The 143,654-nt window shown below is 51.1% G+C and overlaps 1 long non-coding RNA gene across 2 annotated transcripts; it reads left to right on the top strand.

Annotated features, from left to right (window-relative positions):
• The first annotated feature begins 47,400 nt into the window (after window positions 1-47,400).
• Window positions 47,401-130,081, top strand: LOC136793648 (uncharacterized). Of its 2 annotated transcripts, XR_010839275.1 has the most exons (5): window positions 47,407-47,739; window positions 109,963-110,029; window positions 124,004-124,258; window positions 126,696-128,792; window positions 129,024-130,070. It is a non-coding gene; the product is annotated as an uncharacterized lncRNA (long non-coding RNA). The 2 variants fall into 2 exon arrangements; XR_010839274.1 differs by lacking the exon at window positions 124,004-124,258 and having other exon boundaries at window positions 47,401-47,739; window positions 129,024-130,081.
• Window positions 130,082-143,654: the final 13,573 nt, after the last annotated feature.

Here is a 143,654-nt window from a genome sequence, read left to right as displayed (position 1 = left end):
CTCCCATGGGAGGCCTGGCCCCAGCCCAAGCCTGTGTATCCCATGACTTGTTTGCAAAGCAGTATGATGATTTGAACTGAGATAAGCTCCAGCCAGGCCTCAGCCTACAGGCATTGCTGCAGGATTCACATAAGCAGGCCCCCGAGGTGCTGATGCAGACCCCACTCGGAAGGGTGGGCACCCAAATACTGCCGTCTCCCACTCCTGATTGAGGAAGAGGAGACGGAGCCAGGGGCTCTGACTGCCAGGCCTCCACTGGGGAGAGACACAGACCTTGAGTGCTTGAGGGATGGAATTTCAACTCTGTGTTCAGGGTTTTCTTATGAGAGGTTCTGGGCCAGGAAGGCAAGGCTGGTGTGAGCCTGGGCCAGACGTGAGTGGGGTCCCATGGACGGTAGTGGGATGGGGCTCCAGGCTCACCTTTACAAGAGTGGGGGTCCCTCGAAGCCAGGACCAGCCAGACCTCGAGACAGGATGGGACCAGAGTGCGTCCTCCTCTTTGCTCTGGATGACCCCAATCTCTGAGCCAAATTCCACCTACCGCTTAGCACTTGAAGGGCTTTATTGTTTGCTCCTGGGCTAATCTCATGTTTTCTACAGTTACTTTCCATTCTTCCCCGTTGCACTGTAGGTGTATTGATAAGCTCTTCTCATTTTTTCAGGGGTGAATTATTTTCCTATTTGTGCCTTACTGTGTTCATCCGACTGAGGTTTTCTGTGTTTTATTTGTTAAGAGTGTACAATTCAGTGGTTTTTAGTATATTCACAGGTAAACACAACCAAACCACAGTAAACTTGAGAACATTTCATCACTCCCCAAAGAAACCCCAAACCCTTTAGCCATCATCCTCATTATCCTCCCAGATAATCTACTTTCTGTCTGTACACATTTGCTTATTCTGGACATTTCTTTTGGGGGTGGCTTCTTTCACTTAGCACAATGTCGTAGAAGGTATCAGAACTACTTTCCTTTTTGTGGCCAAATAATATTCCACTGTATGGATGGACCACATTTTGTTTATCCATCATCAGTTGATACAGTTTTGCATTCTTTTCCCCCCTCTAAATACTATGAATAGCCAATATGAGCGTTCAAGTACAAGTTTTTGCGTGGATGTATGTTTTCATTTCCCTCGATTATTTGCCTAAGGGTGGAATTGCTGCATCATATGGTAATTCTATATTTAACTGTTTGTGGAAATAAATGCCAGACGTTTTTCTAAAGTGGCTACACCATTTTCATCTCCCCCCAGCACAAAGGCCAAAGGAAACTGTGCATAAAGTCCACAATTTCTCCTCATCCTCACCAGCACTGGCATTCCTTTACAATCCTTTTTTTTTGGGCCAAACCGCGCAGCATGTGTGATCTTAGTTCCCTGATCTGGGATGGAACACGCACCCCCTGATTGGAAGCATGGAATCCTAACCACTGCACTGCCCGGGAAGTCCCCCTTTTTATTTTTGTAAGATTGGTTGTAATGACCCCTCTTTTTCAGTTCTGAGTCTAGTAGTTTGAGTCTCCTCTCTTTTTTTCTTGATCAGTCTGGCTAACGGCTTGTTATTTTTGTTAACCTTTTTAAGGAACCCAGTTTTGGTTGCGTTGATTTTTCTCTGTTGCTTTTCTAGTCTCTATTTCATTTCTTTCCAGACTAATTAATATTTTTTCCTTCCCTCTGCTTCCTTTACATTTAATATGCTTTCTTTTTCCAGTGTCTTAATATGGAAGGTTAGAAAGATTGGGGATGTTTCTTCTTTTTTGATATAATCACTTACAGCACTGCATTTCCTTCTAAGCCCTGCTTCAGCTGCACCCGGTAAGTTTTGCTGTGTCGTGTCTTCCTTATCGTTTATCTCAAAACATTTCGAAATGTCCTTTTGATTTCTTCTTTGACCTATTTAATTCCCACATATTTGCAAGTTTCCCAATCTTCTTTCTGCTGTTGACTTCCATTGCGTCATGGTCACAGAATATAATATGATTTCTGTCCTGTTACATTCACTGAGGTTTATTTATGGCCAAGCATATGCTCTCTCTTGGAGAGTGTTCCATGTGCCTCCAAGAAGCAGGTATGTCTTGCAGCTGTTGGGTGTGGTGTTCTACGCAGCTCTGTCCCCATGTGCTTTAAATCGTCTGTTTCCTTCTTGGTTGTCCCCACCGTTGACAGTGGGGGGATGGAAGTCTCCAGCTCTTATTGTTGAAGCGCCTGTTTCATTCTTCACTTCTGTCAGTTTTTGCTTCATGAATTGTAGTGGTCTGTTGTGAGGTGCATATGTAATTGTTATCTCTTCCTGATGGATTGACCCTTTTCTTGTTATAAAGTGTCACTGTTTATCCCTTGTCGTATTTTGGTTTCCAGTTCTATTTTGTTTGTTAGTAAAGTGGCCACTCCAGCCTTCTTGTGACGGCTTTTTGCGAGCTGAATCTTTCCATCGTTTTACTTTCAATCCGTGTGCATCTTTGATGTAAAGCGTGTCTCCTGAGGAGAGCATACACCGAGTACCTCGTACCCTGAGGCAGGTGTATTATCATCCCCATGCACAGGAGAGGGTCACTGGGGCTTGGAGAGAGAGTCGCCTGCCTGGACCCCGGCCCTGCCACTTGGGTGGCCTTGCTTCGTGCTCCCAGTCCACACAGTCTGAAAGTTTCTCTTTTCACACGCGAGTTTTGCTAACCGTGGAGGGCAGTATTTGTAAGCCCGGGCTCCCTGGCAGGCGTTCCTCACTTGGATTTCACACTGCTCTCTGGACTAGGTGTTGCTGCCTTGCTTTGACAGGCACGAGGTGTAACTCACGGTGAAGAGGTGCTTTGCTTGAGGTTATGCAGCCAGTGGGAGGCAAGTGGATGCAGATCAGGGCCGGGCTCATCTGACCCCTGGGCCACCAGCTCATCGCCGACCTGGGTGCCGCCCAGCTGAGCCAGGCTCACGCCACTGCAACAAGTTGCATTAGGATAGAGGTTGAGTCACAGGCACACAGAGTCCATGGCTGGTGGAGTCGCCCCTCCCAGGCCCCGTCTCTGCACAGAGGCTCAGCATGGCCCCTCATCTTTGGCGTCTCCTCCCCTTCCTGGAAAGGGTGACCGTCATGGCAGCAGGGGGCCGCGAGAGTGGTGACCCCCCCAGAGTCACAGGTGCCTCTTCTTGCCGTGGCCCAGCGGCCAGAGCTGTTGACACAACAGTGCTGCCTGCAGGGGGCTGGGGCTTCAGTCTCAGCCGAGCACTGGCTGTGGCCACCGCACCTGGGCTCTGGGCACCATCCCCCCAGCCACCTGAGTCCGGATGCAGCGACTCTGAATCTGTTTTCTTCCTATTTGCTGGTGAGGCGAGGTTCCTTCCTCTCGATTACCTCTGCTTATGATGGGCCGCGCTCCTGGATGCTGAGTTCAGCGGGGTGGAGGGTGCCGTCTGCTCCGTGGCTGGTAAATGCTTCTCTTTGCACGGTGGTGGGTTTTCACAGCCTGGCTGGGCAGCTGGTGGACAAACATGTTCGAAATCTTCTTGGAAAATCTTTTTCAAGACAGCACACCCCTCTCGGTCCTGATGTCCTCCCCGAGGCTTCCAACCTGCAACATCCGCTGAGGCTGACCTCCTGCAGAGCCTCTGCCTGGTCCCCAGCGTGGCCAGTGCCTCCGGTGGGAGGGATCACCTGAGCTCCAGGTACAGAGCTGGGGCCGTGTGCCCAGTGGGAGGTGGGGGGGCCCAAGCTCCCAGGCAGACGGGCTGTCCAGGCGCCCTGAGTGGGGGACATGGCAGCTGGAGGACGCCCGTCTCACCTCAACACCCCAGTTGGTCCAGAGCTGCACCACCCAGCAGAAGCTGGAGGCCTGGAAACTGAGGGTCAGTTGTCTTCTGGTCAGTGGAGAACCTAGAACCCACTTGATTAAGAAGGTGACCCGTTCCATGGGCCTTGTGTGGACCCAAAGACTTGTAGATTTCCTTTCTTTTCCAATTATGAAGATTTTCACACACAGACTCTAGTCTGTGTGCCCACCACCCAGATCAACCATCCACTCTGTGATGGGTGACAGATGGACTGTCCCCCCCCCCAGCTGGATTTAGGGCCCTCCAGGGCAGGCTTTGGGTGGGACATCGGGCTGCCCCATATCGGGTCGCAGGAACCCAGCCCCGTGTGCTTCCCGCCTCTCGGTCCGAGGCTTCAGTGAGAAACCCCCAGTGCCTGTGTCCCCCTTGTTTCTGCCCTTTGCTGCAGCAGCTGGACTTTTAGGGAGCCATGTTGGCCTGTGATCCAGGAAATTCGCTCTGGGAGGGAAGCACTTATTCACACAGGGGCTGGATTTAGGGAAATCAGATTCCTCTTGGCTGTGATTAGCGGAGATCAGCGGCCCAGGAGCAGCTAAATTTCACAGGGATCTCAGCCCCCGCTTCTGCTGTCCGCCCTCAGCCACAGGCAGACGGCGGTGTGGGTTTCCCCTGGCTGGGGCCCAGATAACCTCAAGAGGTGGAAAACAACCCCCAGAAATCGGAAAAATGTTGAACAAGGAAAGAAAATGTTCAATCCACCAAAACAAACAGAGATACCATCTCACCCCTGTGGGGTTTTGCGCCGCTGGGTCTAGGGGGACAGTCCAAGAGATTGCAGGAGGAAACGTGCGTTAAAAACACACGGCCTGTGAAGACAGAGGCCGAGTGCATCACCCACAGAATCCAGCCCCAAGGGACCCCAGACCCCCCAGGGCAGGCCCCCCGGTGGGAGTGGGCGGGGCTTTCTGGGGCTCCACTTGCCCAGACCAGGGAGCGCCCTCAGTTGGGGGTGCCAACACTAGGAGATTCCTGGTGAAATGGAACACCTCTCTGCTTTTCCCCGTTTACCTGCTTCTCCTTCATTGATATTTCAATAATTTTTGCATTTTGAAAATGCATTCATTCATTCTGTCATTTACTCCGCAAGGATGCTCTGTGCCGGGCAGGGGCCAGGACTCGGGGTCCCCTGGGATGCGGGTGACCCAGAAGAGGCAAGATGGTGCGGGAGCCTGGCTGGGAGAGGGGTTGGCACTGCTCTCTGGGACCCTGGAGAGCAGGGCCCGTGACCCCGAGCTGTGTTAGGGGGCTCTGCTGGCATGCAGCCCTATAAGGTGCATTTGTGGTGGGTTCAGCTTCTGGTTGGAAGCGGGGGGTCCCTGGGAAATCACCAGACCCACCCTTTTGGCCCTTCTGGCTCTGATCTCAGGGTGCATGAAACCCTTTGTTTTTTTAATTAATGAATGAATTAATTTTATTTTGGCTGCGTTGGGTCTTCCTTTCTGTGCGAGGCCTTTCTCTAGTTGCGGCGAGCGGGGGCCGCTCTTCATCGCGATGCACGGGCCTCTCACTATCGCAGCCTCTCTTGTTCTGGAGCACAGGCTCCGGACGCGCAGGCTCAGTAGTTGTGGCTCACGGGCCTAGTCGCTCCGCAGCATGCGGGACCCTCCCAGACCAGGGCTCGAACCCGCATCCTCTGCATTAGCAGGCAGATTCTCAACCCCTGCGCCACCAGGGAAGCCCCATGAAACCCTATGAATGCCGCCAAGTGCTCTTGCAAACAAGGGGCTCCGATTTTATGAAGCATTGCCCCTGAATTAGCTGTGTCCACCCAGAGTCCATACTGAAGAGCTGGAGGGGCGTGGGCACTGGCCCAGCAGTGGGCAGCAGGGAGGACAGTGTGGCCATGACCAGTCACCTCCCTTCCCAAGCCACTCGTGGTGGGTCACGTGACCTGGGTCCCTCTCCCTGGGGGCCTTCAGGGCTCTGCTGGCGTGCACCCTAGGCGGGCTTGGAGGAGGACACTCTGAGGAAGTGCCCTTTGCTAGTCGGGAGGGAACCGCCCTTCCGTGTGTGCCCAGCGGAGCTGTGTCACTTTCCTAACAAAAGGGACCATGGTGAAGTTGCCACCCCGCCAAGGCGCTGAAGGGGGCCGGCTTTGGTAGGATTGGGGTTTTGAGGGTCCAGGGCAAGGCCTGAAAACTCTACTGTTTCTCCAAGACCCTGTGGCTATCCCAGGGGCTTGAGGCTAGATGGGGGTTGGTGTCTGACCGGGTGGATGACCTAAGCCCGAGAGGCCCCCAGGCACGGGCTGGAGCGGCAGGATCCGTGAACGCTGAGCAGGACAGAGAGGACTTTGCAGCTGCGATTCAGATCACCAGTCAGTGGGCTTGGGTTAATCAAAGGGGAGATTGCTGGGGTGGGCTGGCCTAGTCAGTGGGGTCTTTTAGTTCTGAGTATAGAGGCCAGAGACACAGAAGATGCATGGAGAAAGTCCGTCACGCCTGCCTGAGGGTCCACAAGGAGGGAGCTGCAGTAGCCTCCCAAGGCCAAGAGCAGCCCCAGCTGCAGCTAAAGGACGTGGGACCTCAGTCACACAGAGGCAAGGGCACAGGACCTCAGTCACATAGAGGAAAGGACACAAGACGTCAGTCACACAGAGGCAAGGACACAGTTCCTCAGTCACATAGAGGCAAGGGCATGGGACCTCAGTCACACAGATTCAAGCAACGTCCCACATGTGCTAGGTGAGTGTTCTTTGGCAGAATCTCCAAAAGGGGACACTGCCCTGCCTCATGTTGGTTGGTGTTTACGAGACCCCGAGCAGAGAACCCCGTCTCACCATGCCGAATTCTGCCCCAAGGAACTGTGGGCCGATAAAACGAGTGTTGACTAAGCTGCTCACTTGTGATCATTTGTTATGTGGCAGCAGATAACTATGACAAAAAAGCAGTGCGAATCCCTGGTACTAAAATCAGCAAATCCAGATGCCAAATGAAGAAAATATAAACCACTGATAATGGGTCCATCTAGACATGACTACAGTGGACATTCTGCTGAATGGCCTTCCAAATATTTTCTATTCTCTCTTTCTCTCTCTCTCTCAAACATATGAATATACAGACATGTATATATATACATGTATATATGTATATATATGCAAATATATACATGTATATAAATATATTCAACAACTTAATTGACCTATAATTGACCTACAATAAACTGTGTATATTGTACTGCACAGTTTGATAAGTTTGACGTGAATTTGCAACCATGAAACCTCCATCGCAATCCGGATACTGAAATATCCGTCGCCCCCAAATATTCCTCTTGCTCCTTTGAGGTCCCTTCCTCCCTCCCTGATGGTCCACACCACCCCTAGTCGTATGGTGACACCTGTGACTATCCAAGAATTTTGTGTCAATGGATTCGTGCAGTACGTACTTCTCTCTTTGCTTGTTTTTTGGTCTTTTAAAATTTCTGTGTTTCATTTTGGATGGTTTCCACCACTGTCTTCAAGTCCAGTCATCTTTTCATCTGCAGTATCAAACCATCCATCAGTCCCTCCAACACTGTGGTTTTCATCTCTATGACTCAGGTTTGGGTACTTCTAACACCTTCACTGCTCTGTTTAACCAGTGTGTCTGCTTCTGGCTCCTTGAACACAGGGGGTGAAGTTGTAACAACTTCCTCGATGTCCTGTCTACGAGTGCCGCCATCCGGTCACAGCACTGTCAGTTTCCCTTGACTTTCCTTGTTATAATGGGTCACATTTCCCTCCTTCTTGGCAGGCTTGGTGATTTTCAGTTGGATCCAGACACGGTGGACTTAACTCGTTGGGTGCTAGGTGTTTTTGCATTCACATAAACATCGGTTTTCTCAGATGCATGCCCTGATCAGTACTCTACGGAACGCTCCAGGGAGGATGCCCTCTGTAGAACCCGGTGCTTTATCTCTGTGCTGAGCCCTCCTCTCCTGAACTCCAGCCCCTGAACATCCCCAGACTTCAAGCTGGGAGGTCCCATGGGCCCCACCTGTGTCCTCTTCACCATCTACACTCTCTCCGGGTGGTGAGCGGGGCGGTGCTGGGGCTCAGCTGGTCTTTGTTTCCGTTGCTCAAGTATAATGTCATTTCCGCATGTCCAGAGTCTCAAAAAGAGTCCTTTCCTGTCCTGTGCCCAGTCTTTAGTTGGTTCAGACAGAAGGGTAACTCTAGTTCCTACTATTCCATCTCAGCCAGAAGCAGAAACACTGATTATATATTTTGAGAAAGGTAGAGTCATGCCAGATTTAGTGTTTTGAAACCTGATCACCATGCCTGGGAATTGAACTTTCAATCCTAAAAGGGTTGTAAGATCAAGTCGACGATCCCGTGGTGCCCACAAAGCCCTGCACATCAGCAGGGGCCAGGAATGAGGCAGGGGTGGGCCCACACTGCAGGGGAGACCCCAGGTGGTATACCAGATGGCTGAGTGAGTCTCTCAGGAGAGGCTCGGAGGGCTGATGTGAAGGGAACACGCCCTGAGTCCCGGCTGTTGTTACAGCAGAGGGGCACCTGCTGGATTTTATTTCCAATACTGCCTTAGCTGTCCTCTCACAGTTATTCCTAGAGCTGAGCTGTAAGGTGTTTTCCAACTTCCAGAAAGAATCTCCTGGGGTTCCGGTCGGAATTGTGTGTGACAGTGACATCCTCCTCTTCCTTCGTATTCACACTGAGACCAAAATGCCCCTCCACCCTCTTCCTCACATCCTCAGAGCCGCCCTTGCTGTCAGGCACTCCGCACCACTGAGGCCCTCCCAACCTGCACCCGCCAATGTTCACATCTGCCCCTTCAAGGGCGACCAGAGCCTTCAAAGCTGCCCCCGCCTACCCCCGCTGACACTGATCCCTACACGCTGGGGACCCTGCTTCTGAATGAGCGATACCATTGCCCTTCTGGGAAGGTCCTGTGCTCTGAACATTGTGAAGCAACCCGCACAGCAAACCCTGGTGAGCCCACATACCCGCGGTGGGTGCCAGACGCAGGAGAGCTGGGCGCCCACGACGGTCAAGGCCCACAGTGGCCCTCCCTGACCCGACGGCAGTGGTGAAGGGGGGCTGAGCGAGCAGGGTCCACGGTGCCTGAGGTCAAGCCATGCGGGGGGGGGGGGGCTCAGTGGGTCTGTGTCTCTGGGCCCTGCCCACAGCCATCGGTTCCAGCTGTCACGGGAGTGGCCAGGCAGAGGCTGAGGTCAAAGGTGGCCAGGGAGGGGGTGAGGGGCTTGACGTCTGAGGTCCTTTCCAAACCCAAGACCAGACTTGCGAGCTGGGGAGGGTAGTCGGGGGTCCTGGAAAATCTCTGTCACCTTTACCTTGCCTGGGGCAGGCCTGGCTGCGGAGTGGCTGCTCTGACCTGTGAACTCTGTTCGGTGCGTCTGGGGCCTTTTCCCCGTAAGGCTAGGGTTGCCTCCGGCCAGGTCCACGCGAGCTCTGTTGACAAATCGCCGTCCTAAGAGTTAGAATCCTGTCCAGCCTCAGTGTGAGAGACTGTGTGATCACTTAGCTACAGCAGTGAAACCAAACGAGAGAAAATCCAAAATTGCTTTATGTGAGAGACCAAATATTGCAGTTCCTGGATCAACAGGAGGCATTCTTTAAACCATGTGACAAAAATATTCTACTTGCACTCCGTGGAAATCAAATGAGAAGTGACAGTTTCATAATGATTCACATTTATATAATATGCATTTATAGAACACTGTCCCCAAAGCCATAATCCTAAGTCTCCATTTGAGATGTTGTGCGATCATTCACATAATAGCAACAAAACCAGAAGAGAAGAAAATTGTATTTATTTTAGAAGACAAGATTCTGGCTATGCTTCTAGGTTATTTTAATAAATTTATTAGCAATAACAAGGTACTATAATTACACTACTTGTAAATAGGATAAAATGTAAGCAACTAACGTAAGAGTGTTTAAACACTGCAGTTATAGAATATTATCTAGAATTTATAAAACGGGAGGACTCCATGTGAGCCACTGATTAATCATTTCACAGTAATAAAACTAAAGAAGAAAAATCAAAATTATTTTAATAGAGAGAAAAGCCTCTCCCTGTGGTTCTGGGTCCTCGGAAGCCGGTGGGGACACCTCGGAGGAGACTCACTTCTGCTTCCAGGCTGCGTGGACGGTGCGGGGTGCAGACGCCCTCCTGGAGGGTGTGCCTGGCAGGGGAGCCCCGGTGGGGAAGACTCCCACGCTTCTTTTCCTGCTGTTCTGGAATCTGGGGGGCGGGGCAGAGTCCTCTTCCCAGGAGCTGCCCCAGGGACCCCTGGAACCTCTGCTCTGGGACGAGGGGCCAAGGCGAAGATGGAGGCCGGGGCCGGCGGCACGCTGTTCCCACGGGTGGGTGGATCCCAAGACCCTGGCCTCCCCCTTCTGACTGTGGTTTCCTGACTGTGGCGAAGCTTTCCCAGGGCAGAGACGGCAGGTGGCCTTTAAGGGCATCGACCGCTTCACCTGCTCCGGTTACTCTCCTGCACACGTGGCGTCTTTTAAACAGGACTTTAACTGAGCCTCGTCCATCGGGGCCCTCGGACCCCCTGCCGCACCTCCCAGGTGGTCTGTGTCTCTGATGGATGTTTTTTCCCTCCAGTCTGAGTGCCCTTCCCATCAGGTCTCCTCACCTCTCCTCGTTGGGCACGTCTGCCTGGGCCTCCTGTGCGCCGGCTCCAGGTTCGTAATGTGCTTCCTGCTGCAGAGCAAGTTTCCTCCCTGCTCCCCGGAATCCTCCCGTGGCTGCGAAAGCAGCTCCAGGCTTCCCTGAAGGTGCTGATATTCTCCTGAACCTCTCGGAGTAGCCTGAAGCCGTCACCGTCTCCTGATGGAACGTCACGGATGCAGGTGGCGGCTACTTGATTTGGGGGGGATGGTCTGATCGCCTCGTCAGACGCATCTTTCTGGGAATGTCTGCCATCGGTGTGAGTTGTTCCAAGTGCTGAGATTTGTCTTCTTTTGTTCCTTTTCGGAAACTGTCTGCTTTGCACCCCAGGAAAGGGTTTCTCTTTCTTGCTCCTTGTTGGTTGCTTTTCCTCTTTCTGAAGCTGGACTCTCTGATCCGGCTTCCACGGAAGGTGACTCTTCCCTGCGGGTTTGTTGCTGACCGGGCTGAGCTTTTAAAAATGTGTCCTTGGGGCTTCCCTGGTGGCGCAGTGGTTGAGAGTCTGCCTGCTGATGCAGGAGACACGGGTTCGTGCCCGGGTCCGGGAAGATCCCACATGCCGCGGAGCGGCTGGGCCCGTGAGCCATGGCCGCTGGGCCTGCGCGTCCGGAGCCTGTGCTCCGCAACGGGAGAGGCCACAGCAGTGAGAGGCCCGCATACCGCAAAAAAAAAAAAAAAAAAAATGTGTCCTTTCCAACCCTCGCAGGCGGGCCGCCACCCTGCGGCCAGTCTGTCTCTGCCTGAACCACGTCAGAGCCCAGCAGTGACTGAGCCAATAAGAACCTTCAGCACCACCCTCTCCAGCCTCTGCGTCACACCACCCAACCGCAAAGCACTGCCACTGCCTGGGACCCCGTGTCCAGGACCAGCGTGACACAGAGCAGCAGGGACACTGCCGGCCCTCCGGCCACCGGCGAGGTCTCAGGCTTCTGGGACCTGCTGACCACAAAAGCTCAGACCGAACACCGAGCGCATTCTGCCTGGAACCAAAGCAGGGCCCACCTGCCCCCAGGTGGACTCCCGGGGAGGTGGGTGATGGCGAGTGGGGGGCAAATGCAGTAAACCCTGTGCAAGGCCCTAAAAAGGCCTTTTCATAACAGAGGCCGCTCGGGTGAGGAGAGCACTTCCTCCATCTTCAGCCGCCCGCCCGTGTGGGGCAGCCGTCATCACAGAGGTGTTTGTGGTCAGAGTTGTGGGCGAATTGACAGTTTCTTCTACGTCTTCCTTCTGACTCTGGGAGCCCCGGTCCCCCTGCTCTTGGGGCCCCATGACCCTCTCGGGGGCTACAGGAGAGCTGGGAACCTGCCGCGGGGTCAGGGAGGACGCAGCCGGCAGGCTAACTTAGCCAGAGCTCCTCGCTTGGAGAAACACCGATGAGAGGCTCAGGTCCGGTCTCTGCAGCCGGACACATGAAGCCCACATACCCCCCGCCAGCCTCGCTGCTTCCCCTCCACACCCGGGCACACGCACCCTTCCAGCCCCTCCGCTCACCCTGTTCCCTCCACTCACGCCGTCGTGGACGCCGTGCGGACGGCAGACGTGCGCCTGGGAGACTGACCCTGCCTCTGCCGGAGCAGGGATGGGGCAGTGGTGAGAATGGGCCACCTACCCGTCCTGTTCCCAGTGCTGTGGGGCGCTGGGGGTGTCCGGGGTGGGGCGAGCAACGTGCCAGACACTCAACGTCAAAGGAATAACTGGAAATGACTTCCGCTGACCCAGCCTCCCCACCCCGTCCCCCCCATCCCAGGAGGAGAACGCGGGAAAGCAGCGGGGAGAAGGGGGAATTGGAGAGGATGGAGCCTGTCCCCGGGCTGGGGGCCACCACCTGGCAGCACCTTGAAGAGGAAGCGGGGGCTGACAGTCCCAGAAGAGGAGGACATGGAGCACAGCTGGCCCGAGTCCGGGAGGGGCGGGGGGCGCCCAGGGGCTGAGGTTAAGGGTCAGTCTGCCCTTCTCACCTTCCAGCACAAACCTCGGCCGACCACCGGGGTGGAGAGATGGGGCAGAGCCAGGTCTGTGGCTCACACGCCTCCCCCACACCCCACTTTGCGCCAGCCTTGAGGAGCAAGAAGACCTGCAGTCCTGCTGAGTCTCCTCTCCGCTCGGCAGGAGGTCGTGTGCAGTTCTCCTCAGGGACACCCCTGGGGCGGGGGTCACACTAACTCAGTGTGCGTGACGACACCACCCAGCCCAGGGACAGAGGCCACCGAGGGGTGGGTTCAGGCCTAGGAGCATTTCAAGCCCCTTTCCAAGTTCGCTTTCGTTTGCTGTTGAGCGAACACTTTTTTACTCTTACTTAAAAACTAAAAGGCTATTTTTTCTCTCCTTTCTCATCTCTGATAATTTTTTTCCAAATGAGATCCATTACCCAAAATGCGTTCCTTCTCCCTCTATTTTCCCCTCCTTCTCCTCTTATTTATTTCACATCAAGAAATTATTATTGAGCTTCTTCTCTCTGCCTGGTGTATAAAGATGATTAAGGTAACGTTTGTGAAGCACACATACTGTCGGGAGACAGGTTAAACCACTCTGAATTAAGGCCTGGTAAATTCCAATAGAATATTTCTGCCCCCAACCCGCTGTCACCCCTGAGGTCTATGTAGCCCTTGGCTGTAGACACATTTGGTGAAGAAGTGAACTGGAGCTTGTTGAGGGCACACTGTGTGCCACGTGCCGTGCCCTGTGGTGTCTGTCCTTTATATTGTTAGGTTCTCACAACCATTCCAAGACAGGTAACCCCAGGCTACAAGGTGCCATGGGAGCGTTGAAAGATGACTACATGGGCACGTCAAGAAGAGCAGCAGAGGGAAGATATTTGACAAGAACTTGAAGAGCTACCAGGTTACACTTGAAGTGTAACCAGGAACGGGGAAGGGATGAGACACCCCAGAGTGCCCTGCAGGGTAAAATGCCCATTCAGTGATGGACGCATCCATTGTTCTATCATTTCCTCTCCCTCCCTCTCCCGGGAGGACTTTTGGGTCATTGATGGGCTGGACCACCAGAGAAAGGACCGGACCTCCTGAGAGTACAAGGGGAGGGCTGAGGTGTCTGGTTAGTTACACCCACATGAAGAATGAAGACCTGGAGGCTTTTTTTTATACCATTTCAGAGGGGTCACCAGCATCAGCATTGAGAGCTGTGTGTTTCTAGAACCTGTGGGGCTTGTACAGACTTGATCTTTCAAACATTCCTCTGTTCCCCTGAAGGTGTTAGGAGCACATTCTCAAAACAAGAAGGGCCCCCAATCCTGTTTCTTCAATAACCAGGCAGGAGGAGGCTGGGGGTGAGAAATGGGGTAGGGGTGCTAAAGAGGCTGAACCTTCTGGACAGTTGGCTAAGTAGAGGGGAGTGGCAGTGAGAAACAGGGCTGGCAGCTGCTCCAGAGAGGAGAGCATCGAAGGTGGCATCTCAGAGCAGGTGGGATTAAGACGTGGAAGAAAGGAAGTTAGTTCTCCCCAAATTGAGATACAGGACCATCTGTGTTATACATTTCTTCTTGAGTAAGCTTTGGTAGTTTGTGTCTTTCAAGGAATTTCCCCATTTCCTCTAAGTTAACAAATGTATTGACATAAAGTTGTTCATAGTATTTAATCTTAACGTCTGTAGGATCTGTAGTGTTGTCCCTCCGTATGTAACATTACTTCTCTCTTTCTTCCAGATAATCTGGATAGATGTTTACCATGTTTATTCATATTTTCATAGAATCAGCTTTTTGATTTATTTTCTCCATTTTTGTTATATTTTCATTGATTGTATTGACTTGGGATTTTATCTTTAGTATTTCCTTCTTTATATTTCCTTGATGATTAATTTTGCTCTTTTTGAAGATCGTTAGAATGGAAGTTTTGATTATTAATTGGGGATCTTTCTTCTTTACTTATATATGCATTTAATACTATAAATTTACCTCTAAGTACGGTTTTTGCTGTACTCCATAAATGTTGATATTTGTATATTTTTATTCAGTTCAAGTTATTTCTAACTTTTCTTGCAATTTTTTTTTTCTTTGGCCCAATGGTTAGTTAAAAGTTTACATTTAGGGCTTCCCTGGTGGCGCAGTGGTTGAGAATCCGCCTGCCGATGCAGGAGACACGGGTTCGTGCCCTGGTCCGGGAAGATCCCACATGCCGCGGAGTGGCTGGGCCCGTGAGCCATGGCCGCTGAGCCTGTGCGTCCGGAGCCTGTGCTCCGCAACGAGAGAGGCCACAACAGTGAGAGGCCCACATACCGCAAAAAAAAAAAAAAAAAAAAAAAAAAAAAAAAAAAAAAAAAAAAAAAAGTTTACATTTAATATCCAAGTATTTGGGGATTTTCCAGGTTTTTAAATTATAGATTTCTGGTATAAGTCTGTTGTGATCAGAAATCATGCTTGCAATGATTTGAATACTTTAAAATTTATTGAAATTTTTAATGGTCTATTTATGTCAACATCTCATATGCAATTAAAAACAATATGTATTCTGCTTTCATTAGGTGGAGTGTTGTATAAATGTCAAATAGATAATATCGGTTTATATATTTATTCAGGTCTTTTTATCCTTACTAATTTTTGATGTGCTTGTTCTATTATTGGGAGAGGAATGTTGAAGTCTGATTAAAAAGGTGGATTTGTCTATTTTGCCTTTTAGCTTGAGCAGTTTTTGTTTTATGCATTTTGAAGCTCTGTTATTAGGCATATCCATATTTAAGATTTCTCTCCTTTTGATGATTTAACTATTATAAAAGGAAATATTTCTTTTGCTCTGGTACTTTGTGCTCTAAAAATCTTCTTTGTGTTATATTAATATAGTCAGTCTAATTTTCTTTGAAATATTATTTATTTGGTATCTTTTTCCTATCCTTTTTAAGATGATCTGTTAGCAAACTTAATTCCTTCTGCAAACAATTCCTCTTTGTTGTGTACACCAGCACGTTGACAAGTTCTGAGGATTAGGATGCAGACATCTTTAGGGGGAATCATTATTCTGTGTATCACAGTCAGTCTTCCTAGAGACTTGCCATATTTTTCATATTTCAAACTAAAATTTTCTTTTATTTGTTTATTTTTCTCTCTTGTTTTTTGGTTTTCCATTTTATTGATTTCTGATTTTCATTATTTTCTTCCATCCGCTTGCTTTGGGTTTATTTTGTTCTCAGTTTTTCTAGGTTTTGAGGCAGGGTGTTGGGTTATTTAGTTGAGACTTTTCCTCTTTTTTAACATATGCATTTTAGTACTATGAATTTCCCTCTCGGCATTGCTTTGTCTGTCCTACAAGTTTTGATCTGCTGTCTTTTCATTTTCATTCAGTTCAATGTATTTTTTTCAAATCTTCATTGAGATTCAGTTTTAGACCCATGAATTATTTTAAAGTGTGCTATTTAGTTTCCAATTGTTTGGAGGATTTTCTGTTATCTTTCTATTTTTGATTGTTGGTTTGATTCCATTTTAGTCAGAGAACACACTCGTATGATCAATTCTTTTACATCTGTTGAGATTAATTTATGGCACAGGACATGGTTTATTTTGCTATATCCTTGGGACTGAAAAGAATACACACTCTGCTGTGGTTGAGTGGGGTGTTCTGTAAGTTGGTTGGTCATGTTGTGAGTTTGTCCGTATCCTTGCTGAGTTTTGTCTAGTTGGTCTATACATAGTTGAGAGAGGTGTTGAAGTCTCCAACTCTAATTGAGGGTTTGTTTACTTTTGTCATGTCTTTCAGTTTTTGTTTCTTATATTTTATAGCTCTGTTTTTGGTGCATACACATTTAGTTAGGATTGCTATGTCCTCTTGATGAATTGACCTTTTATTACAAAATGATGTTCTGTCAGTCTCTGGTATTTTTCTTTGCTTTGAAGTCCACTTTACTATTTGTGTGGCCACTCCCGCTTACCTTCAGTTAATTTTTGGGTGATACATTCTTTTCATGATTTTAATCTCAGCCTTTCTATATCATTATATTGAAGTGAATTTCTTGTGGTGTGCTTATAGTTGAGTCATGGTTTTTTATCCACTCTTTCAACCTCTGTCTTTTAATTGGAGTATTGAGACTATTTGCACTTAATGCAGTCATTGATATGTAAAGGCTATGGTTCCCGTTTTAATTTTTCTTTTCTGCCGGATCTGGTTTTTGTTTCTTTTTCCTGTATTTTTGAGGGTTATTTGACATTTTTTAGCATTCCATCTTGATTTATCTATAGGGTGTAAGTGTATATCTTTGTGTGGCTTTTTTAGTGGTTGTTTTAAGTGTTATATTATACATACATAACTTAGCACAGTCTACCGGTATCTTTAGTTTGCTAATTTCAGTCACTTCTCCTTACATGCCTTTATCTCCCCATTTATAGCATTGTTGTCTTAAATATTTCCTCTGTATACACTTAGAACCATATCAGACAGTTACAACGTTTGCTTGAATCACCAACCATACTTTAAGAAACTCATGAATGAAAGGAAAGTCTGTTGTATTTACCCATTTTTTTCTTACCTGTTCTTTCTGCCTTCCAGATACCCCAAATTTTCTTCCTTTATCTTTTCTTTTCATTTAGTCATTCTTTTATGGTAGATCTGCTGGTGATAAATTCTCTGAGTTTTTCTTCATTTCAGAATGCCTTGATTTCTGATATAGGACTCTGGGTTGACAGTTTTTTTCCTTCAGCATGGGAAAAATGTTTTGCCACATTTATTTTTGTCTGGCCTCCATGGTTTCTGATGAGGAATTCAGTGTCATTTAAATTGTTTCCCCCACCCCTACCCTCTACCACCCTCACAGGTAATGCTTCATTTCTGCCTGGCAGCTTCCAAAATTTTTTCTTTGTCAAGTTTGACTATGATGTTGTCTTTGGACTATTTGTGGTTTGCTCTGTTCGGGGTTTGTTCAGCCTCTTGAATCTATAGGTTTATGTCTTTTGCTAAATTTGGGAAGTTTTGCCATTATTTCTTCAAGTACTTTTTTGGCCCCTCCCTCTTTCTCCTCTCTTTCTGAGGCTCGGATGGCACAAGTCCTAGGTCTTTTGTTAGAGTCCCACCGGTCCCTGAGGTTCTGTTATTTTAATTAAATTTTCTATTATTCAAATTGGGTAATCCCTATACTCTATCTTCTAGTTCACTTATTTTTCCTCTGTCTCCTCCATTCTTCTGGTTGGGCCCATCCACTGGTTTTTTCAAAAAAAATTTTTTTTTAAATTTAGTTATTACATATATTTTAAATTCTAAAATTCCTGTTTGGTTCTTCTACATATCTTCTATTTTATTGTCGGGACTTTCTATTTTGTTTTCTGAAACTTTCTAGTTTTTCATTTATTTCAAGCATATTTTTAATTGCTTATTGAAGTATTTTCATAATGGCTGCTTTGAAATGTTTGCAGATAATTCTGATATCTCTGTTATCCCATTGTTGGCATCTTTTGATTTTCTTGTTTTATTCAGTTTGAGATTTCCTGGCTCTTGGTATGACAAATGATTCTCAATTGATCTGGATACTTTGTGTATTATGTTTTGAAACTCTGGATCTTATTTAAATCATCTGTTTTAGCTGATTCCCTGTGATGCTGCTCTTGCAGGGGAATTGGGAGCACTGCCCCATTACTCCCAGGTGGGAAGAAATCCATGTTCCCTACTTGACCTTCATTGACCCCTGGGGGAAGGGATCCTGATTACTGCAGGGTGGGGATAGGAGTTCTCCAATCCCCAGTAGGTCTCCTGCTGATACCTCCCTGTATCAGCAATAGCACTTGATGTGTAGAAATTTATCTTATAAATGATACATCAGTTAGGATATTTATAGCTGCAAGTAACAGAAAATCCAACAGCATGATTTGAACCATCAGGATATTTGTCATGATGTCAACAAGAATTCTAATAAGTAGTCTCAGGATTAGTCTGGAAGCTCAGTAATGCCACCAGGGATCCAGATTCTTTTTATCTTCCTGCTATGAAATCTTCTCAACCTTATGCCTATGCGACATGGTTGCAAGGTGGCTGCCACTGGCCCAGGAATCATATCTGCATTCCAAGGCAGAACAAAGGGAGAAGAGTAGCACCAGAGAACTCTCCTCTTGCATCTCTAGTTCTTATGAGGAGGGAAAACCTTTCCCAGAAATATCCCAGCAGTTTTTTCTGCTGACATCTTACTCGGCGTAGCTGTGTCATATGCCCATCCCTTGCTGCAAGGGAGGCTGGGAGAATGAACATCTGGAAAATAGGATCAGGGTTTTCAAAATCAGCTAAGAAGCAGGGGAAGAGTGTATGCCCCCTGAGATCTCCCCCTGCCTCCCGACCCAGTGGGGGATCTCTTAGTAGGGAGGAACATGTGGGGTTGGGGCACCTGCTAGGAGGCAGAAAGCCATCTGCACGAGGATCTCTCATTCATTCTCCTTTTGGAGTGATTTCTGTGCCGATGACCTCATCTCAAAAAGTCAAAACCTAGCTGCCTGCCCACCTAACCCTTTCCACACTGTGATGCTGGAACACACAGTGTGTTCACAGGAGCGTACTTGCTCCAGTCATGGAGGTGGGTTCCAGGGGAATGTGTGGATGTAGGTGCAGGGACAGGCACAGAAAGTCCCCTCCTCCCACAGATGGCCCTGACTCTCCTTTCTTGGTCGGTCCGAGGTGCACGACCCCACACAGGTGCACGTGAGCCTCAGCTTGATGACGTTGCTGAGGAGGTAGAAGGACTGGGTTCGCGACATCCCTCCTCGTTTGTGTCCCCACCAAGCGGGACGAGGGCACCCACAGCGTCCAGATGTCTCTGCCATCAGGAATCGGCAAGAGAAGCAGACAAGGGCGCCCTCACCACTCCTGCTGCTGGTACTGAGGCCCGGCCGGCTCTGTGGGCTTGTCTGCTGAGGTCAGGAGACAGGGACTTGCAAGGCAGAGAACGATGGGAACCAGGGGTGCAGAGAGCAAGAAGAGCCCCAGGGAGAGGCTGCGTGTGTGGCAGTGGAGCGCGGGGCGCTGCTGAAGAAGGCGATGGAGAGGCCGCTGAAGTGTCACAGCGGGAGGGGCCGTCCACCTCCTTCCCGCTCAGCAGCTCACAGCACACGCTGTTGCCCGAGGAGAGCAGAGAACGTTCAGAGGCCAGGACGACAGAGCAATTTTATGGTAAGTCAGGGTCCGCTTTAAGAAAAACATGGGAGCATAAGAAAGTTACTAATGTTTGAAGGCAAAGGACATTTTGCCCAAATGTCACAGAATAAAGTATGTGCTCTATGTCATGTGACACCACCCCAGGGAGGCCCCTAGAGGTGATGTCCCCGGAGGTGGTGTTCCCTGGAGGTGACTTGGCATCCTTGTCTCAACCTACCTGCCCACCCAAACACACTCCCTGAGGCCAGGAACTCGCCCATCAAGGCCATGGGGCTCGTGGCTGGGTATGCCCTTCCTTGCCCCTTGTCCCCTTCGCAGTGGCCCCAGGTTTGAAGGCTGTGGGATCTGTGCTCTAGAGCCATGGGACCTTACAGTGAGACCCTCCCCGCCGTCCCTATGTGGTTACTGGACCAAGCAAGAAACTCCTGTTACCATAGCTGTGGCACCCGGTGCAGAACTAAGGAAGGTGGGCTTTATTTTCCTTTTTTCCCCTTAAACCACAGGGTCACGAACAAGGAGACTAGAACCAACCAAAAAGCCTCAGGTCCACACTCGGGCTTCACAGAAGCAGGAAATCTGACCGCCCGGGCTGGGGCCAGTCAGAGGCCGCTGGGTCCCTGACGCCATAGAGTGGGCACTCAGGAATCCGAGGCCAGTGTCCAGGTCACCCGCCTCCCGGCAGACGGGGCCCTGGGTTCCCAGGCCGGACGGGGAGACGAGTAACCCCCAGGGACTCGCCCACAGCCCTGCTCTCGGCCCTCGGACGGCACGCCTCCCACATCCTCACAACCCGCAGCCCTGCAGGCCTAGTTATTACCCCCCCTACAGACCGCCAAGGGGGGAATTGCGGCCCCCCAAGAGAGGTTGGGCTCCTAACCCCAAAGCCTGTGAAGGTGACCTTATTTGGGAACAGGGTCTTTGTAGAGGATCAAGTTAAGCTGGGTCGTTACAGGGGGCCCTGACCCCAGGTGGCCGTGACCTTGAAGGTTCCCTTAGTCACTCAAAGTCCTGTCGGGAACAGGGGGGATGGGCAGTCGTGGATTAGGGTGGAATTATCTGAAGTCAGAAGGCAAAACCGCCATGAAACTTGTCATCTGCAAGGGGAAAATTGGATGAGACAGGCAGGCAGATGTGAATCTAGGTCTGACATAATATTTAGGCCAAGAAGAGCCCAGGTGGAAATCAGAGAAGAAACCACATTGGCTTTGAGAACAAAAAAAAGAAAAAAACTTCTCTGACCAGAATTCTTGGCTGGCGGGCTCTGCTATTGAGACCCCCGTGATGGGTGAGGGAAGGTGTGCCTGGAGGTCAGAGGGCCTGGGGTGGTCCCAGCCCACTCCCGCCGCCTGCGGCCCGGGCTCCTCTCACCTGTGTGATGGCCCAGCAGGGCAGAGGTCCTCAGTTCCCGCCAGGGGGAGCCAGGCCTGGCCGGACCTGTGTGGGAATAGGGGGTAGGGGCTGGTCTCTCGGGCGCTGACCCTCAGAGCTGGAAGCAGCCCAAGCTGGCCACTCACCCCTGCTTGCAGCCAAACCGTGAAGGCATCAGACAGCATCAAAGACCCGCTTAGCGCTTTCATCACTTCTGTCAGCGGGAGTCTCAACTCAATAAGATTTTATTTTTCCAAAGCATTTGGGCCGATGGTTTGACAAACAAGGAATTATCAGAGCTCCGAAGCACAGGGGACGTGAAATCTCTGTGCAAATCCAAACCTCTCTATATCCCAGCAGAAACCAGAGAGTATAATACAAAAACAGGTCGTGTTTGAAACCCCTACAGAAATATGTGCTTAGAAACAGGCCTAAGAATAGCTTTCTGGGCTTCCCTGGTGGCGCAGTGGTTGAGAATCCGCCTGCCGATGCAGGGGACGCGGGTTCGTGCCCCGGTCCGGGAGGATCCCACGTGCCGCGGAGCGGCTGGGCCCGTGAGCCGTGGCCGCTGAGCCTGCGCATCCGGAGCCTGTGCTCCGCAATGGGAGAGGCCACAGCAGTGAGAGGCCCGCGTACCACACACACACACACACACACACACACACAAAAAGCACAAACTGGATAAGATACTACTGATATCCAAGCAAAGATGAATGGCCCAGAATGTACCACGAGACTGCGCCAGTGCCAAAGAGACAGACATACAGCCCAACAGAAAATGGCAAATTTAGGAATAGCAGTCTGCAGAGGAGAAGTACGAGTGACCGGTGAACACACAAACAGGGCTTTCCATCACCGGTAATCAGAGATGCAAACTGAAACAGCTCTTATACAACGCAACGTGGCTGGTGATAGGAAAATGTGCGACAGAGAAGGGTGCGTAAATAAAATGTGGGCACAGCTACTTTGGAAGTAACCTGGCATTGTCTTAAAAGCTGACAGCTTACTTCCAATTCAACTCCTAGCTCTCCAGCCTAGAGAAACTCTCACAGTAAGTGTACTAGGACTCCTACGCGTTAGAACATTGTTTATCTGAAAAGATCAAAACAAAACAGAGAACATCCAAACACCACGGAAGGGAGAAAGAGCTGACCCGTCAGCCTTTTACACCATGGAATGTTCGGTGTCGGTGAAAATCATCAGATGGGCAGCTCCGAGACCCTCGAGGTAAGGCTGGGTAAAGACTGTGCGTCCTGGCGTCTTTATTATAAACCTGGAGACGCCCCACCCAGGGCAGGCCCGGTCCCCCTGGCCAGTGGTCCTCTCCGACCCCTCACTGCCCCCCTCCAGGCGGCCGCCTGCCGTCCTGCCCTCCTGGCCTCGCTGAGAGGCCCGCTCTTCTCATCGGGTCGGGCCTGCAGCTCCGCATCCCCGTTTCCACCGAGGACGCAGCCCAGGGACTTGGGCTCATCACGCTCCCCGGGCGTTTGAGTGAGAGGATTTTCTGATCCACAGCTAAACGGTTTGCTGGTTTGCCTTCACTTTTATTCGTTAGCTTCTGCTTTTTATTTTTTCAAGACTCTTCCTAAATTCAGAGGCAATGTGCCCCCTCTGAGATTCTCAAGCCATTGCCCTCTGGTGCGGTGTGCCGGCAAAGAAAGCCCCGAGCGTCTCCCACGGCTGGTTTCGGCCCATCTGCCAGACTCCGGGGGGCTGAAAGCAGCCCGTTACCCATCTGTCAAAAAGCACAGTGTGATGCCGGCCGGGCAGGAGGGCCGGGGTCTCTGTCTGGGGGCATCCGGGCCGCGCCTGCCGCGTGTCCAGGCGGCATCGTGTTGGGATGTGAACCCCGCGTCCCCTCCTGGGGCTGCATGTCGGGTGTTGCAGCTGCATAACTCGCGTCCTCAGGCCCTGGAGCCAGAGGCGACCTTGACTGTGGCCCAGCAGGAGGGTGACGTTGCGATTCTGCTCTGTGCGCGGCCGGCCGCCGTCTCGGGTGGGGGCCCGCTAACTCCCCCGGACGGGCTCAGCACGGGGAGGGGTTGGATGCGGCCTGTGGGGAGCCCCTCGGTCCCCGGGTCTGCCGACTGCCCACGGCCCCGGCGCACCCGGCCCTCCTGCCCTTCTCGGACAGTCTCACGGAGGGTCCCCAGGTGGAGCGCCCGGAGCTCAGCCCGGTCCCGGGCTGGACCCCCGCCGCCCACGTGTGGGCAGAGCACTTCCGGCTGTCGCTTCCTGGGGACGCCTCCCTGCCTCGCCGGACCGGCCAGACCCGCCCAGCCGCCACGGTGCTCACCGGGCCCTCTGGGCGCTTTCAGAGACCCCCCTGCCCGTGGGGGCACCCGTTTAATGGGTTCTCTCGGGTGCAGCCGACCTCTGGGGGCGCCGGCAACCACAGCTCTGATGCACTCCCCAGATCTCGTTGGTGAGAACTCCCTGGAGTTCTCTGTCAAATTCAGATTCCTGGGCCCCAGTCCAGACTAAGTCCACCCCTTCCTGATTCTTGCTGTTTGCACAGCTCTTCAACCCCCTCCGCCTTCCCCACTAAACGTTACCCAGTTCTGACTTCGCTCAGCCCTGCGTACCAAGGCCTGGCATATCGTCGGTGCCCAGGAGGTGTTTGTTGAATGAATAAATGACCTGCTTGTGACTTTCAGCGGTTACTTCTGCATTCATTTTCTCAGGTTGCAATATGGAGAAACTTCTGCCTCCTTCGTGGGGTAAAGGTGAATCTGCACGTGAAAGGGCACCATGCCCAGAGTCCTTAAGGTTCCACGAAGGGCATCAGCAGCGCCGACGGGCAGCCGGTGACCCTGCAGAGAGCAGCCTCACCGCCGTCACCGGGGGCCTGCAGGGCTGTGGCACGTCCCGCCAGCCGGCGCTGCCATGTCAGCCTCTGCGTGGACGAGATTGCGGAGCCCCCCGTGCTCAGCCCGCCGGCACAAGCACACGGGGCCCCGGGGCTGCTCCGAAGGGGCTGGTGGTGAGGGGTCAGGCCAGGAGACCAGGCCTGGCTGGGGTGTGACCCTCCCCTCCGCCCTCCTAGCCCCAAGACTCAGTGGACCGTTTCCAGTGGCGGGAAAGGAATGTGTCGGGTGAGGATGTGCAGCGGGGAGGGGGTCCTTTATCAGCAGGAGCAGCTGATCTGAGGGGCTAATCGCCCGTTTCCTGTGGGCCATTGATCCTCTAACGGCGTCTCCAGCTTCAGGCCAGCTGTCTGCCTTTCCAGGCGTTCACAGCCTTCGGAAAACTTTTAAGTTTTCATGGTATCAGCAGGAAAATAGGAAATGGCTTGGAAAAGGGGGCTATGTAAAACAATGGTTTAAGGAGGCCCCGCTTTGGATAAACAGTCCTGGTTGCCCTTTGGAATCTATGGATTTAAACACACACTCAGGAATGTGTGTTCTGTGCTGTGAGATAAACAGCCTAGAAACTAACCAGGCCAGCACTTCTGCTCTGGCAGGACTGCTGGTTGACACAGGAGGGGCCGGCAGGCGGCCCCCAGCCGCTGCCCGACGCAGGGACTCAGCCTGGGGCCTCGGCGGCCCATCCGGGCCAGGCCAGCTGCCTGACAGGTGCGGAGCTCACTGGCGCTCAGCGCGAGCTGGAGAGGTGGACGTGCAAGGAGCGGGGCCCTGCGGGGGACTTGCTCTGCTGCTGGGGGAGCGGGGTCTTGCTGCCAGAGGGAGTGTGCCAGGGGCCCGCTTATTTCTCTGGCCCGTCGGCAGGCCAGCAGGCTCCAGGGTTGGTTCGGGGGTCTTTGGAGGAGGCTTCTGTGTTTTTCTACAGGAGAAGGGGAGTTTGGAGTTAGTATTAAAGACACACTTACTGAAAGAGTAAAATACCCTGGAATTGGCCTGTGGGCTCTTTGGCGGTAAAAATCAGGCACGGCTGGCACAGCTCGGGCTGAAGGTGACCCTGAACTAGCAATATGCTTAATGCTCCTGATAATAACTGAGGCGCCTGAGCCCTCATCCTGGGCCGGGGGCTGAGCTCTGCACGCACTGCTGTATCTGACCCTTGGGCCTGCGCACAGGGTGGGGAAGGCATTGCAGCCCCTCGGTTTCTGAGATGCATACGCGGATCGGCCCAGGGAGGGGAGAGGGCCGCCGGGGGGCTCGGCCCCCGAGGGAACGGGGGAGTCTGGCCAACCAGCAGTCCCCCCCCCGCAGCTCCTTTTGTCACCACGCCACCTTTGCCACGTGGTGGGTCCCAGGCTGAGTTCAAGGGGCATCTTGTCCAATCTGAAAGCTGTGATCTGAGCACCGCCCCCATTTAGAACCAGATTGCAGTGCCTGCCTGGCAGGAGACGGGCTGACAGTTCTCGTGGGAGCAGAAGACTTTGCTGACAGTTCCAGGCTCCTTCTCTCCTGAGAGGGCGACACAGCAAGACCTGCCCTCAGCCTGCCCTCCACCGAGCGTGCGCACCTGGTGGCATCAGGTCCCCTGCCTTCCCACGTCACATCCGTGAACATCATGGGGAAATATTTGGTAACGATAACATCCGGGCACTCTTGTTTTTAAGCTCATGGTGGCTTGCAAATAGAGCTTTGTAATATTTCTTGTCTGTCCTAAAGGTAGGTAGGTGGCCTTCAATATCCTCCTTCCTCTCAAATAAGTTTGTTTCTGGTTCTGGTGAAGAAACAAAGTATCAAACGGAAACTGAGGCCTTGCCTGAGCCGAGCCATAACTGGATAAACCCAGCTCTGCAGGCCAGGCCTCAACCTCCTGCTCAGGATGAAGGAGCAACGGTTCACAGATCAGAGAAAAGGACACAGAACAAGACGGATTAAGAAAAGAAAGAGGGATGTGCAGAAAACGATTTTTAAAAAGCAGTAAGATGAGGAGCAATCTTGCTTTGCAGTTTGGGCCCCGGGCTCTCCGTGGCCTAGGGATTCCATCCACACAGCAAGATCCCTGCTTCACCAAGCAGCTGTTCCACCCAGGGAGAATTTTTCCCTGAGACTCAAAATAGCTCTCTGTGCATTTTACCCTCTTCTCCGCTTCCCTTTGGATTCTCAAGTACAGAGTCCAGCTGCGTCAGACTTTCAAATACTTGAAGACGCAAACGCACTTGAGTTTCCTCTTCCAGGATGAGTGTCTTCAGCTCTCTCATCAGGTCCTCACACGGCAGAGCCTCTGGACGTCTTCCCCTGCCCCATCCCAGGTGCTCTGGAAGGCCATAATGGCAGCCCTGCAGCCCCAGCTCACAGCTGGACTACACTGCCCAGCATCCCATGCTATTAGAGACTATACTTCCCAGTAGCCAGTGTTGTTGGGGACTCCAGTTCCCAGCATTCCACCCTGTTTGGGACTACACTTCCCAGCATCCTGTGCTTATAGAGGATGCTGTGTCTTGAGTTCTGGCCAATGGAATGTGGGGGAGCCATTTCGGTTTCTTCCAGGCCTGGCCCAGGAAGACCCCACCTGTGTTCTTCCTCCACGTGCTTCCTTCCTCCCCTCCTGGGATAGACACACCAGGGTGCTCTTGGAAGCCTCGTGCTCCAGATGGCAGCCCCTCCTTGGCTGGATCCCTGGGTGACCACCTGGGGGAGAGCAGCAGCACCCTGCCCACACCTGGAGCCACCCCTGCCGTGACTTCCCTCCGATAGGTTGGTTTGTCTCGTCCCTACTAGTGAACAGGTCCCATAGCCAGGGGGTGGCAGAAAACCAGTTGTCACCCATTCACCAAGACCTCCGGGTTGCTTCCCGATCTCCCCAAGCGATACACCCTAAGGTGCCGCCGGCGATGGTGTCCTCATGGCACTGTTGGATCTTGATGAATCAGCGCCACCCCCACCAGACACTCCGTCCATGTTGGCCTGCAGGCAGGGCTGGCAGGGCTGGGAGGTGACCCTAAGACAGCCTCTTCCACCCAGCACTGCAGCAGTAGCTCCTGCCCCTAGATCGGAACGAGCTGTGGTTGTGCCAGTGGACAGATTACAGTTATTTCTCAGGACCAGCTGAAGGCCGAGCAGCAAACCATGCAGGCTGTGACCCCGAGGAGGAGGCGGTGGGGGGACAGCGTGTCAGGTCAGGCCTCAGGCTCTCAGTGAAGCAGCCCCGCGCTCTCGGCTGCACAGCCTTTTCCTAAACGGACACAGTTCTCACTACTGGGTTTTCTCTGGCGTGAAGAGGAAGAGTTTTAAAAGAAGGAGAAGGTGCCAGTCATTCACCAATCACAGAAAAGTAAGTAACGCAGCCCCCTTCCCTCCCGGTTCACCTCACACGACGCTAGTCCAACGTTAGGGCCGGTGACTTGGGGACACCTTTGATTTCCCATTAAGTGAAAATGAGAATTGTCTTGGGTGATGAATGATGTGGGCAGTCCTGCCGGAAACGCAGTGTGCTCAGGCTCCAAAAGAAACTAAAACACACATGGCATCCTTGAGTGCGGCCTGTCTGCGAGGGCTCGCTTTTCCTGCCTGGGCTGGCTTCCCCGGGTGGACAGAGGATGGGGACAGAGGACCAGGCCTCCTGGAGAGTCCAGCCTGGAGACGGAGACCGGAGGGCCATTCGAGAGCCCCGCGGGTGTGCGCCTGGCTGGGACTGTGTATTTGCGGGGGGAAAGGAGCGCCCGGGACCCGGCTCAGCTTTCCCAGCCTGGCCCTGCCCTTGGCCAAACCTGCAGCCCAGCAGGCAGCGGCACCCTCACCCCCTCTGCTCGCAGGAGCCAAGTCGGGGGGGACAGTGGACCCAGAGCCGGGCAGCGCGATGGGAGGGGGACAAATTCTGGGGCAACGCAGAATGGTGATGTTAGGGGAACCACTGAGAGAAACCGCCCGTCCTGGCCAGGCCTCATAGTAACCGCGTGCATGAGACAGGAGGTCCTGGTAAGGAACTCGGAGCTAACAAGCCACCACTGACGGGAAGAATTCGGGAAAGGTCAAAAGCAGAGGGGACACGCCAGTCCATATGTCCTACCGCCCTCCCAGAGTCCTTCTCGCTGGAGTCCATCTCGGCTGAGCCACGCACACACCACCAGGAAGGACCCTGAGTCAGAACGATTGGCCAGACGACCCGGAAACTCAGCCCATCACCGCAAAGCCCGAGACCGCGAGCCACGCGGCAGAGCCGTCCTCCTGGGCCCCTCACCCCGCCGCTCTCCCCCCGGGCGCCCCTTCCCGGTAGAGTCCCCTGCCGTGCCAGCACGGGTGGCTCCCCGGACGGTTCATTTCCGAGTGTCGGGCACGAGCCCACTCTCGGGCCCTGGGAGGGTCCCCCTTCCTGCAGCAGTGACACTGGTGGTCAGCTTCTAGAAAGGACCTCGGTGAGCCCCAGCTCTCTGTTTCACACACGCAGGGACCATTTCAGAGCCCTGACGGGTTTGTCCAAGGCCGCAGAGCCTGTGGGAGCTGGGGGTCAAAGCCCTGCCCCGGGCAGAGCTGCTCCGGGCGGGCAGGGGCCTGAGCCTGGCTTCCCAGGCTGTGGGGTGAAGGGGCCACACGGGGAGGAACCAGGAACTGCGTCCTTCCAGACCAAAGGGGGCGGGCAGAGCTTTGGGTCTGCCCTATCAGTGAGGGTGTGCAAGGAGGGCATATGGCCACATGGTTTTGAGGACCGTCTCAGGACGGGGCAGCTTTAGTGGCCTCCGGTGGTGGCCCGCGAGAGAGCGAGGGGCTGCGGCGAGGGGACACAGAGCTCACTCACCTGGGTCCTGTCCAGCCGGGCCGGGGCTCCCCTACGCCCCCAACTTCTCTCCCCACCCCACCCCTGCTCCATTCCCTTGTCCCCTTCCCAGCTCGCGGCCCCCACCCCTATGGGCGGCCTCCACTCCTTTGCCATCTCTGCCTCTGGCCCCCTGGGAGCCCAAATCGGGTGGGCGACAGGCTCGACCAAGGGCACTCGCTCATCCCCGCGTCTGTGGATGACAGCGGTGTGTTTCCAAGTTGGGGTTCACAGGATCCCCCCGCACGCGTCTGTCTGGACATCACACTCGTTCTCTCGGGAGGACTCCTTGGCGTGGGATTATGGGCTCCTAGGCGCGCCAGCTTCCCCGGGCAGCGTAGCAGGAGCCGCCAGCCAGTGCCTTACACCACAGAGCGCATTCCCGCGTCGCCTGGAGGCCGGAGGGGCCGCGGGGCGCTTTCCTTCGGAGGCTGCCGGGGAGAATCTGTCCGTGGCGCCCCTCCCGCTTCTGGGGCCTGCTCACACGCTTTGTGCTGCTTGGCTCGCGGCTCCGTCTTCGTTCGCCCGGTGCTCTCCCGGGTGCCCGTCTGGGTTCGAACGCCCTCGTTTTGTAAGAACATCAGTCACGTTGCATTAGAGGCCACCCTGCTCCAGTCTGACCTCATCCTCCCTGATAACATTGACGATGACCCTATTTCCAAATCAGGTCACCTTCTAAGGTGCTGGGGGTTAGGAGTTCAATATACGAATTTTGGCAGGGACACAATTCAGCCCACAGTCACTGAGTCGGTGAACTGAACTTTATAGAATTCTGACAATCAGCCCCATGAAGGAGCTTCCTTGGTTTCGAGCCTCATAACATCTGAGGATGCCGCCCTTGACCCATCCTCCTTGTCACCTACAGACCTCCTGACCAGCCCCTCTCTCGTTCCCCAGGGACTTTGGAGGCTGCCTCACCATCTCTCCACCAATACAGACACCATTCTAGGCGATTCTGAGGCCCTAGCGGGTCACATGGTCACCATCCCAGCCCCGACCCCTCAACTTTCTCAAGATTATCGACCCTCACCGGTAGTCAAGCAGACGTGCTCATGACCTTGAGCCGTACCTTGGCGTCACGCTGAAACTTGCATCTGCAGCCACGTCTGTACTGCAGCCTCCTGCCTTCTGGCTCCCTCGTCGCCTCACGCTCTGACACCCGCTCTGTGACCTGATCCAGAGGTCAGCTCCTATATGCTATCCAGGCTCTTTAGGTTACAGGTCACGGAAACCCAGTGAAAGGGCTGGCTCACCTACCCGGCAAAGCCAGCACCTGAGGGCTGCAGGCGCGGCTGGGGCCCTGGGCTCAGGGGAGGCCATCTGTTCCTCCCATGCCCCCCTCTCCTGCTGCCTTCCCTTCTCTGTCTCAACTTGGACTGACTTTGTTCTTCAAGCAGGTGTCTCCACCCGGCTGCCAAGGTGGCCACCGGAGCCCAAGTCTGGATTCTTACAGCTTGTGATCTAGAAGAAAGAACGAGACTTTCCTTCTGGCAGAGTCCAAGTATTAAATCTCATGGAAGGGCTCTGACAGACTGTGCTCAGCTCACATGTGGTCACTGGATTGGCTGCTGGCCCCAGGGGGCCGGCGTGGCATGACCAACACCCCGCCAGTGCCAAGGGGAAGGCTGGCCCGTCCCTGAGGGTCTCTCAGGTCAGGCTGTTTGGCTTCACCATTTCGACCAGAAGACATTCTCATCCTGAGAAAGTTTCTGACTCTGAGTTCAGGCACCATCACTTAATCAGAATGATACCAGCAGCTGCTGAAGTCTGTCAAGGAAGCATTTTCTGAAGCTAATTCCATTAAGCCAGTTCAGCTCCTGGATCAACTTCTACACAGTGCAGTTAACCAGATTGTTTCCATTTTTATTTTTCAGTGAAGATTTGATTCATCCATTTTTGTGTGTTTTTTTGGTTTTTGTTTTTAAATGATGTCTAATTTCAGGAATTGTATCTTCTGCTAATGAGTATTCTTTTGTGGCTATCACTTCTACAAAGCCACATTTCTTGGGTAATTTGCACAGATCTAAATTTTGTTAAGGGGACTTCCCTGGCGGCCCAGTGGTTGAGACTTTGCCTTCCACTACAGAGGGTGCAGGTTCAAGCCCTGGTCAGGGAATTAAGATCCCACATGCCTTGGGGGCAAAAACCAAAACGTAAAGCAGAAGCAATATTTTAACAAATTCAACAAAGACTTTAAAAGTGGTCCACATTAAAAAAAAAATTAATAATAAATAAATAAATAAATTTTGTTAAGAATTCGTTAAGAGCTCTTCTGTCAATCTAAATCTTAAAAAATGTAACGTGTATTTTTACATACTGTCAGTTTCATTTTCTGTTGATTATTTCTACCAAGGCTTATTTCTTTCTGGTTCAATTTCATACTTTTCAATATTAGCAATGATTTTTGGTTCAATTTTTATCTATAATAACATCTATTGTGTGCAGCCTGTTTTTGTTGGCTTTATTTTGTGTTATTTCTACCAATAACCTTAAATTTGAATTGGAAAAAAGTCCAACACTTCGTATTTCTTAGCCAGTCCTGAAAAGAGTGGCATGTAATTACCCTTGGATAATTGTTCTTGTCCATGACTAAATTGTATGGCTTATTCGGTTCTTTCATGAGCTATGAATAACCATCTCTCATTTGACAGAGCAAAGTGTTTGCCATGATGTCAGAATGTCTCCAGATCAATGTGGCAGAATCAAGAGCCATCTCTCGGTCCTTCCAGAGCCAAGTAGGGCAGGGAGGGGAGAAGCCATTTCCCGAGAGAAGCTGTACGTCGCTCCTACAAGAAAGGTGATGGGGAAAATGCTTGGAAATAAAATGAAAAATTACACGGTCCTGTTCATCCATCTCTCGACCTCTCTCCTCCCCTCAGGCCTTTGCTCTTTCCACCCGGTGGGACCCACTGCGCCCCTCTGTCCTCTAACGTCCCTGGACTGCTTGTCCCCTAGAGTCTTATGAAGGGACTTATTGAAAACGGAGGACTGAACCAACACTGCCCTCTGTACGGTCAACTGAAAAAAAATGCACAACCTTAAAGTTGAGAATCATGCCTTATTCAGCGGACAAAACTGAGACCTTAAGCCCGGGACACAGCATCTCAGATAGCTCTGAGGGACTGCTCCAAAGAGACAAGGGTTGGGGGGAGGATATATAGGAGATTTGGCAACAGAAACTAGGTAGTTTGGACATCAAAAGATTACTGTTAATTAAAGAAAACCAGACATCTCAAGTTAAGGAATTTAGTGCTTTCCTATTATGGGAAGACGCGAGAGTCTGGGCTCACGGAAGTCGTCCCTTGAATATGCACCTCAGCTGTCTGGGGCCAGCAGCCTGTGCTTTCTCATCCCGAGTGTCCTCATGGGACACCGTCGGGCGTGGCTGCAGCAGCTGATGAGTAGTTGGACTTGGCAATGGGCAGCCCATTCGTCTCCGTCCTGAGTTCGCTCAGGGCTCACCATCGGGGTGGCTGTAATGTGATGGCTTGATGGCTGCAACATCCTTTGTTTCCTGATACGGCAGCAACATTTTGCATGCACAAAACCCACTCCCAATGCTGCCCTGTCCACTAGTGCCTGTGTCCCATGCTCGCCTTTGCTACTCACCCGCTCAGGATGCTGAGCACAGCTGGGGAAAATGCAAATGCCACCCCTTGGTGCCCAGTGAGCAGAGGCTCCAATCCCATCTGTGGCCCCAGAGCTGCACAGGATTCTCTGTCCCTGCCTCTGCTGTCTCTCTGCTCAGGCACCTCCTGCCCGCCCCTCCCTCTCCTCAGAGGCCGTGAGCCCACACTTCTCAGAGCAGACAGCTGTCAGGTGGGGTCCCTGCCCACCTTCCTGCAGCCGCACTTCATCTTCTTTTGGGTGAAGATCCATCCCCCCCCCCACCTGTCCTGGATCCCTCCCTCTGGCTCTTTAATGACCACCCGCAGTGATTATCACTTGTTTCTGTTGTGTTCTGTCCCTTGCAGGGGGCTGGCCCTGCCGAGGCTCCTCTGACCCTGTTGTCTCCAGGCTCTGCCTCCTGCCCCCACCCCCCAACTCTCAGTGCCTATCTGACCTCTGTCCTCTCCTCTCTCCCGGACCTGCCACTTTTAAGGATGCTCCTCCTCTTGGACCCGCCCATCCGGATGTGGACCTCCTGCCTCTTTGCTCTAAACCTCTCTGCACCTCCGCCAGCTCCACCCCTTCCCAACTTCAGCCTCGGATCCCAGATTTTCATCTCCGGCAGGACACTTGCTTGCCCAGGAGGGGAGCTCTGTTCCAGAATCTTCCGTTTGTCCCGCATTCCCAGGCCAGAAAGGTAGCCCAGCACGTGGGCACCCAGGGTCTCGCCTGCTCCTGCCTGTGGCTGCTTCCCACTCAGATGATGGCTGGGTCTCCAGGGCTCTCTGCATCCACCTTCCCTCCCCACCCAGGCCGGCCAAGTCCTGAAGCCGAGCACCGCCACTTCCTGGCCCAGCAGAGCCCCTGGCTGGCCTGCCGTCCAGCTCAAAGGAGGAGGAAGGATGATGTGTTCAAGCTCAGCTGGCCTTCCGCCCGCCCGCCAGCCCCTCCTCCTGCCGCTGGGGAAGGTCCGAGGGCGAGCGGCCCTGGCCTCCTCTCCCCTAGAGGACGGTGCTGCCACATTAAGCCTCAGATGAGGGGTGTGGGGTGGGATGGAGCAGGGCGAGGGTTTCTTGACCCTGAGCTTGGGGAGAGAAAGCAGAGGAGGTTGGTCCATCTGTCCCAGCTGCTTAAATGTTAACTGGTTTGTCCCAGGCCCTGACCGTCTGACGGCCCCCCTGGAGCTCCAGGCCTGCCCGACACGCTCTGGTGCGGGCCGGACGGCTGCACAGATCTGCTGCCGTCTCCTTGCGCCCGGAGGTCTCTCCTCTGGGTCGGGACTTGGGCTCCAGAGTCGAGGGCAAACGTTCAGCCTGGTGATGAGCATTGTGTTGTTTCCTGCCTTACGCTGGGGGGAGTGACAGTCCTGACCCCGATTCCTGGGGATGGAGCAAGCGAATGAAATACTGAAATACTTCCCGTAGAAACTGGCACGTGTACAATCCTTCCTGTCACGTTCTGCTGCAATTGTTCCTGTTTCATGGGCCCACCGTTAGAGTCGGGCTTGTGAAGACATTGACGGGGTGTTTTCTTCCTTCTGAGCACAGCGTGCTCTCATGCCCATGCTGCACCTTCACGGTCGAGGCTGAAATCACAGAGGGTGGCGGAGCACAGTCACAGCCTGGTCAGCAGCTGTCTCTCCCGTCCCTGACTCGCCCTGTTCTCGGCCGCCTGGTCCCCGTCCTTGGCTGGGACACCGGCCATTGTGGTGTCCTCCAAACAACGCCCATGGGAGCATCTTGGTCCCTCCCTGAGGCGTCTCTAAGGTGACCTGGCCAGACCCTTCCACTCTCTTCATCCTTTCCTTCCCTGTAGGGGGTTCCCGTCCCTGGAAGCCATCCCTTGCACTTTGGGACACTCGCTGGGGTGCCGTGACCTCGCAGTGATGTGGACTGAGGTCCACGTTGTCACCATCTTTCCCAGCCCCTCGTCCGATCATGGAATCGCCCCCTTCTGGCTACCTGGGAGCGTCTCAGAACGTCCCCCCCTCGCGGTCTGATCATGGATCCAGGCCCACCGAGCCGGAGATGGAGCTACATCCTCAAATTTCGACTCTCAGGGTGTAGCTAATCTAGAAAACTAGAGAATGGTCACAAGGGACAGAGATTCGGCAAAGGTGTAATCAGACCACAGCCAGGACCCCAGTCTGCTGGGAGCTGAGTCTTGGAGGAAGAGTAAACGTGGCCAAGGAAAGGACGGGGGAAGGAGCGTCTTTCTCGGCGGGGGAAAGAGGAGCGTGGAGAGGGGAGGAAGGTCGTGTGGGAGGTCAGGGCACCCGGAGACCAGGTCAGACCCGCTTTGAGTGGCGTTTCTCCTCCAGAAAGAGATAGGAATTCCAAGAGGAGGTGAGGGAGGGTTCAGGAGCTGCACTGGTCACCTCCCAGACTCACGGTGACCATTTTGCGAGCTGCAGAGGGGACCGTGTCCCGCCAGGGTCTCCTGGAGTGAACTCGGGAAGCTCCTCCTAATGTGTTTCCGAGGATGACTCTAAAAGGACACCCTGACACCTGGCCGGTGTCGCTGGTGTAGGACGTGGTCCACAGCTCGGTCTCGTGGTCACTACTGACACCTTCTGTGTCACTTTGGTCAAGGAGGGTGGCCAACTGCAGGGGGCGCTCCTGTGCCCCTTGCACACCTGAGGAAGTTGCTGGTGACGGAGGTGCTGGGCCGCACGCGCACGTGCAGACACACGGCTGGGCGAGTGCACCGGGGGCTTGGCTTTTGCAAGTGGAGATTTGTGACAGATCTTGCTCTCATGCTGGATTTTAAATTAGATTTTTTTATTGTAACTGCAAGTGGAAAATAATACACCCCTGGAACGGTATTAGCCAAACCTTCCACAGTAATAAATCTGTGTGCTAATGGTTTGTTTCTGAGCTGTTTGGTTGTCATGGTGACAGGCTGCATTAACTAATAAGTTTGTTTTGAGAATTTTAACGCTGCGTTGCCAAATGCTCTTTCTGCAGCAAGGGCTTAAGCTTTTATGGTTCTCTGTGGGATTAACTTGGACTCAGTGTCCTTCGAGCTCTGCAAACCAGCCAGAGCCCCGTCCACCAACACGACTCGGAAAGTGTGAGATGCGTCTCTGTAAACATACAGGAAATAACTGCAGTCTGGGGGCGCCGCGGAAACAGGGATAATCAGCAGGGCTGCGACCGTGGTCTCGGCTTCCTGGAGCACAGTTCAGTGCAGGGACGTCTCGGTGACAGACAGGGAGGCCAGGCGTCTCTCCCGGTTGTCTGACGAGAGTGTGAGCCCCTCACCGGGGGCACTGGCGCTCGCTGCACCCACCTCACTTCCAGCCGCTGCCCGGAGAGGCCCCCGGGCCGAGGCAGCGGCCGAGATGGTGGGGCAGGGGCCACGGGGCACCCAGCCGGGGGCTGACGCTCGAGAGGGAGGCGACGCGCGGGCCGGGTCTGCCGTGCGAAGCTGCAAGGGCGGCGCTGCTTCTTCGCCGGACGCGTGGGGCGGTGAGGGAGGCTTGCTGGTCCTTGCCGGCCCGGTTAAAGCCTGCTCTGGGCCCTTGGGGCTTCCCTGGGGCTCCAGCGGCTTAGAATCCGCCTTCCAAAGCAGGGAACGCGGGTTTCCCGGCCGGGGAGCTAAGATCCCAAATGCCACCGAGCAGCTAAGCCCGTGCGCCGCAACTAGAGAGACCTCTCGCCACAGCCAGGAGCCCTCGCAGCTCAACAAAAGGTCCCGGGTGCTGCAACGAACACCTGGCGCGGCCTGAATAAAGAAATCAATAAGGGGGAGAAAACGCTCCCTGGGCCTGAGGATCCCTCCGTAAAGGAGGGGCTTCTTCCTCCCGGAGCGGGTGCCTTGGGGCCCGAGGACACCGGACACGGGCTCCGCCCTCACGGTCTGCCGCCTCCTCCACCGACTCCGTCCGCTGTTTGTTCCCGTTAATCATCCTGCCTGGACGACAGCTGCCAAGTCCTGGCCGGGGGCGGGGGGGGGGGTGCCTGCAAACAGGTCCTCGCCTCCCCCTCCCTGCTCTCCTCTCGGCCCTGCCGGACTCTCACCCCGGAGCCCAGGGATGCCGTCCGGGACCCTCCCCGCGCGCAGTGGGGGGCAAGCGGGCTGCACGCGGCTGGGCCCGCCCCCAGGCTCCTCCTTTCCAGCGGGGGTCCGGCCGGGGACAGCGGCCCTCTCACGTCAAGTCACCGTGCACCCCAGAGCCCTCTTGGCGCCCCGATGGGCCCTGATGCCGAGATGCCACGGACCAGAGCGCCTGCTCCTCGTGAGGGATTGTCCCAGAGGCTGAAGCCTCCGTTCGCCGAGGGTGCTGTCTGTGGCTCTGAGAATTGGGGAATAATTAACTAATTTAAAATACGTGCTTGGCACTGGTCTAGGAGCTGGTAAAGCTGGAGGACGGGGCAGGCCGCGTCCTGCTCCAAGGGAGCCCGGATCCCAGCGACTATGTAACAAGCGAGGGAATGATCGATACAGGATCCCAGGTGACGGTGCCAGGAGGAGGCCAGTTTGGGTGGGGCTGGCGGGTGATGGAGAAGACCTGCTGAAGCGGGCAGACCCAGGGGCCGGGGCGAGGACGCATTTCGAGGGCTCCCTCGGTGCTGGAACGGGAGCACAGAGCGGGTGCTCAGAGAGCAGGGCTGTTGGCAGGTGGGGAGGTGACTCTGCAGGGTGTGGAACCTGCCGCTCAGAAGAGGCAGCGGCTCCTCCAGCAGCTGGCGGAGACGGCCGCCCTGCCTCCCTGTGAAGGGTGACCTTGGCCTCAGCTAACAGGAGAGCAAGGGACATTGCAGATCACCTGGGTGACCCTGTGACATCAGGGTGGGGTAAGGCCCGTCGGCTTCAAGAGTCTGGAGCTCTTCAGATGCATTTGGAAAATCGTTTATCATACTTCATCGACCCTCAAAGACTGTAAAGCCTTGGCCAACTCACTGGAGGCCTCTGCACCTCAGTTCCCTCGACTGTAAAATGGGTTGGTAATAGCCCCTCCCACATAGGAAGATGGTGGCTATTTAAAGAGTGACTTTGCACAGAACACTGAGGGCACTGCCCTGCCCTGGGCAGGGCTCCCGCTGTTTATGGTTTTGCGTCAGTTACCACTCGCAGCGTAACAAATCGCCCCAGGATGGAGTGGCTTAAAATAGCAATCGTTTTACTATCTCCCACCATTCATGTGGGTGAGGAATTTAGGCAAGACACAGCTGGGTGCCTTGTTTCCACTCCACTATATTTGGGGCCCCAGCCCAGAAGACTTGCAGGTCTTCAAGCCGAGCCGCTAGCGGGTAGGACAGTCCTCTGCAGACTCTGCCCTTTGAGAGGGTGTGGGAGGGACACAGCAGCAGCAGCCCCTGGCCCATCCCAGCTCTGAACTCCAGCCAGGCACTTGCCAGGTCCTTGGTTCCACTCAGTCTTGCAGGAAGGAGGGCCAGCCTCCCAGGCTGGGGACTTGGGAGGACACGGAAGGTCACAGCGTGCCACAGGGAAAGGGTTGACCACCGAGGGAGGCTGAGGCCTTCAGGGTTCTCTCTATTCGTTCACCCATTCATTCATTCAACAAAACTGTGGAGATCCCGAGTGGCTGATGAATGGGTGAAAGTCAGGGCCACGAAGGACGAGGTGGTGAAAGGGGAAGCAAAGCCAGGTCACAGGAAGCTTGCGTGTCGGGGGGGCCTTTGGGACCCTGAGGGCATGGGAGCTGCCCAGGGTTTGGGGCCGTGGTCCAGCACTGATTCCTCTTTCAGAAAAGTCCCCCTGCAGCTGGAGGGAGGGGAGACGGATGGGAAAGCAAGGAGCCCTGGAGACCTGGGCCTCCTGGCGTTTGCAAGAGCCCTGACTGGGCATGGGGAGGGGCAGATACTAGGGATGGGAGGACGTGACGCATTGGCATTCGATGGGATACGGGGAGGGGGGGGGGAGGGAGAGGAGTCCTGGAGGCCCTACGTGACCTCGCACGGTGGGACCGTTGGCCAAAAGAGGGTAGGAACGGGAGCGAGAAAGAAGTTGTTTGCAGGGAAAATGGTGATCTCAGGTTTGGACAAGCAAAGCATGGCATCAGAGGGAGAATAGAGGGGGGTGTGGATGTGTCCGTGAGAGTGACTGAAAGACGTAGGAACAGCACTGAGATGTTGAGATTGTCTCAACCAGCAAAAGCCTCCATTATTGCCTACTCTTCTGTCTTCCAGGGTGTGCAAACGGTCATGTAGTAGGATGACGAGTTTAGAAGAAACACTGTAACACGCTTTTGTATATAATTAATTTTGGAATTTTTACAGCGGGGTGTGTGCGTGTGTGGGTGTGCACACGTGTGTGTGCTTGGAATGGAATTTGTTCCTGCTTTCGGTGTCACTTCTAGAAGTGACTTATATGAATGTTTGTAATTATTCCAGACAAGGGAACTGATAACAGTCCAGAAACACTTTATCAGCAAAGAATATCTTTTTCCATTAGCACCACTGTTATGGACTGAATGTTTGTGTCTCCCCCAAATGCATGTGTCAAGGTCCTAGCCCCCAAAGTGGTGGTATTTGGGAGGTGATTGGGGTCAGATGAGATCATGAGGGCGGAGCCTCTGATGGGATCGGTGCCTTTATCAGAAGAGGACGAACGATTTCTCCATCTCTCTTTTTTTCCCCTAAAGCACCACAGAAAGGAGTAAGTCTTTTCAAGGCAATAACATTTGGAAATTGCTTTGTGATTAAAAAACAAAATGCATAGAAACTAAACATAGCAAATGTAAGGACCCCAAGGTCCCTCTAACGTGGGCAAGTTTGGGGTTGACACAAACCCCCCTGCACAGCTGTGCACGTTACATTACACCGACTGCGAAGCTTCAAAACTTATGTTCAAGCTCATGTACTCGGTGAAAGGAAGGACAAAGGCGTCAGCACTGCGTCCGTCCACAAAGTGTAAAGTGTTAGCAGTAAATGGGCTCTGAAAGCATCTGGTCAGGCCCCTTCGTTTTATAGAAAGGCCAGGCTCAGAGAGGACCACCAACTCACCCACCAGTCAGCGGAGCCACGGCCAGCCATGCCCAGCTCCGTCCCATCCCGGGTGGGCAAAGGAGGCTTGGAGGCCCGGGTGGCTCCCCGGGGGGTGCCCGTGACCCCACACGGCTGGGTGGTTCAGGGAAGAAGCCAAGTCCAGACCATTGATCGTGGACCTCGGGCAGCACGGGTGGGGGAGACATACCGCAATTGTGAAATGGAAACTCCTTTCTGTCTAGAGGAGAAAATCCATTTATAGCTCCTTTCTGACCAGATTGTAATATCACTGCCAGCAGATCTGAGAAAAGCCTTTGCTTTTCCAAATTCTAAGGCACTTCACTTTTTCCTAACATCAAAAATTCCTTGATTCCACTTCAAAGCACCTGCAGGTGCCAATTCTACTTAGTGTTAAGCCTCTGACCAGATTTATTTGGCTGGTTTGCAGCTTCTGCGTCTCCTCCAAGGGGATGAGGGTGTATTTCTGCTCAGAGGCCCACAGAGAGTTCAAGGGGTCCCCCTACAGCCAGCAGGCCTTTCCACAGGCCTGGTTTCCCTGGGGGGGGATGCGGGGAAGAGCCTGGAACCACTGTCACGGACAGAAGGGAGAGCAGGGGAGGGCGGCCTGGTCCTGGGGCCCCAGCTGGGCTTTGTTCCCTCTGAGCCAGGCTCAGCTTCCACGGACTGGAGGCAGTGAGGAAAGCGAAGATCCCTTCTCCTCTGGGAAGGGCCTGTCTTGACCGACGCAGGGCAGGGCCGCAGCGGGACCGACGGGAATCTGTCTGCCGCATGGCATTAAGCTCGAGGCCACACGGGGCCTACAGTCACCTTTTAGCATCTGAAGGAGGCGAAGCCCACTGTTGCCGACTTCAAAACTATTTATAACCTCTTGCGTTTTCATAAAGCTCTCTGGGGCTTTCTGTGCGGGAGGTTGGCTGCTCTGGGTGGTGACAAAGATTCCTGGCTCAACCAAAGTTTGGTCAGGCTCCCGAACCTTCTCCTGGGCCCATCTGTGCACTTCCCTGTAAACTCCAGTTTTAATAGGACCCTGCTTGGTCAGTTTCACCAAAACCCCTGCCCCCCATATCTGGTCACCCTCTATATGTGATCGGGGCCCTCGCACCCCACCCCCCCTACCCCCCAGGGAATGTTTGACCTCCCTGGCCTGCAAGAATCCTGTTGGGTTGGTTTAGCCAAACCCCGCTCACCCTTGATGTTTCCTTTTATAATTTTCCATCCACTGACCCTCGCCCCGCTTCTCAGCTATAAATCCTCACGTGTCCGCACCGTATTCCGGATTGGACCCAGGTCTATACCGAGGTCTCTTTTCCCCCATTGGGCTAATTCCTGAAGAACATCTGCTCTTACGGCTTTAACTACTGCCCAGCTCCACTGGGTGTAAGAGCTCAAAGCTTGGGCCCAGCAACTGTCTGTGCCTATGGGGGGGTCAGGCCTGGACCGCAGCCCGGTGTCCCCGACTCCCTGAGCCAGGGGCTTCGGGTGTGGGCGCCGCCTTGGGCAGTGCTTGGGTGATGCGACATCTCAGCTGAGCCATGAGCTGGGGTGGCACCTTGTAGAACGGGAGAGAAGGGAAGGGGAAGCAGAGTCCAGAGCAGAGGGGTGGGAGGTGAGGACAGGAGGCAGGGGCGGGTGGGACTCAGTCAGGGCCAGGGTGGGCTCCTGACGCCCCCCCCAGGCCCTTCCCGGAGACGAGGCCCCCGATCACAGCCCTGTTCTTCGTGTGGACAGACCCTTGCTCCCCCTGCGCGGTCCACGGACGAGCAGAGCATCACCTCACCTGGGAGCTTGCGAGGAATGCAGACACAGGCCCTCACCAACCGCCAGAATCAGGATGCCTTTTTCACAAGGCCCCAGGCACGCTGAGCGCCCTGGCGTCTGCCGAGCTCTGCTCCAGATCCCGCGCCAGAGTGGAGGAGCCTTTGCGGCTCCCAAGGCTGGAGCGCTCTCCGGCGGTCCTGGCTGACTCCTCAGGAGCTAGAATCCCATCAAGGCCCTTAAGTTCATTTGGTCTCTATCTGTGTTTGAAGCATGTTTGCTCTATTCACCTGTTTTATATAATCACACGGGACGCTGATGCAAAGCGACTTGATACGCAACCGGGGAAAAGCTTTCCCGAATGGAATTTGTTTTTGTCCGTTTCCCACAGGCAGCTGTCAGGGCACCAAGCCTCGCATTCCTGACCGTGTCCAAGTTAGATCACCTTACTTTCAAAGGCCGAGGCATCTGGACAAAGATCCAGCCTGTGGAGCTGCAGGAAAAAAGGACTAAACTTGCATCTGACTCATCGCAAGATCACTGGGTTTCAGGGCACTCACACTGTCCCATATACAGGCCTGCAGGTGAGGAGAGGAGACCGACCCTGCCCCACAAAGCTGGTCTGCAGCAACAGCAATTTCCTGGGTTGATTCGAGAGCACATATTGCGAAACAGGGAGACTGTTAATTCCACGTGACAAAGAGAGTCACAGAGGTGCACAGGAAAGAAGTGAGTGTTTGTTGAAACTATTTTCTTCCAAACATCGTGACTTCACATTTGACTTTGACCACATTCAAAATTTTACTATCAGAAAACTCATTCTCGGAAGTCATGCTCCTAAATGTCCGTTTTTCCATCCATCCACCCTCCATCCATCCACCCACCCATCTACCTAACCATCCATTTATCCATCCACACATCCATCCCTCCATCCACCCACCCACCCATCCACCATCCATCCATCCATCCACCCTCCATCCATCAATCCAATATTTTTGACAATGTCTCTGTGGCTTATGGAGACAAAATGGCTACAGGTATTCATTGCTCCTGTCACTCGGGTACAAGAAACATATTTAATTTTTATTTCTAAGGGAAACAATATGTGTTTCAAGAGTCTGCATTCACTAGGTTTGGCGAGGAACCCAATACTGGGTAATTTTTTTCCCAATGCCTTTCCCATTCCTCCCAAAGTTTTACCAGAGCCCCAAGGCTACCGCTGCCAGCATCCTCTGTCCAGGTCTGCTTTTCTTTCAGAGGAAATCAAAGTTACTCTGCTTGCTCAGGGCCAAGCTTTAAATTGGAGCTTTGGTCAGGGCGCCCACGGCCATGACACTTGGTTCCCGGGCACCACAGGCACCTATGAGCCCCATCTGAAGGCTGCTGCCCCAGGTATGCTCCAGGTGCAGGAGAGAGACCCCACCAGCCCCCGCTGTTCCTGTTCCAGACACCCCGGCTAAGGTGTCTGATGGCCGTGTGAAGAAGCAGCCTTCTGGATGGTTACACACCAACAGATAACTGAGCTAAGCGCCAGGCAGGGGACACGGACGAGCAGGTGCCCCCGCCCTGGAGTAGACCTTCCACAGCGAAGGTGGTTCAGGAAACGCCAGAGAGTAAAGAGAGGTGGCAGGTGTGACCACCTATCACTGCTCAGTCCCTCCCCTCGCTCCACGGGCTGAGTGAGGCCCGGACTCCAGGGAGGGGGGGAGGAGTGGGGCTGCCTTTGAAGGCTCTGTACAGACCTGAGACCTGGACGTATGGACCTAGGCCTGGGACACAAGGCCCCAAACTCACGGATATCAGGTGGGACTTAGGTGGGGAGGGATTAGATTAACCGCAAGGGAGATGCCTTACAACAAAAAGACAGACAAAAAGTCACCAGATGGGGCTTCCCTGGTGGCGCAGTGGTTGAGAATCCGCCTGCCGATGCAGGAGACACGGGTTCGTGCCCTGGTCCGGGAAGATCCCACATGCCGCGGAGCAACTAAGCCCGTGAGCCATGGCCGCTAGGACTGAGTGTCCGGAGCCTGTGCTCCGCAACGGGAGAGGCCACAACAGTGAGAGGCCCGCGTACCGCAAAAAAAAAAAAAAAAAAAAAAAAGTCACCAGATGAATGTTTGTTTCAAATGTTTCCATTTGTGGGTTCAGAACAAGAAGGGCCCTTAGAGACTGTCCGTGTCCCCTGATTCCGTGACTCCTGCAGGTTTTACGATGATGCTTCAGGGCTGGTAGCAGGAAGTGGAAAAAGATTACAGGGGACACTGTGTCCTCATGATTTTTTCCTGTATTTATTTATCTCTTTTTCTATTCACCGAGTAAGACGATGCTTATTATAAAAGTCAAAGATTCCTCGCCAAAAATGGAAAAAGAAGGAAAACCATAATCCTCAAAATAATAAGAAAACTTCTCAAATAGAACCATGTCAGAGGAGCTAACCTGTTAGGAATTAAACTGTAATGAAAACTCTTGTCAGTGAATCCAGGTGTGGGTGGTGCAGGGCTGGGTGCACAGAAAGACCTGCTCCACACAGAAAGGTGGATTTCAGACCAAGTGAGAGAGAGATTGGTTTTATTTTTCAATAAAGTCTCTTGGGGCAAATGGTTCAGCACACGGAGAAAGAAGACAGTTTGAGTCCTATGTATTTAAAACTAAATACATCCAAATGCATAGAAGAATTAAATAGCAAAAACCAAAATATGAATGTTTTGGAATCAAATGATGTTGAAAAGGTCTTTTTTGAATGTCCCCAACTCTAGAAATTATAATGGAAAATACTGATAAATGTGACCACAGGAAAATGTGAAACAGCTGGACAAGAAACACTCCCACGAGGTCAACATTTTTCACACACCTACTGATGAAGCTTCATATGTAAGGGTTTTTATGAATAAATCAGGAATCAAGTCATCCCAATGACAGAAATGGCAGCACAGATACACACAAAATAGAAGAAAAAATATGAGATGAAGGTAAATACAATAATAAGATTAAAAACAATTCCTTAAAACACAGACCTACTAGAGCATGGACTTGAGGACATGGGGAGGGGGAAGGTAAGCTGTGACGAAGTGAGAGAGTGGCATGGACATCTATCCACTACCAAACGTAAAACAGGTAGCTAGTGGGAAGCAGCCGCATAGCACAGGGAGATCATCTCGGTGCTTTGTGACCACCTAGAGGGGTGGGATAGGGAGGGTGGGAGGGAGGGAGATGCAAGAGGGAAGAGCTATGGGAACATATGTGTATGTATAGCTGATTTGCTTTGTTATAAAGCAGAAACTAACACACCATCGTAAAGCAATTATACTGCAATAAAGATGTTAAAAAAAAAAAAAAGAATTAGCTTCCTCCCACCCTGAAGTGTTGTCTCCCTTGGGTGTGTTTGGAAAGAAGGGGGTCTCGTGTCTTTTCCCAGATTTTCCTCGTGCGTGTCCCCCTCCCTAACTGTCTGTGGACTTGGCATTGGTGGGGCTTCATTTTCGTTCTAGTTTTATGGAAAGAAGGACGCCAGCCAAGGTCGGCCATGGTTGTGTCCTGGTGGCCGAGCTTGGAGGAGACCTCCTTTCTCTATTTTCTGGATTGTCTGAGTTTTTTTTACGTTGGGTATGTATCATTTCTACAGAAGCAAAGAATAAATGTTCAAAGATAAGCGCAGAGTTGAGTGTGGAGGGCTGAGCATTCGTACCCTTGGCGGCGTTTCTGAAGAAGCCAGAGCATCATCAAGCCGCAGAAGAGCTGAGAGCAGAGCCGCCAGCCCCGGCGTCGTGGGGGCCCCTCCCATCTGCCCCCCAGGCTCTGGCTGTCCAAGCCTTGCGTGGCCGCTATCAGCGTGGGATCCTCAGAGACGCCTGGAGGGCAGTGATGAGGCGGCGTTTCTCAGAGACCAGCAGTGTCTCCAGGAGGGGTGGACTCCGCGTGTGGCCTGGTGTAGGGGGCCGGCATTGGGCCGGCCTGGCCTGGAGGTGGCCGGGGCCTGGTGCCTTTCTGATTCCCGCCCTGGCTGAGGCCTGGCCTCCTTTTATCCCCTCTGATGTGGAGGAATTTGCGTGGCTTCATCCCGTTTTTTTTCTCTGCTGATTTTACACAAGGATCAGGGTGGGCTGAGCGGATGTGAGCACAGCTGGGCCGTCCCTGCCCCTGTGCAGAAGGGCGGGCGGCCCTTAGGCCGGCACCCTCCACCCCGCCTGCCTTCTGGGGCCTGGCCTGTCCCCACACCCACCCTGGCCCGCAGGCGAGAGAGCGCTCCGCACGCCCCATGTGCCTGAGTCCGCTTTGACCCCCCGAACGTACCCTTGAGGGGTCTACCGTGTCACTCACGGAACGCGGTGTCCGAGAATGGACTGGGTCTGCCTCTCCCGTCCTGACGGCCTGTGACACGAGCTTTGTTCGTTTCAGCCTCCCTTTGAGGGACTGAGCTCTGAGTCTCTCTCGACGTCCCTGGAGCGTGGTGTGGAATCAACATCTCCCCAGAACTGAGAAAGAACCCAAGGTGGAGAGCTGCCCTGGTGACTCCCCGACGTTACCCTGCGAGCCCCACGATTCTAGAGGCCAGAGCTCAGCGCTGGCCGCCCGCTCTGCAGGCCGCAGCCCACGTCCCGCAGTCAGAGGCCCTCCTCCTGGCCTGCAGGCGCCCTGGGTGGAACCAGCGGGGCTCAGAGACCCCGTTTCCCCGAGCAGGAGCTGGGAGGGAGGGGACAGCAGGAGAGCCGGCTTCTCGTTAGCAAGTCTGCCACCCCCTCATTAAGCAGAAAGCAGTGACTGATAAAATAAAGGGCTGCCTGGAACTCTGGCGTCCGGCGCTCCAGGGGAGCTGGTGTAAAATGTGCAAAAAGGCATCAAGAAACACGTCCCAGAGTTAACTCGACGCTGCGGTAAGAGTCTCACAGCAACTCGTGAGACCCCAGTAACGGTGCAGCAGCCCCAGGACGTACGCTCAGGCCCCGCCGGAAACTCAGTTGTGTTGCCGTGTATCTCGCCTTGTACAGCCTTTCTTTTTTTTGTTGATTTTTATTTTGTATTGAGTGTGGTTGATTTACAATGTTGTGTTAGCTTCAGGTGTGCAGCAAGGTGGTTCAGCTATACATATACATATAACCAGTCCTTTGCAGATTCTTTTGCCTTACAGGTTAGTACAGAATATTGAGCAGAGTTCCCTGTGCTAAACAGTAGGTCCTTGTTGATTATCTATTTTATATATAGTAGTGTGTATCTGTTCATCTTAACCTTTTAATTTATCCCTCTCTCTCTCACCTTTCCCCCCAGTAACCATAAGTTTGTTTTCTATGTCTGTGAGTCTGTTTCTGTTTTGTAAATAAGTTCATTTGTATCATTTGAGATTCCACATATAAGTGATATCATACGGTATTTGTCTTTTTCTGTCTGACTTACTTCACTTGGTACGATCATCTCCAGGTCCATCCATGTTGCTGCAAATGGCATTATTTTGTTCTTTTTTATGGCCAAGTAGTATTCCATTGTATAGCTGTACCACATCTTCTCTCTACAGCCTTTTCATTTACGTCATGGTGGCCAGCTATGACGTGCCTGCTGTTGGAGTTATTCATTTGTTGTTAAAGGGGGTTCTTGCACTTGAGTGCGTGCAGAGCAGGGTGAGAGTGTTATCTAGGTGGGAGGCGTGTACTCTTCTCCCCGAGGGCCTGCGTACACCCCCTTCCTCCTCTCAGCCTCAAGCAAAGTCAGATCGGCCGTTTCCCCAGGCCTGCAGCCCCCAGACCTCCTCCTCCTCCTGGCACCCCCCTCAAAGCTTGGGTGCTTTGGGCAAAGAGCCAGGCGTTCCCTTTTCATCCTGGTCCTGCCACCACCTTCCAGCAAGACCCAGTGAGACAGGGGTCTCAGCTCCTTCATTTTAAAATCAGGACTGAGCAGAGATGAGCATCGTAGCGTGGAGATTCTGGAAGGCAGCCCTTGTGTTTCGCAGGGAGTGAAACCCAGGCTCGGAGAGGGGAGGGGGGATGCCCAGCCTTGGAGGCTGGTGCGGAGTCGCACCCAGTGTCGCCTGTCATCCTGGCCCCGTGTCCTCGAACAGTGGTTCCTGTTTCCCCTGTGATACCATCTCCCTGCTGTACTGAGCAGATGAAATGCTGGACACGAATGTGCCAGGGCAGACGGAGGTGGACCCCACAAGCTCTGTGGGCCACGTAGAGCTGCAGCTTCCAGGTGTGTCCTTGGGACCACTCCAGGGCTGGCTCTGGGGAGAGGGCGTCACACATGAGGGTGGCCAGGCTATGGCTTGAGGTCTTCTGGCCTTCACAGGCCGTGGTGTCAAGGCAACGGCATATCCACTAGGACACACCTGTCACCTGCACAAGCCACCTTCACTGCCTGGCACTCAAGGTAGTTAATAAGCCCAGGGTCTCTTCCAAACCGACCAGAGCTGGCTGACCGCACTCCGACAGCCTCCAGACAGCGTCTCGCTTCCCGGATGAGCCTGTTCTCATTGGCGTTTACATCTGTCCCTCTCTGGTGACACGTGACCGCAGCTTAGTTCCGTCCTCAGCTGTCTTCAACTTGTTCCCTTCCCTCTGGATGACAGGCCATCTGTCCCCTTTCCCTCAGCACTCCCCGTGTCAACGTTCCCTCTGTCACTTCAGAGATGCTGTTAGCCGTTCCTGCACGGCAGTGGGCTTCAGGGGGCGTCACGGCCAAGGTGTTCTTGGAGAGGACTGACTCCAAGGTGGAGGCCCCAGAAACCGGGCAGTAGCCCGCCAGCTGGAGTCTGGGGTCGCCAGACTTCTTCCTGATCTTATGAAGAACTGTGATGCTTAGAGGCTGTACTGCTCTTCCTGGGCCGCGGCAGCAGAGAGTGAAGGTGGGTGTACAGATGCCCGCTGTGTGTGTGTGTGACTCAGTCCAAAGGAAAAATGCAGACCTGCAACTTCCCACCCTGTGGAATTCAGTGACAATGTTGAGAGGCTGAGCAGGAATAGCCAGTGCCCGGTCCAGGGGAGCGGGGAGAGCCCGCCTCGTGCTGATGACTCCTGGGCTCAGACCCACCATGGGAGTGTGGCGCGCGTGGGGGAGGCCCGGTGGACATCAGGGAGGGCTTCACGGAGGAGGTGTCCTTGGAGGGGGCTGTGGAGGATGAGAAGGAGTTCACCAGGCAGTGGGGACAAGGGTGGTCCTGGGGAAGGTATGAGAACTAGAAATTGCACAGCCAGCCGGCGGGCACTGGGATGGGGGTGGCTCGAGGCGTGGGCTGCTGGAAGTGGGGGGTAATCCAAGGATCATGTGTTTGGTTTGCAGGAGCTGGGGCCCAATTGTGAAGCTCTCTATTTCTAATGCCAAGCGCAATCCACGCGGGTCACAGGGAAGGGAAGGGCTGGGGTGACCGGTAAAGGGCCAGTGCCTTCACGCCAACAGGCCTCTAAGGCAGAGACTGGACACGACTCTCACCAGGTCGGCTCACGGCCGAGTGGTTGAGACGTGTCTGTCCCCTTTCTGTGCCCGCTTCTATATTTTTAAACCCCCGCGAGAGTATGGGACACACGGAGGCATTTGTATCCCTTCGCGGTTTGTCCTCAGACGTGGCGTGACCTTCATGGAAGGCGGGTCAGGCCGCGCTCGGGCTCAGGGCGGCTGTGCAGACCGTCCCGCGTGCCACTCTCCCTTCCACTTTCTCGGGGAGTGACCACCCTCGGGGGGGTGTCCTGTAGCTTTCACGCCACCGTCTTCTCCATCGCGGTGCCTTTTATCTCATCTTTGTCCTTTTGCTCTGCATCCCGACATGAGTTCCGTGGTTTGCCCCTTCTGCCCCCTGGGGTCCCCCTCCTCGTCTGCTGGTGCAGCTCTGCTTTCCTTCCTGTCTGCTGGGTGAGCCCTGCCTGCCTCCCGGCCAACTGCATTTTCATTTTAGTCTGTCACTTCACCATCTCCCTCCTCATCTCTTCCCAGAGAGTTCCTTGAATTTAACTGAGAACACAGAGCAGATGCTTTCTAAAAATTGCCTTCATCCTGTTGTGAACAGTGACTCAATACTATATATATTCATACACACACACGCGCGCGCGCACACACATCCGTGTGTGTATATATACGTGGTGGTTTTAAGCAAGCTCTTCCTCTGCATCTTGAGGTCATGTCCTCACTGTGGATGCTGCAGAACCCTTTGTTCGTGCAGACGGGTCCTTGAAGGGAAACTGCTCTCCCAGGCGTGGTGAGTGGCTCCCCTGGCCCGCTTGCTGCGCCCCGGCCGCCCTGATAATCTCCCCTTGCGGCTCATCTGTGGAAGGTGTTTACCTGCCCCAGCGGAAGACCAGGGTCTGTAGCAGATAAAGGGCCGTCCTGCCCCCAGGCAGCCCCGCGCCCCCACCCCTCAGCCGTCTCACAGGAAGAATGGAATTTACTCCCAGGTAACTGGAAGGTTTATAGTTCTCTTTTGCTGGAAAGGCTGAATAAAGTCCTAGAAGCCCCAGACTGTTTCCAGGCTCTGGCCCTTCCTCGGGCCCGCTGCCCGGTCCAGGGCGGCATCTCCACCCACCCGGGGTTCCCGCCCCTCCCAGCCCGGAGGTGAGACAGAGAACAGTCCCTGCAGGAGTGTAGACACGAGAAGGTTGGCGTGGCCCGGAGAGCGGCTCTCACACCTCCCTGCAGACTGTGGCTCCACCTACGGGGGTCTCACCCCGTCGCCCCCCCCCCCACAAAGGCTGCCTCTCTGAGGGAGGGAAGCACAGGTAGGGGACGACATCTCCCCCCAGTTCCCGTCTCTCTTTGTGCTTTGCTACCTCATCTCTGTGGTCACAGCTGCAGATGATAGAAATCCCTCTGGTGGACCACTGACCAGCACTCCCAGTTCGCAGGACGTTTCCGTGAGCCTTGCCCTGCGGAGATGGTGCAGGACGAGGGGCAGGTGCCTCACTGCAGGCTTTGTTCAGGTGGGTCATCGTCACGTGGGAGGGTGGGATGGAAACTGTCGGGGGATTTTACTGCCCGAAGCATGATCGGTGCCTCATTGGCTTTTGAGTCAGTGGCAAAAGCAATGCGGCAACAAGGAGCAGCCTCTGGCGTTAGGGAAGAAGCCGATGAGCCTGCCGGGATGAGCTGAGGGGTGAGTCTTTCACCCCGTCTCTTCTGAGCTGAGTCTGGCCGAGATCGGGCTCGTGGGGCAGACCACGCACGGGGACTGAGATGCTAGAGAATATGCTAGAAAATGCTAGACTAGAGAAAATGCAGGCAGGGGTCAGCCAACGAGCCTGTTTGTGGTGTCGCTGTTTCAGAGGGAGCAGAGATGGGGTGGGACACACCCGAGACTGGCTTCCCTGCCTTGGATAGAAGGGCTGTGCTCTTCCCAAGTGCCGTCTTGTAAAGGCTCTGACACCAGAAGCTGCTGTCCTCGGTTACAATTGATTTCTTTTACCTACGCAACTAGAATCAAGCCACGTTCCTCAGGCAGAACTTGTACTGGCCCAAGGCTCCTAGATTCTTGTCATGGTCCCTCCCCTTCTTCCAATGCTTTGCTCTGAAGTTTTCTAAATTCTCTCCTGGGATTGAATTCCCCTGACCTTCGTTCGCTTTAGGGAAGAAGGCCGGGGAAGAACGTTAGCTTCATTTTCCAGATGGGGACTCTGATGCTCAGGCGGGTTAAATGCTTGCCCTGGGTCACGTGGCCGGTGAACATCCAAGGATGCTGCGGCTTGAACCCAGGACCCTCCCCGCCGAGCACCACCCTCCCCCCACCACATACACACTGTTCTGTCTCCAACAAGCGACGGGCTGGATTGGGGTTAGTGTTAAGGTCTCTCCATATAGGACCAGCTTTTCAGCGGGAATTCCAATCCCAGACATAGAGCTTATGTTTGGTCCCCATCTCCTCCCAACAATGAGGTCTGCTCTGCCAGCTTCAGTGCTTGGCTTAGTAACCCTAGTGGTTGGGTGCTGAGTGGTCATCTGGGAATCAAAGAAATCCTGCCTCGAATCGTAACCGTCTCTCCCTTGGCTCTGAGGCATGGGGGAACCTGTGGAGAAGGGAGACTCATTCTCTTAATGGGAAAAGAGATAAATGAAATGAGGACTTTGATTGCCTGAGACAATATTACCCAACTTATTGCTTTTCCGTGGGGAGTTAGTACAGAAGCTAACGGTTTACTCAGGAAATTTAAAGAAGGAAACAAGAAGAGATAAGGCAAAGCAGTAGTTGATCCAAAAAGACAGAAGTCATAGAAATACTTATTCTGGGTGTATTTTTAACCTTTTAGAGCATTCAAGTATCTACCCATGGGTAATCTTTTCCTCTTTTTTTAAATCTAAGCTCCCTCCTACTTCCCTCTTCCTCCATATTATTTGGAAGCAAATCCAAGACATCATAAAATCTCTTCTGTAATCATCTCCACGTGTATTTCTAAGAGATAAGGACTCATATTTTGGGAGCATGATAATGGTAATGTGGTTATGTTAAAAAAAATTTCTTAGTATTATCAAATACCAAGTCACTGTTCAAATTTTCAATTGCCTCATATATGTCAATTTAATCTTTTAATATTTTGTTTGAACCAGAATCCAAATAAGGTTAGCACAGCGTGTTCGCTGATGTTTTTTAAGCCTCTTTCAATCTTTAGATCTCCCATGCATATCTTTTTTCCTTGGCAATTTATCTGTAAAAAACATTTCTAAGGTATTTCATTTTGCATATTCGTTGTTGGGATTCAAGTGGAAGAGGAGAGCAAAGAAAAATCCTGGGTCCGGGTGTGTCTCTCCTGGGTTTGTGATAAATGCGGTTTCTCCTAACTTTGCAAAGTTGGGAAGAGAAGAGAAATTCAGGATGTGTACACTCTGCTTCTCCTTTGTTCTTGGTTACAACTCATATTTCAACTCTCGGCTGTCTGAAGAAATGGTTGAGACACATGCAATTCTCAATTTTTTTTTTTTACTATTTTTTTTTTTACTAAAGTATAGTTGATTTAGAATGTTGTGTTAGTTTCCGATGAACAGCAAAGTGATTTAGCTATACCTATCTCTACATCTATGTCTATCTACCTATCTATATACATATATATGTTCTTTTTCAGATATTTTCCCTTATGATTATTACAAGATATTGAATATAGTTCCCTGTGTGATACAGTAGGTCCTTGTTGTTTATCTATCTTATATATAGTAGTGTGTATCTGTTCATCCCCAACTCCTAATTTATCACAACTTTTTAGAAGAATCTTGAAGGTAGAAGACAGAAATGCAAAGCTCTAAGGAGGGCCAGGCTGTCAACAATAACGAGGAGCACTAAATGACCACCAAGAGCATGCTAGGAATTGGACTCAGCCCTTTACATGGATCATCACTTAGATTTTTTGTTCCCTTTTAAACAGAACACAATGATGTAATCTAAAGCTGTCTTTAAATTGTTACAAAGCATCTGCCCCTCTTCCTAATGCTCTGAAAGCTCCATGGGAAAAGGCCGGAAAGCAGTCATTTGCTTTACCTCTAGTACCTTGCAGATAGGCTCAACAAATATTTGCCATTGGTGGCCTAATGGTCCACTAGCTTGTGAAAAAAGGAAGAAGGGATGAAGTTCATTTTTATCACCCACCTGTGCATTAAAAGGTCAAAGGGAATATGTCTGCTTCTTATAACAGTGAACCACATTCACCACTGCCACTGAGAACCATTTCAAAAATATCTAGATAAAATACACTTTAAAAATCAATTTAAAGGTACTGAAGAGCTGCCAAGATAAAGAGTAATTGAGCGGTCAAGATGCTAGAGGGAAGGAAAACCCACAGAAATGAGTGCAACATTTGGCTCTTCTTCCTCCCTTGAGTTATTCACCAGCATTGGCCCCAAAGACTGATAAACTGAGCAGAAGACCCCAGCTGAGAGGCTCAAGCATCAGAAACCCAAGGAGCTGATGACAACAAACAGAGAAAATTGTCTCCCAAAGATGGAGGGCCTGGTAGGAATTCCAGCACCAGCCACAGTCCACTAGGCCAATCTTCCCAAAGATCCACTCAGCTCAACTCCAAGTGGTGAAGGCAAACTTCCCTCCCTGTTAACTAACCACCAGAAGTCGAAAAACTCTCTTTGAAGGGAGATAATCTAATCCAGAACCTCAAACTATGCCTGAAATATTTTATACTTACTATCAAACATTCAATCAAAAATTACCAGACATGCCAGAGACAATACTAAATGACCAAAATCCAGGCAAGAAAAACAAATAATGGAAACAGACTTAAAGAAGATACAGACATAGGAGCTATTACAGACTTTAACATCACTGATTGGGCTTCCCTGGTGGCGCAGTGGTTGAGAGTCTGCTTGCCGATGCAGGGGACACGGGTTCGTGCCCCAGTCCGGGAGGATCCCACATGCCGGCTGGGCCCGTGAGCCATGGCCGCTGAGCCGGCGCGTCCAGAGCCTGTGCTCCGCAGTGGGAGAGGCCACAATAGTGAGAGGCCCGCGTAACGCAAAAAAAAAAAAAAAAAAAAAAAATCACTGATTAACGTATTTTAAAAATAGTTTAAAAAAGAGCTAAAATTTTAAAAAGAGCTAAAAATTATGGAAAAGAATAAAATGGAAGTACTAGGACTGGGAGATAAAATAGCAAAAGAAAGAAGGCATTAGATGGATTTAATAGCAAATCAGACACAGTGAAAGAGATTAGTGAACTGGAAGATGCGCCAGTAGAAAATACCCAGAAAGACCCACTGAAAAGTAAAAGGATAACAAATACAGAAAAAGAACATAAAAGATGCATGCGAGATGGTGAAAAAGTCTAATATACCTGCAATCAAAGTCCCAGAGGAAAGAGAGAATAGGACAGAACAACTTTGAAGACACAGTGGCTGAGCAAGTCCTCAAACACTAAAAAGCATCAAGCCATAAAACCAAGAAATGTTATAAACCCCAAGTACAATTAAAACAAAACAAAACAAAACAACAAAACAGTCACATCTAGCCATACATAGTGAAACTACTGAAAACCAGGGATGAAAAGAAAATATTAAAAGAAACTTGGGTCACTTCATACCCGTGAGGGTGGCTACTATTACAAAAAAAAAAAAAAAAAAAAAGAAAAACATACACACACACACACACCACACACACAAAATCACACAAAACCAGAAAATAACAAGTGTTGGCAAGGATGTGGAGAAGTAAGAACACTTGTGCACTGTTGGTGGGAAGGTAAAATGGTGCAGCTGCTGTGGAAAACAGAATGGCAGTTCCTCAAAAAATTGAAAATACATTTATCATATGATCCAGCAATCCCACTTCTGTGTATATACCCAAAATAATTAAAAGCAGAGTCTTGAAGAGATATTTGAACACCCATGTTCATAGCAGCATTATTCACAATAGCTAAAATGTGGAATGCAGGTGTCCATCAACAGTTGAATCGATAAACAAAATGTGGTCTATAAATACAATGCAGTATTGTTCAGCCTTAGAAAGGAAGGAAGTTCTGACACCTGCTACAACATGGATGAACCTTGAGGACATTAAGCTAAGTGAAATAAGCCAGTCACAGAAGGACAAATACTATGTGATTGCACTTATATGAAGAAGTAGAGTAGACAAAATCATAGAGATGGAAGGTAGAATGGTGGCTGGGGTGGGGGTTGGGGGACAGGGACTTATTGTTTAATAAGTACAGAGTTTCGGTTTTACAGGATGAAGAGAGTTCTGGAGATGGATGGTGATGGTGCAGAACAATATGAATGTATTTTAAACCACTGCATGGTACACTTAAAAATGGTAAATTTTATGTTATGTGTCTTTTACCATAATTTAAAAATATTTAGGGGAAAAAAAAACGTGGGCTGGGTGGTGGGGAAGATGCATTATTTTCAAAGAAGTAAACCTGACAGCTGCCTTCTCAGCACAAAAACTGAAGTGAGAAGACAATTGAATGACATCTTCCAAAAATAAGAGAAAATAATTGCCAACTTAGAATTCTATGCCCAGTGAAAATACCCTCTAAACGTAAAGGTAACAGAGAGGCATTTCCAAATAAAGTGTGAGAAAACCTGCAATCAAAACACATGAACTAAAGGTAGTGTGAAAGGGAATTGTCCCAGTACAAGGAAAATTATCCCAGCGGGAACGTGGAAATGAAAGAACGAATAACAGAAAAGGGTAAATGCAGGGGCAACTGGAGTGAGTACTGAGTGTTAAGAACAACAACAATGATCATGTCCTGTTAAAATGGATGTAGAGTTAAACACAGGGCAACAGCAATGTGGAAGTTAATGGAGCCTAAGAATCTCAGTCCTCTGCATTGTGTTGAAAATATTAATTAATTTTAGATACATTTTTAAATCTCTAAGGCTTAGATAACCTCTAAAAGAATAGTAGGGACTTCCCTGGCGGCTCAGTGGTTAAGAATCTGCCTCCCGGGAGGGAAGACAGCAGAAGCAAGAAGAACCACAATTCTGCAGCCTGTAGAAGGAAAACCACATTCACAGAAAGATAGACAAAATGAAAAGAGGACTTTGTACCAGATGAAGGAACCAGATAAAACCCCAGAAAAACAACTAAATGAAGTGGAGATAGGCAACCTGCCAGAAAAGGAATCCAGAATAATGATAGTGAAGATGATACAGGACCTCAGAAAAAGAATGGAGGCAAAGATTGAAGATGCAAGAAATGTTTAACAAACACCTAGAAGAATTAAAGAACAAACAAACAGAGATGAACAATACAATAACTGAAATGAAAAATACACTAGAAGGAATCAATAGCGGAATAATTGAGGCAGAAGAACGGATAAGTGACCTGGAAGACAGAATGGTGGAATTCACTGCTGCAGAACAGAATAAAGAAAAAAGAATGAAAAGAAATGAAGACAGCCTAAGAGACCTCTGGGACAACATTAAACGCAACAACATTCACATTATAGTGGTCCCAGAAGGAGAAGAGAGAGAGAAAGGACCCGAGGAAATATTTGAAGAGATTATAGTTGAAAACTTCCCTAACATGGGAAAGGAAATAGCCACCCAAGTCCAGGAAGTGCAGAGAGTCCCATACAGGATAAACCCAAGGAGAAACATGCCGAGACACATAGTAATGAAATTGACAAAAATTAAAGACAAAGAAAAATTATTGAAAGCAACAAGGGAAGAATGACAAATAACACACAAGGGAACTCCCATAAGGCTAACAGCTGATTTCTCAGCAGAAATTCTACACGCCAGAAGGGAGTGGCATAATATATTTAAAGTGATAAAAGGAAAGAACCTACAACCAAGATTACTCTACCTGGCAAGGATCTCATTTAGATTCAACGGAGAAATCAAAAGCTTTACAGACAAGCAAAAGCTAAGAGAATTCTGTACCACCAAACCAGCTCTACAACAAATGCTAAAGGAACTTCTCTAAGTGGGAAACACAAGAAAAGAAAAGGACCTACAAAAACAAACCCATAACAATTAAGAAAATGGCAATAGGAACATACATATCAATAATTACCTTAAACCTGAATGGATTAAATGCTCCAACCAAAAGATACAGGCTCGCTGAATGGATACAAAAACAAGACCCATATATATGCTGTCTACAAGAGACCCACTTCAGACTTAGGGACACATACAGACTGAAAGTGAAGGCTGGAAAAAGATATTCCATGCAAATGGAAATCAAAAGACAGCTGGAGTAGCAATACTCATATCAGATAAAATAGACTTTAAAATAAAGGATGTTACAAGAGACAAGGAAGGACACTACATAATGATCAAGGGATCAATCCAAGAAGAAGATATGACAATTATAAATATATATGCACCCAACATAGGAGCACCTCAATACATAAGGCAAATGCTAACAGCTGTAAAAGAGGAAATCGACAGTAACCCAATAATAGTGGGGCACTTTAACACGTCACTTACACCAATGGACAAATCATCCAGACAGAAAATAAATAAGGAAACACAAGCTTTAAGTGACACAATAGACCAGATAGATTTAATTGCATTTATAGGACACTCCATCCAAAAATAGCAGATTAATTATTTATTATTTTTAATTACTTTCTTCTCAAGTGCACATAGAACATTCTCCAGGATAGATCATATTTTGGGTCACAAATCAAGCCTTGGTAAATTTAAGAGAACTGAAGTCATATCAAGCATCTTTTCTGACCACAACACTATGAGATTAGAAATCAATTACAGGGAAAAAAATCTAAAAAACACAAACACGTGAAGGCTAAACAATACATTACTAAATAACCAAGAGATCACTGAAGATATCAAAGAGGAAATCAAAAAATACCTAGAGACAAATTACAATGAAAACACAACGATCAAAAACCTATGGGATTCAGCAAAAGCAGTTCTAAGAGGGAAGTTTATAGTAATACAAGCCTACCTCAAGAAACAAGAAAAATCTCAAATAAACAATCTAACTTACACCTAAAGGAACTAGAGAAAGAAGAACAAACAAAATCCAAAGTTAGTAGAAGGAAAGAAATCATAAAGGTCAGAGCAGAAATAAGTGAATTAGAAACAAGGAAAACAATAGCAAAGATCAATAAAACTAAAAGCTGGTTCTTTGAGAAGATAAACAAAATTGATAAACCTTTAGCCAGACTCATCAAGAAAAAGAGGAAGAGGACTCAAATCAAGAAAATTGGAAATGAAAAAGAAGAAGTTACATTGGACACTACAGAAATACAAAGCATCCTAAGAGACTACTACAAGCAACTCTATGCCAATAAAATGGACAACCTGGAAGAAATGGACAAATTCTTAGAAAGGTATAACCTTCTAAGACTGAACCAGGAAGAAGCAGTAAATATGAACAGACCAATCACAAGTAATGAAATTGAAAGTGATTAAAAATCTTCCAACAAACAAAAGTCCAGGACCAGATGGCTTCACAGGTGAATTCTATCAAACATTTAGAGAAGAGCTAACACCCATCCTTCTCAAACTCTTCCAAAAAATTGCAGAGGAAGGAACACTCCCAAACTCATTCTATGAGGCCACCATCACCCTGATACCAAAACCAGACAAAGATACTACAAATAAAGGAAATTACAAACCAATATCACTGATGAATATAGATGCAAAAATCCTCAACAAAATACTAGCAAACAGAATCCAACAACACATTAAAAGGATCATATACCGGGCTTCCCTGGTGGCTCAGTGGTTGAGAGTCTGCCTGCCAATGCAGGGCACACGGGTTCGTGCCCCAGTCCGGGAAGATCCCACATGCCACGGAGCGGCTAGGCCCGTGAGCCATGGCCACTGTGCGTCCGGAGCCTGTGTTCTGCAACGGGAGAGGTCATAACAGTGAGAGGCCCTTGTACCAAAAAAAAGAAAAAAAGGATCATATACCATGATCAAGTGGGATTTATCTCAGGGATGCAAGGATTCTTCAATATATGCAAATCAATCAATGTGATACACCATATTAACAAACTGAAGAAGAAAAACCATATGATCATCTCAATAGATGCAGAAAAAGCTTTTGACAAATTCAACACCCAGTTATGATAAAAACTCTCCAGGGCTTCCCTGGTGGCGCAGTGGTTGAGAATCCGCCTGCCGATGCAGGGGACATGGGTTCGTGCCCCGGTCCGGGAAGATCCCACATGCCGCAGAGCGGCTGGGCCCGTGAGCCATGGCCGCTGAGCCTGCGCATCCGGAGCCTGCGCTCTGCAATGGGAGAGGCCACAACAGTGAGAGGCCTGTGTACCACAAAAAAAAAAAAAAAAAAAAAAACTCTCCAGAAAGTGAGCATAGAGGGAACCTACCTCAACACAATAAAGGCCATATATGACAAACCCACAGCAAACATCATTCTCAATGGTGCAAAGCTGAAAACATTTCCTCTAAGATCAGGAAAAAGACAAGGATGTCCACTCTCGCCACTGTTATTCAACATAGATTTGGAAGTCCTAGCCATGGGAATCAGAGAAGAAAAAGAAATAAAAGTAATCCAAACTGGAAAAGAAGAAGTAAAAGTGTCACTGTTTGCAGATGACATGATACTATACATAGAGAATCCTAAAGATGCCACCAGAAAACTACTAGAGCTAATCAATGAATCTGGTAAAGTTGCATGATACAAAATTAATGCACAGAAATGTCTTGCATTCCTATACACTAACAGCAAAAGATCAGAAAGAGAAATTAAGGAAACAATCCCATTCACCACTGCAACAGAAAGAATAAAATACCTAGGAATAAACCTACCTAGGGAGGTAAAAGACCTGTACTCAGAAAACTCTAAGGCATTGATGAAAGAAATCAAAGACGACACAAACAGATGGAGACATATACCATGTTCGTGGGTTGGAAGAATCAATATTGTGAAAATGACTATACTACCCAAAGCAATCTACAAATTCAATGCAATCTCTATCAAATTGCCAGTGACGTTTTTTACAGAACTAGAACAAAAAAATCTTAAAATTTGTATGGAGACACAAAAGACCCCGAATAGGCAAAGCAGTCTTGAGGGAAAAAAACAGAGCTGGAAGAATGAGACTTCCTGATTTCAGACTATACTACAAAGCTACAGTAATCAAGACAATATGGTACTGGCACAAAAACAGAAATATAGATCAATGGAACAGAATAGAAAGCCCAGAGATAAACCCACACACCTATGGTCAACTAATCTATGACAAAGAAGGCAAGGGTATAAAATAGAGAAAAGACAGTCTCTTCAATAAGTGGTGCTGGGAAAACTGGACAGCTACATGTAAAAGAATGAAATTAGAACACTCCCTAACACCATACACAAAAATAAACTAAAAATGGATTAGAGACCTAAATGTAAGACTGGATACTATAAAACTCTTAGAGGAAAACATAGGAAGAACACTCTTTGACATAAGTCACAGCAAAATCTTTTTTGATCTACCTCTTAGAGTAATGGAAATAAAAACAAAAATAAACAAATGGGAACTAATGAGACTTAAAAGCTTTTGCAAAGCAAAGGAAACTACAAACAAGACAAAAAGGGCTTCCTTGGTGGCGCAGTGGTTGAGAATCCGCCTGCCAATGCAGGGGACACGGGTTCGTGCCCCGGTCCGGGAAGATCCCACGTGCCACAGAGTTGCTGGGCCTGTGAGCCATGGCCACTGAGCCTGCACATCTGGAGCCTGTGCTCCGCAATGGGAGAGGCCACAACAGTGAGAGGCCCATGTACCAAAAAAAAAAAAAAAAAAAAAAAAAAGACAAAAAGACAACCCCTCAGAATGGGAGAAAATATTTGCAAATGAATCAACGAACAACGGATTAATATACAAACAGCTCATTGCAGCTCAATATTAGAAAAACAAACAACCCAATCCAAAAATGGGCAGAAGACCTAAATAGACATTTCTCCAAAGAAGACATACGGATGGCCGAGAAGCACACGAAAAGCTGCTCAACATCACTATTTATTAGAGGAATGCAAATCAAAACTACAATGAGGTATGACCTAACACCAGTTAGAATGGGCATCATCAGAAAATCTACAAACAACAAATGCTGGAGAGGGCGTGGAGAAAATGGAACCCTCTTGCACTGTTGGTGGGAACGTAGATTGATATAGCCACTATGGAGAACAGTATGGAGGTTCCTTAAAAAACTAACAATAGAATTACCATATGACCCAGCAATCCCACTACTGGGCATATACCCAGAGAAAACCATAATTCAAAATGACACATGCACCCCAATGTTCATTGCAGCTCTATTTACAATAGCCGGGTCATGGAAGCAACCTAAATGCCCATCGACAGATGAATAGATAAAGAAGATGTGGTACATATATACAATGGAATATTACTCAGCCATTAAAAGGAACAAAATTGGGTCATTTGTAGAAACGTGGATGGATCTAGAGATTGTCATACAGAGTGAAGTAAGTCAGAAAGAGAAAAACAAATATCGGATATTAATGCTATATGTGGAACTTAGAAAAATTGTACAGATGAACTAGTTTGCAGGACAGAAATAGAGACACAGATGTAGAGAACAAACGTATGGACACCAAGGAGGGAATGTGGGGGTGGGGTGGTGGTGGTGGTGGTGGTGGTGTGATGAACTGGGAGATTGGGAATGACATATATACACTAATATGTATGAAATAGATAACTAAGAAGAACATGCTGTATAAAACATAAATAAAATAAAATTAAAAAATTTAAAAATAAATAAGTAAATAAGAAAGAGTAACTGGAAAAAAAAAAAACCAAATCCGCTTGCCAATGCAGGGGACCCAGGTTCAAGCCCTGTTCTGGGAAGATCCCACATGCCACAGAGCAACTAAGCCCATGTGCCACAACTACCGAGCCTGTGCTCTACAGCCCACGGGCCACAACTACTGAGCCCGCATGCCACAACTACTGAAGCCTGTGTGACTAGAGCCCGTGCTCCGTGACGAGAGAAGCCACTGCAATGAGAAGTCCGTGCACCGCAACAAAGTGTATCCCCTGCTCACCGCAACTAGAGAAAGTCCGCACGCAGCAATGAAGACCTAATGTAGCCAAAAATAAATAAATAAAAATTAAAAGAAGTGTAAAGGGATGTACAATGAAGGATCTAATGGAAGGGAAAGGGAAATTTAAAAAAGAAAATTAACAGTAAGTAAGGCGAGAAAGGAGAAAGATGTCCAAAAAGTTGAAGAAGATAGAAACAAAACAATAAAACCGCAGTTTTAAAGACAGGAGAGTGGGAAACATTTGCAGGACACAGAGCCCATGACTCAGATGCAGAGTGTGTAAGATGTTTCTTCCCATCATGAGGAAAGTCGGGAGGACGGGCGAGAGGCTGGACCGCACTGCTCACGGCAGTGGGTATGCACAGGGCCATGAGCAAGGAACACGCTCAGCTTCATTTTCATCGTCCACAAAGTAAAACCAGGCTCAACTAGAAGCAGAGGGCACTCACCAATGCCGGCGAGGATGGGGAGCCCAAACCGGTGCGACCACTTTAGAAAGAGTGAGGGTCCCTCCCGCAGTGGGACATGGAGCCTCTGTCCCAGGATGACCCTCCCAGGTAGACGCCCAGCAGAAACTCTTCCACGTGTGCACCCTGAAAATGCACATGAAAGAAACGTCCAGTAGCTTAAATACATTGTGGCATCTGATTACATTCCTAACAGAAATAAAATGAGTAGACAGCGGGTGCACCTGGACAGGCCGAATCTTACAGAGAAAGGCCAAGCAAGAGAGCTCAGACCCCGAAGAACGTAGGCTGTGTCTTTCCATTCACGTACATGACAAGTCAAGCAGAATTCAACTATGACGTCAAAGTCAGGAGAAAATTTACTCCTGGGGAAGGAGGGGAAGTGTGTCTGTGGGGGGGGGGGGCGGGACTCTGCATTTGCCAGAAATGCTCTATTTTCTTTATCCGGAGGTGTTTCGACTGGTGTGTTCATTTTGTAAAAAATCCAACCGGCCACAGACTTCTGAGTCGGCACTTTCCAACATGGACGTCAAATTTCGATAAAAGAGCGTGTTTAAAACCAAAGAGGGGAAGGGGTCACTTTGGGGGCGATGGTTATGTAACTGCAGAGATTCCAGGAAACTTGTGACTAAACCAGGGTCTAGGGAGAAGGTGACGTAAGCCCATCAGAGCCCTGTCTGAGGAAAAGCAGACATTTTAGTAGCTGGATGACGTAGCAGGCCCAGGCCGGGGAGGGCAGCTGATGGACGGGGCGGGGGTGCTTACGGCGCGCCGCGTGGGCAGGTGGCAGCGGTGGCAGATCCTCCACCCGCTGCCTTAACCTGGGTGCGTTCCCAGTGGGGCTAGAGCACCTGGAAGAACCCGGCCCCTCCTGGTCCTTGAGCAGGTGCGGCCCAGCCCGAGAGCTCAGTCTTCTTGGACCCCGGCTCTGGGTGTTACTATCCCTGGAAACCTGGCCTCATGTCCGCATTTGCTTCCTTGGCCTGGCTCCTCAGGCTAAGCTGATCCATTGACTTTATCAGATTCACTAACCCAGAGGCCCCTATAAGCCCAGAGGGATGGGCCTCACGTCTCAGGCTCAAGACACAGAAACCCCCGCTGAAGGAACCCGGCCCGGGCCCGGTGTGGACCGGGCCGGGCCAGCGGCAGAGGGTCTGGCTTCTGCAAGAGAGAGGGAGGTGCAGGGCTGAGCGGAGCCCAGCACACCCGGTTCCTGTCCCAGACTCACCTTTCAGGCAAGTCGCTCTCCCAACAGAAAGGAGGGACACAGTGAGTCTGGGCTGCCTGCTCTGGGGGTCCCCTCCCCGGGTTAGGCAGCACGCGGGCGCCAAAGAAGGGTGCCCAGCACGTTAGGCCCCAGCTCTCTTGTCTGTGTTACTGTGAACCGCGCCCTGCCCCCCGGCCAGCTGCGAAACTGAGGGGAGAGGTGATTCTTTTCCTTCCGTTCAGTTGCACAGGGGATGGTTCTGCTCCAGGAGCCAGGTGGGTGTGGGGAGGAGTCCGGGGGTGGAGTCAGAGTCTCTGTCCCAGGCCCGCGGGCCCCCCTCCTCCTGCAGAGGCCCCTCAGCCCTGCAGGTGACAGGGTTGACCGCTGGGCCTGACTCCGATTCCCTGGCGGCCTCATAACCCACCCCATTCCTCAGCTCCCCCGCCGGCTCTTTCAGCACAAGCTCCCCTCTGCTTTACCTATTCAGTCCCTGTCGACAAAATGGCAGCAACCGGTCTGGGGGAAAGCACACCCTGCAGAACTGTATTTTTCACAGCGCTCTGCAAATTGGCTGGAAACGAGGGCACGGGTCCTCGCTGGGTTTGTGAACTCTGAATCGTGTTCCACAGACACTTCTTAGGGCCCGTAACAGCACTCCATAATGGAAACAGTCCCAAGATCGGTAGCCACAGCAGGTTTAATGGTGCCATTTATAGAAGAGTTTTTAATTAGGCAATGCTCACTTCTATGCAGTATTGTGCTTGCGTCCTACTCCTTCGAATTAAGTGGCTGATCATGAGGAATGCCTCTCACTGTTCTCTGTAACAGCTCTGTTCTGCACAGGCCCGGTTTCTCTGGGGTGTTTTGTAGAGACAGGTGTTATAGAATATCTACGTAATGGAGTGCTGTTGGAATTCCAACAGGTAACAGGATAACCAGTTATGCTTCTCTAAAAGACCGTGCCTAGGTTGTGACCTTCCAATTTTAGAAAAACAACGATTATTTTCATTGTATACGTATAGATAGCTTAATATTGGCTGGGGTTCTGGGGTGCGTGAAGGAGAACGTGTGGGCTCTGAGTCAACCCCTTTGTTTTACCAGCAAGGAAACTGAGGCACAGAAAAATGACCTGCTCGAGGTACATAACTTTCTAGTGCCAGCGCCTGGACGGTGCTAGTTCTGACTGCCTGCCCTCGGGATAGTGTATGCATTGAAGAAAATGTCCATTTGTAAGCTCTCAGCCGGGACGCTCAGCCAGCAGGGCCTGGGAGTGGCTCCTGGGTCCCCCGAGGTCATCTGTCTGTAGGCCACTTGAGCAAAACACTCAGCACCTGTGAATGGGGCAACCACTTCGACAGGATGGGCCTTCTACCAGCCCCCAGGACTCCTGGGGCGCCTTCCATGAGCACCTGGGAGTGAGTGAGACCTCTGGGAGCTGGGCCCTTACAGCGTGTGCCCAAGACTGAGCTCAGTCTGTAGGTAAAGCCTCCCTTAGCATTGGCGTGACTCTGCGGAGAAACAGAGAGCGGGAGGTCACTCATCACCCTGCATCACAGAGCCTCCGATGGAGTTTCGGGATTCACCCAGCGACCCTGACCCCAGGGTCCTGGCTTTCTTCCACCCCTTCCCCTCCCCGACACCCACACGTGGAGCCACGCTGTATGGCTAACATCCGCAGGAAGAGGGGCGTCCAGCCCTCACGTCTGTTTAATTCAGGAGCTATTCATGAACACAGTGCTTTTACAGTATAAAAACTGAAGCATGGGAACTAAAATAAAGTAACTTGGTCACACAATCCATGGCTTTTGCTAATGTGTTCACTCTTTTTTTGTTTGACCTTTTTATCTGATTTTATTTTATTATTTTCCTTTAATTTTTATTTTATATTGGATTATAATTGATTTACAGTGTTGTGTTGTTTCAGGTGTGCAGCAAAGTGATTCAGTTATACATATATATGTATCTATTCTTTTTCAAATTCTTTTCCCATTTAGGTTATTACAGAATATTGAGCAGAGTTCCCTGTGCTATACAGCAGGTCCTTGTTGGTTATCTATTTTAAATATAGTAGTATGTATATGTGTGTTCACTTTTAAATCTGATCCGCTCATTTCTTTAGCTTATTTTTGACAGTCGTTCTGTTGATTTAGAATAAATACAAGCTAGTGTAGCCAATGGCGCCTCATAAGAAAAGAAAGTAATATTGAAGTGTTTTTCCTTTTCCCTAATGCTTAAGATGTTTGTTAGAAGAAGAGAGAGGGAGTAGAATGCTTATGCTAAGATGCTCTAGCCATCACTTTAATTAAAAAGTAGGAATTTAACTAAAAATATCTTAATAATTTCCTGTTTGCTGGATCTAGAGATCTGAGTTATTGGGCATTTCAATCTTGACATTTGCATCCAGACAGTTTGCCAAAGATAAAGACAGAAAAAGCTGTAAATCCAATCAAACTACCACTTGATATTCCAAGTGGGGTGAGTAACCTTTTCAAATAACAGAGGAACTCGCTAGTAGTAAGATGAAGTTTGATCTTCGTCATTACAGATTCTTGATACTGTATCTCCTTACTGTTGACTTGCCTTCTTCTTCTGGCTTTGAATAACAAGGAGTATCTGATCCGGCTTATAAACAAGATTGCATTCATTAGCATGCTGCTTTCTGGACACCAACACAATGTCCTCTGTGACACCTTGTCACCTCACCTTTCCCTGCTGACTGTTCCAAACGAGAAATGGTCTTGAGCTGGACTTGGTGGACCCTAACGTCTAAAGTCTTCCTGGGGGTAACTCCTTCTAACCTAACAATGTGCCTGGGGCAGATTCACCACAGCCACCCCCAATTTCATTTCTAACTCACTCCCTTCTAATGAATGGAGCCCGAGACAGGCACCTCATCATGGTGACATATGTTGGCTCATCCATAGCCACCACTATCACCCCTATTTTCAATGCTAGGCTTCCAGGGACACCATCAAACAAGGACGGTGCTGAGAGTGATGGGGACAACAAAAATGAGGAAAATATGGAATTTTTGAAATATTTATTTATGGATCAAGAAAATAATTACATTGCATTGCTGGATCCATAAAATAGTTCTACCAATCAATGAGTTAAAAAAAATTCTTGTGAAAAATAGCACATGTCTGTGTTCATTAAAGCAAAATAAGATAAACCTCTTTATACTGGTCATTTAAACACTAAAATTATATTAAGCCCATTATTCTTGATATGTATTCATACACCTAATCCATTGCTTTGCCACTTCTCTTTCCATGAAATTTATCTTTTTCATCTCTTCATAAAACTGAAATCTTCTTCGAAGTTTTGTTGTCGTTAATAAATTTGAAGTTGCAGACATTTCAATTGGCTTTCTCTACTGGTCACAGACTGTTAACTGAGAAACTATTCTCTATTGATGCTGAGCTATCAAGTAAGCTCAGAATAATTTGCTAAATGAAGGATAATCTAAATTCTGTTTTTTCATAAATAAATGTGTAAATATTTCAGGGCAAATGTTTTCTCAGGTACTATCTTTATTCCTCCTTTCAGAGTACTTTTCTTTGGCAAATATATTTATAAGTTAAAACTTGTCAAACAAATTGTATTTAAGATTCATTTGAATGTTTCACTGTATTTAGATCCTGAAAAATTGTAAGACCTCTCAATTGAATTCCATTTTAGTACAGAGTAAAATTATCCAATTTAAAATGTTCTCTCAAAAGATTTTTCTTCCCACTATTGAGATATGCCAAAGCACACTGTGGAATTTCAAAATTAAATCTTGTAAACGGTTGGTGCTGGTGTTAATTTAACATGTTCATGTCTTTCTTTGACTTTGGTCCATTTACATTTAATGTAATTACTGATGCAATTGCTCTTAATCTTACCATTTGTTTTTCCCATCTGTTTTGCCCCTTTATTCCTTTGCACTGTCTTTTCGAAAATATTGTTAGTCTGGTGCTTTTTATTATTTGATTATGCTGAATATTTAGGTATATATTTGTGTAGTTTCCTTTTAGAGGTTGCCTAGAGATTGCAATAGGCATCCTTGATTTATTACAGTCCACTGTAAAGTAGAACTTTTACTACATCTAAAGCAGTACTAGTGTGGGTTCAAGAGACCTTGCCACAGGGAAAGGAGTTGGGAGCAACTGCTGCTGACCCACCCTAGCATCAAGCCAAGGCCATGGTCTCTCCCCCCAGTAGCTCTCTGGCAATGATGGACCACGGAGGGGTGCAAAGCCAGCTTATTCTTGCCCAAGGATTCCTTTGACAGGTAATCTTTGCAGGGGGCTGCCCAGTGACCTGGCTGGGACTGGCCAAGGCTTTCTCAGAGCCACACTACAGTCTGAGGCTCTCTACTCAAGCCTTCCTCCTTCCTTCTCTTCTTCCACATGTGTTGAACACACCTCCTGGTCTGCTCACCTACTCCTGCTCCCCCGCTCCTCCTCCTTCTCAGGTGCACCCCAATACATCTTTTGCAAGTATAACTTGGTTTTTGTGTCTGCTTCTTGAAACCAGAACTGACAAAAGAAGACTCTGACAGGAATATAATTCCATTTACCTCCTCATGTCCTTGATGCTATTATCACGTGTTATATAAGCCTGACGTAAAAGTTATTGCTGTTTCAGACAATTAATAGTCTCTGATGTTTACACACAATATTTGTCCTGTCTCTAGCTCTTTTGCTGTTCCAACTTCCAGCTGGCACTGTTTCCCTTCCATCTGAAGAACTTCTTTTACTATTTCTTGAAGTGTGGGTCTGCTGGCAATGAATTCTCTTTGCTTCTGTTTTTCTGAAAATGTCATTATATATGCCATCCTTTTTGAAAGATTTCTGTATATAGATTTCTAGGTTGGCAGGATCTCCTCTTCCCACCCCCATCCCTTTCATTTAAAAATATTCCATTGTCATCTGATTTCTATTAGACCATTGATTGTGATTTTATGTCTCTCCAGTTCTATTATTTAATTTTATTTCTCTGTTTCACCTTATGTATTTTCTATTAACTTATCTTTACACTTTCTGCCCCTGTCCTCTGCAGAGTCAGTATATTTTTAAATCTACTGAATGAGTTTCACATTTTAGATATTGTATTTTCAGTTCTACCATGTCTGTTTGACTTTCTTTATAGATTTCAATTCTCACTGAAATACTCCATCTTCCATTCTGTGTATCTCTCCCCCTATTTAACATATTAATCACAGCTATTTTAAAAACTTTGTCTGCTAACTCTGATATCTGAATCACTAGTGAGTTTAATTTTCTTGTCTGTGAATTAAAAAGAAATTTAGAGGAGAACATTATTATCCTCCAAAGAGTTTAATTTTCTGGGTACTTTCCTGTATTTCAGGGATTATATCCTTTCTTGTTTCTTCCTGATTTGGTTTATCTCCAGTACCTTAAAATAATTAATTATAGACCAGGTTTTTTTTGCTTTTATAATTATTATTCTCAGGAGCATTTGAGCAATAGAAGCTAGCATTTATTTATTTTTAATTTATTATTTAGTTTCGTGATTGACACTAAACTCTTCTTTTTTTTTTAATAACTTCTTGCTTATGTTTTTGCTTTGAATAATTATACTTGCCAAAATCTTCAAAAGCTAAAGTTCTTTGACACTCCATTCAATTCATACTTTCGGTAAAGATTTCCAGAAACATTGGAAGGGTCATTAATAGCATTGTAGGACATTTAGGTCTTACAGAACTCAGATATTACTAAAATTAAATTCCTAATAGGCAACGAAGAGAGAAAATATTTACTGCCATATGTATATTTGTTTCCAACATCAGCTCACTCAAAAAAATTTTATGGTTCAGTTAGCTTAACTCTGTGTGTGTATATATGTAAATAAATATATATTTCTTAATATTGTAAAATGTGAGGGCTGTAGCTTCTATTTCAGGCGGTAGACTATCACAGCGTGTTTGAGAAATTATGAATTATATTTGTACCCTAAGGAATACCCCGTTTCTATCCTTGAGCTCCTCCATTTAACAAGAATATCACTTTACCACCAAACTCTGTTATCACTGCAAAAAGCCAACTTTATTTTAAATGTTGAACTTTTTGACTGAATTGCACTCACAGTAATATCTGATGTTTCCCTTTCAAAAGGATGAATTTCCCAAGGCTTTACTTTGAATCCATAAATTAACTTTAAAAAAATGTAAATCTTTCTTGGAATTAACTTAATAGGTTTTCTGTTCATAGCATCTGATGACACGGATTAGAAAACTTAAAGCTGGCATCTTTTTTTTTTAATGTAAATTTATTTATTTATTTATTTTTGGCTGTGTTGGGTCTTTGATGCTGCACATGGGCTTTAGTTGTGGCGAGCGGGGGCTACCCTTCGTTGAGGTGCGGGAGCTTCTCATTGTGGTGGCTTCTCTCATTGCAGAGCATGGGCTCTAGGTGCACAGGCTTCAGTAGTTGTGGTACACGGGCTTAGTTGCTCTGCGGCATGTAGGATCTTCCCAGACCAGGGATCGAACATGTGTCCGTGTACTGGCAGGCAGATTCTTAACCACTGTGCCACCAGGGAAGTCCAAGCTGGCATTTTTTAACTGTGAGTCCTACTTCGGCTAACAGAACCCACACAGAAACTTCCCATGTGTGCACTTGGAAGCCTAGGAGTTAAAATGAACAAAATTAATTTAGAAAAAAAATCATTTGGGACTTCCCTGATGGTGCAGTGGTTAAGAATCTGCCTGCCAATGCAGGGGACACAGGTTCGAGCCCTGGTCTGGGAAGATCCCACATGCTTCAGAGCAACTAAGTCCATGTGCCACAACTACTGAGCCCACGTGCCACAACTACTGAAGCCTGCATGCCTAGAGCCCATGCTCTGCAATGAGAGAAGCCACTGCAACGAGAAGCCCGCGCACCGTAACAAAGAGTAGCCCCTGCTCACCGTAACTAGAGAAAGCCTGCGCGCAGCAATGAAGACCAAACGCAGCCAAATATAAATAAATAAATAAATAATAAATTTATTTTTTTGAAAAAGAAAAAGAATAATTTGATCTAAATGTAAAGTCATGCTCCACAAAGTATATGTAAACCCACTTGTGTATGCACGTGTTACATTGTGATTTTTGGTCACAGTTTTACATGAATTACAACTTACATTTTAAAGTAGCTGCTGGTACCTTTTTAGTAGATTTGTGTCTTCCAACCTTCCTGAATTCAGGGTAATCACCATGGCCCCATGGTGAGTGGTACATGTCAATGAACACTATATGCTGTTTACATGTTTGTCTTTATTGTGGACCAAATGAGGCAGAATTTTTCACTAATTGTATACTTTTAGAAGCTTACTGTACTGAAAGGATTCTTTGCAAATTAAAAAAAATTAGTAAATAATAAATAAGTTGTTGAGATTTTCTCAAAAACGGCAAAACAACTGAAGCCTGAGTCTTTAAACAGCTACTGCCTACAGCAGACTGCTCAGCCCTCATTTCTCTGCATACATGTTGGTGTTTTAGGGCTGCCATAACAAAGTACCACAAGTAGTGTGTGTGTGGAGGGGCTTACAGCAGCAGACATTCACTCTCTCCCAGTTCTGGAGGCCAGGAGTCTGAAATCAAGGTGTCAGCAGGCTTGGTTCCTTCTGGAGACTCTGAGGAACAGTCTGTTTCAGGCCTCTTTCCAGCTTCTGGTGACAGCCAGTGACACTTGGCCGTCCTTGGCTTGTAGACATATCACTCCAATCTCTTCCTCTGTCTTCCCCCAGATTTCTTCTCTGTGTGTGTGTGTGTCCTCTTTGTCCCTGCAACAAAATCTCTCTCTCCTTTCTCTTATAAAGACAACTGTCATTGGTTTTAGGGTCACCCTACTCCAGTATGACCTCATCTTGACTTGACCACATCTGCAAAGACCCTATAAGGTCATATCCACAGGTACCAGGGACTAAGATTTGAACATATCTTTTAGGGGACACCATTCAATCTACAGCAAGATATTTCTCATCACTAACTTTCAGATCCCCATGTCCCCTCCTGCGTGGTAGCCTGCTGGCACTGGGAACCTCAAAGTCCACTGCAAGGACCACAGGTCACAGCACAAGCGTCTGGTACACCAGTGGACATCGGGACAGCAGCATTCTCACTGGCTGCCTACCATTGTTCCCACTGGCCAGACTGAGTTCCCTGCTGCCCACACCATGCACCGCACCCTGTTTCAGGTGTGAGAGCCTGTATTGCTGTCCCTAAAAAGCTATTAGAGAAAACCCAGAGCTGGGCAGTAGTTAAAGCAGTAAAAACAGAATTTATTCAGGAACGACCGCAGTGTGGAGAAAGCGTAGAACTGGGCGCAGTTCCAAATACAGCCTGGGCAAATGGGGAATTACAGCAAAGAGCAGGTTTGAAGGGGTGGACAGAAAATTACGAAGGGGAAACAGCAGGGGTGAGAGGCATTCTGGCTAACCTAACTCAACAGGACTCTCGCTCAAGGCAGGCCTGGGTGACCAGACATCACCTGGGGGGTGGGGGGGACGAGGAAGTGGTCAGATACAGAGGGTGGGTGATTCTCCATAAAGTAACTTAGCAGGATTCTTACTAAAACTAGGCAATAGAGAGACAAACACAGAAGTCCAAGTTCAGGGCCTAGAGGACAAGATGGTTCAGAGGGGCCTGACTCAATTTTGGTGGAGGAGAGAGTCTTGCTGGGGGTGAGTACGAGTCACCATAGTCTAGAAAGGTTTGGGGCAGAGGGTGTGACTGAACTGAACTCGTACCTGCTCGCCTGGCACACAGCAAAGCCAATCTACTGACACCGGGTTGTAGTGAAGGAGTGTACAGTGTTTATTGCAGGGCCCAGCATCAAAGGACCCGAACTCCCCATGGCTTTCAGGGAAGGGTCTTGAAACAGAGAGTGAGAGCGAGGGTCTCAGGGTGCATGATCAGCTTGTGTAGTTTTCTGACTGGTGGGTGGTGAGGTAACAGGGTGATGTTTTGGGAATCTCAATCATCACCCTTCTGGTTCCAACCAGTCTGGGGTCTACGTGCTGGTGGTCAGCATGCAGTTAACTTCCTCCACCTGAGAGGCTTCAGTATCTGCAAAACAGCTCAAAGGATAAAGCTTAGGATATTATCTGTAGCCCTTGAGGAGGAACTAAAAGTCCTCGACTTTGTTTATGGATAAACTATGATTATTTTGTCTTGCTTGGCTGCTTTCCTTGTTTCTGCATTCCCTCACTTCACTGATTAACTTTGCTCTTTGGGACTCAGCAAGGCCTAAAGCTTTTCTACAGCCAAGGCGTGGGGTACACAGGGGTCTGTCCCCAGGAAGGCCCCAGAGGGTCCTGCTCCGTTTCAGAGGCAGGTGATCTCTGAGAGTGAGTCACATGTTGAGGTGAGAACTCTGCATGCAAAGGTGTGATTCCCACAGTTCCCGCCTCAGCCCAGCCCTCTCTGCCTGTCTGACTCTCTTTCCTTTGCTCTCCAGGAGGCTGGGCTCCCAGCCCCCGCCCTCCTGACCAAGGAGGAGACCTGGGCAGGCATCCTAGTCCTGTCTCCGCAGCAGGGACCCAGCCCGGGCCTCAGCGTGCCCATTGCTCAGGGGTCAACCGTGGCTGTGCCTTTCCGTCACTTTACCTGCCTCACCTGGTTTCCGTGAGACCGCTCCGGCACCTGAGTTGTTTCCGGCACACGACAGAGACTCAGACGTATGTGCCGAGTGAAGGAAACATTAGTGGTCATCACGATTGTTCGCTCGAACATCATTCTCACGACAGTGGTAGCCACCTCGTTTCTACGTGGTCACCTCACTCCGGGGCTTGCCTCCACCCAGCCCTTTCTTACCAGCACCCTGGCTGGACTGCCCGCCGGCTTTCGACCTGGACTCTCACCTCCCAGGCCCACATTCCGCCTTGTGCCACCCTCCCCTGGGCGCCATGTCCAGTTCTGGTCTGGGATCTGGGCTTCTGCTTGACTGGGGAGGACCATGGTGGTAGATGTCCCCCATCTCTGCTCTACTTGGTGAGAGACGAGGCCAAGAGGGTCTCATTCACATCCAAAATGATGCTCTCTCCACAGGGGCAGGGCTCTACATGCATCACTTTCTGGGATCTTTTCAGATGTTAACACAGCTTCCTGCAGCCTCAGGACCAGAGAGAGAAAGAGGTCAGAAATCCAGAGCAGCAGGGCTGCTGATGTTGTGGTTGAGGGTGAGGCCTGACCAGCTTTTCCTCCTCTCCTTTGGACTTGACCAAAAGGCTGTTAAAACGCAGAGCAAGGGCCCCAAGAAAGGGGCATCTGCAGGCCGGTTGAAGTCGCTGCCCAGGAGAAACTTCCCCCTTTCCCGGCCAACAGCCTCCCAGGGGTCTTCACCCAGCAATCCCAGCTGACCTGGACTCTGACCACAGGCCCTGGTCCTCCAGGAGGGCTGGCCAGGCTGTCAGACCTGGCTGGACCTGCCTTTGGTTTTTTTTGTTCTTTTTTGTTTGTTTGTTTGTTTGTTTTAAGCAGAGGTCTCCTTAGAAGCCCATATGATTTAAATTTATTTATTTATTTATTTTTGGCTGTGTTGGGTCTTTGTTTCTGTGCGAGGGCTTTCTCCAGTTGCGGCGAGCGGGGGCCACTCTACATCGCGGTGCGCGGGCCTCTCACTGTCGCGACCTCTCTTGTTGCGGAGCACAGGCTCCGGACGCGCAGGCTCAGCAGCCATGGCTCACGGGCCCAGTTGCTCCGCGGCATGTGGGATCTTCCCGGACCAGGGCTCGAACACGTGTCCCCTGCATCGGCAGGCAGATTCTCAACCACCGCGCCACCAGGGAAGCCCTGGACCTGCCTTTGACACCTCCCCCACAGCATGTAGTGCAGACCACTCACCCGGTGCCCATGGCAGCTGTGAAGGCTCCACCCTCCAGCTCTGGGAAACCACTGGGCCCAGTGCGTGTGCCGAGGCTGGGCCTCATCACCTGTCCCTGCGACCCCAGGCCCCAGGGCGGGGCCATGATAGGCAGAGGGCTGGGGCCAGGGCTGGTGGCCTGGGTGGAACCCAACCAAAGCCTCCTGTTCACCCCCTGGGCGCTTTCCAGCTTATCTCAAAGAACATCAGAAAAGCAATTTTCTTCCTCCTTTTAACTTCACAGGGAAGGCTATTCCTCCCCTCGACAGGGAAAATGTATTCTATTGATTGCAAGTCACAGCGCAGCCTAAATTCAACCTGGAAACCAAATATCCAGCTGCCTGGAAGTGATTTACACCACCGGCGTGCCCAGTTCAAGGACGGCCGTTCCCGGGAGCCAGGGCTGGGGGATGACGTGCTGGCAGCAGGCCAGGTAGGGCTGCCTGGACCCACCCACACCCCTGACCCGAGGCAGGTCAAAGGCAGAGGCGGCTGTGCTTGCCAGGCTCCTGCCAGTGGAACTGTCAGCCTCACGTGCAGGAGAAACGGCGCTCCAGGGGCTGCCTGGGCTCAGGCTGGTGGATGGACAGCGTGACCCAGGGTGGCCAGGCTGGGAGCCTGGACCTTGGCCCGCCCGTGGCTAACCAGCTGCGTGGCCTTGGGAAGCGCTCTTGGACTCTCTGGGCCTCCATCAGCAGGGTCTGTACTGGATGCTCTCCGGTGTTCCTGAAAATCCACTTTTACACGATTCAAGTTGTCTGGTGTCCCGGAAACTATTAACGGAGACTTAAAATAAGGAAAGAGGAGCAGAGGGTCTTGACTGACACCAGAAAGCTGCCTTGGCTCCGCGGTTTCCCGCCGTTTTGCAAAGAGCGATAAGCGTCTACCAGGCGCTAGGGGTCCCGGTGGGTCCAGACCCGGCGTCCAGCCCTTTAGTGGAGTTGAGGGGCAAGGTGGGCCCAGCATGCAACTCCCAGGCTCCTCTGCACGCACCCCGAGAAAGCAACGCCGAGAGCCGCGGGTGTAGGGCGCATGCAATCCCGCTGTGTGTTCCTGCAGGTGGGGCCCCGGGGCCACGAGACCCTCTCAAGCAGGGACAGGTTTTACAAGTTAGATGGTGGTGGTCACTGCTCTTTGACCCTTACGGGGTCCAGGCACCAGGCTCAGCTGGCCCTTGTGGCCCATCTCAGAGGGAGGGAGGCTTCTTGGCCAGCGGCAGCAGGACCGGAGTTGCCGGCTCTCCAGGGCCCCCCAGCTCCGCGCTCTGGATGCGGGGACCAGGTCTGCAGGGTGGGAATGAATTATGGCAGGCGAGGGCTCCATGGCCACCGAGCTGGGGATGTCCCCTTCTCAGGAATGGCCGAGGCGGGAAGTCTACTGCAAGGTTGTGGGCTTTGACACAGAGAGCATATGCGGATGCGCTGGGGGCAGGGCCCCATCCCTGTGGCAATGCTGCTCAGTGAGGCCCCATCAGGGCCGGGAGACCCACTGAGATCAGATTAGCGGTGACTCGATCGACTTGGGCTGCGGGTGAAGTACAGGACGCAGTCGAAGGGATGGAGCCAGAGGGGCTGTTTTTCTGGACTCTGGGGCCAGGCTAAGCCTGGTGGGCTCAGGGCAGAGTGGGTGAAGCTACCCTGCTGCCCATGATCGGGTGCCGGCCTCACACCCAGGTTCCTGGCACCAAGCATCCCCCAAGGGCATCCCCGGGACCGGGGGGCTGGAAGGGGCTGCTCTAAACATGTCTGTTCCCCAGAGGCGGGAGGGGCCCTGGATGAAGCAGAATCGAGCTGATCACTCGGTCCAGGGGCGCAGGCACTTGGACTTGGTTCAGAGGCCTGTGTCCACATCCAGGTCTGCCCCTCACGCTCTGGCCTCGGGGACGGTGCTTTCACCTCTCGGGCCTCAGTTCCTGTCGGTAAGTGGGTGGCTGTAGCTCCCCTCCCAGGGCTGCGTGAGAAGGGGTGACGCGTGAAGAGCCCTGGGGGCGGCGAGGGGACAGTGCGGGGACAACAGCAGCCCGCGCAGGCTCCGGGCGGTGAGATTTCCTCCTGACGCGGCCGTCGCTCTGGCCCTGGCGCCCCTTGTCTCCCCTGAGCCCCGCAAGGCTCGTTTAAAGCCCCTTAAGCTCATGCTTGTGACTCCAAACAGGCTCCTCTTTACCAGGCCACGGATTATCCAGGGTAACAGCAAACTCTGGGGCGTCTGCTGGGCCGCCCTCCCAGGTTCAGAACGTAAGCCATTTCAACCAGCCACAGAAACACCCGAACGCCCTGTCACGCTCCGTCCTAACTCAGCTCCACACGCCAGTGCTTCGCTCGTTCATTCATCCAGCAAGCCTTTGTTCAGAGATTGCCACAGGCCGGATGCTACGGACGGCCTCTCCAGCCACCGCCTCGCCTCTTATCCTCCGCTTAAAATGAGGACACTGAGGCCCGGGAGGTGACCCACATTCCCAGGCTACACGTCCGGAGCCTCAGTTGGATTGGAACCCCAATCTTAGCACGGTTGGAGAGCTCCCTGACCACTGCCACAGACCCTGCAGGGGTCTCAGCCCCCAAGAGGAGTCCAGCCCAGGTGGCCCTGCAGGGGCGGCACCGGGCTTCCTGTGGGTGAGACACACCTGCTATTAGCCCCTACCTCCTCTGGGGGTCAGGGAAGCTTCTCCTGCCTGAGGGAGAATCCTAAATGGCTCCCCTGAGCTCTGCCGGCTGCTCTGTGGGGACCTGGACAGGAGGGAAATCCAAAAGGGAGGGGATATGTGTACACACATGGCCGGTTCCCGTCGCGGTGCAGCAGGAGCTAGCGCAACATTCTGAAGCAACTATAGCCCAGGGAAACAAAATAAATAAATATAAAACTATGCATTAAAAAAAGAAAAGCGTGGTGTGAAAAGGCAGATAAATAAATAAATAAGCGAAGAAATAAACCGCTCTCCAGGCTGTCCTGGTGCACAGCTGAGCCCAGCAGGAGGCTTCGGGCAGGCCCGGCAAAGCCAGCCCTCCTCCCCTACCTCACCGCAGCGACACAGGGAAGGGAAGGAGCTCACGGCAACAAAGCGGGCGCTGGGCAGGCGACGGCCTGTGACGGCAGAGCGGGGAGGAGGATGCTGCTTCTAGAACACTCCAGGCCCGGCCCGAGGACACGGGTAGGCTGACCACAGGGCTCCTCCGTGGCCAGCGACCCACCCCCCCAGCCCTGCCTCTACCTCCGGACACAGAGCTCCTATCAGACAGGTTTTCCTCTCCGCAAGCAAAAACGGGGGCCAGCTTCTCCGTGAAGAAATGACATGCATTGTTTAGAGCGCAGAGCCTGGCACTCAATATTTATTGAGTAAACGGGAGGCCCAAATCGCTTGTGTGGCTATTGGTGTCCCCATATAAATTGTCCCCACCGTCCACTTTCTGGCGTCAACCAGTCAGATCCCTGCCCCCAGCTGGTATTTCCTTTGTTTCAGTCTTTCAAATATCCGGTGTCCCCTGGGTTGTCCGTTCATGGATTTCAGAAAGCCTGCAACAGAAAGGAAAAGACCCAGAAGGATAAAGAGGGCTCAGCCTGAGGGAAATGGAGACCGCACAGGGAACAAGGGGAAAGTTCTGAAGAAGGTGCAGTCCGTCTCTGCGGTGACACCAGAGGCTAGAGCATCCGTGAAATGAGAAGAGGGTGCTGCGAGGAGGGAGAAGGGGCAGCTCCCGGGAAGGAAAATGAGCTGTCAAGTCGTAAAGCAACACGACAAAACACGCAACAGAAATCCTGGTAGAGAAAAATGTTCCAGAAGGAGGTACAAAAAGGCGAAGATGGAAAACATGGACACGTAGGACATAAACGAATTCTCCATTTCTAGAGGAGAAGAAATGGAGCCCCTGATGGTCAGAAGGGAGGCGCCCCCAGTCAGGGCTGGGCTCGCCCACAGCCCCGCCAGGACCACAGCTGGCCACCCCCAGGGCCTGCTGACGTACAGGGCGGCACTCTCATCTCTGCTCTGTCCTGGGACCATCCTGACCCCGCCCCTCCCAGGAGGACGACTGACACGCCATCGATTAAATCTCATTTAATTGGATCTCCCAGCAATTTTATTAATTCCAAATTTTGAAGATGTGCAATGGAATTTCGAGAAGGTCACTACTGGGCTGAGGTCCCGTAAGTGGCAGAGGTGCAGACCTGACCCACTTCGCGTCGGCTGCTGGCTGTTGCGTAAAGACTCCCAGGAAGCGTCTTGGGTTCTAGGCCCTATTCTCAGGCGTGACACTGAATCCCAGCTTCTCCCACAGAGCCTCTCTCTCCGCTGCCTGGGCTGATTCTGCGCCTCACCTTTCAGGATTTTACCGTGACATTTGAATGGACCCTAGTTCAAACTGGTCAACCAAGGTGCAATAAAAAGAAAGTCCTTCCATCATGAAAGAGCTGTGGTCTGTGAGCGACCGGGAGGGCAGGGGTCCCAGCGGCTTTATGATTTAGAAGGAGGGTGGAGCCGCCGTAAAAAATATCTGCGGGCGCTCTCCCAGCATCACGGGCCTTCAGAGCATTTCTGGAGAATTCACAAGGCTATAACATTTGAGGTCTAGAAAGCTACCATCTTTTTATGTCTCACTGAAGGACACGGTGGCCGAGCGCCCTTTACGAGGTGGTTACAGGTTCTCTGCGTATCCCGTGACAGCAGCTCAAGGAAAGGCGTGACTGTGCCTCCAGGAATCTGACTTTCTGGGTTCATTAACGTGGTACCCGGTCCAAGATGGGGCTTGTGGTTTTCAAGTTCAGAGGTGAACAAATCTGTCCGCAAGCTTCGTGTGAGGCCTGTGGTTGCCTGGCTGCTGCCCCCAGCCCTGCTCTCCCGTGAGCCTCTGCGGGGTGTCCTCCTGCTTATAGGGCGACACCGGTTCAGAGGAAATGGTCAGGAAGGTCTAGGTCTGACTCGGCTTCTCAGGGCAGATTTCCCCTTCCTGCTCGCGTAGGAAACCCAGCGTCTGTTCCCGGGCCAGGCCCCTCTGAAGAACCTCTTTTAGGGCAGAGGGGACAGAAGTGTCCAGACACTGCAGTTTGAGGGGAGGAAGGATGGTCCCCAAGTGTGCACATCCTCCATGCACACCTGAGAAGCTGAGGCCAGAGGCTGGTGGCTGCCGTGGGGCCTCGCAGAGGTGGGTCCTGGATCTGGAACCCGGTCTTGTCCTCGGCCCCTCTTGCCTCAGCTCTTTCCTCCTTCTCTGAAAGGGAAGGACATGCTAGTTGGTTCTGCCTGATTCTGCAAAATGTCTCCCAGTCAGAACTCTAGCTTCAGGCGGTTCCACCGGTGGAGACCCGAGACGTGACTCAGCTGTCTTGGCGCCGGTGCTTCAGGGTCCCAGGCCCTGCTGTCCCTTCCTCAGAGGGTCCCCCCTGTCCTTCTGCCCCAGTTCCGTGAGGTTATGGACTAACCTTCCCAATCCACCGTTTTCATCACCAGGGGACGCTCCCTTGGGGTCATAAGCGAGGTGAGGCACCACGTCCACCAGGACCTGCAGAGTGTGACCTGATTTAGGAACAGGACCTTTGCAGATGTAAATAGCTAAGGATGGTGAGAGTAGATCATCCTGGGTCTAGGGTGGACCCTCCGTCTAGGGACTGGTGTCCTTATGAGCAGAGGAGAGCGCAGGAGACACGGACAACGGAGGCAGAGACGGCAGTGGAGGCGGCCACTGGCCAAGGAACGCCTCCCGGAGGGACCAACCCTGCCAGCACCTTGACTTCAGACCCTCACTCTGTGAGAGAATCCATTTCACTGTGCGGGGGTCCTTCCGTGGCATTTTGTTACAGCAGCCACAGGGCACTCATGCCGGCCACCTAAACCAAAAGGCACACCTGAGAAAACCTTGTTGAACCCACTCACCTCACACACAAGACAGCCAAGGTCAAATCGGTGACTTAACCACGCGATTTATGTTCACAAGTTAAGACTCAGGTCCCTGAGCTCCAGAGCCTCCTCCCGGCATCACCCAGCCTGCGTCGGCATCTGGGCGGGAGGTGGAGCCTCCCCGCCCCGCGGCCAGAGCTCCCTCCCGCCACATCCCAGCCCACACCTGAGTTCAGTCTTTCCGATGACCCCCTGTACCGTTTCTGTTTCTGATCTTCTGTATTTTGTGATGTTTTGACATCTTAAAACCCTTTCTGGCTGGGCAGAGACCACCCCTCCCAGGGCTGGCCTGGAGGGATGATGCCCTGTCCCCCAAGCACCCTGCCCAGACCCACACGTCCTCTCTGCCCAGGTACCCCAGGGGGCAGTGGTCCTCTGCCTGCATCACCACAGGGCCATGTGCCAGGCAGCTAGGGGCCAGCCTGTGTCCCAAAGCCTCAGGAGTTGTCCACCCAAGCCTGTGTTAGGCTGTCACCCTGCCCTGCCTTGTGTTTCCTGTAGAAACTCCGAGAAAGGTGGGGGCTTATCCTGCCCCTCCTGCCGCCTGACCCCCCGGTGCTCCCCACGTGGCCCTGCAGACCTGCCTGTAGGACCTGTGAGTGTAATAACCTTTGTCTTCCTGAGCATCTCCTGTGCCGCCTCTTGTTCCATTTTCAGGAACGTCTGACTGAGCCCAGAACCCTCCCAAGTCTCAGCTTCCAGCCCAGGCACTTCTCCTGGGAGCCAGCGCACCTACCCTAACTCCCACTGGATGCCCCAGAGAGATTCGATTCAAGGATTCCAGGACTGACTGACTCACCCACTCTTCCCGTCCACCAGGGGCCTTGAGGAGGCACGAAACAAAGAGAAGTCTCTAGGCGCTTGTAGGTCGAGGTGGATGTGGACACCCTTTGGGACGCAGGTGCCTGCGACTCCCTTGGAAGCTTGAACAGTTCCTCTTCGTCACTGGCGCCTAAAATGAGAAGACAGCTCTGTACACAGAGACCCCTGATGCCCGATAGAAACTGCCTGCCCTGCAGCCCCGGGAGGAAAGGGGGCAAGCCTCCAGCCCCTTCCTTCCCTATCTCAATAGTTTAAAATCTTCTCTGATTCTTGAGATAGCTCTGGCTCCGGTGCCTTGATAGAAATGGAGACCAAGGGTCCCGAAGGACCTCATCGGGACCGTCTTGCCTGGTGAGCCCTGAGCTGAGGGTGGACAGCGTACTGGAGCTGGGAGCTGCGCCCATGCAGGGGCCACACCTCCGGAGCAACATCTGAGCCTGAGGGTGGAGTCCACACACGGTGGAACCCACAGCTGTGGCCCAGGAAGACACCCCGCAGCAGCCGGCGAGGTCCCTTGGGCAGTGAGGGCCGAGTCCACAGGGACCCCACGCGACAGGGGCGGAGCCAGGGTGACGGTGGGCAGACCTGCCTGCCTACTTCTCTTGCGCTGGAGCCCGGAGCAGGAAGCCCTTGGGGGCTGCGGGCCAGGGGCTCGGGCACAAGTGGACAAGGTGATCCTGATTTCCTGTTAAACGGAGCAGATGGGCCCCGAGTGAGAGGAGAATGAGTACCTGGAAACATGCAGACTCGGGTCGGTCTTCACAGCCCGGCTGCAGCAGCAGGCGGCGTTGTTTCCGCCCTCCTTCCCTCCTTGGACGGAGCACAGCGCCAGGACCCTCCCTGGCAGCTCCTCCGGGGCCGGCACAGCAGCACACGCGTCTCAGAGTGAGCACGTTTTCACTGTCCCGACGACCCTTCCGAGTGAAGGATCTGCTCCGATCTCCAGTTTACAGAAGAAACCGAGGCCCAGAGGGCTCAGTGAGGCCCCTGCTGAAGTGGCAGCGCACGACCGGACGCGGGCGCCTGACGCGTCACCGCTGGCCTCCAGCGCCGGGACGTTGACAGACTCCGTCTCTGGCCCGGGGGGCTGGGGTGCCAGGCCCGGGAAGGGGGACCCCTGCTGTATCACGGAGGGAACAAGGCGATGCATCACAGGCTCCCGTAAAGGCAGAACCAGAAGGCCAGTGGCCCAGCCCAGTGAAACGCAGCCCCTGCCGCGTAAGTCCGGCTGCTGGTGGCAGCTCCCACGTCCCCCTGGGGGCGTTCTGGTCCCCAAGCCGCCGAGGGCTGTGCCTTCTCCACCTCCTTGTTGCCGGGCCTCCCTGGTCGGGGCGCGGCCAGCACGGATGGGAGGGGCTTCGGGGTGAGCGCGCCGCACTCGCGCTCACACTTGTTGGCTAGAACGAGTCCCGTGGCCGCTCCTAGCCTTGGGGGGCGGGACGCGGGCCTGGGTGACTCACGAGGGGCTCTGGTGCGCAGGCTCTGGGCTCCGTGTGCCCAAGGCTGGTGCCCCCCGCCCCTTCTCCGGTTGTCGGCCCGGCCACGCGACTGTGCAGAGGGCACACGCGAGCTCTGCTGGGCGGGGGGCGGGCCAGGCAGGTGCGGGCACGTCCGCAGCGGCCGCAGTCAGAGATGGCAAAGGCAGCTTTCTGTGCTCACCCTTCAGCCGGGATGCGTCCCTCGAGGGAACCGCGCGTCACCCTGGCCCCACTCCCAGCTCCCGTTGCCTGAGCTTCACGTGGCCAGGCTCTGAGGGGCTTTGCCAGGACTGCCTGCTGGGGCAGGGCCTCTGCGGGGCCTCCAGCCGCCGGCTAGCAGGGGCGTGATGGGCCCTGCGTCCCTCCTCGGTTCCCGACAGCGTGTTTCCGGGCACAAAGGCCACCGTGCCCCACGTCATAATTTTCCCTTCTCTTCCTGTTGGTGGCGGTGTTTGTGATTTGTTTGCTGCTTGGCGGAATTCAGCAGCCCTGCAGGAGATGAATGTCTGCTTCTGTGTTTGGGGAGGGACAGACGTGTAATTTCCCACTGCATTATTATAACCTTCCTCAGAGCGCGGCGCTCCGCCCCAGGGCCCCGTGCAGAGCTCCGGCCCGCCCCGCTGCACGACCACCTTCCTTCCCGCGTTTCGAGGTGGAGATCGCAGGCCACCAAGCTGCAGGGGCCCCTTTTGTGGACCGCTCAGATCATGGCCAGAGACACCACCCTGACCACCAGCTGGGGTTCGGATGTGTCGCCTCTTGTCTACTCAGTGCCACCGGGAGAGACGGGAGCTGCCCGCAGTGTCTGGGACTGAGGGTGGACGCAGTGGAGGCCTGACCTCAGAAAGGCCGGAGGGGCATTTGTGGCGTGACAGAAATGTCCTAAACCTGGAGCGTGACGCCGGTTTCACAAATCTGTGAGTTTACTCAGAATCATGAGACTGTAGACTTAGGATGGGTGAATTTTATGGCATGTAAATTATACCTCAGTAAAGCTTTAAATGCTTCTGGGCATTCAGAATACGCAGTGGAAACGGTCCTGGACGGCAGTCAGCCTCGGGCCTGCTCCCGTCTGCACCTTCCTCTGCCTCAGCATCTCCGTCTGTGAAAAGAGGGAGGGGTTTCCGCACACCCCTGCGCCTGCGGTTCTGGACCTCGCCCAGCTCGAACACTGCTCCCAGCCCACGGGTCTCAGGAGCAGCGAAGGCCACGGGGTGCTGGGGGGGCGGGCGGGGCGGGGGTCTCCTGAGGCCGCCCCCTCCCAAGCTGCTGCTGGCGTGGCTCGGTCTGAGCGTGCCCGGGTCACCACCGCGCGGTGCTGTCTGTCCCGCAGCCCCTTCTCAGCGTCCACGAGCCTGGGGGCCAGTGTCTGCCAGGCCCAGGGCTGTGTCGACGGGCTGCGTGCCGTTCCACCTGCGCTTTCCCTGGATGCGTCTGTCGTAACACAGCTCCAGTGGTCAGGTAGCACGTTAGCAGTGGCTGTGCGCCGGGGCTTTGCAATTTCGGGCAACTCCTGAGCATTCGCTGAGCGGGCGGGGGGGCCCCAGGTGCACATCCCTGGCCACCCGAGGTCGTCACCGGTCCTACAGACACAGAGGGACCCAGACCCAGGGGCCCCGGAGGGTAAAAGAAGCAGCAGGAAACAGCAGCCAGCGGGGCAGAGAGCAGAGCACATGGGAACCAGCCGCGGCTCCCACAGAGACGCGGGAAAACACCAGGGGCGAGACCCCCATCAGAGGCCGGCGAAGCTCCAGACTTCACCCAAGGCCCGGGGGTCCCTTCCGCCTCCCAGCCACGGCCTCTGTTGAGCCGACCACCCCAGCCCTCAGGGGTGCGCCTCCATCAGGGGAAGGGTGGAGGGAGGGAGGGAGGGAGGGGCCATCTGGGGGGCTGAACTTCTGCGTCACGGGCTCATCTCTGGGACCGTCGGGGCGAGGCTGGCCCAGGGGCTGGCGGGGCCTCTGGAGCAGGACCCAAGCAGTGATGCAGAAACAGAGGCACCCGTTCCCTGGTGTGCGACAGTGCTGAGAGAGAATTTTTCGCACCCACTACTCACGTGTAACAGGAATATTCAGACACAAAAGGTGTTGGGTGAAATTCATTGATTCTGTCTAACCTTGAAACCTCCCTCCCCCCCAGTAGGCAATATCTGATGTGGCTTCCTCTTGGATATGCCTTTGGTTCATCTTTGCCAACAGCCCGCGTGAAACCAAATCAACATGAAGATGCGGGCACGCACGGCGCGAGCGCACAGAGGAGGGCCACGGAGTCCGGGCCTGGCGTGGGCCCTCCATGGCACCGTCCCACCCCCTCGGGGGTCCCCGATCAGCCCCCGGCTCGGCCCCCGGCTGGGGGGCGGGGGGCGGCCTCCTCACGTGCACACAGCACTTCTCGTGGGTCCAGATTCCTCTTTTCTCCCGGGATTGCCAAGAAAATGTCACCTACAGCATCTGTCCTTCCTTTCCTTTGATTGAACTGGCTGCCCCCAGCCGATGTGGGAACAGATGGGAACTTGAAGTCAACCTTCCGGGGAAGCTGAGTCAGCGAAGGAGGAGCGGGAGGTGGGGACAGACTTGGGGACGCAGGTCTGGGCCACTTCAGGGCACGCTGCCCCTGGGAGCAGCCTCCCTCCCCATGTCCCGCGAGAGGGGGCAACACTGAGAACAGGCTACACGCCCCACGCGGAATCACGCAATCCTGTTTCTGCTAAGCTGGCGGCAATGCACCCTCACATTACTGCTCGAACGTGGCCTGGAGTGGGGCTGAACCCTTCACCCGCCAGCTGGAGGGTCTACTGAACACACGAGAGCTTAGAGGTAGGCAGTGCCTCTCGCAGGGTCACAGGTGCCCAGAGATGGTATAGCCCTGCCCCCAACCAGCTCCTGGACCCATGAGAGGGAAGGACAGCTTGATGCCAGCAGGGAGTCGTGGTGACAAGAGGACGCAGGACACACCACCTCCCAGTGCCCCCGCGGGCTGGGGTGATGGACACCATCCCTGCCACGGGCAGTGACGGCCGGACGGGGCTGCCCTGAAAACCTGCCCCTCCGCCAAAACCAAGGGCACGCTGGGAGTAAACAAGGCTGCTGGGTCTCCTCCACGTACCTTCGTCTGCTCCCCTGTCTAACCCTGCTCCCCGCCTCCAGTAAGCCGCTGAACGGGGGGTGTAGGGGAGGGACCCGCCACGCAGGGAGGTTTTGTCCAGCAGGTCTGCTGCCCCGCGGTCTTGGGCAAAGAGAGAGTGAGGGGAAGACAGCTCTGGCCCCAGCAGGCACTCAAGAATGAAGATGAAGTTGAACCTGTGAAATGGGCTGACATATTGTTCTTGGTACCTGCTGATATGGGGCCCGTCCCTCCTGCACTGGGAGATTTAAAATAACAGCGATCGGGCTTCCCTGGTAGCACAGTGGTTGAGAGTCCGCCTGCCGATGCAGGGGACGCGAGTTCGTTCCCCGGTCCAGGAAGATCCCACATGCCGCAGAGCGGCTGGGCCCGTGAGCCATGGCCGCTGAGCCTGCGCGTCCGGAGCCTGTGCTGTACAACGGGAGAGGCCACAACAGTGAGAGGCCCGCGTACCGCCAAAAAAAAAAAATAAATAAAAAAAAATAAAATAACAGCAATCAGTTACTAAGTTCACCAGTCTGTGATATGGACAGAAAGAGAGACAGAGGCAGCCAGAGAGGGAGAGAGAGACAGAGCCAGAGGAAGAGAGGGGGCAAGGAGCGGGCGAGAGGCAGAGAGACGGGCCTGGCCGCTCAGCTGGTCTCCTGGAGGATGGAGAAGCCTTCGTGGCCAAGTCAAGAGCCACGGCGGGATGCTGCCTGGAGCCTGGGGGGTCCCTGGGGCCACACGGCCAGGCCCCTGCCAGAGGGCAGAAGGATGGCAGGAGGAGGTGGGGCGGGGCAGGGCAGGTTGGGAGGATTTGCCCCAGGGCGGGTGGGGGAGAAAAAGCAGCCCTTATAATTGCAGCCGGAGCCCCGCGAAGAAGTCCCTCGGGCCACAGAACCTCGGGGTCTGCATGCTGTCCTGACACCTTGAGTATAAACTCCGGAGCCACTTCCCGTCTCCGGGCCTTGCTTTCCTGGTCTAGAAAATGGGTTGGAGCCTCTGCGCCTCTTCCCAAGACTAGGCTGTCCGTGTGTGGTGCTGGGGCCACCACCGCAGGCACAGTGGCTGCTTCCTCTGACCCTGAGGTCAGCTTGGTTCACACGGAGCTGGAGATTTTGTCCTACGATTGTTGCCCAGCCTGAGGTTTCGTCTGTTACCCCCGACCCGGCAAGAAACTGGTTGAAGTCAATCCGACCACCCACGCTGTGGCATGTGTGACCCGCAGCGGGTGTGGCAGGGCCTCCTTGTCCCCCGGGCAGTGGACAGGGTCACGGGTCCTTCGTTTTCAACCTTGGATGCTCCCTAGTCCTCAGTGACGTTGGATCACTTTCAGCGGTTGGCGCATCTAAGCCAGAGGCCCCACGGCCCGAGACAGAAGAAGTTACTTGGCAAAGGCCTCTCTGGCTAGAGATGGGGACCCGTGTCCCCAGACAGGTGTGCGCGCCAACCAACTCCATCACTTTCCCCGGAGCCACAGAGGCGGGCAGTAGCTGACCTCTCCTGCTGGCTCATTGTGTTTGCCTGTGACCTTGGAGAACAACGTCAGGGCTTGTCCAGAGAAGCCACATTGCCTCGTGACTTGATACCTGGCCCGACGGGAGTGCCATGAGCTCCTCCCACGGTCCAGGCGCACGGCCGTGTGGGAGCTTCAGAAAAAGGGCTCGGACCTCCCGGGACGTGCCAGCAAGGTCACACAAAGGTGGGTGCAGAAACGCTTACAAAGCAAAGTCTGCCGTACGAGTCTGGAAAACGGGGAGAGCGGGGCTGTTCAGGGAGTCGGGACATCTGCAGGACATGTAGCTTCTGGGGGAGAAGTGCAGGCAGTCGGAGATGGTGGCGTGAGACCATCACCTGTGGGAGAAGCGCCACCTGCTCACGGGTGCGGGAGGGGAGGACTCACCTGGCCCGGAAGTTGAAATTATACTTAAAGAAACACATGCAAGTGGAGGAGGTATCCTCAGCCAGATTCGCCTTCGCAGCAAACACGTCTTTCGGCCCAAGAGAAATTCTAGTTGATGCAGAGGGTCTCTGCGGAGCTGATCCCGGCGGCTCTTGTATCTGCCATATGGACCTTTTCCGTGTCACCACCCTTCCCCCCATCACCTGGCAGGCTGCTGCTGCCCGGAGTCGCCCAACCAGAGGGCCTTCTGCCCTCGGTCTCACCTCCAGTCTCCCCAGTGAGCCGCCTTTGCTGATAAAATAGATTTCTTCCTTCTGAGAAAGTGTCTAGTTTTTTAAACTTTTATTTATTTTGCTTCCTTTTCCACTTCTTCCCAGGCCTCCTGTTCTCCATGGCTCTTGAAATTTCCAGATTATTTAGCAGGTCCTGAGATAGGTCCCAACCAGGCCTCCTCGTACACGAGAATGTCACGTCCGTGTCACACTTAAGATCACTTTGGAGGGACCTGAACTGACCGCGCTGCCCTGCTTCCTCCCTGGAAAACCAGAGCCCAGAGAAGCAAAGAAAATCGGCCAGAGTCACAGACAAAGTCAAGTTCCGAACCTTGACTAGAAATCAGGTATTCAGGCAACGCCCCTCTTTGCTGCTTGGAGAAGAATAAAGCGTCAGCAGGAAGAGGGTGCGTCCAGCAAGGCCAGGACGCTGCATTTGGGGGGAAATCGGCTGAGAAGACCCTCCTTCTGCTCTGCGGGATAAAGCCAGGAGCTACCAGTGACACGGCACTGACCAGTGAGAAACAGTGGCAGCTCGCCAGGCCCATCTGGGGATGCTTTTCCTTTCCTCGTGAAGAAGGCCAAGCAGCCGGCGCTGCCCATTGAAGGTGGACGCAGGCAGGGGCGGCAGGAGAAGGGCCTGGGCTATCGCGGCCCCTGCGGAATCAATGCCGACGGCCACCTGCCCCCACATTGCTTGCTGCTCGAGGGAGGACACCGATCGGTCTAAGCCTTTGCTTTCGGGCCTCTTAATCCTTGTAGCCTCACTTATTCCTAGGAGACGCAGGCCCTTCTGCCTGGAGACGCCACACACCCCGGGAAGAGAGCGGAATGATACGGTAGCCGCAGCGAGTGCATTTCAGCCGCCTGCTGCGGTAGCTGTTGTTTCTCGCTCGCTTAACCGTCCCCCTTGGCTGCTCCTGGTCAGGGGAAGCTTTCTGCACCTGCCCTGCCCTCCCGCAGGTGGAGAAGCACCCCACGTTCAGCTGGCAGGTGGGAACGTAGCCATCGATTGCTGCAAACAAGGTACCCCCGCCCCAACTTAGTGGCTTAAGAAAACGTCAGTGATGGCTCACAGTCTCTGGGGGTCAGACATCCATCCCTGCGCCTGGGAGCCTCTGCCTCGCGGGGTCTCCTGACGCTGCAGTCCAGCTATATCAGCAGGGCTCCGAGCCCATCCGAAGGTGCAAGTGTGGGACGTCCCACTTCCAAGCTCACGTGGGTGTTGGTAGATTTCAGATCCTCCCTCGTGTATAAGTGAGGCTGCTGGACCCTCAGTTCCTGGCTGCCTGGACCTCTCCATAGGGCAGCTCATACGGCCACTGGCTCCATTCGAGTGAGAGAGAGAGAGCACCGGGGATGAAGGGGGCCAGGAGTGAGGAGGGAGCTCCCCCCAGGCAGAAGCCGCGGTCTCGTTCCGCCTATTCCATCACTCCTGCCGTGGGCCCTACATCAGAAGTGCGTCCGTGGTCCAGTCTGCACTCAAAGGCAGGGGACTGTACAGCCATGAGCCCCAGCCGGCGGGACTGCTGGGGTCCCTGGGAGGCTGCCCCTCATAGGGAGAGGGGGCCTGAGCCAGGGCCCCTCTGCTCTTCTCGTTCCAGGCGGGCGTGAGTCACACACGCTCAACTCTGCCGCCGGGAGCAGGAGGGCCGTCCAGCTGCGTGTCCAGGAGAAGTGGGACGGGGCACGGCCAGGCTCGCCTCGCGGGGCCCAGTCCCTTTGCTCCAGGACCTGACCCAGGAGAAGCTCCGTCCTTCCTCTGGGACCTACTCTCCGTTACGCCTCTGGCTAAGACCCCAGTCGCGCACTCAAACCCAGGGCTCAGCGTTTGCAAACAAATCCAGACTCTCACTGGGGATATGATTTCTGCTTCCACCAAGCCAGTGCCTCCCCTGAGGCACCAGGCACAGCTCCGGGCTGACCTCCTGCTCGAACTGGGGGGTGGGCAGGGGAGGGGAGCCGAGGGGGACAAAACAGGAATGCCTGTCCTTCAGAGGACACGGCGTCAACCTTGATTCCTTCAGCCGTGAGGGTTAGAGGGCAACGACGAGATCGTGACCCTGAAAACACCCAAGGGCCGCTCCTTGAACGTGTGTGGGACTCAAATCTTGGAACGGAATACCTTTCCCAGTGGTTACCAGGGTGGGGGGATCCACGTGCTCCCGTGCAAGCGGGACCCGCAGCGTCGGCACCTGCAGGGCTGTACCTCTCAGGGCCAGAGCTGGGCCAGGGTTTCCTGGGAAGTCATCGCAACACTCCCACCAGCACCCCCGGGCATCCACTCCGGCAAACAAGCTGGCTCGTGTGCTGCCCGGCCATGGAAGCCCCCTTGTAAGGCACCAAGGCACCTGGGCCCAACACGCAGGCCTCCCCCATGGCCGGCTTCTGGCCCTGCGACCCTCCTGCCCCAGAACCTACCATTCCCCATCTCTTTCCTCTTCTCTTGAGACATGAGACCTGGGGGCCGCCTCACGGAGCACAGCGCTGCCGAAGTGATGCCCCGTAACGTCCAGGGCCGTGCACCGCCAGATGGCTTATCTGTCTCATAGGACCCCCGCCCTGGTGACGCAGCCGCCGCGTTGTAGAGAAGCCCTGCCACAGGGAGCCTTCGAAGACCCTAGACCTCCGCCCACAAGCCATCGCAGCTGGGGTCCAGGGCACAGACGGAGCTGCCCAATCGCCCCCACCGCCCGGGGCCCCGTTCAAATTACAGGTTCGAGAACAAAGGAATTGTTGCCGTTGTTTTGAGCACTAAGAATGGTGGTTTGTCACGCGGCAGTAGGTGACCGTGACGAGGCTCTCCGGCTGCATTGCCGGGATGAACCACCTGTGAAATACACCAGGGGAACCGGGTAAGGCCACCCACCCGCCCCCTGGGACTGGCGACCCTGCGTCCCCTGGGTGCCAGAGAACACCCAACAAAGGCAGCTTTGGCTTAGAATAGTCACCCTCTGGCCTCACATCCCAGCCGCGTCTATTTGGCTTTGCTCCAACTGTGATGACAAGAGCACGTGACTGTGAATCAGGATGGAAGGAGGGCATTGTGTCCGGGGAGGAAACCGCATCTTCCCCTGCGGGGCGGGCTCACAGCTCGAGTGCAGGACGGCGCTTCCCTCCCTGTTCTCTGTCGCAGGAGAGCTTGCCTCTCACAAGCAGGGCCACGGGGTTGTTCAAGAGGCCACAAAATGAAGTGAAGCGTTTGTGGGGCTCCGGGAACAGACCTGCCCCCATCACCCCCACTCAGAGGAGGTTATCGCCAGCCGATCTGCCCGTAGCCGCTACCCGCCAGCCCACATCGCGCTCAGGTGCGCCCTGTGCGCTCTGGCCCCAATCGAAAGACCCTGAGGCTGTGACGGGCGCCCCGCCAGCTTTGTCTGTCTCCTGCATCTGCTGGGAAGTCAGGAGCAGGTGAGAAAAGTCCTACACTCTGGCTCTGACACCCCACCCATGCAGGGGGCCCCCCGGTGCGCAGGCCCTAAAGGTTTGCCAACCTCGGGAGTCAGATAAGCGAGAGAGAGAAAAATTGCAAATCCAGATGTAGGTGAATATTTATTTGGAATGAGAAAAATACTGTAACCCATGACAGTACTTTAAAAGCTGACAAACACCGCAAGCGCCACAAAACCAGGAGAATATAACACCATTAATCATTAATAATTATCTGCCTGCCATACTTCTCTCTCTGTTTTTTGGCTGTATATTTTTGGTTGGCCTCTTCCTATAATTACATAATATCATTTCCTATAAAGACAATAAAAAGATAACGCCGTCTCCATCAGCTTGGTTGACTTTTTAGTGTTGAAAGTGTATAAAAGTTAATTTTAACTTCGCAACTTGACGTCAAGAGGAAATTTTAGTATTGCTGTCCAATTCAGAAAAAACCGTCTCATATTTCTTTTATACCCAAGCTTTCAGAGGTCAGCACGTTCTGCATTTTCCGGGGTAGTGGATATGGGTAAATGCTCTTTGAGCCAGTGACACTCTAAACTCTCTGCGTCTCTGGAACAGGTGGATGGCTTTTCGGGAGGCAGACATAAGGCGTTTCTCATGAGGATCCGTCCACGTTAGCAGAGGGACCTGCGTGAGCCGGGGGCCTGCAACCTCAGCTTCTTCGACTTCTTGTAAACTTGACTCTGAACGTGCGTGTCCTGGGGCGAGCCGCTCGGAGGAAACGCCCGCGCCGTGGAGCTGGCAGGATCCCGCCCAGCAGTGCGGGGGCCAGGCCTGTCATCCACACTGGCGAAGCTTTATTATTGGTCGGTGGTGACAATCCTGACGGATTTCTCCGGGAATCTGTACTGGGTCACCTGGCTGGATGCCCTGTAAAACACAGACCCTAGAAACCTCAGCCAGCTCTTCATAAGCAAAACATTAGCGCCCATCAGGGGATGGGGCATTAGTTAAACGAAAGGTTCTGTTATTCCCAAGGAAAACAGCATTGTTCTTAAAACCTGGCGGCGGTCGTGTGACCTTGGCCAAGCACGTCTCTTCGAATGGTGTGATTTGTTGGGGCCCCGGTACAGGCGAGGATGAGGAGTGATGAGAGATCACACGCGGCGGGCGGGATGCGAGATGGCACAGCCACAGAGGACAGAACGCTAACCACGTATCTACCTGGGGACTCAGCGATCCTTCTCCCGGGTTTTTGCCCGAGATAAATGAAAATTATGTTCGCAAAACCTGTACGTGGATGTTTACAGCAGTTCCGTTTATAACCACAAAAGACTGGAAAACCCCAAACGTCCTTTAATAGTTGAATGGTTCAACAAACCGGTCTATCCCTATCACGGGACGCTGCTCAGCCGTAAAGAGGACCAACCGCCAATGCAGGCAGCCACCTGGACGCATCTCAAAGGCACCGTGCTGAGTGAAGGAAGCCAGCCTCAGAGTCTCCGGATTCCATGTACATGCTGTTCTCCAAAGGACACGGTGATGGTGTGGTTTCCAGGGGTGAGGGCCGGGGGAGGGTGAGATTATAAAGGGACAGCGGCAGGGGTTTCCTGGGCTGATGGAGTGGGTGATGGCCACATCCTGACTGTGATGGCGCTGACACAGATCTGTTAAAATCCATGGGACTATATACCCCAACCCCCCCCAATCAGTTACTGAGTGATAATTACAAATACAGCTGGGGGAGCTGTATTCTGGGTCCAGTGGTCCAGAACCTCACCCGCGCAAGGAACAGGGAGAGCCGAGCAGAACTTAGTCTCTCCGGGGGACCCCTTTTAGCAGCACCCAGGGGTGGTGGTGGAGACCGGAGGGGCCCTAAGGGGCAGCTTTTTAGGGGACCGGCCGGTAATCCAAGGACGAGAGAAGATTTGAGGAGGAATCTGGAAGGCCCGGGGAGGAGGGAGGGGCACGTGAGGCAGGGGGTGCAAACATCTCCGTGGTCTGACAGGGTGGGCGGCGGTGGGGAGAGCCACGAGGGTCAAGGGTCCCGACCAGTGTCCCGTGTGGGTGGTGGGCAGGCTGCGTGGGCAGCAAGGTGGGGGGGTCGGTCCTGAGAGGTAAGGGGTCCTGTGAGATGCCGCCAGGGCTGCTGCTCTAAAAGTGAGGAAGGGGCACTCAGGGAGGTGACTGGAGGACACTTCTGTTCACGCTTCTAGGGAGCCGGGGAAGGTGTCTGCGGGGCAGAGGGTGCACAGCATGGACTGATGTCACCCTCTCTGGGGGAACCCCAAGGGCAGCTCGGGGGCAGACCAGCGGGACAGTCACAGGCCTGGGTCTGGTGGCTGTCCACAGCCGGGCCCCGGGAACCCCAGCTCCAGGCCGGAGGGTTGACTAAGGCAATCGGAGTAGCTCTTCCCCTGGCAGCTACCCCATGGTGAGCGGCATTTCTAATTTTAGACGGCAGGTTGCCATGGCAACAGGATGTGGGGTGGAGTGGCGGTGCTTAAATATAGCGGCTGTTCCAGTTTTGTGGTGCCCTGCGGACAGGCGTGAGTTTTGCTTTGGAGGGCACTTAGGATGCTACATGTCAGCCAGGATGAAAAAACTGGTTTTCCCCAGAGACCCAGGGAAACTTGTGTGATGAACGGTGTTTGCAAAAGGGGCTGGAGAGTCCCGGGGCCGAGGGCCTTCGCCGTGCTCAGGCCCGGGCGCCTACATCTCTGAAATAAAACCGCGAGTGCAGAAGCCCCGCCTCACGGGGCAAGGAGGCCAGGCTGGGGAACCGTGGACGGGGTCGCGGTGCCGAGTCCCCTGCTCCCGGGCGCGTCCGTGAGCTTCACCTGCTGGACGGCAATGTGAGCTCGTCTCCCTGGTGCCTGGCAGGTCCTCCAGGTGCTTCTCCAGAAACACAGCTCCCGCGTCCCCCAGGGAAGGGCGGTGCTTGTGACTGGGGTGAGTGCAGCCCAGCCCTTCCCAGCCGCCCGCTTCCCGGAGAAGGAAGACCTGCGGCCTCCCCAGAGCAAGCACAGAGATGGGGCGGGTTCTCTCTGCTCCTCCAGGACAAGAGCACGGGGGCGGGGCAGCCTTGCTGTGGACGGGACACGCCCGTCAGGCTCAGGCTGCACCAGGAGAGAGCGGAGGGGCTCAGAGCCCCAGGCCAGGCTCAGCAGATGCCCAGGCAGCAGGTAGGCTCACCTGCCGATGCTGTGCTCTCACCCACGCTGCTGCTTCTCATTCGTCTCTCAATGCTCGGGGGCGTTGGGGTGAATGGCCCTCAGACCCCGCAGCAGCTACACGGGGGGACTGAGGAGTGCGGGTGGCTACATGCTGTTCGTAAAAACGAGCACGTTTCTGGCTCTTCTCCCAAAAGTCGTCACAAAGACGCTAACCCCATGGTGAACCCCTTCCAGTTAATTCCGGGGTGGCTCGGGGATCCCTGGGTGCAGCCCCAGACACTCTATCTCATTCTTTTCTTCCATTTTCTCCTTCGCATAAAACAGCCACAAATCAACCTGAAAAAGATGGAAATCCAATAGGGAAAATGGGCAAAGCCTGTTGACAGAAACTCCCTAACTGGACATGATAAGACACATGCCATGCGTTTGGCTTCAGCTAGAAAACCCAGTCCTAGCCATTCCTGGCAAGGATGTGGGAAGAACTGGTAGGTCCCCACGCCACCGTCCAGGGGCGCAGTGGCGTGGCCACGGCCCCAAGAAACATATGTCTACGCCGTAACTCCCAGGGCCTGTGAGTGGGCCCTTATTTGGATAATGGATCTTTGCAGATATAATGAAGTGAAGGATCTTGAGATGAAGGGACAACTTTGATGATCCAGGTGGGCCCCCAATTCAGTGATCTGTATAAAATTATATAATAACAAGGCAGAGGGAGGTTGGAAACAGCCATAGTGGAACGGTGTCCCCTGCAAAATTTTGAAGCCTTACCCCCAGTACCTGTGAATGTGACTTTATTTGGAAATAAGATCTTTGTAGAGGTGATTACGTTAAGATGGGGTCATTAGGGTTGGGTCCTAATCCAATATGACGTGGGAGAATTTGGACACAGAGCCAGACACGCGTGAAGGGCGAACGCCACGTAAAGATGGAGGGAGAGGTCGGGTGTTGCTTTTACAAGCCAAGGGTCACCAACGACAGCCAGCGACCAGCAGAAACGAGGAGAGGGGCCTGGAACAGATTCTTCTCCATAGTCCCGGAAGAAGCCAACACTCTTAACACCTTAGCTTCCGACTTCTGGCCTCCAGAACTAGGAGATAGTCCATTTCTGCGGTTTTAAGCCACCCAGTTTGCAGAATCTTTTTCGGTAGCCGCAGGAAACTAACACAGGGTGTAATCTGGGTCCCCACCTGCCACCCTCTTCCCTGTGGGGTTGTTGGGACCCAGGGACAGCTGTCTGCTACAGACAGAGCCCCCGGCGCGAGAGTGGAGGGTGCACACACACGTGCACACACGAGCCACCAGGAAGCAGTCAGCCTGCGACACCTGAGCCTCCATGAACGAACGGAAGGCAAAGGCCCCGCTTGGCGTGAGCTCATCCTGCCCCAGAGCACGGCCGAAAGTCACTGAAAGCAGGGCCACTTAGTGGGAAGACGGTCATCCGGCGACACCGCCGGTCACCTGGGTCTTGGGCCGCCCTGAGTGCGTGCTTGTGGGCGCGTAGCTGGCCGGCCCCCGCCCCCCATGCAGCCCGTGTGGCGGCGGCGCGTCCCCGGCGTAGCTTCCCCGGCGGTGGCTGGCGCCGCCTCCCAGGCTGGCCTCGGAGCCCACATTTTCAAGTCAGGCAGCTGAGCCAGGGCCTCTCTGAGCCCCCAGACCACACCCACCGGTTCATGTTTAACTGACCGTCGATGCTTGAACTGAGCAGGGTGGGGGTGGTCTACATAGCCCGTCCTGGCTGAAGCGAGTCCTGGCTGTGCGGGGCTCTGGCTCCTGGGCGGTGAAGGGGTCAGCGACCCCACTCGTGGGCCACGCGGCCAGACCTCACGGGAGCCCTTGACGCTATTGGAGTGCTTGGAAAGTATGACAATCCATGCCAATGGGAAGGCTCACGAGACAGGGATAAACGTGTAATTCCTTTGGAATTAGACAGTTAAGAATTCCCTCCTTAAAGGGAACCCTCAAACACTGTTGGTAGGAATGTAAATTGATACAGCGGCTGTGGAAAGCAGTACGGAGGTTCCTTGAACAACTAAAAATAGAATTACCATGTGATCCAGCAATCCCACTCCTGGGCATATATTCAAAAAAACCCACAGAAACACTAATTTGAAAAGATATATGCACCCGTGTGTTCATAGCAGCACTATTTACAATAGACAAGGTATGGAAACAACCTAAGTGGTTGTTTGGATGAATGGATACAGAAGATGTGGTACACATCCAATGGAATACTACTCAGCCATAAAAAAGAACAAAACCTTGTCATTTGCAGCAACATGGATGGACTTGGAGGGTATTATGCTAAGTGAAATAAGTCAGAGAAAGAGAAATACTGTATGATTTCACTTATGTGTGGAATCGAAAAACTACAACAAACTAGTGAATATAACAAAAAAGAAGCAGACTTGCAGATGCAGAGAACAAACCGGTGGCTACCAGCGGAGTGGGGAAGTGGGAGGTACAAACTATTGGGTGTAAGACAGGCTTCGAGGATGTGTCGTACAACATGGGGAACAGAGCCAATACTTTGTATTAACTGTAAATGGAGCGCAACCTTTAAAGATTGTATAAAAATTTTTTAAAAATCACAGTGGGTATTATAAAAAAAAGAAAAAGAATTCTCTCCTTGATGACTGTAATCACTATCTAAAAAATGTCCTTTTGGAGGAAGGGGACTGCTCTCTGTGGCTCTATGGAAAGACTCCCCCTTTGCCCCCAACCACTTTGCCTGCTTCTCTGTTGAACCACAAGCCTCCCGCATTCGTTTCTGCGGTGACAAATAACCACAAACTTAGTGGCTTAAAAGAGCACACATTTATTATCTCACAGTTCCCTCGGTCAGAAGTCCAACACGGGGCTCACTGGGCTAAATGCGTCTGCAGGGCTATGTTCTTTCTGCGGATTCCAGGGATGAATCCATCACTTTGTCTAGCTTCTAGAAGCTGCCCACGTTCCTTGGCTTGAGGCCCTTTTTCTCTGTCTTCAAGACCGGTAACACTGCCTCTCTCTGATCCTTCTTCTATGGTCACAACTCTCTGTCTGACCACAGCTGGGAAAGGTTCTCCACTTTTATGGATGGTAGTTGGCTATGTTCATAGATACTTAGTTGCCTAAGTAGCCCTCAGAAGAGCCTTGAGAAGAGAGGACACTCATAAATACTTGAGCATGTCTGACTCCCATCCTTTCACCCTCTCATCCATCCATCCATCCATCCTTTCACCCTCTCATCCATCCATCCATCCATCCTTTCACCCTCTCATCCATCCATCCATCCATCCTTTCACCCTCTCATCCATCCATCCATCCATCCTTTCACCCTCTCATCCATCCATCCATCCATCCTTTCACCCTCTCATCCATCCATCCATCCATCCTTTCACCCTCTCATCCATCCATCCATCCATCCTTTCACCCTCTCATCCATCCATCCATCCATTTTCCATCTCCAGGTCAGCACATGAGCAACATGCCCACCCTTCTCGTGACATGTCTAGTGACAAAATATCACAGACAGACCAATATCTGCGTTTGAAAGTCTAGCTTTGGACTCTTAACTTCTCTGAGCTTAATTTTTTCATCTTTAAAATGGAGCTTATTGAACTCATTTTCGTAATGTCGTGAGTACATAAAACAGGTGTATCAGGCACCCAGCCACGGCTCGCTACCTTCACAACCAGTTCGTTCAGATTGCGCGTTTACCACGAGCTGAGTGTGCACTGGTGGATGAAGACCACAGGTGGACCTACCTAGTGGCATTGCCAGGGGACGGACAGAGGCAGCAGTGGGTAATGACAGGCTTAGACAGGGCTGCTGGGGAACGCGCTCCCTCGCCTGGAGAGGCTCCACCAGAGGCTGGCGAGGAGCAAAGGTTTGGGGCTGGGTGTCTGCCCCCCTCCTCTCTTACTTGGTCTGGAATAAGCAGCTGAAATCCGCCGTGGGTCCCTCGAGGTGACTGCAAAGGGGAAAGTGTAACGATGCATATTTTATCAAGTGGCTGATGAGCTCACTGACGGTTGATGCCCCGGTCGCTCCCAGCCCAAGACAGTGCCGCGGGACAGGGAAGACGGCTCCCTCGCCCCTCCGGCGGAGCCCTGGAGGACCATTAGCAGGGACCCCGAGATGCAGCCCCGATCGGTGTGTGGACGGCAGGGGTGGTGTGGAGAGCGCAGAACCCTCCGGCCAAAACACAGGGAGCGCAGAGGCCTCGCGGAAGGACCGAGGGCTAGATCGGCAATGTTACTAACATTCCGGGGTGGTGTCGTGCACATTTCACTCCGTTTTCATCAAGCCGTGTGTGCAGATTAAAGATGATTGTGCTTTATTCGTGGGCGGGAGGGGGTCTGAGACGTGCTTCTGACGAGGCAGAAATTCTCACGAGGCCCCGACTGGATGGATGTTTAACAGCACATCCCCTCCCTCCCTGTCCTGGGCTTTGGCAGATGTTGTATGGTTTGCTTCCCAGGGCAGCTGTGGGAGATTAAACCAGATGTGCGTCTCGGGGCGCCGGGGCCTGGAGGGCCCTAGACTACCGGGTCCACCCCGGGATCTTCAGCTGGAGACGCTAACACTCTGGAGGAGCCACCGAGTGTTCGTGATGGAGAAGCACTCCGGGAGGACTGGGAACCATGGCTGAGGCGTTGGAAACTTCCAGAAAGAAGAGGATGAAGCAGGCACCATCCCCTCCAAGATCGCAGCGACCCAAGAGGTGTGACCGGTCAGGAAGGGTAAGACTGCCCCATCCCACAGGCTCAAACTGAACATCGATGAGAATAATGCCTGGACCCCTTTGGAGCAGCTGGCGGTTCTATGAGTTCTCAGCAAGGACGTGGCAGCCGTCCAGGGACATGCCCTCCAGCTCGGCCCCTCACATCCCCGCCCTGTGGCCCTGCAGCCCTCTCCTCCCCGGCCTGTGCCCCTGGGGTGATGCGTGCCACGGCCTCGGGGGCTCACGACGGCTATGGTCGCACGTCTGCTGCTGGGGAGGGTTCTTACCTGGGCCTGAGGCTCATCCCCCCCGGGGCTTCAGCGTCCTGCATCCTGGGAGCCCACAGCTGCAGCGCCCGCGCGTCCACATACAGACGGTGATGTTCCGGAGCCTGGGGCGCTGTCACAACGTGACCTCGCCGAGCTTCCGCTTCCTCGTCTGGAACTGGACCTCGCCTTTGGCTTTGGCAAGGATTACCTGGGGTCACGATGAAATGTCTTTGACGAGGCACCAGAGCATCCTGGAAGGGACAGGTGGCCTCTAGGACAGAGAAGGAGGCTCATAGCCCCAGGCCTGAGAGAAACCTTACTGCTCCCAAACCGCTGCCCAGGGGCAGTGTCTCAGCAACCCAGCTCCCGGCCGCCGGCTCTGAGCTTTCTCAGGCAAAGCCGCTCCTGGGATGTGCCCGGGCTACCCCGCAGGGACCTCGTTTGCCCCTTAACTGTCTGGACGGGCTTCCCATGGCTCCCACCTGCCAGGACTGAGCTTTTGCTGCCGGCAGAGTGGTGGAGGCCCTCCTGGGACCCTCCTCAGGGACCTGGGGTCCCATCCAGCTAAGCAGGAAGATGGGGAGGGGCTGTGACAGTCCCCAGGCCGAAGGAGTGAGGGGTGGTCCTCACTGGGCAACCCGGCCGGGAGGAAGGGTCCTGCAGGGGGACACGCACCAAGTCTGCTTGGGAGTCGCAGGCACGGCAGCCGAGCGCCCCGCCAGCCTGGAGACCCAGCCCCAAGGGACCATCTTCATGCCCCTACAGCCTTGCTGGGGCCCCAGCGGGTCTGCCCACGCCAGCTGGGTACCCGGCTGTGGTCCTGCAGCTTGCGGAGCTGTGGGCCTCGGGCTCTGCGTATGGGCCTTCGTCAGCCCCAGGGACGCATCCGTGGGCGCCTGTGTGCCCGGGCCACCTGCAGGCCCCGTCCCCGAATCACGGCGATGTCACAGGCGTCAAGGGATTGAGGATCTCAGGACTAAGCCGACCCCTACGCGAGCTCTCAGACCTCGAAGAGACAGATGAGGTCCAACAGGGGCTGGTATCCCCGCATCGAGACAGAAGTAGGGCCATTCAGCACAGACGTTTAGAAGGAAGCCAAGCCTGCCGGCCGCCCCGTCTCAGTCCATGGAATCGTGCCTCAAGCCATGAGCCACGGAATCAGGCACCGTCCATGGAACTGAGCCCGGCTTCCAGTTTCCACAAATCTGCATCCTGTTTCTTCGCATTTCTTTGATTTCTGTTTCCTTTCCAGCATTTACACAGCTGAGGCTAAGGCGGTGCCGTAGGGTTTCAGTAGCTTTTTTGAAAATTCCCCCGTCTCCAGGCGGTGTTAAAGTTGTCACTCCCGATTAACTGAGGCAGGAAAACTGAGACGTAAAGAAAGCGAACTCGATTGAATGGTAGTGTCAGCTTCTCAACCGCTCTGTCAGGCAGGACGAACGGGCTCAGGGAACCACACCTGAGCACAGGTGACAGTCAGGCTGCAGGGGTCCCTCACCCCGACCCCTGCCGCCCTGGGCTCATCAGAGCTCCTGAGCCCCCCTCCTGCTGCAGCTGGCACCCCAGGCCGCCCGCTGCCCACAAAGGAGGGGATGGGAAAGACTGATGACTGACAGGAACGCTTGTCCGCCAGGGTCTCCCCCAGGCCTAGAACGGGCACGTGGAAGGGCCTCCACGGATACGGTTGAACGATGGGCCTGTCGGTGAATCAGGGTTTAGGCTTAACATGTTCGGGTTTGACGGGTGTCCATTCCCTGATCTCTTTAGGCAAAGACGGGGCCAGTTCTACACACACGCGCGCGCGCACACACACACACACACACACACACACACACACACACACACACACACACACCATGTGCAGTGAGCTGAAGCAAGGCCTTCTCTGAGGGTTGGGAGACCCAGCCCTGACCAAGGAGGGAGACTTAAGAACATTCCTCCAAGTTGCCCAGGTCTATGGGAACAGTAAGTACCTTGAGCTGTTCGAAGATAAGGAATACGACAAGTGCATATAATAATAGTATCCGTATTGTTTCATAGCAAATGATGGTCCCTGGAGATTCGGGGTCTATACAGATGACACAATCGTGATAATGACCCTCCATGGTGGGCGTGGAACCCCACCTAGAGGGCATCGGGTGGTTTGTGGGTTCACAGGCTCCACGTGAGGGCGTCTCTGGGACGCGCCCAAGGTGAGATGCAGAAGGGCCCTGCAGAGAGAGTCTGCGAGGGCTGGTGCTGGGTTTTGCCCCGTCTGTCTCACTAACTTTGAGCACTTCTTAACTTGTACAAACCTTGGTTTTCCTTTATGGAAAATTTTGGGGAGAATGAGATAAGAAATCTTCTTCCTTTGTTATTTTCTCCTGGGCTCCGTGCCGGCGTCAGAGGGCCCAGGGTCAGACCCTTGACCTCCTTAGAAAAGGCAGTGCCGACCTGGAGAGGAGGCGGAAGACACCGTGAGTTGGGGAGGACGGGGCAGCTCAGGCTCTCCCCCCTCTTCTTCTTTCTTCAGGAAGGTAGGTCTGTGCAGGGGCGGGGACTGGGGTACTCACTAAGGACCCTAGTCCACTGCACCCCCTGACTCATCAGCTCCCAGAATTCTGGGCGGGGAGCTCCTACAGGCCCTGTGCTGGCTCCTGGCTGTACTCGCAGGGGCACCTTTTACCTCCGTGAGGAAGCAGACCCACCTGGGATTTCCACTGCTGATGGCAGCCCCAGCTGTCCCCGAGGGGCCGCCAGCCAGTTATTGGTTGGAGGGATGAAGGGACCAGCCTACCTCACTGGCCATCGCTCAGCTGGTCCAGAGGCTCAGTCCCATCCCAGCCCAGATGGGACCAACCCAGGCCAGCTCCCAGGGGATGGGTTCCAGGACAGCATCACGGTGAGCGCTTTGGAACTGAGCAGACTCAGCAGAGAATCCCAGGTCTGCCCTTGGCTAACTGGGGTGCTTTGGGTAAATAACTTAGTACAATAGTTCTGCGTTTTACCTTTCTGTCCCCCACAAGGTCCCTGCACGGATGGAAGGAAACGCTACGTGTAAAGCTCTCAGCCTGTGACTGGACCATACACAGTGGCCCGTGAAGAGCATCGTTGCGTGAAGTGAGGAACTTTTGCTGCCTGGTTAACTGTGTTTGACTCCAAGCAGCCAACGTCTTCCCTGCTCTGAGCAGAGCCAATTTCCAGAGCTCGGGCTCAGAGCCCGAGGGGCAGCTGGCCCTTCTGTAGAGGAACATCTAACGGATGTGACCATTTCTCTATCAGGGTAGACTTGTCAGGTGGAGCAGATACACACGTCTGCCTGACCACATCAAGCCACACCCCAGATGGGCACCTCCAAAAATGCCCAGACTTTGCTCTAGACGAGAGACTTCCTTTGTTGACCACCCCCATGTATTGGCAGCACTGATGGTGTTTATTTACCGTGTGCTCTAGCCTGGGAGCTATCAGTTCCCCTGACATTTCCAGAAGCACTCATTTCCTCAGTGTCAGAGCATCCTGTTTACATTCCAGGATCTAGTGGGTGTGTGGACCCTAACATGGATCCCAAGAGATTATCCTCCCAAGAGGGCCAGGAGATTGCAAGGTCTTCAAGATTGAACCTAGACCCTAGCCGTGTCCACCAGGCACGTAGGTCTTCGCTCCCTTACAAGGATTCCGACTTCTCCCTGAAATGTTCACGTTGTCAGGTGAGGTGGAATGAAAGCATGGTCAATCCACTGTCACCTAGGAGCCATCACCCAGCTCCAAGGGGCTCAAAGAAAATGGGAGTGGTCCGGGGGGGCGCTGGGGGTTGCCCCATGGTTCACTGATTCAGCAGCCAAGGTGCACTGCGCCCCCTGCCCCACGCCTTCCAGGTAATTGCACAACACCTGCATCGGTAGCTTAACGCATCCTACATCTGGAAGCAAGATGACAGCCACCGTTCCCAATAAGATGATGTCCCCAGAAGCAGAAAGTGACTCTCTGCCTCGAAGACATCAAACAAACAAACAAAAAGCTTTTTATTACGGAAAATTTCAAACACAGACAAGAGTGCAGAGGATGGTGTAATGAATACCTAGGCATCATGGCCGAGTCTCATCAGTTGTCACCTGAGAGCCAATCTGCTTTTATGTGCCTTCCAGCCATGTCCGCACCCGTCCTCCATACCTACTCTTCTCATATTTTTAGAAAATTAACTCTCAGTCCTTCATCTCAGTGTTCATGTTTTCCTTATCCTCTAACTTTTATTTTATAGTCTTTTACAGTTTGGGTCAGGATTCGATTAAGGGCCATGCATTGCGATCGGTTGGTGTACCCGCTCTAGTTTACAGGCCACGTGGAGCATGGATGTAGCTCATCTGATCAACGTAAGCTGATGGTCACTGATGGCCACAGCTCTGAATTACTGAGCACGAAGGAAACGGCACCTCACAGGCCTCCAGTTTTCAGAACAGCATAAAAGTGCAGCCGGGGCAGGTGCCAGCACGATGGTCACACATCAGCCCTGACAGGTGAACTCAGGAAGGCACACGCCACTCGGAGCTCTTTTCTGCTCTGAGCTGGTGTCTGGGCTTCCGTCCAGGTGTCCCCTGGGGACTGAAAGCCAGGGAGGGTGGGTGGCCGGCCTGTGACCATGAGGTTCCAGGGAGGTGGCTGGTCCTCCTGGGTTCTGGATGGCAGGATCCCAGAGCTATTCCCATGGGCCTCGCTGGTGGACAGAGATGCCCAAGTCCACTGGGAAAGACTTCTGGACGTGCCTTGTGATGGTGACACGGAAATCTCTGACCACACTTGTCCCGCTGCGAATCCTAAGGCATAACTCCAGCCCCCGTAAGCCACCCTGCTGTGCCGCCTGCAGCCCCAGGGCAGACGGCGAGAGCCGGGCCTTCCAGGACGGCCCTGCTGATGCCGCCCCGGCTGCCGTCTCAGGGCTCTCGCCGGGCGTGCGGCTTGACGCGGGTGAGGCTATAGAAAGAATGGTGTCTAGATGCACAAGCTCACAGTATATCTGTATTATGTACAAGCATTGCCTCCCAGAAAATCATGACTATATCCTTCCAACCTGTTTCCCAGGCATACAGATACGCTTAGCTTGTGTACACACAGACACTTACACATCTACATCCACACGTAAATAATATGTGCCTGTGTGCTTATATTTATATTTGCTTATATATGTTGATGTATTACTAGTTACATAAAATGTCTGTTATTGGCACAGTAGTGAACAAATGTATCAGTGGGCCAAATTCCCTGTATATACGGAATTTAATAAAGGGCGGAGATGAATATATCAGAACAGTGGGTACGTGATCACCGAAGGGTGAGAAACTGTATATTCACAGAGAAAAACATCATAGATCTCTGAACTCTCTGTACTCAAAGTTAACACTAGATGGTTAAAGAGCTAATCAAAGGATCAAAGAGGAGAATGTCATAAAATCTTGACTGGAGACGTCCTTCTGGAATCCCTAAACCATAAAGGAAAGGGTTGGAAATTTTCTATCACATGAAATTTTAAAACTTAAATAGAGTGAAATCCCCAGTCACCGAAATTAAAAAACAAGTGTCAGTCTAAGAGGAAATACTTGCAACTTATATAACAGACAACGTATAAACGTCCATGCACTGTAACAAGCTCCGGAGAGCAATACGGAAAGATGAACATGAATTTTAAGTGGATTCGGGACAGACGTAGGCGATTCACAGAAAAACAAACAAATGATCAGTAAGTACAGGAGGTTTGCTTAATTGCTCTGGTAATCAGGGTGATGCAAAACAGCAAGGAGACAGCAGGTTTCATCTGACAGCCCAGGAGAAATTAGTGGTTGGTGTAACTTGACGTGAGAGGGGCTTTGTCCACTGTGAGTGGTGCGTAAACAGCCACTAGCATTGGGAGGGAAACTGGCTGTGTTTGAGCTGTGAACTCACGGGCCTTTTACGTCCATGATACAAGTTCTAGGAGTCAAGGGTGCCAACGTAATTGCAAAGTGTTTATCATTGTGTGTTGGTAAAAACTATCCTTTAGGGCTTCCCTGGTGGCGCAGTGGTTGAGAGTCCGCCTGCCGATGCGGGGGACACGGGTTCGTGCCCTGGTCCGGGAGGATCCCACATGCCGCGGAGTGGCTGGGCCCGTGAGCCATGGCCGCTGAGCCTGCGTGTCTGGAGCCTGTGCTCCGAAGTGGGAGGGGCCACAACAGTGAGAGGCGCATACCGCAAAAACAAACAAACAAACAAACAAAAACTATCCTTTAATCATAAAAATGGTTGAATGAACTCCAGTCATCTACTGTGAAATACTATACAGAAACTAGGGCAAATAAAAAAATATATATATGCATTGACATGGAAACAGTCTAACACATATCATTAAGCAAAAATGCTAATTATGGAACAATACATACAGAATGATGCCATTCATGTAAAAACACACGTATAGTGATGCTGGTGTTTTATCTACATCTGTATGTAAATAAGCACATAGCAAAAGTTTTGATGGAACACATACCAGAAAGCTGCTGGTGTTACTCACGCAAAGACAAAGGGCAGAGGAAACATGAGTTTTCATAGTGTTTGTACTTTTTACCATAAAAACACATTCATAATTAAATGATAATATAGTTCTTTATGTAATATGAACAATTAAAGAAGCCACCAATAAACTCAAAGTAACTTAAGTGAATATCTTAGTATGCTACCAATGATAAAAAAATATTTTGAACATAACACTAAAGGAAGAAATTATGACTACATAAAAATTTTAAATTTCAGTGGTGAAACAATAAAAAAAAAACTCAACCAGAAGCACACCTAAAAGACAAAAAGCAAATGAGAAAAATATTAGCAACATATATGCCAGATGGTAGTTAGCCCTCAAATATAAAGAGCTCTTACAAATCAATAAGCTGCCCTTTTCCTCTGTTCACTGTAGTGAAGGAGAAATTTGAAGTCAAAAAAATGGTTTTTTTCCTCTGTGGATTCCTTCTTTTGTAGATTTCTTCATTGCTGAATTCACCAGTTATAGCTAAGTGATAATTTTATTTTATTGTATGACACTCAGAAAACTGTACAAATTCAGGTTTTCTTTACTTTTGGATGGATTTTTATCCTGCTTAAATCTTTGACTACTGCTTATTTTTAGGTTCCTAGGTTTTTTCTATTCTTGAGGAAATATATATATATATATATATATATATATATATATATATATATATATTAGAGTGTAAATATGTTAGAATATATTTATATTTTCTAATACTAGATCTCCTTTCCAAGCCCTCTATACATATAAAACATCACCATTTTCTTCCCTTTGACCATTTCTTCTGAATTCTGAAAGTGCTTCTCTAGTTCACTGTGCACATAAGTTGGTTTGATGTTCTGTCTCATTATAATTGCTTTTTTTTGGTGCCTGATAACCATTTTATGCCAATATTACGATCTTTCTTTATGATCTCCTTTCCATCCATTACCTCCCAGCACACTGGATGACGTCTCTCTTTCACATTGTCCATGCTTTCCTGAATTTTGAGAAGAGATGGCACACAATTTCTAAAATTTGCTTGTTTTCCAAGGAAGCTCTTTTTTTTATCAGTATGTTTTCCCTGAACTCTTAGGAACCTGGAACTCTTTCTTTAGCCCTTGTCAGTGTTTTCATTGCTTAACTGCTGACCGGTTATCCCCCTCTAATGGGAAGGATCTGACTAGGGCTGGTCTTTCCCAAAGTGAGAGTTGGGGTGTCCTCCTCGGTTTCTGGTAGGAGAGCTTCACATTTTTAGGCTGAAATTCTGGTGGCCATGAATGCACGTTTCCAGTCCTTAGCCTACCCAGTCTCAGGCCAGAGGACGGTATTGTGTTGAGTCCTGGCAGGAAGAGGTCAGGCCTCTGAGCAGCTCCTGCTGGGGGTTCCCACACCTGCCCGTGAGTCCCACCACCCGGACCTCCTTCCATCCCGATGTGTCAGCCTGACGCTGCGCAGGAGCTCCTGGACACCCAGGCATTTGGGGACATCACCTCCCATGTGGAGGTGATGTCCCCAAATGCCTGGGTGGTCTGCACTTCCCAGGACTTACTGTGGGGTGACTCTGGGGGGGGGGCTCACTACACACTCGCACACGATGTCTGCCCAGAGCAATTTCTCTGCATTTCTTTATTCCTCCCCCTCGAGCCCCCTTTGGGTTTGGGAAACACAGATCTTCTTCTGTGTTCTTGCTTTTCCCCCAGAGGCTCTCCGCACTCCTCAAACTGATTCTTAGGTGGGGGTGGAGAGGGATAAATTGGGAGTTTGGGATTAACAGATACACACTACTATATTTAAAAACGGATAACCAGCAAGGGCCCACTGTATAGCACAGAGAACTCTGCTCAATATCTTGTAATAACCTAAATGGGAAAAGAATCTGAAAAAGAATAGATATATGGATAACTGAATCACTTTGCTGAACACCTGAAATTAACACAACATTGTAAATCAACTATAGTTCAATATAAAATAAAAATTAAAAAAAGAATAAAACCCCGATTCTTAAACTTTGTACCATGAAATCCTCAGACATATAGAAGTAGAAAGATGACCCCAGAGGAGAAGGTATGCGTCTGCACAGAGCCTTGCCCTCAGATGTTCACAGCAACAGTGCCACACCAGCCCTCATCTGGAAACCCTGCACACGTCCATCCACTGGTGAGCGGTGGACCCACTTCCCTCACGCACCAGGCAGGGCCAGAGCCGCGATGCCTCTGTTGGATACGTCCACTTAGAAGAGCAGTACTTTTGGGATGGCCATGGTGACGGCGGGTGCTCTACTAAACTGACCACATCAGCTGAGTGGCACGGAAACCCAAGGCTGCTGGTGTCCATCCAGGGATGAACCAGTGAGGGTCCGGCTGGGCCTTGAGCGCAGGTCCCCCTCCACGCTATTGTCGAGGGGCTCATTCTGTGAGCACGGGTGTCAGAGGAGGGACTCGCTCGGCCTGCACCTGCAGTGCCCCTGTGATGGTGGGCTGGGGTCTGGGCAGACCCCTTTCCTGCCAGGCGACCCCAGAGCTCCTGCCCATTTGGCGGCAGCTTCCCTACTGGCGCCCATGATCTGAAGGCCTATGGGATCCTGACTGAGAGGTGGCTGGGTGTCTGTCCTGAATGGGGTCTGACACCAGAGACCACTGCCTCCCCAGCACCATCCCTCCCTGCCCACACAGGTAGAGCACCAGACCTCAGAGCTTCTAGAAGAGGTCCTGAGCCTTCTTCATGCACCTCCCACCATCCTGCCCCAATTATATTAACTCTGTTATCCGCTGGGGTGCTTGTTTTATGCCTTGTAACAGATGAAGGGTCCTTCTCTGTGATACCACATCCATCCGCAGGGCTGGGCGAGTCTCAGAGGGACCTTCTGCGAGGGGCTTTAAGCGAGAGTTCACCAGCCAGCCAAAGCCAGCATCCCCCACTCCTCTGGAGTAGACACGTCTGGAATGGATTTCCCTACAACACTTGCCCACCCGGCCTGGCTGTGTATCCTGGTTAGCCCTGCCTATCATGTGTCTCCCCATCACGTGGTAGCCTCCCTGAGTGCAGAGGGCTGGCTTAGTTTGCTGATGTGGTTCAAGCACCCACACAGTGTCTGGTCCATAGCGGTAGACACTCGAGAGTGGCACTGGATGAGCAAATGTGCATAATCCAGGTCTTTCCATCACAGGAAGCACATTCTCAAGCTGGAAGGGTGCCGTAGGTGGGTGATACATGGACAGTCATTTCTTCAACTATTTTATTGTGGAGTTTTTCAGATTCACTGAGAAGTTGAAAGCATTTGATGGGCATCCCTAAACTTATCACCTAGATTATCAATGTTTACCACACTTGCATTATCACATATTGACGCATCTGCACATCTGCCTATCCATTCATCAATCCGTCTTTCATTTTATGCGTTTCAAAGTAAGTAATAGACATACGTACACTTTGCCTCAAATATTTTTACATGATTATCATTAACTGGAATTCAACAATTGCTTGTAGACTTTTATGCAAGTTCTATAGACAGTGAGATGAAGAAACCTCTCTTTTTCCTTAGTCAGTCTGGCTAAATGCTTGTCAGTTTTGTTGATCTTTTCAAGGATCAGCTTTTAGTTTTGTTCTCTATTGTTCTGCTGTTCCCTATTTCACTTCTCTCTGCTCCAGCCTTTCTTGTCTCCTTCCTTCCTAGCTCTGGGTTCAGTTTGTTCTTCCTTTTTCTTGCCCCTTAAGATGTAAAGTTGGGTTACTGACTTGAGATCTTTCTTCCTTTTTTTTTTTTTTTTGCAGTACGCGAGCCTCTCACTGTTGTGGCCTCTCCCGTTGTGGAGCACAGGCTCCAGACGTGCAGGCTCAGCGGCCATGGCTCACGGGCCCAGCCATTCGGAGGCATGTGGGATCTTCCCGGACCGGGGCACGAACCCGCGTCCCCTGCATCAGCAGGTGGACTCTCAACCACTGTGCCACCTGGGAAGCCCTCTTCCTTTTTAATGTAGGTGTTTGCAGCTATACGTTTTCCTCTGAGTACTGCCTTAGCTGCATCCCATAAGGGTGTCAACTGATGAGTCTCAACAAATCCATGTACTTGTGTAGCCCAAACCCCTGTAGTGATGCAGAGCATGACCATCCCCTAGAAAGTTGTCTCTGGCACTTTCCTCTCCATCAAGCTTCACTGTACCCCAGGAGTCAATCCCTTCTCTGATTTTTCCATTGTTGATCAGTTTTACCTGTTCTAGAGCTTCACTTCAGTAGGGTCAAACAGTGTGTGCTCTTTCACGTGTGGCTCTTTCCACTCTACTCAATGGTTAAGAGATTCACTCACTTTTTTGCATATATGGGCAGCCTGTTCCTTTTCATTGCTGAGTAGTATTCCATTGAGTGGATGGGCTATCGAACGTTCTAGCTATCCTCTGTCTGTTGAGGGATGCCTGGACCGAGTCCAGTATTTCGTTGTTATGAGTACAGCTTCTAGAACATTCTTGTCCAGGTCTTTGGGTGGAACTCCTGAGCCATAAGGTAGGTGAACATTTAGTTTCCTACGGCAGTTGTTGTTTATCATTGATACTATCTTGATGGTCTCTCCTAAAGCTCTTATGTGGGAATAATTTCCTCTCTTTGTTCTCCCCCTCCCTTAGATCCTGAGGATTCAGCTGGAGACAGTCATGAAATCCATCATCAAATCCACTTGTTCTACAGACACTGGTAAGTGTTTCTCCCGTGGCAGGCCCAGCACTGGGGCTGTGAGCATATGATCGACAAGACTCAGGCTGGGGGTCCTGCTGGGTGTTGGGGGCGGGGGTCCAGATCCATGGGGCAGGGCTGCCGGCCGAGGTCAGACCCTGACGCCTCTGGAAACCTGGTGGCTGGAAATGATGATGCCTCAAGCAGTTTCTCTGACTTTCTAGAGGCGGTGGCTTAATTCACCTCTCAATGACATGTGGTTCTTTGTCTCGGGAAAATAACTGTAATGGGCCTTTTGCTTATGTGAAGGGAAAGCAGATATTAACTCTGCGGCAGAAAATCTCTCGTCAGCGAGGAGCTGAATTGCTCTGCATAATGAGGTAAAGTCTCCCTGGGGCAGAACTGCATCCTTGTTGATTATGTTTTCTTTGGGAAATTTCTCCTAAATGTGGATGCAATCTGCACTGTTCCTGAAGATGGCTGTTTGTTCTTAGAAGAGGTGAGCGTGGGGCTGCGTGTGAGAGTGTGGATGTCTGGAAACGTGAGCGGCTGTGTGCGTGTGTGATGCGCGCACGCCTGAGCCCTGTGCCTACAGAGGCCCTGGGGATGGAGGCCAAGGCCCGACACCAACAGAGGCACACAGGTGGCCTGGCTCAGCTCCTACTGGAAAGAGGTCCTGGCAGAGTCCACGGCTGGGAGCGCCCAGCGGGGGGCCTTCTCGGCCAGAGCCCGTGGCCGCCCGACTCTGCGCAGGCCCTGCTGTGGCCGCTGCTTCTCTCGGATTGTCCTGGAGGAGGCCTGAGGGCAAAGGCAGGACCTGGGAGTAGAGGGTCCACTCCTGAAACGACAGTCTTGGTAAAGAGCATATCCAGGACAGAAAGAGAGGGCTTAGGGGTTGGGCTTTTGCAGGCACTGTCGTTGGAGAGGGGAGGGCTGCAGGCCTGGGGCCGAGAGAGCCCCCCATAGAGAGTGAGAGGTGAGGGCGCCCTACCTGCCTGTGTTCGAATCCCTGCCTCTCTCCGGCGGATTTGGTAAAGTGGCTGGTGTAACTACGGGGGCTTCGCTTTGTCGGGAAGAAGGAAGGGACAGGCCTGTGTCACGGGGGGGACGCCCATCGGGAGAATAATCGCAGGCCGGGCTTTGCACGACACCCACAGTGACCCACAGGCCAGGGCTGCAGCCCGGAGCCTTCAGCAGAGGCAGAGGGCGCCGACCCCCAGATGGATACGTGGCCCGTGTGACACCCCTGGAATTCCCAGAGAACGTGGAGGAGCCAGAGTCCCCACAGCCCGCGGGCACAGGAACGACACCTGCCCTTGGCCACGCAGGAGGCCTGGCAGCCGGCAGTAGCCAGGGACGGATGGGGCCGAGGGGGCGCAGATGGCCTCATGGGGGCAGAGGGTCCGGCCAGCGCCGGGGACACAGATGGGCTGTTGCCACTGAGTGCCACGCGTGTGGGGAGGTGAGGATGGCGGGGCAGCCTGAACAGGGCATCTTCGAGGGACCCTACTGAGGGCAAACCAGAGGGGCTGGGTGGGCTCTGGGGACAGAGGCTCCTCACCACCCCTCCCCCTGCCCCAGGGCAGCCCCTCTGAGAAGAGCTGGGCCCCTCGCACCCAGCTGAGGGACTAGGGACTCTCAGAGGGGCCTCTCCCACGGCACGGGCGCTGACTCCCGGGGAGGGGAGGTCTGCTGAGCTGAAGGCCTCTGCGCGGTCTTGCTGGGGGGCCGGCCGGTGGGAGTCCAGTGCACCCCTCCTGGGCGACCCCAGACCAGCGCAGGACAGAAAGGAGCCTGAGGTGCTGACCCCAGGTGGACTCATACCTGCGGGATGTGACCACGGAGCAGGGAAGCTGGAGTCAGAGGTGGTGTCCTGCTGGGGACCTGGGAGGGCGGGGACACGGGACGAGACGAGAGAGTCAGAGACAGCGGGCGACACAGAGAAAGAAACAGAGACCGGGAGATAGACAGAGACAGAGATGAGGTCCACGGTGTGAGGGCGTCGCTGGGTGGGGACGTGGGGGGCAGGTCCGCACACACTGTCGGAGGCGAGTAGCCACCCTCCGGGCCGGAGGAGGGCTGGGCTGGTGCCGAGGGCCGAAGCCCCTCTAACTAATGTGACTTTGCCTAAGTGGAGACCCCAGGGTTCTCCCGGCACCCGTGCCAGCCCGAGTCGGGACCAGAACGAGGAACTTTCTTCCATGCAGACGTCTCTATGCCACACGTGTACCCATTGCCCCAGTTTGAAAACACACATGCTTTTCTTCTCATGTTGGTACCCTTGAATGCGTCTTAAAACCAGTATCCATAATTTACGTAGTAATGCTTCTGCTCAGGTATATTTTTTTCCCTGAAAAATCCTCAGGGATAGGTCTTGAAATTGAGAGCATCTTAAAGTCTTGGAGTCGTGCTTTAGGGCGGGAAGGAGCCCCGTTCCATCCTGGCCCTGCTGGCCGTGACCTCAAAAACCGTCCCACCTCGCTGAAGCCCCTCCCCCCCACCACCGTCTACTTAGATTGGAGAACAAAGCACAGTGCCCTGGAGGAGAGCCATCGCTCCCGAGGAAGCAGCCCCCTCTCGGCACCCACTTGTCTTACCCCTGGCACTGCTTGGTGCCCTAACCCCACTGTGAGGCCTGATCCCACAGCCCTGAGACAGCCCACCTGGGCATTCGCTCCAGGGAACCCGGGAGACCGGGAGCCATCAGGTGAGTCCCGGCTGGCTGGTGAAGACCTCAAAACGACCCCAGCTCTGTGGCTCTCACCCGTGGCTGAACGCCGGCACCGGGCCAGGCTCAGGTTCCTTGGACAGAGCAGAGCAGAACAGCATGTGACGGGCAAAGGAGCAGCAGATGCAAAAAACATTTTGGCAAAACATCAAATCCTGTCTCCACGTCAGTTACTGGTGGTACCGTTATTATTACTACGGCCTGGTATTGATGAGCTTTTGCCACACTGATACCTCCGCCCTGTGAGACCCTACTTTTCCAGATGTGGAAACCGAGGCTCAGACAGCTCAGGGGTGCCCAGGACTAGTAGGGGGCAGACAGGGCCCCAGGCGGCCTGACTCCTGTGCCCGCCCTCCCCTCTGGACCCCGACCACCCGGCACTGCTCCCTTTTGGCTCATGGAGAACTCGGGTGTGTGTTTCACTCCCCACAGGCAGGCCCAGTGCCGGGGATGAAGGAGTAGGGTTTGGACACGAGGACACAGGCTGGGTAAGTGTCTCCTCCTTCCTGTAGAAGAAAAGAGTCCCAGAGGGCAGGACTCCAGGCCCCATGAGGTCAAGTCCATCTGCGGCCATCGATACTTTTGTATGTCCGTGAACGTCCAGGTCTGCCTGGCCAGGGCACGGCAGTGCTGCTTCTTCGGCGCCAGAGATACAAGAGATCGTCTCTGAAGCTGCTTCTTGGCAGGCCAGGAAGGCAGTTTTGATTCAAAACACACTCGTGGCTTCAGAGAGAATAACTCAAGTACAGCCTGGGGACGGCCAGGGGCAAAGATAGAGCTGCTTCGTTTAATGGTTTCAAGCTCTCCTTTAAAGCAATTATGAAATTCATCTGAAAGTCAAATAAGATCCACAAACCAAAGACAGAATTAATGAATAAAAAGGGGGCTTCAGAATTTGATCTGGATGCATTCGTGGGGAAATGCCCGGTGCCCACTGCCATCTGGGCAGGTTTAACCTCAGTGAAGATGCCGCTGGCCCAGGTCGAACCTTCCGTTCACTGGATCTTGGAATTGGCTGTGACGTTTACAGGAAAGAACAGTAATGAACACCCAACTGGCAAATGTCAACTTGCTTATGAAACTGTGATGCTAGAGGAAAACCAGCTACCAGGGCTTTGGCGTAACCTCAAGGTTCTCCAGGCCTTTCTGGAGCCCACGAAGACGGGGGGCCTCCTCCACCAACGTGCTTTCCTGCGGCGAGCGTCCACCTCCATGCTGAGGCCAGGCCTTCGCTTCTCACTGAAACCTGTTCGTAAAACCCAACGTTACAGGGTCAGGTGGGAAGCAGGGCAGGGGGCAGGTCCAGGTTCCTGAGGGCCCAGGAACTCTAGTTCAGAGCCCACGTCACTGTGTCTGGGGCCGACACGGATGGGAGTCTCACCCCCATTCAGCGATCCTTTTGAGCGAAAGGCCTTCCCTCTCGGCCTGGTGCTCTGGCTGGTCTTGCTTTTAGGAGAAATGTTTCTGCTGGGTACGATGTCCCCCACTTTCCAAATGTTTTCTAAACGACCGTGCACGCACACACACAAGCACACACCCACGTGCACCCACAGGACTCCCTCTCGGGGCAGGGGGGCTGGCGGGGTGGGCGGGAACAGTGCCGGCCTCAGCCCTCCTGTTTCCAGCCCTGTGACTCGGTTACCGCTGGAGAGACGGTGCAGCCAGTGGAGGCCATGTGCTCTGCCTGGACGTGAGCGGCCGTGTTCTCCGCGCTCCCAACGCCAGCTGCGTGAGCACAGAACACTCAACAGCCCAGCACGTGGATGGACCCGGAGCTGATGACGTTAAGTGAAGTGAGTCAGACAGAGGAAGACAAATATCCTATGACGTCACTTCTATGTGGAATCTAAAACGAAAGATACAAATGAACTTATTTACAAAACAGAAACAGACTCACAGACATAGGAAACCAAGTTCTGGTTACCAAAGGGGAAAGGGGAGTAGGGATAAATTAGGAGTTTGGGATTAACAGATACACCCTACTCTATATAAAATAGATAACCAAGAAGGACCCACTGTGTAGCACAGTGAACTACATTCAATGTCTTATAGTAACCTACCACGGAAAAGAATCTGGGATATATATATATGAAGTTATATGTATACAACTGAATCACTTTGCTGTACACCTGAAACATTGTAAATTAACTATACTTCAATAAAAAAGGGAAAAAAGAAACAAAACAAAGCCACAAATTGTTAAAAAGCCAGCACAGCAAGGCCTTGAGGACTGTTCCCAGGGAGTCCTGGTTTGATGTTAGCCTCCTGGACCTGTCCCCTTAGACTAGAATCTAGGTGAAAAATCTGAATCAGAGGATTACTGGGGTTGATGCCCTGGGACCATGAGGAAGGCATGCAGCCTGGGAGCAGAATGGCACAAGCAAAGCTGCTTTGCCAGCTCGGAGATTCCAGATGGCCCTGACCGTGACCTCCAGCCCCTCTCCGAGTGGGCCACATGGGGGCCACTTGTGCCCTCAACAAACACTTCCCGAACACGTCCTATGTGCCAGGCACCCCGAGGGCCAGAGAAACAGCTGCAAACGGAACGGTCCAAGCCGGCTGCCTGCGGGCAGTTCCTTTTCCAGGGGGAGAGACAGACAGTAAACCAATAAGCGAGAAAAATGGTGATGTCGGATCGTAACGAGTGCTGCAGAGAAGCAAACGGGGGGAAGGGAGGGGCAGCCGCTCCAGGTGACAAGCAGTGGATGGGGGCCTACTGGGGTGACAATAAGGGTGGGGAGACCTGGGCAGGGGAGGGAGTGGGCTGGGCGGGGACCTGGGGCCTGCAGTGGGGGGAGGGCACGAACCCATCCGAAAGGCTGCCCCGAAGCCCACAGCGAGCGTCCTCCCAGGGCGGAGTTTGTTCGTGTCTTGGGGGACCTGCTGGAAGGTGTTTCTCAGCAGATCCTCCTTTCTTTGTGTGTGTGTGGTGTGTACAGAAACGTATGTTTATGCAGGTGAGACATATTAATCGTTTTCTTTTTGTTCTTCCATGTTTCTGTGCTGAGGAGCATCCTCCCCGGGAAAGCAGGCACTGGCCTGCAGTCACTCAGCAGGTCCTCCTTCCCTGTCACAGGGGGCCCCACCTTCCTCCTGGCGAACGTTCTTGGGGGGCCGGGAAGGAGAGCCTCAGGTGTGGGTGACCAGTAGTCCCACCAGCCTCACAGGAGAGTCTGCTGTGCCATCCCCCCAGCATTTGATGTCTGGTGCTCTGGTCCTCGGCAGACGGAGGGACTCTGGTCCTTCACCAGGAGGGCATGAGAAGCCTGGTCTCCATCACCAGCGCTGCCCCTTCAGCATTGAACCTGACTGTGTCTGACACAGACATTAAGCCTGTCTCTGCTCACTGTGGCTCTATTTAATTTGTCCTTATTTCATTTACTTCCTGTCAGACTTTGAAATAGAAGGGGAATTAGTTAATGTGAAAGCAGGCTATTGGCTTCCCTGCCATCTTTGGGTCTTGTTTCAAAAGCCCTGTTTTCCTTTTAATATATTTGAACATTCAGCCCCAATATTTTCTTATTTACTATAAGATTTCTAATATATTGACTCTCTCGGGCAAAGCAATAAGAAAAAGGAAAGAGTCCCCATCGCGAAAGGCAAAGGACATTGAACAAATGGCAATAAACACATAAAAACAATTTAACATCAGTTAAATTAAATACAAAGTAACACGTAAAATATTGCATAACACTGGTGGGAATGTGAATTGATGCAGCCACTATGGAGAACAGTATGGAGGTTCCTTAAAAAACTAAAAGTAGAACTACCATACGACCCAGCAATCCCACTACTGGGCATAGACCCTGAGAAAACCATAATTCAAAAAGAGTCATGTACCAAAATGTTCATTGCAGCACAATTTACAAAAGCGAGGACATGGAAGCAACCTAAGTGTCCATCATCGGATGAATGGATAAAGAAGATGTGGCACATATATACAATGGAATATTACTCAGCCATAAAAAGAAACAAAATTGAGTTATTTGTAGTGAGGTGGATGGACCTAGAGTCTGTCATACAGAGTGAAGTAAGTCAGAAAGAGAAAAACAAATACCGTATGCTAACACATATATACGGAATCTAAGAAAAAAAAAAAGATCATGAAGAACCTAGGGGTAAGATGGGAATAAAGACACAGACCTACTAGAGAATGGCCTTGAGGACACGGGGAGAGGGAAGGGTGAGCTGGGACCAACTGAGAGAGTGGCATGGACATATATCCACTACCAAACGTAAAACAGGTAGCTAGTGGGAAGCAGCCGCATAGCACAGGGAGATCAGCTCGGTGCTTTGTGACCACCTAGAGGGGTGGGATAGGGAGGGTGGGAGGGAGGGAGACGCAAGAGGGAAGAGGTATGGGAACACGTCTCTATGTATAACTGATCCACTTTGTTGTAAAGCAGAAACTAACACACCAGTTATTATAAAGCAATTATACTCCAATAAAGATGTTAAAAAACCAAAATCTATGCTGTGGGCAGAGGTAACAGGAAGACTGATCATCTGCTAGTGACGCTGCACTGGAATGGGCAGCATCCTACGCGGTGCAGACGTGTAAACCGACACAGCACTGCAGGCAAACACTCGGCAAGAGAGACCGAGGGCAGAAACAAAGTGCGTGCTTTCTGGCCTGGCATTTCTATTTTTAGGAGTATGTGCTAAGAACCAAAGGGGCAGATGCAACTTTAGTACAACAAGGTCCTCAGGGTACAGGTACAATGGCAAAAACAGCCACCATGGCAACTCTACCACAAAATCTGGGAAGAGCTCAAATGTCCACAGTGATGAGACAGTTAAATAAGTGAGGCAGCGGATTACAGTGGATTATTATTATTACAGTGATTATTACAGTGATTATTATTATTATTATCACTGATTATTACAGTGATTCAGTGGATTACAATTGTAGCCATTAAAAATCACGAAAAGGGTTCAGAACACGCGGGGATGTTCCTGACGTATTAGTGCAGTAAATAGTACAATAGGATAGACTCAGAGACACACACACACACACACACACACACACACACACACACGTGCCAGTCCACTCATGCAGGGGTGGAGGAGCACAATATAGCACTTAAAAAATTTTTGATCACTCAGCATATTTTCTGATTCCATGTCTTATTTCTCTGGGCTCATAGAAGTATAAATTTTGGGCTTCCCTGGCGGCGCAGTGGTTGAGAGTCCGCCTGCCGATGCAGGGGACGCGGGTTCGAGCCCCGGTCCGGGAAGATCCCACGTGCGGCGGAGCGGCTGGGCCCGTGAGCCGTGGCCGCTGAGCCTGCGCGTCCGGAGCCTGTGCTCCGCAACGGGAGAGGCCACAACAGTGAGAGGCCCGCGTACCGCAAAAATAAAATTTAAAGAAAAAAAAAAAATTCCATGGTTATCAAAACTAAGGAAAGTCTGAGAAACTCTCATAGCCAAGAAGAGTCTGAAGAGACACGATGAATAAATATGGATCTTACATGGGATCCTGGAACAGGAAGAGGACTTTAGGGAAAAACTGAGGAAACCCGAATAAAGCATGGACTTTAGTTACTAACAGTGCTTCAGTATTGGTTCATTAACTGTGGTAAATATGCAGGTAAGGTATTAACAACAGGGGAGACAGGTATAGGGTATCTGGGAATTCTCCGTACCATCTTTGCCTCTATTCCGTAAACCTAAAACTATTCTAAAGGAAACTCTTTATTTTTTAAAGCTGTAAGTGGTTACTTACTCCCTGATAAAATATGTGCTTTGGGGGAGCAAGCAGGATCTAAAAATGAAGGGTGGGGATGGAGTGGAGTGGAAACTTTGGAGCTGGCGGTCTCGGTGGCCAGGAGGGAGGGACAGCGCTGGGGACGCTGCTCTCCGGGGCAGGACGCCCGGAGGGATGGGGGCACCGGGCCGGCAGGTGGGCCGGGTCTGGGAGGAGCCGGCCAGGTGGGCAGTGCCGGCTTCCTCTCAGCCTGCATCTCCCGCTCCCCTTTTCCGCTGGTCTCGTCCTCCTGCCTGCCTGTCTTCTCCTCCCCACCCTCTCCAGCTGCCCCCAGCGCCGTCCCCCTTTTCCCTTCTCGGGCCTCTCTCCAGTCCCTTCCTCGATGCAGATCTCCCTGTGAGGCAACTGTCACTGGGCCTTCCCTCCTGACTTCCCCCTCCCCCGGCCAGCCCCCGCCCTCCCCCAAACTTGCTCCACAATGGATCAAACATTGCAAGTCACATTGTTTTAGTTATTTCCTCTCTTGCTTGAATACGCTCTTATATTCTCAAAATTCGAAAAGCAAGTAAGCTAAACATGTCCCGGGGCCCCCCAGCGGCACAGAGGGGGTGGGCCACGTGCACACGTGTTTGATCCCTGTCCTGTGTTCACAAGGGTCAATGCTGTGAAAGCAACCTCATCACCCACTGTCTTTGTGTCAAGCGAGGGTGGACCTGAGGACGTTTAGAGCAGATACGGATGAGATGGGCCACAGCGTCCCAGCAAGGTCCACCGTGACCGCAGCCCTATCCTCCTCTGTGGGCCAACCAGGCCCTTCTGCCTCGAGAAACGTGGGTGCAGCTGTGGTGGGTTCTCACAGAGGTACGCCCCTCGCAAGTCTTCGTCTTCGTCTCCCACGTGACTGTTCTGTGGCCGCAGCCACGGATCGCCACGCACTTGGGGCTTGAAACCGCAGCGGTTTCTGCTCTCACACCTCTAGAGGCCAAACGTCCAAAGTCAAGGTGCAGCAGGGTCTCGCTCCCCCTGGAGGCCCCAGGGAGGAGCCTGCAGTGACTGTCCCAGCATCTGGGGGCTCCGGGGGCTCCCTGGCCACCAGGCCAAGCCCTGCCTCTGCCTTCACGTGGCGCTCGCCCCTGTGTGCCTCTGTGTCAAGCTCTCTCTCTTATGGGAACACCAACGATTGGATTTAGGGCCCACCTGGATAGTCCAGGAAGATCTCATCTCGAGATCCTCACTTACTTTACATCTACAAAGACCCTTATTCTGAACCGCGTCGCATTCTTAGGTCTGGGTAGGTGTATCCCTCCGCATCCCACTACTTCTATATCAGCACTGACATGTTTTCACTAATCTAATCCCGTGCTTGAGGCCCTTAACTAACGAAATTGTGCTTTAGAGGGTGTTTTGCAGCTTTTCCTTGACAAATTAAGGATTACAGGGTTAAGAACGAACTTCCATGATTTTTTTTTAATGTACTAGCCTCAGGATATCAGAAATTTACAAGAATAGTTGAACAATAATTGTTGGCAGTTTTGCATAAATCTCATTTCATATTATCTTTGGCTCAAATTGCTGGAGAGAAGGCTCTCCCAATGTTTATCTGGTGTCCTCCGTGTGCCAAGCCTGGGAATACAGTGCTGAATGAAAACAGATGGAGGTGTCTGCATCCAAGGAGGGGACTGTCAGAGGAGAGACAGATGACCATAAAAGGTCCAGGCTAAACGGACGACCCGTAACCTGTGAGTGGAGCTGGCACAGTTCACACGACAGTCAGCCCTGAAGACCTCACGGCGTTACGGTCACGCAGGCAATGCCAAGTCCTACGGTGTAAAAGTCATAAATCACCATCTCAGCTGGGGAATTAAACATACGCAGGGCATCGCATCAACCTACCCTTGAGTGTCCACTCATAGCCTTGCCCATGTCACCCTCCAGCCAGGGCACTGCACGGGCCCTGGGGAAGGGGCGGCTTGGTGCCGTCAGCTAAGTAAGGACCCCTAAACATATGGACATCCTGGGCCCCGGCGCCGGTGAATGTCACCTTCTGTGGCAAAGGGCCTCGGCGGGTGTGACTGAGCTGAGGATCTTGAGGTGGGAAGATATTCTGGGTTCTCTGGGTGGACCCCGTGTCATCCAAGGGTCCTTGTAAGAGGCAGGGGGCACCCGGAGGGGGAGGCAAGGAGACCACGTAAGGGGAGGCGGGAGTGAGATAGCCGCGAGCCGAGGAGCGCCGGGGGCCACATCCAGAAGCAGCGGGAAGAGGCAAGGAACGGACCGCGCCCTGCAGAGTTCTCCTCGCATCTGCCCCCAGAACCCACTGGGACCTTTTCAGGGCTGGACCCGGGACCAGCTGAAGGGTGGAAAGCTCCCCCTTCCTCGTTCTTCAGCACTCGGCCCCCTGGACCCTCGCCCCTTACTTCCCCCCTGACGCCAGGGATTCCAGCCCTGCCGCCGACCCGGGCTCCACCCTCCGACTCCGGGCCTCCCCAGCCCCTCCCCGCTCCCCTGCTCACAGCCCCGGACCCTCAGGCGACGTCCCGCAGCCCAGCGCCCGTCAGACTCCTCGACCTCGGGTCCCGATCTGGACACGCCAAAGTCGTGTGCCGGCCACCACCCTGAAACACAGCTCCTCTGAGGACCAGGAGATGCGTGTTGGCCCCTGGCGGGAGCGCAGGCTTCCTCCTCGGGGCTGACGAGCCCCCCGGGCGTGCAGGAGGCGTTGGAGGGCCATCCGGGGTGTGTGGTCTCACTGCACCGAGCCCCCCGATCTGTCCTGGCCCCGTGGAGGTCGGGAGGGACCATTGGAGCTGCACCAGCACTTGCTTGAGGGAGGGGCCCTGTGTGTTTGAGTCGAGAATCCTAGAACCCCCGAGTGGAACGGGACCCCGAGACCAGCCAATCCCCCCAACCGAGGGCCGGGCCTTTGACTTTTGAAGACGTTTCTTCGATGATTCTGTGACTGTCAGGGCTCGCGGGACCGGCTCAGCCCACGTGGTTGGGGAGACAGTAACACCTCCCAGAGACCCTCTGCGTTCAGTCGTGGGACGGGGGGAAGGATTCGTTCAGACAGGGCAGCTGGGGTGCAGGCGAAAGAAGCCAACGAGTTAAACATGCTGACCTGAGGTGAAACACATCCCAGCCACTCGCCAATTCCCTGGCCTTCGGCACATGATTTAGCACCTCTGGGCCTGGTCCCCGGAGGGAGATATTCTGGGCAGTTGGAAGAAAGAAAGCAAAGGAAGCGATGTAGTAAAAACTGTACCGTCCTCTGACCTTGGCCGTGAATGCACAGCCGGTGTCAGCAGTTTCCGGCCATCCCATGGATCCCAGTCGAGTTTAATTTACTGGGTAGGATCAGAGGCCCTGCTGTCTCCTCACTTCAGAACTTGGAGACCCCCGAAGATGTCCGAGCTGAGAAGACTCGGCCCTGTCTCTGCCGCAGCAGCTCTGAATGCGGCCAGCGGTGCTGGGGGTCGGGATGGAGTCAGCATCCAGCCTCAGCCCTCCCGGTCTTGTCTGCAGCAGGAGCACCACAGAACCAAAGCCTGTCTCCTGCCAGCTGGCCGGGGTGGATGGCAGTGGCCCAGGACAAGCCGTTCGCAGCACCCGTGCCGGGAAGGGCTGGCACGGGCAGAGGTGCCTGCAGACAAGAGGCACAGGGCCTCCCGACAGGCAGAGACAAAGGGCTCACCGTGAAATCCCACTTGAGAGGCAAGGAGGCCCGCAGGGGCTGTGTCGGGCCGGGTGGTGCTGGCGAATGAGCGAACCTCGCAGGCGGTGCTGCTCAAGAGCTGATGCCAGGAGGCCTGTTTCAGCTTATCTCATGCGCTGCTCCCTTCCGCTGCTTCACGAGAGGGCAAGGGTTCCCACGGAAGGGTTGTACAACGTGCAAAACGGAAGTGAGAAGAAACCAGGCGTGCAGATGGCGAGGCCAGCCACCGGAGACCAGAGCGGGGTTGGGACAGCCTGGGCGGGGGCTGGTGCATCCTCGGTGGGGTGTAGGAGGGGAGGGGGAGGGGGCCGTGTGAGAAGCCAGCTCCGGGGGCAAGTGCACTGGGCTGGAAGGTCAGTCAACCCAGCATAAGTGGAGCCGTCGCGCCCACCGGGTGCTGCTATCAGTCACGTGGCCGGGCAGCCGGGGTGGGGGGTGGGGGACGGGACGGCGGCCTTGGGCTCAGGACCAGGAGACTTGTCCTTGGAGAGCGGCTCTCTGGCTCCGTCCAGCCTCCCAGGCATCCTTTTGCTCTGATTAGTCGGCCTCAGGGCCTGCTGGACAGAGATTTTTTCCGCTAATTAACAGAAAGGAAAAGGGACTTGCTGATCGGCCACTCTTCGCGTGTCCCCACGTTCAGGGCCCTGCAGCTCCACCCGGAAACTCACCCCGAAGAGGAGACCCCAGTCCTCACCAAGTGGGCCCCAGGGCTCCCCGCCTCCCACCCCAAGGCCTTCCTGTGAGAGCCCACGTGGTCACACCTCCCTCCAGACTAACGGGTCTCCACCTGCCGGTCTGCACCCCACTCACCCGCCATGGGGAGCGAGCCTGGGGGGTTGCAGTTATAGAGTCACACGTGTGGCCCTTTCCCCCCACTTCTCTGTTTCCTAATCACTTTCCACCACCAAAGCCTGATTAAACAGCAGCTGTCCCTGACCCTCCTCTGGGTCTGGGAGACAGACTCCTGGGTGACACCGTCAGGTCATGTCCCCTCTCGCTACTTCAAAAACACAGAGGAATTGCCACCTCCCCTGTGTCACCTGACTGGGAGTAGGTGTGAAAGAGCCTTAAAAGTGGCAATTGCGTCTGCACCCAGGCCCCCGCTGTGAGTCCTTACAGCCGCTCCGAGAGGCGGGTTTTGTCGCCGTCCGTGTTCCCACGCTGAGGAGGCTGACCGCCCACGCAGGGTGCCACTGAAGGGCCTGGCATTTGTCAGGTGGTCCACACTCAGTGGTTCCCAGAGACCTGCAGAGCCGAGGAGCCTCCCTCTGCAGGGGAGGGAGGAAAAAGCAAGGTGCCATGGGGGCGGGGGGCCCGCTGGCCAGGACGACGTCAGCAGGTGACTGGCAGTGCCTCTGCCTCCTGCTGCCCTGCAGGGGGTGCTGAGCCCGGCGCAGCCTCCGACAGAACCAAGCCGAGGACTGGGGGCCTGGGCGCCGGGGGCTGGGCTCTTCCAGGGGAGCAGTGAGCTCACCTGTTTGCACCCACACTTTTCTGCACCTCTTCCCATCTCCCTTCTCCCCTGCAGACCCCTCCACACCAACCCCGGTGTACCATGGACATATCTGACACCATTCCCATCTCCGCAGCTCCTTGGCCTGTGTGGGAGGTGGCCTCTGCCGGCATCTGCCCTGACTCTCTCCATCTGTCTCTCCCTTGATGAACTGTTCCCTTCAGTGGCCCTCTGGACACTTCAGCCTGGCCGGGAGGCCCTGCCCTCCTCCAGCACTGCTTCCTGTGGGATGAGCTCACCTGAAGGCTGGTGGCCTCTCTGTTACAGGAGATACGCCCCACCTTTCTTCACCTCTGATGTCTGGGCCTCACTACCGGTGCTCCCTCTCCCCACAGAAAACAGTGATCAACGGGCAAAGAGACCTGGGTTCCAATCCCGATCTGCTTTTCAGACCAGGAACTCCTGTCATTTCCCTGAACCTTAACTTCCACTTCCGTGAAGCGGGGCCAGTCCCCTGTGCCTGCAAATGTCACAAAGGCAGAATGAGACAGCCTGTGTGGATGTGCCTGGCAGATGCCCAGATGCCAGTGTAAACACTCGGATCCACACAGAGGAGTGATGGGAACCAGAAATGGCATCTCTGTGGATAAGTATGAAATACTTATATCTTCAAATTTTTAAAGCTTTAAATGTTTAAAGTAACCATTTAGCTGAAAAAAAATGGGAGTTAAAACAGAGGTAGAGTTAAATTTGATAATTACAATACATATAAATGGTCTAAGCACTTCAAAGAAAAGGCAGAAACTGTCAGACTGGATAAAAAAACTAGACCAGACTTTAAGCTGTCCACAGGAGTTGCACTTGAAATATAAACGTAGAGCAAAAGTAAGAATGTTAAAAGGAGATACCATGTAAACTCTAATCATAAGAAAGCTGGAGTGGGTATACTAGTGTGAGGCAAAGTGACTTCAGAATGAAGACTGTTGTCAGGAATACACAGCAGCATTTTATCATGATAAAGGGCTGATGCATCAAGAGGCTATAACAAATGTAAGTACATGAAAGAAGAACTGGAAGAGGTGAAAGTTCAAACAAACCCACCATGATAGTTGGAGAGTTGATGACCCCCTCTTGTGACAGATGAAACAAGTAGACAGAAGATCAATAAGGGTACGGAGGGCTTCCCTGGTGGCGCAGTGGTTGAGAATCCGCCTGCCGATGCAGGGGACGCGGGTTCGTGCCCCGGTCCGGGAGGATCCCACGTGCCGCGGAGCGGCTGGACCCGTGAGCCGTGGCCGCTGAGCCTGCGCGTCCGGAGCCTGTGCTCCGCAACGGGAGAGGCCACAGCAGTGAGAGGCCCGCATACCACAAAAAAAAAAAAAAAAAAAATAAGGGTATGGAGAGCTCAAGCAGCCCTATCAAACAATTTGACCCACAAAATTTAATAAACACTCCACCCAAGAGCCACAGAACATATTCTTTTCAGGAAGAGTTCTCCAAATATGCAAAACCTGATAGAGGATATACAGGTGGCTCCACAGGTCAATAGAGAAGGGATTTAATGATGATGCTGGGAGATGTGCTGTTCACATGGGAAAAAAATAAAATAAAATTAGCTCCCAACTCACAGGATACCCTCAGATAAAATCTAGGTGAATTAAATTTAATTGTGGAAAATACATCTTTAAAATTTTATAAGAAAGTACAGGGAGATATTTTGTGACTTTGCAGTAAGGAATGATTTATTGAGGAAGACTTAGAAAAGGCACACCATAAAGGACAAAATTGATCAATCTGGCTGTATTAAAAGTACAAACTATACATTAAAGGACCTCATAATAAATTTAAGAAAACACCACTAGGGCTTCCCTGGTGGTGCAGTGGTTGAGAGTCCGCCTGCCGATGCGGGGGACACGGGTTCGTGTCCCGGTCCGGGAGGATCCCACGTGCCGCGGAGCGGCTGGGCCCGTGAGCCGTGGCCGCTGGGCCTGCGCGTCTGGAGCCTGTGCTCCGCAACGGGAGAGGCCACGGCAGTGAGAGGCCCGCATACCGCAAAAAAAAAAAAAAGAAAACACCACTACATGGAAATAGATATCTGCACCACAAATACGGTCAAAGGATAACAATCTAATATATGTCAAGAATCCCTACAACCAATGTTAAATAATAAACAGTACAAAAATTGGTTGTAAGGTGATTAATGAGAGAAGAATATCCAAAGGTAAACAAATCTGAAAATATTATCAATATTTCAGATAATAATCAGAGAAATGCAAATGAAACTACAATAAAATTCCATTTCATACCCACAAGATCCACAAAAAGTCTCACTATTCCAAATGCTGCAGAAGATGTAGAGAAAAAAGAGCTTTTAGGCATTGCTGTTGACAGTGTAAGTTGATACAATCCCTTCAGACAATAAATTGCCAATATCTAGTGAATATGAAAATGCATGTTACCAATAATGGGACAGTTCCACTCCTGGATGTACATATATATGTGACTTAGAGAAACTTTAAGTGCATAAGAAGAATTTTCAGAACTGGTTTTTCCTAACAATATTACATTTTGCTTAGAGATATAGATACATATGTAATAAAAGTGTATAGAACCTCATGGTGAGGATAAACATCCAATCCGGGACGATAATCATCTCTGGGAGGGGTGCTGAAGGAAAACAGGATCAGGGTGTCTTCAGCTACATGTTTAACATTTTGTTCCATGGATACATATTACATTATTCTTAACTTCTTATGTCTGAAAATTTGCATAAATTTCAGTTATCGCAAATACTTTTGAAACTTTGTACAGATGACTACATTAATTATAAAAATGTTGTTACTGTGAAAAATCACTGATTTTTAAATTGTATCTGTTGATGTAAAAGATTCTGCATTAAGTTTACCAAGCTTCCCTTAATTGTGTACTGTAAAGTTTTATATGCTAAAAGGGGGGGGAAGGTAAGGAAATGAGGCTCATCTCATGATCTTTTGGCTAAAGCCATATTTCTCAAAGTGTGGACTGAGGTCCCTGACTTTGAGGTCAAAACTATTTTCTAAATAATAAGATGTTACTCCTTTTTCACAGCGTTGACATTTGCATTGATGGTGCAAAGGAAGTGACAGGTGACACAGCAGGTGCTGTGCTTTGAATCAGCACCGGTAATGCACTCTTGTGCTTCTGAACTGGGCACTCAAGGGTAAGGCCTTTCATTTGACAGTGTTCTGGATGGAACAACAAAATTATGAGTTCTACTAAATCTCGATGTTTGAGGAGCCCATCTTGTTAATATCCTTACAAGGTGGAAAGTGCACACACGACACTTCTCTGCAAACTGGAGCACAGCATTTGTGCTTTTCAGGAAAAGCCTGGGTGACCGAGTTGGCAGCTGAACTGCCCTTTTCTGTGGCACATCATTTTTACTTGAAAGAACAACTTGCAGACAAACTAGTTAGTCTTTATCATTTCGCAGACACCATGAAAACGAATGAGGTGAACTGTTCATTCCAAAGAAAGCCACTGACAGTGTTTGTTACCAATGATAAAATGTGAACTTTCAAGCGAAAATTAGAATTTTGGAAAATGTGTATCTATCCACCATGCAACCCTTCATAGCTTCCCATTCCTTAAAGAATTTTCTGATAAGATGGCTGGTGATACAGCAAATGTGGGTTTTTGGATATTGTATAATGAAATGTGTCTACATTTGAAACTCTACAGAATTCAGTGAACCACATTTTCCAGGTGACCAAGACATGATGTTACCAAATCAGGCAAAGGCAAAAGATCCATTCAAAGAAAAAGAGAAACCAATGCACTTTAATATAACGGAAGAAAAAGTTTATTGATAATGTTTCAGATTCCACATTGCAACCAATCGTCAAGAAATTGTCAAGTTTGCTATAGTGTCAAAGAAGAATATCTACAATTATATGAAGAAACTGTCAGGAAAGTGTTTTTTGGACAACCCGTCTGCCGGATTTTCTCCACGTCCTTCAACCAAAAAACATATTCACCTGATGGTTATAGAAACAGGTGTGAGAGCACAGCTGCCATCTATCAAGTCAGACTTTGGGGAGATCTGGTAAAATTATAAAGCAGTACCACTATTTTTATTTTATTTTTTAATGGAAATACAGTTGCTTTCATAAGCAAGTTATTTATATTAACATTTAACAGGTTTATTATTGTTATTTTTAGTGAACAAATAAATATTTTGGATGCTTAATTTTAATTTCTAATATGGTAAGTATTGACAGATATAACCTATATGAACAAAAGCTCTTTGAGGTAATTTTTAAGTGTATGAAGAGGGCCAAGACCCAAACAGTTGCTAACCTCTGGGACAAAGCACACCTGCATGTCACATGTCTTATAACTGTGAACACAAGTCTTCACAGACAAACACCTCTGAAATGCGATGAGGGAAATGAATGTTTTCTAGAAACATGTCTACACTGTATTTCAGGGCCTGAGTGTGTGGGTGTAGAAATGCCTGTTTAATTATGTGGAATAAAGTTATTCAGAGGATAAGTTTTGGAGGGGGTGTGTTAAACAGCCATAGTTTTATTTCTGGTAGAGAAAAAAATACTGATATTTCTTTTTATTTAAAATATTTAGGTTGGAAACACCAGCCATATTGAAACATGACATCGCTAACTTAGCCCTGAGTAGGAAAGAAGAGGGATAGTGTACTGTCCTTGGAAGGGGCGGGGCCTCAGGCCTGCGGGAAGGACGCTCAGTGGGCCAGGGACAACATCCTTGGCCTTGGACCTCAGCCTGGCACAGAGCCACCTCCAAGGCTCCCGTGACCTTTCGCATCAGTTGCTGTGGCCAAGCGTTTCGTTTCGTTGGTGCTCTAACTAGAGTTCTAACGAAAGGCTCACACATCCATCCATTCTTTGATTCAGATATTTACCGAATACTGATCAACACCCCTGCCCGTTGTACATTATGTAGGCGCTGGAAATATCCGTCTCCCCAGGGAATTGACTCTATGGGGGAAAATCAGAGAACAAGCAATAGATGAAGTAGTTTAATTCTAAGCATCAGGAGGGAAATCGTGAATGAGAGCTGCCTTTGTTGGCGTGGGCAGAAGAGGCCTCTCTCTGGGTGGACCTCTGACATTGACAGAGGGTGGCTGTGAGGCTCTGGGGACAGTGTTCCAGGCTAAGGGGACAAAAGGTGGGGTGGGGCTTCCCTGGTGGCGCAGTGGTTAAGAACCCGCCTGCCGATGCAGGGGATACGGGTTCGTGCCCCGGTCCGGGAAGATCCCACGTGCCGCGGAGCGGCTGGGCCCGTGAGCCGTGGCCGCTGAGCCTGCGCGTCCGGAGCCTGCGCTCCGCAATGGGAGAGGCCGCAACAGTGAGAGGCCCGCGTACCGTAAAAAAAAAAAAAAAAAAAAAAAAAAAAAAGGTGGGGTGGATTTGCAAGCTGGAGGCCATTGGGGGTTCTGAGATGCTGGGCTGTGCGACCAGGTCAAATGCCAGCAAACAGACCCGACATGGTCTGAAGGTGAGTGGAGGGGGCCTCGGGGTCTGTGGAGAAGCAGAGCCCGCGGGGAACCCTCTGCCCGTGGTCCCCACAAGCAGCCTCCACCGTGGAAGGTCCCTGAGCATGTCTGGGTTGTTTCCAGGAACTCTTATCTCACCCCTTTGCACGCCTGTCAGAATGGCTAAAATAAAAATAGTGACAACACCAAATGCTGGTGAGGATGCCAGGAAAATGGACCCCTCACCCACTGCCGCTGGGGCTGGAAAGCGGGACGGTTGTTCTGGAATAAAATCTGGCAGCTTCTTACCAAACTGAACATGCGACTACACATGACCCAACCACGAACTCCTGGGCATTTATCCCAGAGAAATGAAGGCCATGTTCCCACAAAAGCCTGTACCTTGATGTGTATAACAGCTTTGCTCATAAGAACCCCAAACTGGAAATAACACAGATGCATCATAGACTCTAGATCCACAATAAAAAGGAAGAACTATTGGTACAAAAACTTGAATGATCTCAGAGGGGTTATGTTGAATGAAAAAACCAATCTCAGAAGGTTACATAGTATATAACCCGCTTGCAATGATGAGATTACAGAGACGGGAGAGCAGATAGTGGTGACGGGGGTCAGGGAGCGGGAGGGAGGTGGGGAGGCTGTAGGAGGAGCCTGAGGGAGCCTGTGCTGGTGGATTCAGGAACCTACACGTGTGATTAAATTCACAGAACTAAATACCCTCGTTGGGCGGGTGGGCATGGAAAACCGGCAAAACCGCATCCCTGGGTGTTTTGTATTGATGTCAATTTCGTGCTTATGATATTATACTCTAATTACCCAAGATGTTACCTTTGGGGGAAAGTGGGTGGAGGGTGCGGGGGTCTCTCTCTACCATTTCTTTTTTTTTGTATTGTTTCTTACAACTGCATGTGAATCTACATTTACCTCTAAATAAAAATGGTTTTTGTTCGTTGGTTTGTTTAAAAATGACTAAGACAGGCTTCCCTGGTGGCGCAGTGGTTGAGAGTCCGCCTGCCGATGCAGGGGACACGGGTTCGTGCCCCGGTCCGGGAAGATCCCACGTGCTGCGGGGCGGCTGGGCCCGTGAGCCATGGCCGCTGAGCCTGCGCGTCCGGAGCCTGTGCTCCACAACGGGAGAGGCCGCGACGGTGAGAGGCCCACCTATCGCCAAAAAAAGTGACTAAGGCAAATCGGTGGATTTCATGCTGTGGCCGTGGAGAGCGCTCGGCGCCGTCAGGCAGAGCAGCGGAGATCAGCGCCGGAGGAAGGCTCTGGGTCAGCCGTCGGCCCAGTGCTTCACTCCTCGGCTCTTGGCTCGTGCGGGGCTGGGGTCCCCGACCAGAAAGGGTGTCTGCCTGTCTCCCTCCTGCCCTATCGCTCAGGCAGGCCTCAGGCTCCGTCACTGAGCACTCCAGGCTCAGCGCTGGACAAGACCATGTGAGCGGGCCGGGGAGGGCCGGGGAGGGCCGGGGAGTGCGGACACCGTCTCAGGACCTGCTCTCCAAGCCCGGCGGCCACTTCTCCTGCCCACGTCCTCAGTGCTCTCCCACACCCCCCTCCGCCACCACCTTCCAGACCATTCCGAAGGCCCCCGCTCTGCTCTTGGTACCAAGCTACGAGTTACACTTGACGAAAAACTGGCTTAAAATCTTCTCAGCGTCGTCAAGGGCACATCCTGGTGCCAAGAGGGGGAACTCAAGCCACTGTCCTCTTTGGTTTGCAAAGAATGAAATTTTCAAGGAATAAGTGAGACTCATTCAGCAGGATCCGTATTATTTTTCCTTCCAAGCCCGGCATGGGTTTAGAAGTGAAGGGACCCTCCCAAAGCTCGGTATGGATTTGCGAAGCCACAAGCACTTCAAAACCAAATTTAGAACTTTGCCAAACCCCAAATTCCAAGGAATACTTTGATGCCTATTAAAGCCCTATAAAGTCAGACCGCGTGTAAAGGGGCTTTTGACCCATTTCCTAGGTCCTGTGGGGGTCAGGTGTCCACTCAGCAAGGCGGTGTGTGCTCAGCCTGTGCTATAACCCCGCTGACGGAGCGGCCACCGAGAACCCAGCCTCGCAGCCGGGCCCGTGGCCCAGGCTCTGTGACCCAGGGAAGCTGCAGCCCTGGACTCCGGGCTGGTGGCCCCTGGCTCCTTGGTTTTCCCTGGAGAGTGTTTAATCCCACCTGGCCTTGGTTTCCTTGTCTACAGAGAGGCGACCTGCTTAGCAGAGGCTCTGGTGCCTAGTAGGTTTGAAGAAAACTACTACTCTCTCCTTCTGTCCCTGCAGCCTTAGGTTTGAATTTTCACTGAAAAATTGCCCACAGGCCCGTGTAAAACACCACGTGTGCTTATAACTTGCCTCTTGTCTCTGAAAGTCAAAGTACTGCGCTCTGTGAATCCGCACGGGCTCCGTCCTCCCCGGGGGTTGCTATGGGAACATCGTCTGTGGGACGAGGGCCTGGCCGCGCTGCCTGAGAGCCTGCTCCACGGAGGCAGAGCTGAGAACTCAGCCGGTCCCGTGCCACCTGAGTGGCTTGTCGCCAGTGAGATATCAAAGTAGATCAGGGACGAAAGATAAGTAAGCGTGATCTCTGGACCTCAAACAGGCACTCAACTTTCTCCTGCCCAATAGGCTCATCTGCAAATCAGTTCCTGCCTGCCTTCCTCCTAGAGGTTTGTGTCTTTGGGACTCTTTGGTCACAGGTGAGGAAACGCACTCAAAGACGCCCAGGGCCTTGGTGGCAGCTGAAACCCAAGAAACGGTCTCCACTGCATCTTGGGAGGCTCCAGATGAGCCCGTGGGCCAGGTGCCCGCTCTCCTGCCGTCTCTCGTCCCTGCCTCTCTCTGTGTGGAGGCTGCTGACCCACATGCCTAGCAGCCCTGACGTCCATTTCAAGGCCCCCATCTCCCAGGTGCACTTCCAGCCAACCTTAGACAATTGTCATGGCTGTGGAGATGAGTGAGGAAAAAGAGGGGAACCCTCTGGTACCACACATATTAGGAAAAAGGTGGAGGGAAGGGGGAGCCATTACCCAAAGGGGGGAGGATGCAATTCCTAGAGGAAAGAAAGTAAATGCCAGATCAAAAATAAATACCCAGGTCCACACCGCACACCAGACAGGAGGGGTGGGAGCGGTTTGTCAAATGCGAGAGACTATATGCATCTTCAAAGAAGATATGAACAAGGCCAATAAGCTCATGAAAAGAGCCTCAATGTCACTGGCCATCAGGGAAATGCAAATCAAAGCCACAATGAGGGGCCACAGACACTAGGATGGCGAGAATCAAGGAGACAGATAATCGCATTGGTGAGGATGTGGAGAAATCGCTCGTGTGGATGAAAAGTGGTGTAGCTACTTTAGGAAACAGTTTGAAAGTTACTCAGAGAGTTAAACAGTTACCATATGACCCAGGACTTCTGCTCCTAGGTATATACTCAAAAGAAATGAAAACATGTATCCACACAAACACCTGTACACAGATGTCTGTAGCAGCATTCACAGTAGAGGCAGAAAGTGCAAACAACCCAAATGTCCATCAGCTGGTGAATGGATAGACAGAATATGGTATATGCACAGAACAGAATATTATTCAATCATAGGAAGGAATAAAGCGTTGCTGTGTGCTACAATGTGAATGAAACTTGGAAACACTGTTAGCTGAAAGAAGCCAGTAGCAAGAGATGCTATATTATGTGATTCAACTGATATGAAATGTCCAGAACAGGCAAATCCATAGACACAGAAAGTGGATCAGTGTTTACCTAAGACCGGGGAGGGTGGTAAGGATGGGAACGTTGTGGGAGTGACACGGTTTCTTTGGGGGGTGATAAAAATGGTCTAAAATTGACAGGGGTGGTGGTCACACCACTCTAGAAATATGCAAAAGGTCATTGAATTGTGTACTTTAAATGGGTCAATTGTGTGTGAATTGTATCCCCATAAAGCTGTGAACAAAAACAGAAAGATGCCCTTTGCCCGTACGTCTCCCCAGGTCCTAGTCATCACCGAGGTCCCAGCTCCGATGCTGGTTCTACCAGGAGGTTCCTAGCAGCTGAAGCCTGTAGAGATCTCTCTCCTCAGCGGTTGCACTCTCTGCTCTTTGCTCGGCCCTGCATACAGTTTGCCTGCGCTGCTCAGACGCGACCAGGTAAGAGCAGCTGGCCCTGGACCCCTGGTGTGGCTGTGAGAAAGCAGATACTCCTGTACTTTCCCCATGCTGGCCCAGCACTGGTCCAGTTTAGAGGGGACCATTCTCATTTCAGTGACCATCAAACTTTCACCAACAGTCAGGGCTGCCTTAAACAAGGGCCTGGGAGCCTCCACCTGTGTGTACATAGAACTCACTGCCACCTCCCTCCCCAGGAGGAGTTCTGATATCAGCTCTTCAGGAAAGGAAACCTTTTCCTCCATATTATTATGGAGAATACGGATATCATTATTATCCATAAAGATACTCAAGGTTATGCAAGGTTTTGTACTCTCCATTTTCCTACTTAATACATCACACATTTTTCTTGCTTCTTCATAATCTTGAGAATCATAGGAGAAGAAATATAATATGCAATCCATTCAGTGTACCATAAATTACCTACATTCCCCGACTGACAGGTGTCCAGTGTGCCTTGTGAGTTGGATAATTCTTCAATAAATGTCTTTACACATAGGCTTTTGCCATTTTGGGGATTTTCTTTCAGGACGACTTCCCAGAAATGTCACCGGGAGGTCAAATGGAACAAACAATTTTATGATTCTTGTTATGTGCTGCCAGATGCTTTTCCAAACAGCTTGTCTGCTTTACGGTGCCCAGGGACGCGGGAGTGGGCAGGTAGAAGGCTCCTGATATAGTGCTAGGCTACCCACAGCACAGAGGGCCGCTCCTGCTGAGGGGTTTTGGAGATGATCAACAAGGGGCCTTAGCAGCGGGTCTGGGTGGATAATTCCAGCTGAGCACAGAGTGGGCAGGCTTGGAAGTGAGAAAGCACGTGTCCAGTCTAGCCTGGCTCTTTCTCCAGGCTGGCAGGAGGCAGGGGTCCCTGCAGGGGCTCTAGGAGATCCACGCTAGAAAAGCAGATCACTCTAGGGAATAGGCACCTGGGCTAATTCTGATTCACTAGGTTTTTGTCAAAACACCCGAGAGCTCTCCCCTTGACCAGCTTATCCGTTCATCTTACAATCTCTGAGACCCATGAGACCCTACAGGGGTATCACTCAGGAGGTACGTACTCAAACAGTCCCTTGATGGCCAACAGCAGTAGCAGATTATAACCCATAGAATAATGCAAGAATCCATAAGATCATACCGATACAAAAGTAAAGGAATAAATGAACAAGGGGTAAGGAAAAAGCTCTTCCCTGCAGTAGAAGGTGAGTTAATAAATGGAAGGGGTGACGGACTTTGAGAACCACAGCTCTGCAGCATCACCATTAGCACTGATTCAGACTGGAGTCTCCAGTGACTGCCGAGATGACTGGTGGAAACTGGACCCCACCTTACCAAGTGCATCCTGATGTGCTGTGCCACCCATAACCCCACCTCCGGGGTGGACCTGCCCAAATACATCCTCTGGATTCAACCCTGGGGCCACCCTGCAAATATCCACCCCATACCCTCCAGGACTGTCAAGTTCAGTGGAAGATAGAGGGGCTGAAGAACCATTCCAGAAAAGAATGAGCCTAAAAAGGCATGAAATTCAGCCCAACATGTGATCCTGGACTGGACCCTGGACTGAGCAAAATGGCCACAAGAGGAAATATAGGATAGCTAGCAAATAGGAATATGAACTCCAGATCACTTATTAGTATTGTATTCTTACTTCATTTCCTGTTAAGAATATCTCTATTCTCAGGAAATATACAAAAAATATTTAGGGGAAAGACGTGGTGTTTGCAATTTATCCCAAATAGTTTAGGAGAAAAATATCTATCTATCTATCTATCTATCTATCTATCTATCTATCTATCTATCTACCTACCTATCTATCTATCTATCATTGAAGATGATAGATCCAAATGGGGAAAATATTTGTAATTGAGGAACTTGGGTAAAGGGTGTAAAGGAATTCTATGTACTACTTTTTCAAAGTAGTGATACAGATGGCTTCTATAAGAGTATTGCTTTCAAAGAGCAAGAAATAATCATTGCTTACAGGGACATAACATTTAAAGATTTCAGGATTTTTTTATACCCGTTTGAACGGTGTGTGATCTAGATCAACACTCTTTTGCAGTTGTGGAAAGGAGAGGTGAAGTGATTTGCTCAGGGGGATACAGATAATATGGGGCAGAGCTGGCTCTTTGCTGTAATTCTGGTTCATGATATGATGAGTCACTAGCATGGGTTACCACTGGCTCCTGCCCCAAAATCAATCTCAGTGGTGCACCAAAAAGCAGAGGCAAGTTGGTGAATCCATAAATAAATAAATAAACAAAACCTCGAGAACCTCTGGGTACTTGGGCTTCTGGGTAAGTGAGTAGAGGGAGGAATTATGCCCTAGAGTAGAAAAAGGGTAGATTCTGGGGATGGGATATGAGAAGGGGAGTTCTCACTGTGTGCCCTTGCCCTTTCCCCCGGGAACTGGGCAATAATTTTCTGCCCCTAACCACTGTAAGGGGTGTCAGCTTCTACATGGTTTATACTAAGAATCAGCAGACAATTGCTCCCACCATATCAACTAGGGAAAGTTATAATTATAAAGACATTGGACATCCATGGGAGTACAAAGGACCAGACAAATTAAATTCCAGAGCAGGCAAGTTCATTGAGGAGAGCTTCCCCAAGATGGCTGAGTAGGAAGACCCTGAGCTCACCTACTTCCATGGGCACCAAAATTACAGCTGCTGACAGCAATTTTCAATGAGAAAGACTGGAAGAGTAGCAGAAAAGATTTCCCACAGCTAAAGATATAAAGAAGGAGCCACAGCAAGACAGGTAGGAGGGGCAGAGATGCAGTCTAGTCAGAACCCACAACTCTGGGTCAGTGACCCATAGTCATGTTCTTCCCAAGGAGCAAAAGTCTGAGCTCCACATCAGCTCCCCAGGTAGGGGACCTGCACTGGGAGGATAAGCCCCCAGAACATCTGGCTTTGAAGATCAGTGGGGTTTACTTTCAGGAGAGCCAGAAGGCTGTAGGAAATAAGAACTCTGCTCTGAAAAGCCACATGCAAAATCTCCCACACTCTGAATCCCAGTGCAGAGCAGTAGTTTGGAAGGATCCTGGGTCAGACCCAATTTTTGATCTTGAGGAGCCTCCTGGGGAGGCAGGAGGCAGCTGGGAACACCCTGAGGATAAAGAAGCTGGTGGCAGTCTTTTTGGGGAGCTGTTTCTACCATGATGACACCGGTGCTGGCAAGTGCCATTTTGACATCCTTCCTCTAGCCTATTAGCACCTGGGGCTTACCTGCCTACCAGTGGGCCCACAGCCACTACACAAGGCAGGGCCAGGGGTCAGTCCACCTACCAACATGCCCACAGCAGTTGGCCCCACCACAACAGAAGGGCCCATGCAGCCCACATAGAAGGCACCCCTAGGGCACATAGCTCTTGTGGCCAGAGGGAGCATGTTGCTCCGCCCAATAGGACACCTCTAACATAAAACCACTTCTCCAAGGCTGAGAGGCATAACCACCTGCCTAATATGTAGAAATAAACACAGAAAATTAGACCAAATGAAGAGACAGAGGAATCTGTTTCAAATGAAAGAATAAGACAAAACCTCAGAGAAATAACTAAATGAAGTAAAGATAAAGCAATCTACTCAATAAAAAGTTCAAGGTAATGATCATAAAGATACTCAAGGAACTCAGAAGAAGAATGGATGAACATAGTGAGAATTTCAACAAAAAGTTAGAAAATATAAAGAAGAACAAAACTGAGCTGAAGAATACAATAACTGAAATGAAAAATACACCAGAAGGAATCAACAGTAGGTTAGATGATACAAAGGAATGGATCAGCAAATTGGAAAATAGAGTAGGGGAAATCACCCCAGCTGAACAGAGAAAAGTATTTTTAAAAATTAGGATAGAGACCTCTGAGACAATATCAAACACACTAACATTTGCATGATAGAGGTCCCAAAAGGAGAATAGAGAGAAAAAGAGTCAGAGAACTTATTTAAAGAAATAATAACAGAAAACTTCTAACCTGGGGAAGGAAACTGACATCCACTTCCAGGAAGCATAGAGAGTCCTATAGAAGATAAACTCAAAGAGATCCATACCAAGACACATTGTAATTAAAATGGCAAAAATTAAAGATAGAGAATCTTAAAAGCAGCAAGAGAAAAGCAGCTAGTTAAATACAAGGGAATCCCAGAAGATCATCAGTTGACTTTTCAGCAGAAACTGTAGGCCAGAAGGGAGTAACATGATATATTTAAAGTGATGAAAGGAAAAGAATCTACAACCAAGAATATTCTACTTGGCAAGATTTTCATCAAGATTTGAAAGTGAAATAGAGTTTTACATACAAGCAAAAGCTAGTAGGAATGTTAAAAGACAAAAGTAGTAAAATTATCTATATCCACAATAAGTGGTTAAGGAATACACAAAATAAAAAGATATAAAATATGATGTCAAAAACATAAAATGTGAGGGGGGAGTAAAAATGCAAAGTTAGAATGCATTCAAACTTATCAATTTAAGATAATCATATATAATAATCATATGTTGTTATATATGAACCTTATGATGACCACAAACCAAAAAACTATAATTAAAAAACTGTAGATACACACAAATAAAAGAGAAAGGAATCCAAACAAAACTAAAGATAGTCATCAAATCACAAGGGAAGAGAGCAAAATAAGAAGCAAAGAACAAAAATTTGACTACAAAACAACCCCAAAACAAATGACCATAAGCACATACCTATCAATAATTACTTTAAATGTAAATTGAGTAAATGATCCAATCAAAAGACATAGAGTGGCTGAATGTATTTAAAAAAAAAACAAGAAACAAAAAAACAAAGCCCACAAATATGCTGCCTACAAGAGATTAATTTCAGATCTAAAGACACACACAGACTGAAAGTGAGGGGATGGGAAAAGGTATTCTAAGCAAATGGAAACAAAAAGAAACTGGGTAGAAAAACTTATAACAGACAAAATAGGCTTTAAAACAAAGACTGTACAAGAGAAAAAGAAGGACATTACATAATGATAAAAAGATCAGTCCAACAAGAAGCAGAAATGAAAGAGAAGTTACAATCCACACCACAGAAATACAAAGGGTTATGAGATTACTAGGAACAATTAATTACATATTGTAATTCATCTCAAGACTGAATCAGGAAAAAATAGAAAATATGAACAGACCAATCATCAGTAATGAAATTGAATAAGTAATAAAGTCCCAACAAACAAAAGTCTAGGATCAGACAGCTTCACAAGTGAATTCTAGCAAAGGTTTAAAGAAGAGTTAATATCTATTCTTGTCAAACTATTTCCTAAAAATTGGAAAGAAAAGAATGCTTCTAAATTTATTCTCTGAGACCAATATTACTCTGATACCAAAACCAGACAAAGATACCACACACAAAAGGAAATTACAGGCCAATATCATTGATGAACACAGATGCAAAAATCCTCAACAAAATATTAGCAAACTTAATACAACAGTGCATTAAAAGGATCATACACTATGATCAAGTGGGATGTATACGAGGGATGCAGGGATGATTCAATATCCACAAATCAATCAATGTGATACACCATATTAACAATTGAAGAATAAAAATCATATGATCATCTCAACAGGTGCAGAAAAATCTTTTGACAAAATTCAACATACATTTATGATAAAAACTTTCAACAAAGTGGGTATAGAGGGAGTGTACCTCAACATAATAAAGGCCCATATATGATAAGCCCACAACTAACATCATACTCAGCAATGAAAAACTGAAAGCATTTCCTCTAAGATCAGGAAGAAGACAATGATGCCCACTCTTTCCACTTTTATTCAACACTGTATTGGAAGTCTTAGCCACAGCAATCAGACAAGAAACAGAAATAAAAGACCAAATTGGAAAGGAAAAAAAAAAAAAACCTGTCACTGTTTGCAGATGACATAAAGCTATATATAGAAAATCCTAAAGATGCCACCAAAAATCTATTAGAACTAATAAATGAATTCAGTAAAGTTTCAGGATACAAAATTAATATAAAGAAATCTTTTGCATATTTTTACATCAATAACAAACTATCAGAAAGAGAAATTAACAAAAAATCCCATTGCAAATCAAAAAAGAATAAAATACTTAGGAATAAATCTAACCAAGGAGATAAAAGACTTCTATTCTGAAAATTATAAGACATTCAGGAAAGAAATTGAAGATGACACAAACAAATGGAAAGATACACATTGTTCATGGATTGGAAGAATTAATATTGTTAAAATGACCATACTACCCAAGGCAATCTACATATTCAATGCAATATCTAACAAAACACCAATGGCATTTTTCACAGAAATAGAACAAATAATTCTAAAATTTGTATGGAAACACAAAATACCCCAAATAGCCAAAGCCTCTAAAGAAGAACAAAGCTGGAGGTATCATGTTCCCTGATTTCAAACTATACTGCAAATCTGTAGTAATCAGAACAGCGCAGTACCAGCACAGGAACAGACACATGGATCAGTGGAACACAGTAGAGAGCCCCCAAATAAACCAAGGCTTATATGGTTAATTAATCTATGACCAAAGAGGCAAGAATATACAATGGGAAAAAGACAATCTCTTCAATAAATGATACTGGGAAAACTGGACAGCTACATGCAAAAGACTCAGACTTGACTACTCTCACACCATATACAAAAATAAACTCAAAGTGGATTAAATACTTACATGTTGGACCTGAAACCATAAAACTCCTAGAAGAAAACTTAGACAGTATACTCTTTGACATCAGGCTTAGCAATATTCTTTTTGGATCTGTCTCTTCAGGCTGGGAAATGAAAGCAAAAATAAACAAATGGGATTACCTCAAACTAAAAAGCTGTTTCACAGCAAAGGAAACCATCAACAAAGTGAGAAAGCAGCCTACTGAATGGGAGAAAATATTTTCAAACAATATTTGTAGTAAGGGGTTAATATCCCAAATATACCAAAAAAAAAAAAAAAAAAAAAAACCAAACTCATACAACTCAACATCAAAAAAACCCAACCAATTAAAAATGGGCAGAGGACCTGAATAGACATTTTTCTCAGGAAAACATACAGATGCACAACAGACACATGAGAAGATACTCAACATCACTGGTCATCAGGGAAATGCAAACCAAAACCATAGGGAGATACTATCTCACATCTGTCAGAATGGCTATCATCAAAAAGACAGCAAATAATAAGTCTTGGCAAGGATTTGGAGAAAAGGGAACCCTTCTGCACTATTGCTGGGAATGTAGATTGGTGCAGCCACTGTGGCAAACAGTATGGAGGATCCTCAAAAAATTAAAAATAGAACTATCATATGATCCAGCAATTTCACTTCTGGGTATTTTTCCAAAGAAAACAAAAACACTAATTTGAAAAGATATATGCACCTCAATGCTCACTGAAGCATTATTTACAATAGCCAAGGTATGGAAGCAACCTAAATGTCCATCCACAGACACAAATGGATAGAGAAGATGTGGTATTTATATATAATAGAATATTACTCAGCCATAAAAAAGAATGAAATCTTGCCATTTGCAACAACATGGAAGGATCTAGAGGGTATCATGCTAAGTGAAATAAGTCAGACAGAGAAAGACAAATATGACAAGTATGATTTTACTTATATGTGTAATCTAAAAAACAAAACAAACTAAACAAAACAAAAACAGATTCATTGATAGAAGAAATGGGTGGTTGCCAGAGGGGAAGAGGGTCGGGGATTGGGTGAAATAGGCAAAGGGGATTTAGAGGTACAAAATTTTGGTTATAAAATACATAAATCATGGGGATGTAATATACAGAAAAAGGAATATTATCAATAATATTATAATAACTTTGTATGGGGACAGATAGTTACTAGGCTTACTACGGTGATCAATTTACAATGTATGCAAATATCAAATCACTGTGTGGTACACATGAAATTAACATAATATTGTTATATTTCAATTTTTAAAAATTCAAGAGCAGGCAGAGTCATTCCTAGGTGAGCTGCAATCACCAACCATTGACTTTCCTGAGGGCACTTTCTGAGTCTGGGTAGAGGCTAGTGTTGGGGCTTGCCTAGGCAAAGGGACTGCCCTGGGGAAAAGGTAAGTTCATGAATATTTTGAAAATCATGTGGGATGGCGTGAGAGATTAGAATCTAGAGGAGACCAAGAGATGTAGCTGTTTTCTCCCACAGATTCCTTGCTGAGTGTCAGGGTGCAAGAGATGGAGCAGCTGTGTTGGAAAGGCAGTGAGATCTCCAACTACCTCATTTGCTAGGGACACCCCCTGTCAGACTTTGTGATAGTTAATTTTACGGGTCAACTTGACTGGATCTGAAGATGCCCAGATATCTGATTAAGCATTCTTTCTGGGTGTGTCTGCCAGGGTGTTTCTGGATGAGATTGGCATTGGACTTGGTGGACGCAGTAAAGTAGATGGCCCTCCCCCACGTGAAGACCCTCTCCAATACTGTGAAGGCTTAAATAGAACAAAAAGGCAGAGGAAGAAATCTGTCCCTTTTCTTTCTGCCTCGTTGCTTGAGCTGGGACATCTCCTATGAGTCAATTCCCCACAATAAATCTCCTTTTCTATCCTCTTTGTTCTGTTTCTCTGGAGAACCCAGACTAACACAGGTATCATCCTTCAGACTTGGAAAACACAAATGTGGATTAATTCTAATGCTGCAATCCAGTTTTGAACCAGCTTAATTTCTAATTAGGTTGAGGTGATTATTTCTATCTGGGGGCAGGGAAGGGGAATCCTCAGAGGAACAGTCATATCAACTTTAGTCTCTATTGTTTTTGTATGCAAAATGTCTGGTCTACAATCAAAACTTACGTGAATATGAAGTATGAAAATACGAGTAATGATTGCTAAAAAGCAGTCAATAAAAGTAGATCAATAGGTCATCCAGACACTGGGGTTAACAGACAAAGATTTAACATTAACAAGTACAAATATGTCAACCACTATCTGGGAGAGATGCACTAAGTGGCTGAAAAGGTGGAGAATTTCAAAAAAGGATTAGAATCTATTAAAAAAGATCAACTAGACTTTGTAAGTGAAAATACAATACCTAAAATTAAACTCGTTGAATAAATTTGAGAGCAGACAGGATACAGCAGAAAACAAGATTAGTGGACTGAAAGAAAAGACTAGAAAAAGCAGATCTGAATCCAAGCCAACTGGATCAACCTACTTATATTTGGAGTCTCAGAAGGAGAGAGGTGGAGGGGAGGGTGAAGCAGAAGTTGTATTTGAAGAGCTCATGGCTGAGATTTTTCCAAGACTGATGTAAGACTTCAATCCACTGATTCCAGAAGCTTTGTGGAGCCCCATTCAGTCTGTGTGAGAAGAGAAGCCATCCCAGGGTTAGCGGGGGTGGGTATATCAAGGACTCTGCTACACTCTCACTGCGATGACAAACAGTTCAAAACAGGTCCTTCCAGACTTTTCAGCCACCGAGAATTCCTTTCTCTCTTCTCAGGTGTTAGGTAATCACAGCAGGAAGGCAGTTCTTGAATAAGACCAGTGCCAAGGAGGAGACATGATGTGTAACACTAGATGCCCTTCACCATGAGATGCACACTCCTTCCACCCCACAAAATCTTCAGAAGCAGACCAAGTTCTTACTTGAGCTTTATCCTCTCCCCTCAGGTACCCATTTCCAGCAAAGATAGAGAAGATCTCAGGGAAGTATAATCTCTCAGCAAAAGTAATGAGACTTCTTAGGAATACAATTGCTATAAAGAGAAAGACAACAGAATGAGAAAGAAATTCATACTAGATGAAGCAGAATCAATGGAACAAGGATTCCATTTACCCCATTAAATCAGAACAAGAAGTTTTAAAAAGGCTGTTCAATCCCTTCTAAGAAATAAGGAGGCCAGTCAGGGTGGATTATTGGGAAGATGAAAGAACAAGAAGTTATACAGAAAAAAAACAAGGAGGTAGTTTTTTATTTACTTATTTATTTTAAAAATATCAGTAGCTGAGTTAAATGTGAAAATGAATTTAGCTTGAGATTAGTAAATAAAAAGACCAGTCTTAGGAATTCTGTAAAAGAAACAAGGAAGATATGAAAAGGATTTTTCATAGTAGAAAGTCAAGCAATACAGAAGACTGAAGAACTGTCTTTTTAGACGTTAGTGCCCCAGAAGGGAGAAAACAATAAGGATGAGGGAAACAATATTTGAAAAATTATTGACCAAAAATTTCCCAGATTTGAGGAATATGTACCATCTCAATAAGCGAGAGAGCCAGCCACATCTCAACACACTATAGCGAAATTTATGAACATTAAGGAGATGAAATTATAAAACTTCCAATGAGAAAATAAACAGTAATTTTTAAAGGAACACCAATCAGATTGACACCATAT

This window comes from Kogia breviceps, chromosome 2 (assembly GCF_026419965.1).
Source record: "Kogia breviceps isolate mKogBre1 chromosome 2, mKogBre1 haplotype 1, whole genome shotgun sequence".
In the NCBI taxonomy this organism is placed as follows: Eukaryota; Metazoa; Chordata; class Mammalia; order Artiodactyla; family Physeteridae; genus Kogia; species Kogia breviceps.
Note: the sequence above shows the minus strand (reverse complement) of the source record. Positions and strands in the feature narration are given on the sequence as shown.